This window comes from Callospermophilus lateralis, chromosome 11 (genome assembly GCF_048772815.1).
Source record: "Callospermophilus lateralis isolate mCalLat2 chromosome 11, mCalLat2.hap1, whole genome shotgun sequence".
Classification (NCBI taxonomy): domain Eukaryota; kingdom Metazoa; phylum Chordata; class Mammalia; order Rodentia; family Sciuridae; genus Callospermophilus; species Callospermophilus lateralis.
This window is the reverse complement of record NC_135315.1, coordinates 61,208,168-61,330,176: the sequence shown is the minus strand read 5'-3', so window position 1 is coordinate 61,330,176 and position 122,009 is coordinate 61,208,168. Positions and strand designations below refer to the sequence as shown.

At 45.5% G+C, this 122,009-nt stretch overlaps 1 protein-coding gene across 11 annotated transcripts; it reads right to left on the bottom strand.

The window, feature by feature from the left end:
- Window positions 1-5,394: 5,394 nt before the first annotated feature.
- Window positions 5,395-94,676, bottom strand: Epn2 (epsin 2). 11 transcript variants are annotated; one of them, XM_076869500.1, is made up of 12 exons: window positions 94,531-94,622; window positions 55,788-55,912; window positions 54,157-54,921; window positions 52,061-52,231; window positions 51,269-51,271; window positions 30,241-30,353; window positions 28,430-28,522; window positions 27,289-27,463; window positions 13,301-13,474; window positions 12,640-12,726; window positions 10,027-10,242; window positions 5,395-8,029 (listed from the first exon to the last, which is right to left on the bottom strand). In XM_076869500.1, the coding sequence occupies exons 3-12, from the start codon at window positions 54,749-54,751 to the stop codon at window positions 7,731-7,733; spliced, it is 1,926 nt and encodes a 641-aa protein (XP_076725615.1). In that variant the 5' UTR covers window positions 54,752-54,921; window positions 55,788-55,912; window positions 94,531-94,622; the 3' UTR covers window positions 5,395-7,730. The 11 variants fall into 11 exon arrangements, with proteins under 11 accessions (XP_076725615.1, XP_076725605.1, XP_076725607.1 ...); XM_076869490.1 differs by lacking the exons at window positions 51,269-51,271; window positions 52,061-52,231 and adding exons at window positions 80,485-80,554; window positions 93,187-93,240 and having other exon boundaries at window positions 94,531-94,619; XM_076869492.1 differs by lacking the exons at window positions 51,269-51,271; window positions 52,061-52,231 and adding exons at window positions 72,336-72,425; window positions 93,187-93,240 and having other exon boundaries at window positions 94,531-94,619.
- Between the last annotated feature and the right edge of the window lie 27,333 nt (window positions 94,677-122,009).

The window sequence follows — 122,009 nt, the reverse complement described above, 5'->3', positions numbered from 1 at the left end:
GAGGCAGCATCTCCTGCTGCCTCAGGTGAGCCTCCAGAGATGAGCAGTAGAACCTGTCCCTGCCCAGTCCCTGAGCTCTCCTTAGCATGCACACTGCTCTGGCCTGGACACTACCCTCAGCAGGGTGTAGGACAGCTCCCATCTCCCCACCTGCAGACCGTGAGACTCACAGCTGCATGTGGCCCCGGACCATCATTGGCACTTGCCCAAAGACCCTCTTCCCCGACCCTCCCTCTCTCAGGACACACCTGTCTCCTTCCCCCAACTCACTATGCATTCTGGAACTCCGTATCTGTCAACAAATATTCCTGGCAACAAACATCATCTCTGAATGGAAAGCGTCCTGCCTTCCAAAACCTGCCCTGCCCCCATAGCCCTCCTGAACAGTATCTTTCTCTCTTCACCACTGGCCCAGAGATAGAATGTGTCTTTGCCCTTCAGCATTCCAGACCATCTTCTCCTTCCTGAAGGCCAAGCCATCAGACCACATCACCATCAGTGTCCACCAAGATGTGCCTGCATGGATCACTTACTCTGCAGCTATTCTTAGTGACATCATGGTCTTTGAGGATGATCCCTCAAACACTTTTGGCCACTTCCTCAACCTCCTCACTTACAGTGATCTTTTCCTCTACGCCTCAGTCCCCATTCTTGTGGTCAGAGCTGCTTGGTACCAACAAGTGCATCACCTGCAAAACCTGGATCTGAGCTTCCCTTTCTTAGACAACTGTTTCTATCGTGGTCCTTCCCTGGGGCTCTCAAGCCAACAGCCCTTCATCCCATTCAGGACCTCCAAGCCACTTGCCAGCCAGCTGCCTTTTGCCAGCTGTCAGCCCCTCTTTCCTTTTGTCTGTCCTATCCACTACAGAACTCGTGGTCATCACTTACATACACTCACCGTATGTCCCCTCAACACCTGTGCCCCTTCTTCCTTTCTGTACACTCACCCAACAAAACCTCAGCCCCAGTGGGGGCTCCCCATCCATCCACCCAATCATGGAGCCTATTGACTGCCCACCTCTGCCCACAACTCAGCCCTCCACAGCACTCACTGTGCCCAGAGACCCACTGTATTTCCTCAGACCACTCCCCCTTGCAGTCTCTGAGAAAACTCTTTCATACCTTCTGTCTCCAAACTTCCAGGACCCTCTCCGTCCCTTCCACCAAATAGTTTCCTCCTGGTCCTGCCACAGCATCCCACACTCCCAGAGACACTATCTTCGTAGTCCTTCCAAAGGCTGCCCCTTGGGGACACACAAAAGCCTGTGCCCTCTGGTTTTTCACAGGTGTCATATCCACAAGGGGGCTCTCCTCCTCCATCCTCGACACAATGAGTCCCCTCAGCCTCCACTCAAGAACGACTCAGAGAAACCACAAGAAACAAAACCCCAGGCCCCTCTACCTCACTTCTTTTTTCTTTTTTTCATAGTGGGGATTGAACCCAGGGCACTTTATCACTAAGCTACATTCCTGGTCCTTTTATTTTGTATTTTGAGACAGGGTCTTGATAAGTTGTTGAGTATCTTGCTAAGCTGCTAAAGCTGGCCTCCAACATGCATTCTTCCTGCCTCAGCTCACAAGTCCCTGGGACACTGCCAGCTGCCCACCAACTTCTTGGCCTTATTTTATTGCAGCTTCTAAAGATGCCGTCTCCTCTGACTACAGCCTCACCCCCACCTAGGCCAGCCAACTTTTCCTGTCATTGCCTGAGACCTCTACCCTCTCAAGTCCATGTTCAATCCTAAAGACTAGTTTGCCCCATCTGTCAGCAGCTTTGACATGGTGGGCCACCCTTAGTTTAATTGTCCATTTCTTCCCCCCAAGATTATCAAATTGTTTAAAAAAGAAAAGTTATAACTTTATAGTGAATACCTCATACCCACCACCTAGATTCTACCAGGACCATTTTCCTACTCTCTATCTGTAGGTTGCACTTACCACAGATCAAAAAAAAATCAGAAAAACAAATCATGTCTGTCCTGAACAGACTTTTTTCTTTCATCATTTCCTAAATAATACAGTATAACAACTATTTTAAAAATATTTTTTAGTTGTAAATGGACACAATACCTTTATTTACTTTCTATGTGGTGCTGAGGATCGAACTCAGTGCCTCACACATGCAAGGTAAGCACTCTAACATTGAGCCACAACCCCAGCCCCATAACAACTATTTGTATATCATCTACATATATAAATATAATAAATAATCTAGAGATGATTAAAAGAATATGGGATAATGCGTGATTACTAAACCACTTATGTAAGAGCATTTGTGGGTTAGGGAGTGGCTAGAACACATCCTCCACAGATACTGAGGGACAATGACTATACTTGAATTTTCTTGTCTGTCCAACTGTTCGTCTTTTCTTCAGTCCATCTTGGTTTTAGTGTACTTCAAAATAAACTGCAGACTTCAGTATACCAGCTGCTTTCTATTTTACCATACTTATCATTAACTAGAGTTCAATATTGTTCTTTTTGTTCTTTCTTTTTTAAATGTTTGTTTGGTTATTGATGAACACACAGTACCTTAATTTATTTTTATATGTTGCTGAGGATTGAACCCAGTACCTCACACATAGGAGGCAGGCAATTTACCACTGAGCTACAGCCCTAGCCCTTGTTCTTTCTTTCTTAAAAAAGATTTCTAGTTGACACAATACCTTTATTTTATTTTTCTATGTGGTGCTGAGGATCCAACCCAGTGCCTCACATGTGCTAGGCAAATGCTCTACCACTGAGCTACAGCCCCAGCCCATTTTGTTCCTTCTTTTGAAGATTTATATCCAACAAAATACATAAATCCTAAGTGTGCTACATCTGAGTTTTTACAAATGCATACCCCCGTGCTGAGGCAAAGAACATCACCATCAGCTAGGAGAGTCCCTTGTGCCCCTGCTTGTCACAGCTTGAATATGTGCCTGGGACATGGGAAGCAAGATGGATGAGTAACCATCTACACAAAGAGCAGTCGAGGCATATGGCTCCTTGGCTCACTCCTGTCACAATGATGTGCTCCCCAGACCATTTCCGTTTTCTCCTGGGCACACTTTGGAAGACATTGCCCAGGCCCCTTATAGATCCAGACAAGTGGTTCTGACCAAAAAAATGCTCACTTCTTAGAGGTCTGACCTACTTAACTGCCTGGGTAATCCTTCTTGTTCCTGTCAACAGAGTGAGCACTTTGAACTATGTGTTGAAGATGGCAGCATCATGAAGGAGAGCTGGGTGTAGTAACCTGTGGCTCTGGAGGCTGAAGGCAGGAGGATCGCTAGTTCAAAGCAAACCTCAGCAATTTAGTGAGGCCCTAAGCAATTCAATGAGACACTGTCTCAAAAAAATACAAAAAAAGGGCTGGGGATGTGGCTCAGTAGTTAAGTGCCTGTGGGTTCAATCCCCGGTGCAAACAAACAAAAACACGAGTCTCACAGTTCCCAGCTGTTGGGCATTTTGTGAGAAAAACACTTTTATTCTGTTTAGCATCAAGGAGTTTGAGATGTGTTTGTTCCTACATAGCCTAGGCATGATAATTGCTATTAGGGGTAGATTTCTGCTGTAACCAAAAACAAAAACTACTTTAAGGGGCACCAATTGGGCAGTCAGGAACTGAGCACAGATAACTGGATGGACAGCAGGAAACTCATACCACACAAGCAGATGATGTCACCCAAGATGAAAGTCGGTTTGTGCCAAATCAACAACTCTAGGGGATAGAGACAGATAGTAGAATATACAGTGGGAGCTAGCTGCTGTCAATGATGTTTGTACTCAGGAAAGAACTGACCACTTAGCAAGCAGAAGTGAAAGGGAACAAAAACAATCTCAAGTTTTGGGTCAAAATGTTGAAAAAGGAGACTATATCTAGAACCAATGAGGAGGTAAGATTGAAAATTGCTCTGAATAATAAATTCCTAATAAAAATTACTACTCATTTGAACAAAATAACTAGTCTTTCATTTAGTTGGATGAGGGGGTGGCCTTCCCATGGTGATCCCATAGACCCGTGAGGACTACCATTAAGTTGAGGGAAGAGTGGGGGAAGGGCAGCAAGGGGATTTGGCAGCTCCTGAGAAAGAACTTCGTGTGCTCCTGTAATCTATTGCTGTGTTAACAAATTACCCCCAAACTCTACAATTTAAGACAACTTATTATTGTTGTTCATAGTGGTACTGTGCTCACTCCTAGGTGCTATTATCTGACAGCTTATCTGGGGTCACTGCCCAGAGCACCTCAGTTCTCCACCACTTGGCCTCTCCACGCATTTGAACTTCTCATAGCCCACTAGCCAGGCTGCCAGTAGGTCATACCATGAGGACCAGCCACACGCAGGCCCTGCTTACCTCTTGCCTGCTCTCATGTCCCACTGGCCACTCCAAGTCTGTGTAGGCGAAGACCATACTGGGAGACACAACCACTGGAGGATCAAAAGTAATTCTCTAACCAAAATAATGCAATTATCTGTATGTGGAACTGATGGGAAGCAGAGAGCTCAGAACACTGCCAAGCAAGACCCACGAGCCTGGTACACTACCTTTGACATAACGGGTCTTGACCAGGAATATCTACCTGCAGGCAGGGAGCCAAGCCCCCCAGCAGCACACACTGATGCCCACCTTGGCTATAGCAAGCGGAGTACAAAAAGGATGGGCTATTCCCAGAGGATAGAGCCTGGAGTCACGGAGGAAACTGGTCAGGAGACTCTTCCCCTACTACCTCCCTGCCAAAAGAGATACAGCTTTATCAGGTCCTTTTCTGTCTTCTAGACAGGTGACCTCACAGGTCACTGCCAAGGACCAGCGGCTGCCAGTGTCCAACTGAGTGTACTATGGTCACATACCCCTGCTGCACCATTTGCTGCTGACAGCGGGGAGGGCACAGTGACAATCCTGCCTTGCTGGAGAATGTGCTCCACCCCCCAGAGATCCTTGACTTCTGAGCTGGATGCAGAGATGGAGGGGACCTTCTGGTCTATGTGTGGGAAAAAGAGTAAAGTACTTGATGACACATTAACCAAACCAGTTCCCCACTCCCCTGGGCTCAAAACAAGTCTACCCCAAATGATGAGGTAGCAGCTTCTTCTGGGAGGCCTCTAAGGTAGACGGAAGCCAGGCCTTGGAAAAGGCACACTTGCTGCCGTCTCCTTCAAAACAAGCCTCCACTGGAACACCACTGCAAAGGGGCAGACAAAGGAAGGGGCAGAGGACTTGAGACCACACTTAACAGCACCCCAAGATGGCAGGCCTCCCCCCGAAGAACACTTGGACTGGGTGATAACCTCATTGATGGTAGGCCAAGCTGTTTATGGGCAGGAATGGGCTCCCTAGCCTGCCCAACCCTCTGTGGCACAGGATGGACAATATGGAAGGCAGAAGGACACAGCCAGAAACCGCATCATGATACAAATGATAAATTATATTTATACAGTAAATAAGTATCAACAGTCAACACAAGTTCAAAACCAGCCACCGGCCCACAGGGAAATGGCTGGGTGACTTCCTCCACCATGGTGCTCATCAGGAGGGGGCACAGTAGCATGTGTGCAACACACGTGGCAGCAACTGGTGGCTTCATGATCAGTGCAGTGGGCAACAGGGACAACGTGCACTCAGGATGACCTGTAACAGGAGCGGGCCGGAGGGAGGGCTGCTCTTGGGTGGCCCAGAGGCTTGTTAGGTTGGGGCCTCAGTCACATAAGGAAGGACTCTTGTCTATTACAAAAGAATCACTGACCCCAAGCAGTCTGGTACACCACCCTATACGCTGGCCCAGGCCCTGCACCTTTTGAGGGAGAGCACCATCCTGGGCAGGCGCCCTGCCTCGGCATCCCATGGTGCCCCCCACCCTCCCCAAGCAGGAGAAACCCAGCCACCTGCCTTCCTGGGCGGCAAATGCACCAAGGCTGGCCTCAGGCCTCCAGTTCTGGGAGGAGTGGCCCAAGCAGGCAGTCCTCACTCAGAGCTCGAGTGGCCTCCTGGCAGCCCAGAGACCATCGTGGATCCCTCCCATGCTGGTGCTGAGGTGGGATCTCTTCCTGGAACAGAGAGGGGCTGGCAGGTGGTCGGCTGCCTTTAGAGCTGGGGGTGAGAAGTCCAAGCTGGGACTCGATTTCAGAAATATCTGCCAGGCAAGTTGCCAGGACACAGGATTCAGGGGACTGTCCCTTCCCTGGGGAAAAGCAAGTCTTTTCTAATTTATAATCTGGGACTTAATACTTTTCTTTACAGTGGTGGATGGGGTAAGGACAGCAGAAGGTTGGGAGTGGGAGATATTAGTGCATGTTAAAACTCGATCCTATATGAGAATGATTTTTTTTTCATCTCGAAAATAAGAGATAATTACTTCTCAAACTGCAACCTGTGCCTGGAGTTGGCAGGTAGATGGATCAGGGCCAGCCCTGGTTCCCTGCCTCTATCTCAGCCTGGGGACCATCCCCCAGGGACCTCTGGGACCCAATCCTGTCGTTAACCTGAGCATGGACCGAGTCAGAGGAGAGCATGGACAAAAGGCTAAGGGAAATTCCACCACTTCAGATTCCCACTGTAAACAGAAGTCCCTAAATCCCTGCATGACATTAATTAAAAAAGGAATTAGTTGGTAAAAACTGGTGAGTCACATTCATAAGTTAGTTTTTTTCAATTTTCAAGATGGCATATTGTTAAGAAATAAAAGCTTCTCTCATGAACTAGCCAAAAAAGGCTGAGAGTCAACTGGTTTTTGTAAATCACCAAAATAGAGAAAGGAAAAGGCAACTGGAGGCTGTGAGTTTTTGTTGCTGTTGGAGGTTTTTTTGTTTTTTTGTTTTTTTTAAATAAACATCATCTTTTTGTGTAATCAAATTTTCATACTTTCCCCTATAAAGAATTTGCTTTAGTTTTTCCATAAGGCATATTTTTGTCATCCAAACATCTCTTCCTTTTTAAATTTTCTTACAGTTAAAACCATAAATAAGAGGATTTAAACCACTAAAATGACACGTGCCAAGATCTTAAGTCAGCCTGACCTGGTAAATTCTATCAAAACTAGACAGTTAAATAAGAACCACGTTATAAAAATATTAGCCAAAAAAAGACTATTAGATAATTCTGCAAACTCAAATATGAAACTGTACTGAACAAAATATGTGCAAACGTGTACAAGCATAGAGCCACGTGGCAGGGTTATGCTCAGGTTAGTTTTAAAGCTTGCTCTAGTGGATTTAATTCAAGAGTTGTCCACGGTGGTGTTTACTTTGAACTCACACACGAGTCAAAGAAAAAGAAAAATATGCACAACCACTCTCCCACAGGTCAGTGTTGAATGGGAAGGGTGCTTCATCCCATCCACCTTGGGGACAGCCTGCAGTGCCCCTAGGGCTACAGGGTGGGAGTAAAGACGAGGCAACTGTCCCAAGTTTGGGGCTAGGCAGTAAGCCAGAGACCCTTGGGCTGAGGCTGGGGCCAGAGCAACACTGATGACTTTGCTTCCTTGTCCAAGGCCTCAGAGGAGCTTGGGAGCTGAGCACTTGGGAGGCGGCGGCAAGGGCAGGCCTACCCCACACAGCGTGGACAGCTATGTGCTGCTCAGTCTAAGGGTCGGGGCCATAGGACAACCCTTCACCAGGAAGCTGGAACTGAAAAGCCCTAACACTCCACACTCTCAGCCGCCACCCCACAAACGAGAGTCCCTGCTACGAGTCCTCTGGCATTGGTACTCCAGGCATTCACTCAGGGAGGTCGGAGCCTGGGGCACTAGAGAAGGAAAGGGTTGGTTGTGCCGGTGGCCTGAGCTGCTGATGGGGGAATGCCCACACTGCCCACCATGTTCATCGCTGCAGGGCCCAGTGATGTCAAAGAGGAGCCACCAGCCCCCAGAGCTGGATGTGGGGCTGCTGAGGTCATAGGGGCCACAGCCACAGGCTCTATTCCTGAGCCAGGCCCAAAGGATGCGCTGCTCCCCAGGACTGGGCTTCCCCGCAGCTGGTTCAATGTGAGCGGCTGGGGCTGGTTCACCTGGAAGGGGTTGACTGGGGCCGAGGCAGCAGCTGCACCTGAAGAGAGAGCAAGAAGACTGAGCTTTTCGGAGAATACTATCCAGCACAGCCACCCTCCACAGTTAGCTCTTGTCTAGATTCTGAGCTCCAGGTCAGGGTTTGTATTCTGTTCCTTGCTATGCCCTCAGGGTCCATTACAGTACTGGCTGAGTCCAAAGGAGGCACTAACAAACATCCGCTGACCACAGGAATCACACAGGGTGAGAAGACGACAGCTGTGAGAAGCTGTGACTTATCTGGGGTCACAGAGCTAAACAAGGCACTTCTAGGACACACCAGGCTCAGAGACTCTAGCTCCTCTGTAGGGCTGGCACCCAGGACACCATCAGCAGTAAACAGCTGCCTGCTCCCTCATTCTGTCTCCCCAGCTGTGACCACAGATGTCTGGGAGAGAGGAGGGTGAGTGGTGGGGAGATGCGGGGAGCAGTACAGGAACTGCAGCACATGACCTTCAGTGAATACACGGCACCGTGGGCCCTGTCCACTGGCACTCTGAAGGCTCAGGGAAGTCCTGACATCAAGAAGCTGAAGAGCCCTGTACCACCCAGTCCCCAAACCTCCCTCACACCAGAAAGTCTCTTCTGCTGCTAGTGATTCTTTGCTGAGAGACATAGCACTACCAGCTCTGAGTGTCCAGCCTGGCTGTGTCCAGAAGGCATGCCTGTCAAAGGACAGCCTGAGTCACCACCATGGACACAAGGCTGCTACTCTGTGACCCATACTGGGGGAGATAAGCTCCTCCTCCTCGAGCCTGCAATGGGGGCTTTGTAAGTCAACCCTGATTCACGGTAGAGAAAACAAAAGACTGCAGAGCAGTAGACCCTCACTAAGTGTAGAGCCCAGGACCATGTCTCTGGTCCATGTAACTACAAAAATGACAGCCAGGACTACCTGCATGGCCTGGATAATGGGCCTGGAAAACGACCCTGGATTCCAACAGGGCTGCCCAAACCTGTCTATCTTGTCGAAAGCTCCCAGACCCTGGAGGGGTTTCAGATGGCCAAGCTGCCTCAAGGCCCCAACAAGGTGCTCTCAGAGAACTGATGGACATGGTCAGCTCCTCTAGGCCTCTAGGGGCTCCCTGGCAGAAGGGGACAGGAGATTTTCTGGACAGAGAGACACTCCAGGCTGGCTGAGGAGCTCAAGTCCTAATCTAGCTTCACCTAAGGGGCCACCCTCCCCTATGGCCACATCCTCATTCATGAGGACCTCAAGCTGGGTAGGTCCCAGGAACTCCAAGTACAGGTCAATCTGTGCAGCAGGGAAGAAATTCCTAGAAGAGCAAGGCATTTGAACTAGGTGCTGGAGGAAACGAGGATCTAGGCTGAGGGAGTTGTGAATCACAGCATGGAGGTAATGAGGGGTCCTAGTACAGAGTTCAGTGGAACCAAGGGCATGTGGTCCACAAGAGAAAAGAGGGTGGGGCTAGGCTAGGGAGGCCATCCAGACCCTGGATGCTGGATGAAGCAGCTCGGAGCCTGTTCTGCAGCTAATGCAGAGCCCCTAAGAGGACGATAGCAGAATCCTGCACCAGGGTCTGTGGTGAGAGTCTCTGGATCCCAAGGCTGGCTTATACTAGAGGGCCAAGTTAAGTTCCCTCTCAAGGAGGGATACTGTGCAGCAAACTTTGGTTGTTCTTTGCCCTAGCACCCTGCCTACTTCTCTCTGACCTCATAATGGCCCTTGCCTGAGGGTCCTCTGCCAGGGACACTGAGTAGGAAGAGCTTCTGCTCAGTGCTCTTATCTAAGAGGAGGAGCCATTTCCCCCATACTCTCCCTGCTTTAAACAGCAGCTTCCATGCCCCACCCCACATGGCCCTGGAGAGAGGAGACAGCACAGATTCTGGAGTTCCACTTCCTCCTGGCCACAGGCCATGCAGCCCTAGGTGGGGCACAGCAGGAAGAGTCCCCGAGGTGGGAGAGTCAGGTTTAGAGGCCTGCAGTACACCCACTCTCAGGCAGAACAGCTAGATATGGCCCAGACATGTGCCTACCTGGGGCCAGGAAGGGGTTGAGGGACTGGGCCGCTGGGGCAGGCCTGGTCACCAGTGAGTCCAGGTTCACCAAGGCCGCGTTGGGGCCCAGGAAAGACTCGGGTGTTTTCCGGGCACTGCTGGGCTTGCTTGAGGCAACAGTCAGGGGCTGAGACTCAAAGGGGTCAGGGCTTGCAGTTCCATTGTTCTGGGATGGCAGAGAGGCCACAGACTCAGCTGCAAGACAGGGACACAAGTGGCAAAATAAGTGTAAGGGTCTAAGACCATGCACCTAATGCTCTCACCCCCATAAGCATCAATGCCCAATGCCTTGGCTCCCAGGATACAGGCAGCTGTGTTCCCTGCAGTCCCTTTCCAGCATCCCCAAATGGAGACAGCCAGCCCCAGGCCGTTAAAGAAACCACATATCCATATAACCCAATAGGGACAGAAAGATACATAACGAGGAACAAAGAAAACTATCAAAATGGTTAAGTGGAAAAAGCAAGATACAAAAAAGTACATACAGCACAATCCTCAAAAAATATTAAGATGTTATTTGGGGTTAGTGATAAGGCCCAGATAATTAAATTTTTTTATATATCATGTTACATTTTCATTTTCTAAATTTTATACAGTGAAACATTATGTTCTTGATAGTAAGAAGAAAGCAAACTATGTTTTGAAATTCAGCCGGAAGAGGGTGTGCTGAGACAGGCCAGAGGACATGACTGCTTGCTGGCCAAGGGCTTGGGTTCTCCAAAATGGTCATGCTCAGGCATCCCACTTACAGGGATCCAGCCGAAGGAAAAAATGCAAAATGTGAACCAGGACTTAAGTAGACAGGTGTTCACCACAGAATTATTTGCATTAGCACAATTTGAACTCAACTTAAAATTTTCTCCCCCAAATTGACCAACTAAAAACATTGCTGAGCCATAGAGGGAAAAACATATATAAATATATACATATATGTATATGTTTTATTTCTATTTCTAATACATTTTAAAGTCATGAAAAAATGTTTCCAATTGGTTATTCCATAAAACTCAGGAAAGCAGGGGCAGAACTCAACTCTGATAGCAGATCTGAACAAAAAAGACCAAGAGTTCAGAAAGATACTGGAGGGAAATATAGTGGCTGAGAAAAAGATGATTTTATAGGTAATTTTCATTTTCTATCATAAACTTTTCCAAATTTTCTACAATAGGAATACTTCTCTAATTGGGAACAAATATTTATAGTCAACACTTAACAATGGCCAAGCTGCCTTCTCAGAAGCTCAGAGGGAGAGGGTGGGCAAGGACAGATTAGGTTGCACTATGACCTGCACGGATTGAACCCAGGGGCACCTAACAACTGAGTCACATCTCCAGCCCTCTTTTTAAAATATTTATTTAGAGACAGGGTCTTGCTGAATTGCTTAGAGCCTAAGTTGCTGAGGCTGGCTTTGAACTCACAATCCTCCTGCCTCAGCCTCCCAAGCCACTGGGATTGCAGGCATGTGCCACCACACCCGGCACAATCTTGTTGTTTTAATGTAGCAAAAGAAAAAAGGTGAAAACAGCAGGGTTGTTTTTGTTTTGTTTTTTGGGTACTGGGGATTGAATCTAGGGGCCCTCAACCACTGAGCCCCATCCCCAGCCCTATTTTGTATTTTATTTAGAGATAGGGTCTCACTGAGTTGCTTTGCACCTCACTTTTGCTGGGGTTGGCTTTGAACTCATGATCCTCCTGCCTCAGCCTCTCAAGCTGCTGGGATTATAGGCATGTCCCACCCCAAGCCTGGCAAGCAGCAGGGTTTTAAAGCTGCCTCTGGACCTTGGCTGGGAGCCCCTGAGCCCAGGGGCAGGGGATAAGGTGGGAATAGGATCGGGCTGCTGTTCCTTTTATCAGGTCAGGGATTGCAGCTGCGGGGCGGGGGGGGGGGGGTGGCTTAAACAGAAGGGAGAGGCTCAGAAGGGTAGGAAGGAGTAGGATGGGCAAGTGGGAAGGACAAGGGGAAAGTCAAGGACAGAAGTTGCTGTATGGAGCTTGGAGATAAGGACCAAGATGGACAGAGGCTGCCTAGCTCTGTCCTCAGTCTACACAGGGTACATGAGAGTACACCCCAGGACTTCCCTACTGCAGCTTCCAGGCCAACCTCAACCCCCGTGCCCTCCCAGCCCAGCTAGGTCTGGAATGGATCAGGGTCTCCTAGGCAGAAACTGCCATCTGAGGGAAGTAGATACAGACCATCCCCATTTATACCCAAGGAAACACCTCTGGGAAGCAGGAGGTTGGTGGAAGGAAGGTAACAAGATGTATCAGACCTGGGATGAGCCCACCCTGGCAGGGAGGCCAGAGTGAACACCTGCATGCAGCCTGGGGCTCTGGCTGACATGGATCACAGCCCTGGGAGAAAGGCAACCAGCCACAGAACACAGGACTCACCTTAAGGAAAAGTTGAGAAAAACCTCAACCTCTCATGACTTTCCAGCGTCAATGTGTGAGTTCATGAAACTACAAGCTTCAGGCTCTTAAGATCAAAGTACTGAGAAAAGGCATAAAGTTGCTGGGTTTCAAGAGCTATTATTTCTGCAATAATAAAGCTACTCAAATGCACAGAACAGTACAGAAACCATCTTTACCTACCTGATTTTTTTGAAGTTCGGAGGTTGTCAAATTCAGAAAAGTCGTCTTTAATTGTACCATTGAAATTACTGAACAGCTCAAAGGATCCTGGGGGGACAGAAGCCAGTGACTGTGGGGACCTCACAAGACCCTGCAGCACTGCAGTCACCCAGTTTACACCCCGAGGATGGGAAGGCCAGGGGGGCATCTCCCTCTTTACCCTACCTCACAGGCAGAACTAGAACTAAGAGCTAAAGACAGCAGATAGGGTCCAGTCACCTGGCTGGGAAGGTGACATCAGGGAGAAGGGAGCCTGTCCACTTGCCCCTGCCTCGATGGTCCTTACCCCAAACATAAGAACAAAGGTACATTTAAGCTGTGGCTGGATGCAGATCTGTAGAAGTGACCTGAAGGAGTGCCCAGGGTCAAGAGTACCCATGGCTGGGACCAGTACAGACCTCTCAACACCCTCGTGGGTGGCACACCTGGAGTAAGCTGTGGAGCACACAGAGGGGCCTGTGAACTCTCATTCGTACTGGGGTGTTTGGATCTGGGGATCGGGACCCGAGGTCAGTGTAGGGCAAGCAGAGAAGCAAATGCAGCAAACCAATGGGCAGCTGCCAAGGAGCCAGATGGAGATGCTGGGTGGAGGCTTTCAGAGCTCGAGCAGGGAGGCGCTCACCCGAAGCAGGTATGGGCTTGGTAGCTGAGGCTACACCCCAGGCATCCGTTGTTTTCCCAGCATTGGGGGCAGGCTGTTGTGGAGCTGCCCAGGGATCTGAGGTCTTGGGGACTGTTTGTGTGCTGGCTGTGGTGGGCACTCCCCACGGGTCCACAGAGGCAGCTGGCTTGGCACCTGTGGAAAGGTGGGGTCAGAACTCAGAGATACCTTCAGAAAGTTCTGAGCAGCTGGGGTAAGTAGAAAAGGATACTGTGGGCCACAACTGGGTCAGTGCCCTGTGCCAGGTGAGGTAGCCACCAAAAGGGTGCTCTCTCAGACTAGCCAGGCTGGCGGCCAGGGCCCAACACCTGGGGAGAGAAAGTGCTGGGTGGGGAAATCTAGGACAGACCCTCTGGTAAGGATTGGAGAGGAAATAGCTGAGAGATTCTCTGCACATTCTCTTGCCACACGGGGGCAAGCAAGGGGCTCTCGGAGACAACGCCAATCTCAACAGACTATGGGGAACCACAGGAGCCTGTCTCCCCAGAACCCAGGCTCCCCTTCAGTCAAAGAGCCCCAGAGCCACCCACTCTGTCCTGGCTCTCCAAAGGCACCTGAAGGTATCCTCTCCCAGTGCTTTGAGTGGTTTCTGCTTCCTAAAAGGTATGAATACTGAATTAAGAGGAACAACAAAACAGCGAGATACCACCAGCTTAAGCCATTAGACATTTTCAGATTATGAGTGACAAAACTGATTTAATGGGTCACAAGTGCCTGGCGTGCATCTAATGCTCAGCATCAGTCCTGTCGTGCAGCCACCATGCAAGCACACACGTGAACTAGACCCAGCGTCCCCTTATACTGGAACACCACAACAAACGTTCAGACACTGCTGTCACCACAGCATTACACCCACACCTCACTCACTGTGAACTGTGTATTAGCCACTCTCTTTCCCTTCTAGTTTATAATTAGGGATACTTTTAAATGCTATACTGCTTAGTTGTGCCTACTTTCTAAACTTTATATAAATAGAAATTGATTATGCTTTTTCATGGCTGGCTTTTGTACATTCCACATTTAGGACATTTATCTGTGTTGAGGTGTAGCTGGGATTTGTCATCTGAGTGCTGTGTAGTATCCCTTTCTTTAAAAAAAAAAAAAAGCCACAATTAATAATTCTGTTAATAAAGCCACTGGGTCATTTTGTTTTGGTTCTCATTCACATCCTCTAGAACAGGTGCATACACGATGACTGTGGGGCCACAGGTCCCTTCTCCTTCACTTGGTAATGCTGAAAGGCACCTCCACAATGGTTGTTCAAATCTACACCCCTCCGCAGGGAATGCAAGTCTCATTGCCCTGGCAGTTGCCTCATAGCCTCTCTGGTGCTTAGCATCATCTTACTTTTTCATTTGTGTTAATCTGGTAGATGAGAAATATTTTATAGTAGGGTTTTCTGTTTGTTCTGTGGTGCTGGTGCTGGGGACTGAATCCAGGGCCTCGAGCATACTAGGAAAGTGCTCTCCCAAACTGAGCTACATCCCAAGCCCTTAAGGTGGTTTTGATTTGTGCTTCTTTATTGCTTAATGAAGTTGTGCATCCATCCATATGTTCATGTGTCATTCACAAGTCCTCTAATAAGGTGCTTGTTCAAGTCTTTCCTCTACCTTCCTTTGCTTTATTGACTCATCCCAGCAAATGGATTAAAATCTGCTTGGGACTTTGACCAGAATTGCACTGAATTACAGATCAATTTGGGGAGAAGTGTTATAATAATATTGGGTTTAAAAAAAAAAAAAAAGATCACAGGATTGATTTGTTTACTTAAATCTTTAATATCTTTTCATGAAATTTAATTTTTAAAAAATTTTATCCTCTATCTCCATAAGGGGTTTATATGATCTTTGTAAGATTTATTTCTAGGAACTTGGTATCATCCCTGGGAAGTAATCTCTTTTAAAATTTTGTCCTTGAATCTAGCAATCTTGCTGAACTCTAACAATTTTATAAGCAATTTTAATTTCTAACTCTAATAATTCTAATAACTTAACCTAATTATCTGTCAAATTTTTTATATTACCTGCAAATTTTGACTGTCTAGCACCTTCTTTCTTGTCCTTTACAAATTTTCTCTTTGTTTTACTGCACTGAGTAGAAACCACCAGTTACAACATAAAGTAGAGGGGCAGATCCCTGATATCCTTGGTCTTACTCTTGATCTTACAGGATCAATTTCAACATTTTAGCATTAAGTATAATGTTTGTTATATTTTTTTCTCCTTTTAGAAGTGCTTAATCAAGTTGTGAAGCTCCCCAATGTTCCATCTTCCAAGAATTTTTCAACGAATAGCTAATAAAATGTTATTACATTGTTTCTGCTTCTATTAAGATCATCACATGATTTTTCTTTTTTAATCTGCTAATATGGCATATCAGTACGTTTTCCGATGACTCAATTCTTTTTTGGGTACCAGGGATTGCACTCAGGGGCGCTTAACCATTGAGCCACACTGCAACCCTTTTCTTATTATTTGAGACAGGGTCTTGCTAAATTGCTTAAGGCCTCCCTAAGTTGCTGAGGCTGTCCTTGAATTTGCAATCCTCCTGTCTCAGCCTCCCAATTAGAGGTGTGTACCACCACACTCAGTGTTGACTCAGTTCTTACAAACCAAGTTTTTCATGATATACTTCATCTTTTTGTACATTTTTCTGGTTTCACAATCTTTCCTTAGAATTTGTGCATCAATATTCATAAGTGAAAGTGGACTAAAATGTTTGTTCTCACACTACTGTCTTTGTCTGGTTTTGTTAAGGTTATACTAGTCTCATAAAATGAGCAGGAACATTCCTTATTTTCCTGTTCTCTCATGATGTTAGATACAGCTCTCTGGTTAAATCTGGGGATGTGGGTTTTAAGTACTGATTCAATTACTTTCTTGATGATAGGACTATTTTCTACTTATAGGTTTTCTATTATTCTTCAGTCTATTCTGCCACGTTTTCTTTTCTATTTTATCCATACCTAAGTTTTTTGATTTGTAAGCACAGAGTTGATCAGATAGACTCCTGCTATGTATTAACTTTTGGCAGTGGCAGTTATGTTGTTTCATTCCTGTTTGTGCCTTTTCTATTTTTATAAAATTAATCCTACCAGAGATTGACCCATTTTATTACTCTTCAATTGCCAACTCATTTCTGGATACTATTATGTGTTTATGATCTATTCCATTAATTTCTGTTCTTCTCTTTGAAGCCCCCTTCCTTCTGCTTTATTTTGGTGCAATATCACTATATCCTCATTTATTTTGCAACTTTCTTTATTATTAATGTGAACACTTAAAGATGTAATTTTTTTCTCTTGTTACTTCTTAAACTGTCCCCAAAATTGTTATGAAAATATATAAATTATTTGGTTCTAAATATTTCTGATTTTCATTACAGTTTCTTCTTTCAGTCAAAAATGTAGAAGTGTTTAAGATTTCATCTCACTGCAATCAGAATGACAATCATCAAGAACACCAGACAGTAATAAATTCTGGTGGATCTCAAGAGAAAAGTACACTCATACACTGCTGATGGGACCGCAGACTAGTACAACCATTCTGGAAAGCAGTATGGAGGTTCCTCAAAAAAACAGGAATAGAACCACCATCCAACCCAGCTGTTCCACTCCTTGGTATTTACCCAAAAGAACTAAAATCAGCATACTAGAGCAATACAGCCACCTCAATGTACATAGCAGCACATCACAATAATCAAATTATGGAATCAACCCAGATGCCTAACAGTAGATGAATGTATTGCAAAAAATGTGGTTGTATATACACAATGGAGTTTTACTCAGCCAAAGAAAGAATGAAATTATGGCATTTGCTGGTAAGTGGATGGAAATGGAGAGCATCATGCTAAGTGAAATAAGCCAACCTCAGAAAATCAAGGCTCAAATGTTCTCTCATGTGTGGAAGCTAGAGCAACATAAAGGAAAGCAGGAGGGGAAGATCAGATATCAAAGACATAGGGAAGGTCAGTAAAATAGAAAACTGAGAGGAAGAAAGGAGGGATGGGAAAGGGGAGGAAATGTGAGATGCGTTTTTAAAAATCATGCTATATGCATATATAAATATAACAGAAAATTGCACCTTTATGTATAAGTAGAAAGAACCAATCAAAAATAAATAAATAGACTAATGAAAGGAAAATCAGTAGAGTAGAAGTATAAATTTAATATTTGGGGAACAGTGTTAATAAAGTTTTCTCAAAAAAAAAGAATTAAAAGTGTTTTTAAAATTTCAAGCACATGGTGTTTTCTACTTATCTTTTTGCTATAAATTTTTAACATGTAAGTGCTTTGTGATCAAAAAATGATCCCAATTTTCAAAAATTTGTTGAAGCTAGCTTTTTTTTTTTTTGCAAGTTATCTTGCATATAACTACAAAAAATATGTATTCTCCAATTATGGGGAACAACAAATTCATCAATTTATAAGATGTGCCACTCAAAAAATTCTTTTTTGTTTTTACTATACTGACTTTATTTTTGGAACTGCAGATTGAACCCAGATATACTTTACCACTGAACTACATCCCCAGCCCTTTTGAGACAGGATCCTGCTAAATTGTTGGGGCTGTAAACCTCCTGCTTCAGTCTCCCTAGTAGCTGAGATTATAGGTATGTGTCACTGTGCCCAGCTACAATTTGGGGGTGAGGGAGTGGAACTGGGGATTGAACCTAGTGGTGCCCAACCACTGACCTATATTCCCTTTTTATTTTCAGACAGGGTTTTGCCAAGTTTCCCAGGCTGGCCTCAAATTTGTGATCTTCCTGCCCAGCCTCCTGAGAAGCTGGGATTACAGGTGTGCTGTTTCCAGCACATTTTTTTATTACTTTTATTACTTTTTTTATTACTATTCTCCTGCATTATTTCCCGTTTCCAACACTCTTCATTCTATCCTGAAGATCTGAGTTTCTAATCTGGTTGTTTGGTTTTGGTTTTTTTTTTTTTTTCCTATTAGCCTGAAGAACTCTCCTCAGAGTCTCTGTGCTAAGGGTAGGAAATTTACTCTAAATTTTCTTAAGAGTTCTGTCACCAGGAGGTGCCATCATTTCACCTTCATCGAATACAAAATTCTGGAGGCTGACTTTTTTTGTAACTGTTTCCAAATTGAAATGACCTTTTTCACCACCATCCTCAGAACAATGATTTTGCTAGGAATGGATGTCTAGGTAAACAGTGTTTTTATTCAAACACACTGAAGACACTTCCACTGTCCTCCGTGTCTGTCATGGTCTGGCTGTTATTTAACTGTGCTCCTTCCTACTAGATGGCCAACTCTCTGGGTAACTTAGGTACTCTCTTTCCTTACAGTTTCCAATGATAAGGCTAGGTGGGTATCCAATAGGCTTTCTGAATCTGAGTAGCCCTTTCCATAATTCTTGAAAGCCTGAGTTATTATCTTCTCAAACATGATCTCTTATGGAACTCCAAACAGATGCAAGTTAGACATCCTCATTTCCTCCACCGCCTGCCCCAGTCCCACTGCTCCCCAAGATAATGAAGGAAGCTCTCTGCCTGCTCTTCTGGCTTCCCTCGCCCTTCACCTTCTACCTTCTCTTCCTGTGTTCCTGACTTCTCTGGAATCTTCCACCTCCTTCTTTTAGACTATCACAGAGCACCAAATCTACTCATTTACCTATGGGCCTCCGAACAACTGTGAACTTCTTAGAGTAAAGGGCAACTCCAGCCTGTGACAACCTGGCTAAGCTGAGGCTCAGGGAGGGCCAACAGAAGAAGGCACAGATTACACCCCATGTTAGGAGCTGGGAAATATTCCCCTGAGCTCAGAGAGCTCCCTGGACTCCCATCTCTACACATGCCCCTTATCAGCCCTAGCATTACTGCTCCTGCATGGCAAAGAGACTCCCTGGCTTTCATGAAGATGAACCCACTACTAATCATCTTACCAAGTTTTCAAGTTTCTAAAATGCCAAGGGGCTTTTCTCTGGGCCTATGAAACCATCCCAAGACACTGTCCTACTGCCTCTTTAACTTTTGGCTGGATCAACTGGCAAACCACGGAGTAGTGCAAGGAGAGTGAGGAAGAGAATGCTGCCTTCACTCCTCCCCAGGCTTGCTGTCGTGACCACACCCAGGAGCTTGAGACAGCCAAGGGGAGGGTACCTCCATCTGCAAGCTTCTCTCCCAACACTCCATGGTCAACTTTCATTTTTTCATTGCCTGCCAACTCCTGCTTCACTTGCTCCTGCCCTAGAGCCCATCACCTTTTCCAGAGGCTCCAGAAACACCTGTTTTCCCCTTAGAAGTTCCTTCTGAACCTTCACAAAAAAGTCTTCAGGCATCTCATGCAGAACCACCTCCCCCAGGGCTGACCTAAAAAGAGCATACTACAGGGACACTGCTACATCAATGTTCATAGCAGCACAATTCACAATAGCAAGACTGTGGAACCAACCTAGATGCCCTTCAGTAGACGAATGGATAAAAAAAATGTGGCATTTATACACAATGGAGTATTACTCTGCATTAAAAAATGACAAAATCATAGAATTTGCAGGGAAATGAATGGCATTAGAGCAGATTATGCTAAGTGAAGCTAGCCAATCCCTTAAAAACAAATGCCAAATGTCTTCTTTGATATAAGGAGAGTAACTAAGATCAGAGTAGGGACGAAGAGCATGAGAAGAAGATTAACATTAAACAGGGATGAGAGGTGGGAGGGAAAGGGAGAGAGAAGGGAAATTGCATGGAAATGGAAGGAGACCCTCAGGGGTATACAAAATTACATACAAGAGGAAGTGAGGGGAAAGGGGGAAAAATATAAGGGGGAGAAATGAATTACAGTAGAGGGGGTAGAGAGAGAAGAGGGGAGGGGAGGGGGGAGGGGGGATAGTAGAGGATAGGAAAGGCAGCAGAATACAACAGACACTAGTATGGCAGTATGTAAATCAATGGTTGTGCAACTGATGTGATTCTGCAATCTGTATACGGGGTAAAAATGGGAGTTCATATCCCACTTGAATCAAAGTGTGAAATATGATATATCAAGAACTATGTAATGTTTTGAACAACCAACAATAAAAAATAATTAAAAAAAAAAAAAGTCCACTTCTGCCTCACATGATGAACACCTTTTCAGGAAACTGAATCTGGCCCTTGCTGGAACCACACTGATGGGACTGGCCCTCACTCTACTCCCAAAGAAGGCAACTAGCTCTACCATGGCTCTCCTTACTGACTGGAGAGAGGCAATGTGGTAGAAAGGGCTCACTGGGGAGACAGTTGGGATGCAAGCCAGAAGAGTTGTGTGAAGTGTCTTCAGAACTGCCTGTGATACAACGGAGAGGACAAAGAATGCCACCTGTGAGCCATGGGAACATCAGCACGACTTGCTCCTCTTCACTGCTCACAGGCACCTAAAGAACCACAGGAGCAGGAGAGAGCCTGCTGTGAGCCCCACATTCTCTCAGCTGGGCTGCCAATGGAGATCATAGGTGAGAGCCTCAGCTGCCCCTGCAGCCCTGACCACACTGGGCACATCCCCTGTGCAACCAGACAGTTGATGCCCTTCCCTTTTTCTTGCCTCTGTCAGGGGATGTGCCCAGATTACTTCTAGCCCCCACACCCTCATCTCCTGTGAGGAGACCCTAACAATCCTTGGGAGAACTTTCCCTCACCTACTCCCAGTCTGAGGGGAAGACACACTACACTGGCAACTGGGGAGGGTTCTTGGGGGTTCAAGTTAACCCCAATCCCATAAGTAGTACATGAGCTGCAGAGAGATCTTTATTTTCTATGCTGTGTGGCCAAGAGGGCACTCAAGATGGCCACTATGCTTGCAGCAGAGCAGAACTTGAGCTCCTAAGGCCACATATGGGCAGAGGAGAAAAGTAGGTTTTGGGGGACAGCGGAGTCAAGCGGATCTGAATCTGGATGAGCATGACGGCCTGAAGACACAGCTACCTGGCTCCTGTCCCCTAAAGCTGACTGCCTCTCCTGACACATACCAAGTGGGTAACTGGCAAGGAAGGCAGGGCACCACCACGCAGCCTCCATGCCATCCCATCACATGCTACCCTAAACATTTGGAGCCCTCTTTTTGTGTGTATATGTTCAGTATTGAGGAAGGAACCCAGGACCTCATTCATGCTAGGCAAGAGCTCTACCACAGAGCTACATCCCCACCCCAACACTCATTCCTGCTTAGAGAAGAGTGCTACTGTCTGCCTTAGAATGTGCACTCCACAAGAACAGGGGCTGGGGCTGCTTTGCATACACTCACAACTGTGTGAACACCAGGTCTATCAGGAATTGGAGGGAAATAACAAAGAACTGAGAAAAGTCAGGGTCTCAGCAGTTCATCTGCTCTAACCCATCAGTGACCAACAGTGACTACTTCTAGCAGGTTCTGATTATATACCTGATGAGAGCTGCTCCTCATCTCTATCCTGGCAGTCAAAATGGAGAGTTAACAAAGGTCTCAGATTGAGTGACGTTCACTAACATGGTGCTTGGGGGCACTAAACCCGTGTTTCTCAACCATGGCTGTCCTCGAGAATCTCTTGGGGGACTTTAGTCCCCTCCCCAAATAGTGAACTGTTCTATTCAAGCCATATTTGTTCAGCATTCCCCAACTCCAACCCCAGCCCCAGCCCCAGTCCCAGCCCCAGGACAGTCCCTGTCTGAGAGAGAAATAACAGACACAAGCCACTGCACCAGCCTGCAGACCCTGGGCAGCCTGCAACCAGTGAACAGGACAGGAGGGGGCCAGAAGACAAGGTGACCCTGTCTTCCTGGGGAGGAACACCTAAGCCACATCTTCAAGAACAAACAGAAGTTTTCCAGGCAGACAGTGAGACACAACACAAAGATTAAGCAGTTGAGGGACCCAGACTGTTGCTAGGCCCAGACTGGCCTTGCAACTCTCCTAGGCCATGCCCACCAGCCTGGGCCCTTAGTTCTAACCTTGAGCCCTCAGCAGGTATGCATGTGCAAAAGTAGGATTTTTTTCCATCTGGACATACTCTTGCACAATGACAATCTGAACATACAGTTTCCCCCAAACTGATAGGCTTGTATCTTTAAGAGTTAAAACAAAGTGTTTTAACATTTCTAGAAAAACTCTTTCCACCCTGAATGCTATGACGCATAGCTGCACCAAAAGGACGTTGTGCTCTCTCCATGAGTCAGCAGGATGTGGAGCCCCTGCCCACCTGGACTCAGAGGCAAGGCTTCCACGTGGAGGGCCCACTCTGCCAAGCAGTCCACGTTGTAATTTTTCTAGAGCCTCCTCTGACACTTGCAGTTAGTTCTCATGGCTCGGTCTGCTTTAGAACCTACTACTGAAATGGCCAAATTTTAAGGTTCAGTAACCTGTGCAATGCATACTGTTGAATTCAACAAGCTCAGCCTCAGAAGGAACTCCCACTCCACTGCTTGCAGGAACAAAGTCTGTCATAAGTCAGAGGGTTTCAGACACAGAATGATATATGTGCTCAGTTCAGATCCTGGCCACCCCCAAATCACCAGATCACCATGGATAAGCTGCTTAGCCTGGATGAGCTCTATCAGGCTTCCATTCTGCAAATGACACAAGAGACACAGAAGTACTGAATTCTATGAAAGTTTCTGAGTTGAATTTATACAAATGAACAAAGTACAGTTGGCACAGGTAAATGGTTCTGTGGCCGGACAGACTTTCTTCAAAGGTGGCAAGGGGACAGATAACACACCCTCCTCCTTCCAAGGGAAAGCAGCCAGCATGGAGGCCAGGGTTCAGCTGGTCCCCAGGGAACACTGCTGGCTTGGGGAGGCTCCTCCTCCATGAATGGACAGTAGAGCCATTGCAAGGCTTCTCTGTGCTCTCAGCCTCACAGCCTCCATGGGGTTCAGGCAATGCCATACACCCAATAAATAAATGCTTGTTGAAAGCTCCAGTGAATGAAAGGAGAATGGAACACAGGTCTGAAAGATCAAGCTGCTTCCGGCCTCCTCCTCTGTGGGGTCCATTCACAGGAGCAACATCCCACCAGCCCGGTGCATCTCGCAGATGAATATTCATGTGCACAGGGAGGCAGTTATAGCCATGCAGAGGTCACCAAGAAGCCAGCAGCACCACCTGCTGCTGCTGGGGCGGAAGACAGAGCTCTGTCCTAGTCAGGGTGGTGAGCAGTGGGGTGGGCAGAGAGGAGGCCCGGGCTGGCCAAGCCTTCTGAATCACCAGGCTGTGAGGCCTCCTCAGACCAGGTGGCTGCTTTGTGTGTCTAGAAGAAAGGAGGAAGTGCCCTGCTGACCTAGCAGGCTCCAATTTCCCTCCTCTTGGCCCTTAGCATTTCCTCCCAAGGCCACTTGGCCCAGCAGCACCCTGTTCTGCTTTTGGAAAAAACTGGTAATGACAGGGCCAACTACAAATGGTGGCTTTGAAGGGGCCAGGGAGCTAGCTCAGTGGTACAGTGCCTGCCTGGCATACACGAGGCTCTGGTTTTGATCCCTAGTACAGCAAAGGAAAGGAAAAACTAAAAAAGATGGACAAGTGGTGCTTTTAAAAGTGTTTCTTTCATGCTGAGGGTGCGGCTCACAGTGCTATGGGAACAAAAATCTAATCTTTCTAATTTATGAATGCATCTCAGGACTGAGGGGTGGCCATGAAAAGGCACACGATTGGATTTTACCAGAAGGTGAATGGTAAATCCAACCACACTTCTGCTCTGGAGCTGGGGAGATGGCATAAGGAGCAAAGTGCCTGAGAACATGCAGCTCTGAACCTGGAGCTGGCTGAGGCTGTTCTGCTCTGGTAGCTCTGCCTCTGAGAAGCCCTCCAAGAATGCTGTGTTATAGCATCTTTTCCTGTTGAAAGCAGAGAGTTGGGACTGTAAAACCAGCTCTGCACAACACTGAGAGAATGATGACACAGCTATGAAATGCCTTATTAGTGCCACATTATTTGGATTTTCTAAAGGCCTGGAAATGCTCACAGCACACAGCACAAGCTGTAGAAAAATACATGTGTGCATAAATATATACACGCACACATGCAAAATCATACTGACAACATGGCCTCAGCTATGTAAAAACATAATGCCAGAAAAAAAACAGAAAGCAAATAAGCTCACATTCTAACAATGGCTCTCTCTTGATGCTGGAATTGGGGGTGACTTTTCCAGGACATGCCAGGGCCACAGAAGGACTTTGTGGCAATCCAGGATGAGGTGATAGGGCCAGGATGTGATACCATAAGCATTTAGCCTGCATCTAATTTGCTGTGGGACCCTGGAGAAATGAATAGCCTTTCTGGGCTTTGATGGTTTGTTCTTTTTCCAGTCACTGGTTAGAATGCCAAGTATGTCAGAACCAAGAAGGCCCTGAGTGGGTAAGTAGCAAGAAATGGCAAACAAGCAGACAAAAGCCCCATGAAGCCATACTCAGAGAGATCTTGATTAGCCAACCAGCTGATTTTTTAAATCACTGACAACATTGAAACATTAATAGATTCCAAAATTTTGGATTTCAATCTTCTCTTTCAAATCTGGATTCACAATTACCAGAAAGCAGAAGTAGCCCAAATATCCATCAGTTCCTGAATGGTTAAACAAAAAGTGGCACAGTCATCCCATGGAATATTATTCAGCCACAAAAAGGAATAAAGAACTGCCATCTGCTACAACATGGATGAACCTCAAAAGCATGCTAAATAAAAGAAGCAAGTCACAAAAGAACACGTTGTATGATTCTATTCATATGAAACGTCCAGAAGAGGCAAATCCATAAAGACAGAAACCAGTTTGCTGGCTGCCAGAGGCTGGATATGAGGTTTCTTTCTGGTGATATAAACATTCTAGAATTAGAGAGTAGTGATAAGTGTGCAACATTGTGAGTGTATTAAAAGCTACTGGGTTGTCTACTTTAAAATGATTTAACTAGTGAATTTTATCTCTATTTTTTAGAAACTGAAAAGCAAGCCCCAAGTACATTCCCACAGGAAACTCAGTGCCTCTCCTCAGTGGCCCCTCCGCCTCCAGCATATGGCAGCCTGACATTCTTCTAGCTTCTCACCCTGGAGGTGGTACTGTCCACACCCACCAGGGAGACTCCACAGTTGGACCTCAAGGATCCAGTCCAAGACCCAGACCTCTTCACCAGCCAACAAAAGGACAGGACATAAATTGGTCCTTTAAAAATTACTGTTGTTCTGTCTCCCCCGACCAGTAGAACTCATCCCTGGTAAACAAATCAACAGAATGCACAAGTAAATTGTGAAAGCCTAGTCTCCCTCCTACTCCACCACCATGGAGTGCAACCTTCCTCAACCTCCCTGGCTCTTGGTCGCCGTCCTTTCTTCCAGGCACTGATAAGCTCCTCCTCAATGAGGATATTGCACAGTCTTTCCCCAAAACTTTCCATCCATGACAAAGTGGCCATTGTTTGACAGAAGAATCATTTTTCAAATTTATAAAGAAAGTCAAAGAAACTCTCTGGAAGGGCCTACTGTCCTTGGGACACTCTGTGTGTAGCTCCAGCTGACCTGCCTCACACTGTCATATGTGCTTGGCAAGACCACAACCACCACAGACTGCCTAGTGCACAAGCACACAGGCCACAGACTATGAAAACCAACTTCTAAGCAGCCCTGGAATTGGTTCAGTGAGTGAGAACTCTGGATAATTCTGCCTACCAAAGTGGGTGTGGGGCTCTGTGTGGTCACCAGGGCCAACAGCAACGCCAAAGGGCTGACACCACCTTCTGGACCAAATTCAAGCACTCAGCAAGGCTGAGGTCTGAGTGACCTAGATGCCCTCCTCTCCCCTCAAACCTCCCATGTTGCCCACTACACACAGCATAGGTTCCTGCACCTGTAAGACTCTAGCATACCTCGCCTCGGGCCTTCTGATGAACAGAAAACATTTGTCTCTTACCACCTGTCACCTGTTCTTTACTGGAGACTCTTGGAAGCAGCCCTCCTCCAAGATCTTTGCTGCTGCACACCCTCAGGCCTTCTGGGATGCCTCCCACCCCTGAATGCCCTCAAAAAACCTCTGTGGAAGCCTGACTCCACAGAACAGCTCTTCTGCTGTGTTTCCATTCTACCCGCACCTGACTGGAACCTGAAAGAAGGGACCATTCATTACCTGTTCGTCTCAGGGTCGTCACATGGCAGGACAGAGCCTGGCACTTGGCACACTTTAGCAAACATCCAGGGAACTGAGCTGAATACAAAAGATGGTTCTAGTTTGGGAAAACAAGGACTCTCAAGAGATACAGGCAAGATGCCACAAAATATGCAGTTCAGGGTTCCTAGAAAGAAAGCCCCCAGATCAGCTGTGGCCAGCACAGTTCACAGCACCAGGAAGTTCCCAGAACACCAGGCCAGGAAACCCCCTTGAAGCCTGCAAGGCCAAGCCCCTGCCCAGCAATTAAAAAATTCATGTGCCAGAATCATCACTGAGAGCAAACTAATTCTGTCATGTTCCTGTTTAAAATCTCCTGCCAGATATTCTCTTATACTTAACATTAAGCAAAACTTAGAAATTCACTTACTCTATTATATTGATTCACTATTCCCTTAAATAACAAGTAAGAGCTATAGCAAATGTATCCCCTCTTCATTAGCAGTTTTACTTACAGCAACTTGATCTAGATGGTTCATGCTCTGTATTGCTGCTTCTTAAGCTGGGTGTTGGGTGTGATTCTGAAGCAGAGAGAGCTGATATGTGTCCCACAGTAGGGACAAGTCACTTCTAGTGTGTGTGAGGCAGGGAAGAAGCCAGCATTTCTTGTACCCAAGCAGAAAACCATTCAAAACACCAAGAAAGAGTGCAGTGCCTTGATCCCCAGGGAAGAGGGCAAGGGCTTCCTGGGCATCACTGCTAGGAACTGTACAGCCTGTACCCCCACCACAATGGACTGGGACAGGTGAAAGACAGCACAAAGCCCTGCCCTGTTCCCCTCACCCATCCAGCAGGCAAACACAGGAGACCAAGGACGGAGTCTTTACCAAATGATGGCCAGGGGTCCGAAGTGCTCGAGGGAGCTGCCGAACCACCCCAGGGGTTGGTCTGGTTAGCAGAGGCTGCTGGGCCCCAGGGCTCTGCTTTCTGGGCAACAGGGCCTGAACTGGGGAGAGCATCCATTAAATCCAACAGCGTGGTCTGCGGTGGGTGGGAGCCATGCTTTTGAGACAAAAAGAAGGGGACAGTTTTACTTTGTTACAGTCACATCAAGTACCCATGCATTAGCCATAAATCTCACCAGTCCCTCTTACTATATACAGTAGAGCCCCTTCAAGAGGGGCCCAGCAGGATTGGGAAATTAAGCCATTTCCTTTCCTGCCCCATCCTCACCAGCTCTTCAATATTACTACTTCCTGGGACAGCTTGGTTCCAGACACACCAAACTATTTCCTGTTTGCCAAATTCCTCACAGGCTTTCAGGGTCCTAGGGGCTCTGAAAACTTCCCCCCAAGATGGCACTGGCTTTTTCCAAGGCTTTGACCTACTCCAAGAATAACATCCCTCTCTGCTCAACTTGCGTCTCAGTTGCCAGCCACCACTCTGGCCCAATGACCCTCTCTCCTGGGGGGAGGGGATGCTCCCCCGACTCCCATGAGTACCACATCCATCATCCCCATCCCTGTTATGACAAGGAAGGCCACTAGAGCCCCCGTCCTTGTGGTGGCAGTGGTGGGGTCTGTATCCTTACTGGACAACAATGATGATGAGCTTGTCAAAAGCAAAACCATGTCCTGGTCATCTCTATGTCTAAGTGTGGAAGCCTGGCACAGACCATCATAGTGGCAATGATGGAGACCAGCACTACTCTAGGGCTTATCCTGGCCCAGGAGTGCCCCAAAGTACTGCCATTAAATTAATTTAACAGCTACCTTAACTTCAGGAGGCAGGCACCACTGTCATCCTCATTTTATAGATGACCGTACTCGGGCACTGGGACACTAAATGACTTCTCTTAATTTGGGTATTTTCAGTATCTCCTTACTTTGCTCTTGCCTGCCACAGACATGCAGGTTTATCTGTGGAGTCTGGAGAACCCACTGTGCGTCCCACTCACCTGCAGGGTTCAGGGATATTTAGGGCAACAACTTGCACATCTCAAATATTTATCTCCTAGCAAGCTCTTACCTCTTTTTTTTTTGGAACTTTGACTGTGTCTCTTCGGCTTTCTTCTAGGGCCATCTGTAATCTGAGGTCATCACCCCGTCTGAGGCGTTCTTCCTGTAGAGGGACAATGAGACCTTGAAGTTGATGGTAATGATAATAACATCACAAGAGAGAACAAAGCCACCCTGGCCAGCAACAGGAAATGCATACTGTAGTCTGTGTCATTTCAAAGGACTATGTAAAATCAACTGGTAAAACATAATTACTTTCCAATCCCAAGTGTTTGTACTTTGCAGGCTCTTCCATTACTGTACCAGTGTGACTTCAACCTCCTTGAGGTCCCATCAAACTGGGGAAAAAGAAGGCTTAATCTAAAATATTTTTTCTCAAAATGAAAACGGCTTTATAATTCTTAATTAGGAAGCAGTAGGTCTTCTTAAAAACCATACATCTGACTACCCAGGAATGAGTCAGAAAGAGAATGAAAATCACACATCATTCCATTTCCCACTACAGATGCTCCAAGGAAATAAGTGCATAATTCTGTGACTAATTTTAACAGAAATGATTCACTATATTTATTTAAGGAAAAGTCACTACATGCATAAGACAGGGTTGCCCTAGCTTTATTTGTTTGTTTTCAGTATTAGAGATTGAACCCAGGGATATTTTGCCACTAAGCTACATTTCCAGTCCTTTTTATAAGTTAATGAGACTGGTCTCACTTGCTATTCTCCTGCTTCAGCCTCCTGAATTGCGGGGGTTATAGGCATACACCACTATATCCAGCTTGCTTTTGCTTTTATATATTATAATCATTAATTCTATCATATTCCCTATATTTTACTTGTTAAAATAGTAACTAAAAATGGATCCAACTATCTGCCTATCCCTGTGCTTCTCAGTGAGCACTTCTGAGCACCTTTCTTCCAGGGTGTGGGCCAGAGAGTCACGTGCCTTTACATGGATAGACCACTATGAGGACACAGGCCATGAATGAAAAGGTCTATTGTTGTTGAGCTTGAGGATATTTCAGTTACAGACACACAAAAAAAGGCCAGACAACCATCCCAACATTTTTCTCTGAAAGCCAGCTACCCTGGCTCTATCTACACTTTTTTGAAAACTGCAACCAAAGTGATAACTTCTAATGTTACTTTAACTGCTTCTTCCCCTTTTCCCCCATCTTAAAGTAATGCATGCTTATTAAAGAAAAAGGGGTACTAGGGGGGAAAAAAAGTCCTAAAACTACAACATGGGACTGGAAGTGTGCCTCAGAGGTAGACCGTTTGCCTAACATATGAAAGGATTTGGGTTCCATCCCCAATACCCCCAAACAACAAAAATAAATAAATAATACATACTTCTGTCATTGAAAATATGAGCACTTTCATTTCCAGGAAAACTTACTTCTAGCCTTCCCCCAACCCTGCCGGGCACCTGCCATTTGCCTAACTGCCTCCACAGGGGCTAGGCCTTCCTTCTCTATAGCCTGCATCTCCATGCCTGACCCGCACGACCCTGGAGGCTATGTTCACTCAAGGGACCCTGGACACTGACTTGTGTCTGCATATGTGAGTTTGGGAAGCACTTTTTCTTATTTTCTCCTTTGGCAATGGCATTCCTGAAAACCTTTCCTAAATGTAACTTTGCACAGGCCTCTTTCTGCACTGGGGTCAGTGGATAATAGGAACACACTTGTAGCCATATGAAGTAAACTCACCAAGCACATCAGAAAGTCTTGAAGATGGACTCCCTGGGAACCACCAGGAGTCCATGCCCCATCCCCTGTCCAGAAATCACTGCAGTGAAGGCACACCCAGGGCACTAACCTGCTCAGCCACTTCTCTGCTCATGGCAAGTGCCAGCTGCAGCTGCAGCTCCTCTTCTCCACTTGTCTGTGGTCGAGCCTGCTCCAGCTCAGAAGACACCCGGGGGGAAGTGGCTGTGGAAGAAGGCAGAGTTACCACAAGCAAAGACAGGGCTGTCCCTCTCAAGCCTAGCAGTCCCCTATTCAGAGCACATCCCATTCTCAAACCTTCATGGTTTGGCAAGAGCCCAATGATACAGGAGGAGGATAGAAATGGACTACGGATATTCCAAGGTTAAAATCAAGTGATCATCATCAAAACTGGCATCACAACTACTCAAGCCACACGGCACCCATGGAGAGAAGAGTCTCTGGGCTGTAAGCCCCAGCTGGCAGTCAGGTCTCAGGAAAATCAGAACTTCGGTCTTCACTGCTCCAAAGAGAGGTACTAACTCAAACAGAGATCACGACAGTATTCTGCAAGTGCTGACCTTAAAAATCTCCTGTAGTCAGGAACTGGGCACTGGGCACCAAGGCTCCCTTCAAGTTGTAACAAGGTTTGAGAGCTGTACTTCCCATCTTGTAGTCTTAAGGACTGGTGAAAATACAGCCCACCTATTTCTGTGGTGACCCTGAACATTCTTGTTTTGAAACACTGTACACAGACTAGAAATGAACACAGGTGCAGGCATTTTTGTGGAAGGTACTCAGCTAGTTTGAACACTTATAAGCAGCTCTGGAAAGACAGTTTTTACTAAAGGGATGAGATGTGAATTTCTAGCAGATATAACAAACCCCCAATGAAGGAGTCTTTACAATCACAAGACCCAGGCAGGGACTCCCTGAGAACATGCCCACACTCCACAGGATGCTTGTGGATCATGGAATGTAGATGCCTCCAGGAACTGATGTAGAGCTTAGGGAACATGAGTCTAAGTGTTCCATCCTCTGCTCCATCCCAGCTCTTCTAAAGTTCTCAGAGCAAGGCCTGAGACAACGTGGGACTGGAAGTGTGATGGAGCTGCTGGCTCAGCAGGTTCCTGGCTCTGGCCTCCCCTGGATTCTGTGCAGCTCAGCGTACCCACCTCCATCTCCTGCTCCTGGGTTTGCAGATTTAGCCTCCCTCCAGGATATATCAGCCCTCAGGCTGGGCAAACTCTCTCCATTCCTCAGTGCACTTACCCCAGACTGGCAAATACCTACCTGCTGAATGATGGGCAGATGGACAAAGAATTCAATTTCATGGCTTAGGGGTAGTTAGTTGAAAATGTTGTAATTGTGTATTAGTTTACTTTCCTCTTTCATAATATGCATACTAGCAAACCTAACCATCAGGATTTGCTAACCTAAATATTGCTTCTACATTTCCATTCTAAATGTGCTTCCTAGGATCTGCTTTCTTTGGGGGAAAGTAAAAGGTCAGGAATGACTCATGACAAAGGCAGTTTCTAGATGGCCAGGCCCTGGCTACAGTGAATGAAACAGGAGAAGTGGCCTAAATGCAGTTTGGGTCACAGAGTTAATCCACAGAATGACCAGGCCAGGTAGCCAGAGAATGCCTCAGGCAGAGGGCTGGGGTGGGATGGGAGACTGTAAACTTTTCTCTACTGTAATATTGCCAAGCAATTTTACTTTGCTGTGAATTTTTTAAAAACATATATCAATAAGATTTAACATGGAATAATACTGGGCATGAAGCATGGTGTATATGTTGTAATTTACTGTCATCCCCTGGACCCCCCAAAAAATGTCAGCAAGCAATTACCTCATGTCTCCACTAATCAGTACCAACAAGCAAATAAATAAATAAATAGGCAAAAAAGCAAGAAGCTGCAGTTTAAAAAAAAAAAAAAAGTTATTTCTCTAAATGAAATAAAGTCAAACCCCATCCTAGTACATTACTTCAATTATATTTTCCACTGTTCTTCTTTAGAAAACAGCTAGATAGTTCTGGAAAGTCCTTTGAATACATCTTAATAATTAGATTTCTTAACAATACACTGAAACAGTTTGGGTTCATTTTGTTTCCAAAATCACGATGCCTGGCTTTCCTATGCTCAAGAAACAAAGATGCTGCCACCTTGACTGAAGGGAAAAGGCAGCCAGATACTTCTGGGAGGACTCCCATCCACTAAGCTCTCTGTTCATGTCCTTCATACCCAGCAGCTTCTTAACGGCCTCTCTGATGATAAAGAATCTAAAGTGTGGTTCACAAAACCCTAGATTTATATAAGACACAGCATCTGACATGCCCCATTTTTGAACAAATGAAGATCATGAGTGAATAAAGGAGAATGCCCTTTACCAACCTCCAACCCAGAAAGAGTACTGTGGAAAATTAGCATCACCCTGGCAGGAAAAGCTGCTCCTTGCCCACATGGTCAGAGTCAGCTTGTGGTTCTGAGCAAGACCTGGTCCAGCAATGAGGCCTCCCTTGCCCCTGAGCTGTGAAGCACACCTGCAAGGCCAGATTCAAATGCAAATGTCTAAGCTGGTTTCTACCATCACCGCCACTGGAGCAGTGAGAATAATGCAAAGCCGGCAAATTCGGAAATAGTTCACCACATCAATGTGGAGAATCAAGACAAAGGGTATTCCCCCTCCACACTGTGGTTTTTATAAACGGATGCAGAGCTCTCAGCTCCACAGGTGGCAGAATTCACAGCCACCAAACCCTAAATATCAGCGGCACACAGCGGGTCTCCAGCAGAGATGCCACTGCCTTAGTGACAGCATCTCAGTCCACAAAGAGCCTCTTGTGCCTGGGCACATGACAGGGAACACAGATGTCATTGTGAAACAGGCCTGAATGGACCCTTCTGACCACCTGAGCCTGGCCCTGCTATGAGGATCCGAAGGCTCACAACTCACAGGGACCCAAGGAAAGAGCAAGAGCCACTCTCAATATGCTGACTGCTTCCTCCCCATCACTCTTTGGAGGGAAGAACAGGAATTGTTAGTTTATGTTAATCATACCACCAAATGCATCATGGACCTTCTCCCATCTAAGACAGGCTTCTGTGTTACCAGCTCCACCTGGAATAACTTCAATGTGGCCAAGAATTGTAACCACGGGTGGGACCACTTTTATTTTTTCCAGTCCTCAAAATTCAGTCTGGTAAGGAAGATACAAGAAACGCCCTGTTCGGATGGGCCAGGATCTCCCAGATTCAATTCCACCCTGCCTGATCCCAGGATACCCAGGTGGGACCTGGGTGCCTGTACCCTGTGCTGTGGGAAGGTTTTCCTTTCTCTCATGTGCTCCTAAAACTGAAGTCAAGAGATTTCATAATGAAGATGACTGAGTTGGCTAACTTCAGGTACTTCTGAAAGAAGTGAAGGCAAATTGATTGAAAAAAAAAAAAAAAAAACAGGAAATCGCTTCTTATCAGCTATATTTTGCAATTTTCCTAGAAAGTACTGTAACCACTCACATAATATTAAATAAAGGGAACAGATACTGTGTGTGGGACAGGAGCTGTGAGGTCCCCAACATGACTCTGTGAGCCTCACACAGACCCCAGGGGAGGCAGAGGAAGGGACCCTTCCTCTGTGTGTTCTGTGTGTTCTGGGTTTGGTCTGGTGATGGTGGGCACACAGGTGTTTGGGGCAAGACTGCAAGGTTGTCAGGCATCGAAGACCCAAGATTCATGTGTGTCCAAGTGATGCTGAAATCCCTTCTGCCCCCATGCATGTCAGCTGGGGAAAGACCTGCTAGTAGAAAGAGTACTATCTGGACAAATCTTGTTTCTACCATTGACCAACAGTGGAACCACATCCAAATGGCTGACCTCTCTGAGCTTCTGCTCCTACTTCTGTGAAATAGAAACCAACACTGTTTATGGGAAGGGTTAGGAGTACTCAGGACCCAGCTAGACCTTTCCCCAGGATCTGAACTTTACCTCTTCTCCAACCCCAGGATCCAGAGCACTGTCAGGCACCCACATATTCCACCTCACACAGCAGAAAACCTGCCTTCCTGGCCTGTATGGGAACAATTTGGGCTCTAGCCTGGCTGGTCTCTGACCTTCTCTTTCTGCATGGATGGTGTCCCTTAGAGGAAGGGAAGGAGGAGCCAATATTGAACCCAGGACCAGCTTCCTCCGTTGGATGAACCAGTCTCCAGTCCAAATTCCTTCCTCATTACTGAACTGCAGGGGAATCCATACTCAGTTTTCCTCAATGTTGTGACATCTTCCTGTGATCCCCATGTTACTCCTAAGTCAGTGATGACTTCAGCCACTGAGGACACTCCCACCCAGCAGCTCTTGCCTGAGCTGAGACTTCTAAACACAGGGGATCTTCCAGAGCCCTCACTTTGTCTAATCACAGGGAGGAGCAGAAAGGATTCCTTTTAATTAAAAGAGATATGAGAAAATAATGTTCCTGCCTACCCCCACTAACATTAAATTAAAAAAAAAAAGAAAGAAAGAAAAAGGAGGAGGAGGAATATAAATACATGGGGAAAAAAACAAGGAGGTATAAAATGAGAAGCACACTAAAGCTGGACCACAGCCAGATCAGTGTCTAGCCGTAGGGCAGATATAAGTTACAACAAAGGGACAGGCCATGACCGCCTCCTGCCATGTGACCAACCCAGGACCCCCAGTGGTAGGATAGCTGCCTATCAGATGATGATGTCACATCACCACCTAGGGCTGCCCCAGCAAAATGCTGATGTGAGTGGAATTAAGGCTCTATATCTGATTTCCAGATCACAGGAAGTTCAGGGTGAAAATCAAACTAAGCAAGGCAAGAGGCAGCAGACAGAGACTCAGGCCAGGACTAGACCATAAGCCTTTCGGGGCCCTGAAAAAACTAGGATGAGCTGAAGAGGCAGGACAACCGAGAAACTTATAACCCTAGGTGTTCTTGCTTTGGGCAAACCAGTGGCAAGACACTTTAAGGACAACTATGAGATCTAAATTTGGCCTAGGGAGTAGGATATTACCAATTCCTGACTTTTTGAGGTGTGAAGTGATTTTGTGACTCTTCTGGAATAGACACATCCTCAAATTTTATGGGTGGGGAGTGACGATGCCCATAACTTTTTTAATACTTCAGCATAAAAGGCAATGAAGGCCGCTCCTCTCACCCTGCTCCCACAGCGCTGCCCACAGGAAGCAGCTATTCATTTTCCTGTGATTCCAGAACAGCTTTTTACCACATGCTCTGTATGTGGATGGGTGGGATGCACTTCCATTCCTGACACTCACTCACATAGAAGGAACTGCATCTATTCTTCAGTGGTGGGACAACTGCCAATCAGGAGACATCACAACACTGCTTTAGGACTATTCCAGTGAAGTGGAGAAATGACTATAATCCAGGCCATAGATGTGATTCCCTTATCTGTGTTCTGCATTTCCTCCTCAGATCTGACCTAGGCTGAGCATTGTCAGAGATAGTACTTATTAGCATGGTAGTTGAGTGGGGATGCTCAGGCCCTGCTACTTCTTAACATTTGGTCTAGGAGATTAAATTCTCTGTGCCTCAGTTTTCTCATCTGCAGAATGGAGACAGAGTACCCATCTCCTGGGGTTATTGTGAGGATCAAACAAATTACTATGTGAAAAGCAAGTGACATTCCTACAATGTTCATGGTTCTCTTACTGAACTCTCACTCTATACAGACCAGGGCTGACACTTAGGGGCCAGTGACTTGCCCAAAGTTACCCAGCTGGGGAGCAATGGAGTCTGACCCTGAAAGGCTCACTCTTGGGGTTTTTTGTTGTGTTTTGTTTTTGTCTTTTTTGGTAGTTTTAGGAATAGAACCCTGGGCCTCATGCACGCTAAGTACATGCTCTACCACTGAGCAACACCCCCAGCCCTATCCCCTATCAACCCTTTTTATAGATGAAGAAACTAGGGTTCAAAAGGATTAAATGGCTTACACATAGCTGACCAGTGGCAGAATAAGAACTCAAAGCCAAATTTTAAGACCTGAATCCCACACCTGTTTCCAGCACCCTGAAGGAGATTTAAGGCCCTCAAGTTGGTGCCACTGAGGTATACTACACCATGCCAGGCCCTCCTCAAGCCTGAAGAAAGGCCCTGATCCCATGAGGCTTGTGTTCCAGTAAGGCAAGATCAGAAACAAACAAAAAAACAAAGCAAAAGAGAAGCAGCAGCAGCCTGGGACAAGGTCTAGGAGAAGACACTGAGACAGAGACCTGGGGGTCAAGGGGTAGGGGTACTTCTGCTCTGACTCTGGTATAAGCAGAGGGATTCCCAGGGCACATGAGGGAAGAGTCTGGGAGCTTCCACCTTCAGAGGGGCTGTTGGAGGCTCTAAGCAAAGCAGCAATGCCATCTGACTAGTCTGGGGGGCAGTGATGAGAGCCTGGGCCAGAAGTGGCTTTTAAGGAGTTGCAACAGGAAGCTGGATACATTTAATTGAGATTCCCCCAATACCTGCAAATGGTCTGAACAAATGGTCGAGCAAGTCCACAAGAGACTGTCCAGAGTCCTGCCTGGTCCAGCTCAGTTCTTGGTTCAGTAGTCTGCTCCATGTGGTGCTACTGTATGGAGCCGACTCAGCACTTACAGCGCTTGCTTCTGATCATGTTTTGGGGGGCAGAACTGGGTCTCCCACGGAAAATATGTTGAAGTCCTGACTCCCAGTACCTCAGAACATGAACCAATTTGTAAACAGGGTTGTTGCCAGTGTAATTAGTTAAAATGAGGCTACAATGAAGCAGAGTAGATCCTATATTCTGTATGATTGGTATCCTTATAAGAGACACAGAGGTGCAGACAATGAGGGGAGGATGCCACAGGCAATGGAGGCAGAGACAGGAGTGATGCACCAGCCACCACCAGAAGCTAGGAAGGAAAGAAGGGGTGACCCTGCTGATACCTTGATCTTGGACTTCTAGCCTCCAGAACAGTGAGATAATCCATTTCTGTTATATCAGGCTACACTTAAGTGGAATTTTGTCAAAGCAGACCTAAGAAGGCAACCAAAGTCTTTTCCAATATTCATCTCAAGGCATTCCCACTGTCTCATACTGATATGAGCATCCTTGACATGCAGGGAACAGACTGCCTTGTCCCCTGGCGCCAGAACTATAGCTGCCCGTGGGGCTGGGGATGTGGCTCAAGCGGTAGCGCGCTCGCCTGGCATGTGTGCGGCCCAGGTTCGATCCTCAGCACCACATACAAACAAAGATGTTGTGTCCGCGGAAAACTAAAAAATAAATAAATATTTTAAAAAAAAGAAGAACTATAGCTGCCCACTTCATGGTTACCTTCCCATGCTCCCCAAACACCTGTCACACTATGCTCTTTCCTGCCTTGAGCCCTGTGCCTGCCTGGGCCACTTCCTTAAGACTATACATTCTCACGATGGTCCCACAATGGGAAAGAGAAGCACATCCTCATCCCTAAAATCCCTAAATGCCACCTCCATTGTTACCTTCTCTGGCTGTGCTACTAAGATGGTCTCTCACCAGACCAGGGCTTCCACAGGGCAGGAGGTCATCAGCTGTAGTCACCACTGGCATAGGCCCTAGTGGGCTTGGAGGGTTGGTTGGCTGGTGCCCATGCAGTGACAGCTCTGTAGTCTTCATTTCCAGCTGTGCATTTCACACTGCCCCCAGACACCCACCTTCCCACGTGACTGTCAGCTCTGAGAAGGCAGGGGCTGCACTGACAAGTTCCTGCACAGAGCAGCACCCAAGTGTCTATCAGCTGAACTTCAAGTTTAGTTTCTGCTGAAAACTAATAATGGCTGTTACTTTCGCATTACTACCCTGGGATGTTGGCACTGCCACCTCAGTTTATAGACAAGAAAGCAGAAACCCCAGGAGAAAAAAGGCAGATCCCAAACAATGGCCACGTTTAGTCCCCAGTGTGAGGGAGATGGGGGAGGGGAGACCAGAGACAAAAGGCAGTCCTTCTGTCTGCATGATTCAAAACCCATCCTCAGTCTGAATAAAAAGCAAGTCTGTGCTGTTCTCTCTGAGCTACAGATTAAACTCTCTCCCTTACAGATCACCAGTTTGTTGGGTAGGAAAGGAAGGGCTTGTCCAAAACATCAAGCACTTTTTCTCAGTGCTCATTACCCAAGGGTTTCTATGCTATGGCTTCTGTCCACAGTAAAAGTAACAAAGGCACAGTGTGTACCTCCTTGGGTGGCGCGCTGGGATATGGGTCTCATGGTGGCTGGGAACCAGTGGCAGGGAAAAGAGACCCTTCATGCCTTGCCTTAGGGGCCCGGCTCTCCTGATAGAAGCCAGGGTGGGAAAAGGGTCACTGGGGCTATTCAGCACTAAACAAGAATAGGCACCCAAGCTTATGAACACACATCAGGTGCAGCAAGAACTTCAACAACACAACTTATTTCTTTTTTTTTTTTTTTTTTAACTACAATCATAATCTTAAAGAAATTAAATGCCTATAGCACTTTCTTAAAGTAATATAGGTTGAGCGTTCCAAACCCAAAACTCTAAAATCCAAAACATTCTGAGCACTGACATTAGGCCCCAAGTGGAAATTTTCACATCTGACTTCATAGGAGACAGGTCCTGGCAAAACCACAGGGGCACAAAAAATACTGTACAGAATTACCTTTGGGCTATGTATATAAGGTGTCTATGAAATAATTTTATAAATGAGTTTCATGTTTAGAGTTAAGTCTGATGCATCTGGATAAGGGATATTCAACCTGGACTTCAAAACAGGAAATTCATTTTTTAAAATCAGGGGTTTTTTTTATTTTGATAATAATTTCCATCTATTAAAATGGTAATCATTTTAAAAATTATAGTACTTAGCCAGGCATGGTGACACACACCTGTAATCTCAGTGACACAGGAGGCTGAAGCAGGAGGATCACAAGTTCAAGGTCAGCCTCAGCAACCCAGTGAGACCCTCAGCAACCTTGTGAGACTCTATTTCAAAATAAAAAATAAAAAGAACTGGGGATGTAGCTCAGTGGTGAAGTAATCCTGGGTTCAATTCCCAATACCAAAATTAAGTAATTAATTAAAATTTTAAAAATATATTAAAAATTATAGTATCCACTGTGGGTTCTGGGACAGTCAATAAGCACTCCCACCTGCTACTGGAGACACAATCTACTAAGAAAGCATTTGCAATATTTCAAGAGAGAATTTTGTTTATATACTTCTCCCATTAATTTCACTGATAAGAATTCTACATAGAAGAAATAATTAGAAGAATCCTTAAAGCTAGATGTTGTGGTGCATGTCTATATTCCCAACTACTCAGGAAACAGAGGCAGGAGAATTTCAAGTCCAAGGCCAGCCCAGGCAATTTAGGAAGACTCCATCTCAAAACAAAATTAAAAAGGCTAGGTAGCCCAGTGATAGAGTACTTGCCTAGCATACATGAGGCCTTGGATTTGATCTCCACTTACTTACACACACACACACACACACACACAGAGAGAGAGAGAGAGAGAGAGAGAGAGAGAGAGAGAGAGAGAAAGCTCTGTACAAAGTTTACAACAGATAGAACCTGAAAATAACTTTGATAGTAGGATGATAATGGATAATCCACTTCCGGAGCACCTCCTATGCAAAAACATATTGAAGTGCATGTAATTTACACAATATCCTAGGAGAACGTACTATGGTATGTCCATTTCACAGATTAAAGGATTTAAAATTGGAGAAGTAAAGTAACCCAATCAAAGTTTACCTTTAACTTGGTGTGAATGCTGGGCATGCTGGCACACCTGCAGTCCCAGCAACTCAGGAGGCTGAGGCAGGAGAATCACAAGTTTAAGGCTAGCCTCAGCAACTTAGTGAGGCCCTAAGCAACTCAGCGAGAGGCTGTCTCAAAATACAAAAATAAAAAGGGCCGGGGATGTGACTCAGTATTAAAGCACCCTGGGTTCCATCCCTGGTACCCCCAATCCCCCCCCCCAAAAAAAAATCTAGGTGTAACTTAGTAGCAATATGGAAAATTCAGAGAATTAGAGAAAAACAAAAAACAGACTGCAAAACTGTCTTATTCCAGAGTCACCTGAATTGTACCCTCTTAAGCCCAGTGCTCAGGGGAAGGTGGGGACTCTGCTCCTGCACAGCTCCACCCTCCACTCACCTTGCCCTGTGCCTCGTATTCCCTCATGCGCGCCTATGCGCGTGCACGCGCACACACACAGACAAGGGTGAGAACAGCTCAGTGGTTGCAGACATTCTGCACCACCTGTCCCAATAGCCCACACAGCCCTAGGCTGAATCTGGAGAACCACCAAAGGCTGACCTGGGCTGGGGCTGAGCTCTGGCAGGTGTCTTCCAGTAGCCCTGGGCACCTGAGTACACTATTGATTGCCTGCCTGTCCTACACTGAGTCCACCCAAGGCAAAATCTCAGTTACCCGCTGCAAACCCCAAGGTAAGATTTCAGTTACCAGCTGCAAGCCCCTCAAAGCTTAGAGCTGGAGCCAAGCATAGTGGAACACACCTGTAATTCCAGTTACTCAGGAGGTTGAGGCAGAAAGATTGCAAGTTTGAGGCCAGCCTGGGCAACATAGTAAGACTGTACCTTGAAATAGAAAGCTGGGGGATGTACCTCAGTGGTAGAACACTCCCTGGGTCCAATCCCCAGTTCCACAAAAATGAAACAATAAAATTTTTAAAAAGCTTAGGGGTGGCCCTGAAAAACCCAGATTAACATTTTGGGAAATGTCCTTTAAAAATAGCACAAATACAGTCATTTTATCTGTGTAATATACATTTTAGATTTGTTTTTGTAGAACATTCTTCCAAACTGTCGTTCAGATGGGTCAGTACAGCTGACTTTAGGGGTGCAGACCCTGACCTGGCCTTTAGTTCTTCTCCAGATTCTGGACCTGCTAGCTGATGGGTATGACCAAACTGCACAGCCTAGTCCGGACACGGAGGCACACACCTGTAATCCCAGCAGCTCAGCAGACTAAGGCAAGAGGATCAAAAGTTCAAGGCCAGTCTCAGAAACTCAGTGAGGCTCTAAGCAACACAGTGAGAACCTGTGTGAAAATAAAATAAAAAGGGCTGGGGATGTGGCTCAGTGATTAATGCCCTTAGGTTCAATCCCCTTCTTTAAAAAAAAAAAAAAAACCAAAACACTGCACAACCTGGAAGCTCCCAAAAGCCCTGGGTTACAGTTCAGGCACCTGGGACCCTATCACTGAAACCTGCTGTCTAGTATGAACATGAGGAGTGACCAACATTTGCACATCAGAGCAAGGACAAGTTAGGAACCTTCACCCAGTGGAATACAGCTGGCATTCAGCATCCACAGGTTCCCCATCAGTGGATTCAACCAAACTTAGATTGGAAATTTCAGAAAAAGAAATTGTACAGACTTTCTTTCTTGTCATAATTCTCTAAACAATAAAGTAAAACAACTATATAAATAACATTTATATCCTATTAGGTGTTATAAGTCACCTGGAGTTGATTTGAAGTATACGGAAGTATGTGCATAGGTTACATACAAATACTATGCCATTTATATAAGGGATTTAAGCATCTATAGGTTTTGGTGTCCGCTGGGGGTGGATAAGCCAACCTTAGCAAAAATGATGTGCTTGTCTATACATTGTGTGCAACTGTAAAATGTTCACAGGGTAATGATGTTGGATTCATTCTACTGTCTTTCCTATCCCCAGACCCCCTCCCCTCCCTTCACTCCTTTCCAAATCCAAAGTAACTCAATTCTTCCCTAGCCACCCCCACTATTGTGAATTAACATCCACATATCAGAGAAAACATTTTTTGGCCTTTGGGTTTTTTGGGGGATGGCTTATTTCACATAACATGATATTGTCAAGCTCCATCCATTTACCAGCAGATGCCATCATTTCATTCTTCTTTAAGGCTGAGTAATATTCCATTGTGTATATATACCACATTTTCTTTATCCATTCATCTATTGAGGGACACATAGGTTAGTTCCATAGTTCAGCTATTGTAAGTTGACCAGTGTGATTCTACATCACATACAACCAGAAGAATAAGAAGTTATTCTCCATTTATGTATGATGTGTCAAAGTGGATTCTACTGTCATGTATAACTAATTAGAACAAATTTTAAAAATTGCAATAAAGAAATGCAATATCATCAAATTGAACACATAATAGAATATGGGGAAAAATGTTTACAGGGTTATGTAGGAACCAGAAATAAAATGCTTCTGTTACAATGTCATGAGACAAAAAGCAGGGATGCAAAGTTACACTCACAGTGCAACAGCAAGGGTAGAAAAGAACAGGCTCACGCCTGGCGCAGGCACCGTAGAACACACCTATAATCCCAGCAGCTCGCTCGGGAGGCTGAGGCCAGAGGATGGTGAGTTCAAAGCCAACCTTAGCAAAAGTGATGTGCTAAGCAACTCAGTGAGACCCTGTCTTTAAATAAAATACAAAAGCTGGGTGTGGTTGCGCTCTCCTATAATCCCAGCCTCTCAGGAGGCTGAAGCAGGGGGATCACGAGTTCAAAGCAAACCTCAGCAAAAAGCGAGGCACTAGGCAACTCAGTAAGACCCTGTCTCTAAATAAAATACAAAAAAGGGCTGGGGATGTTCAGTGGTTCAGTGCCCCTGAATTCAATCCCTGGTACAAAAAAAAAATAATATGCTTAGAAAAAAATACACCAACATGTAATAGCAGCCGCCTATGTAATAAGATTACAAGGATACTTTGTATTTTTTCCCTGAATTTTCTACACTATCATGAATGCACGTACATTAATTTTATAATGAAAAGTGAGAATTACTTCATGTCCACACCAGGCTTACCAGTTAGAAATGAAGAGGTGGTAACTGGGTGAATACATTTTAAGGGTGCTGGGCTGAGCTCTCATTAGAAGTCAGCAAGAGGGCTGACTCCAATTTGTAATGCCAATCTCCAAGCTGCTGAGAATTGAATATTGTCTGCAGCCTAAAACTTTTTGAAATGGTCCTAAGCTGAAGTGAGAGGCGAGGAAGACTGCTCCAACTGAATATGGCATGACATGGACTCTATCTCTGGAGGTATTTTCCAAAGCCTCAGTAGAACACTGTAGTCACCTGCCACTGTGATGGGCGTGGGAGGTAAGTCTGATTTGAAAGGTGTAGCCAGAGGTGAGGTCCATGCTTTGGAACCATTTAAAAGCTCCTGGGCAGCCAACTTGAGAGCCAGTAGTATAGGGAAAAAAGGAAGGGCAAAATAAAGAACAGTATTTTTATTCCTAAACAAAACGAGCAGGGGTGCTGAACTTGAACTTAAAGCACTTAAAAACCACACAAATATGACAGTGTACAGCCCTATCCACACCTCAGCTACATGGGCTACTGTTCCTCAGCAACAAACCTGTACAGTATGTTTCTGTAATGAACACTGTAGGCAACTGAAATGCAGCATAAGTATTTGTACACCTAAACATACTTAAGTATAGAAAGGACCTGGCAAAGACACTAGGTGAGGGCAGGATATACCTCAGTAGCAGGGTGCATGCTTAACAGGTGCAGGGCACTGGATTCAATCTCCAGCACAAAGTAAAAAAGAAACAAAATATACTAGATGATAGAAATTTTTCAGCTCCATTATAATCTACAGGTCCACTATCATATATGTGGTCTGTCATTAACCAGTTTATGACTGTATAGAAAATGTTTCTGTATTTCTGGAAAAGTTCTTAAATGCATTTTCAAAAGAATAACACTCATGCCTGGGACTTACAGCAACAGAAATAAGCATAGCATATAAAAGGATCACCACAAAAAAAGAAAACAACTAAGATTTATTTGCAGTCATCATTCAGGATGTATTTACTAAGCACCTCTCTGGCTCAGGCACGATGCTGGGATGCTAAAGGTACAGCATGGGCGTGCAGGGTCCCACTTCAACAGTCAGCTTGTTCAGGAAACAGAAAACAAAATTAACAAGAGAATTTAAAACAGTGAAAAGCACTCTGAAGACATTAACAGAGGAAAACGTGAGAGATTATATTCAAATTTTATTTTATTATATTATATTCAAAATATGATCTACCTATGCATGCAAAAAGAAATGTCTTTACAATTTCCCTCCTATTTTTATTCACATAACTGTAAATATTCTCTTAAAATTTACTACTAGCTGGGGCTGGGGTTGTGGCTCAGTGGTAGAGCGCAAGACTTGCGCTATGAGGCACTGGGTTCGATCCTCGGTACTACATAAAAATAAAGTTATTGTGTCCATCTACATCTAAACAAAATTAAAAAAAAAAAATTTACTACTAGCAAAACTGCTATCCTGCCAAGTCCATGGCAGTCAGGGGCTGTGTGACCATGTTGTCCACTGGCTAAAAATACTTCCTTATTCCCTACCATACTTATTCAGTTTATTAACAATGGTTTGTTACCTATACTACAAAGAATGCTTAGAAGAAATGTAGATGAATATTATATCAATGATTTCAATTTTCCGTGGAACAAGTCAATGTCAATCATATTATTAATAATACCTAATCTGCAATTTTGATGGCCATGTTTTAACTGAAAATAATGCCATCCTCTGACCATTAGAGAGCACCATAAACTCTAGGTCCAGATTAAGAAGCACGTTCAGTCTTTGGACTGGGGATGTGGCTCAAGCGGTAGCGCACTTGCCTGGCATGTGTGCGGCCCAGGTTCGATCCTCAGAACCACAAAGAAAGATGTTGTGTCCGCAGATAATTAAAAAATAGATTAAAAAAAAAGAAGAAGCAGTTTAAATTGTACTCCAGCTCTTAAAAAACTATAACAACAAGAAATAAAAGCATTACATGAGATAGACCACAATCCTAATTTTTTTTTCTTTTTTCTTTTTTTTTTTGAGAGAGAGAGAGAGAGAGAGAGAATATTTTTTAATATTTATTTTTTAGTTCTCGGCGGACACAACATCTTTGTTGGTATGTGGTGCTGAGGATCGAACCCGGGCCGCACGCATGCCAGGCGAGCACGCTACAGCTTGAGCCACATCCCCAGCCCTCTCTCTATCTCCTTAAGGAAGGGTGTGAATGAACTCTTCCTGAGGGAAAACAGAGGCCCAGGCAAAGGTGATCCAAGGGCCTTCTGGCTCTCTGGAAATGATGACTCGGCAACTCACAACGTCACACATTCAAATCCCACTTAAGGCCCAAGCCCTTGTGGTAAAAATGAACATTTTGTATCTGATGTATGGATAGATGTATCAATAAAATCATTACCTCAAGGGCATATACATGTCACTTACCAGCATCCTCTGTGATTCCATTTTCCACTTGAATAGATCAAATCTTTATAGCACAACGATGCCCTGCCCCTGCCTCTACCCCAGGACTACCTGCTCCAGAAGATGCAGGACTCCCAGCACATTTATTCCAACAAAATGAATGTCAAATGAGTCTCAATTCCCACCAAATTTCTGGTCCATTCCCAAAGGACCCTGAAGTCTAGGTACCTTTCCTACTGGCAGCTGTCCCTCTTCCTGGCTGGTACCACCTACTGCTTCTCAGTTCCATGTTCCTCTCTACCCTCAGCCCTTACCTTGGAGCTTCGCTATCCACCCTTCCTTTCTCCTCCCCCCACACTCTTACGATCCCTGGACTGGCCCAGACTCCTTCCAAGATCCACCTCAGGAGCACATCTGAGGGATATGCTGGCTGGGTTTTTCTAACAATTACTATGCTTTTTTTCCCATATCCTCAGGTTTTTCAACAACAGGCCTATATAAGACTTCCTTTCTCATATACCTACTTACTGAGCACTCTTGTATGTGAACAAACTCCAGCTCTACTCCCAGAGTTTCACCAACAGGTGGATACCAGGATGTCAGAGGACCTGCTGCCCCTGGAGACTTGCCATACACACACATGAAACAATGTACAGAAGCCTTCAGATTCTCCAAAGGTACTTCCTATGGGGTTTAAGAACAGCTGTTCACCATGGAAGAAACACAATGGCCATGCCACCCTTCCACTCCCAGAGAGATATGGAAATCCCCTTGGCATTCCTATCATGCCACTAAAGAGTAAGACACAGACTGCAAGACTCCAGGCTCAGGTCTGGATGCAAGGTCAGCAGATTTGGGGCAACCAGAGGAAAATACCCATCACAGCCGCTATGCATGCTGTCCTGAGGGGCTGCTCAGACCATGCCCCTCCCACCTGCACAGTAAGCACCAGCCCTCCTATACCTCCATTTAGACCCTGAACACTTGTCCAGAAACCACAGAGAATATGTCCTCTTTGGTGTTTGTGGCTAAGAAGTTCAAAGTCAAATTTGGATCCATCTCTAACAACTATGTATGACTCTAGCTGTTTTATTTTCTCACCTTGTTTCAGGCTAGTTTCACTCTAGGACAATAAGAATTTCTTTTTCTTTCTTTCTTTTTTTTTTTTTTTGGTACCAGGGAACAAATCCAGAGGTGCTTTACCACTGAGCTACATCCTCAGTCCTATCGGTTTGTTTTGGGGGAGGGAGGTGGCTGGAGACTGAACTCAGGGGGCACTCGACCACTGAGCCACATCCCCAGCCCTATTTTATATATATTTTTTTTATCTTTTGCCCCACTTTCTTCTGGTATGTATTTAATCCTATGGCACTGAATGTGTTTTATAAGCCAACTCAAATCCTTTCTGAAGTGAAGCAGGGCAAATACATTATTAAATGACCATAATCTCCAGTAATCACTTGGTAAGTACTGCCGGGAGGTGTGAGGGGTGCAGCCTTGGCTTGAGGAGCCCAAGGGTCTGAAAGATCGCCTGACATTTCCCTACAACACCAGAAACACACAGCTGGCTGAATGCACCAGCTAGAGTGCCAAAAGCATCACCCCAGACAGAAGGGGCTGTCACACAATTTCCAGATGACAAGAAGCAGGTGGTAATTCCCACATGGGGCAAAGCCCACCATCATCACTTTGATTGTAGGATTTTAAGCTGTTCTGGTTCACTCTAGGACAATAAGGATTTCTACTTTTTTTTTTTTTTTTTTTTTTTTTGGTACCTGGTACAAATCCAGAGGTGCTGTACCACTGAGCTACAACCTCAGTCCTATTTGTTTGTTGTTTTTGGGAAGGGGGGTAGCTGGAGACTGAACTCAGGGGGCACTCGACCACTGAGCCACATCCCCAGCCCTATTTTAAATCTAGAGACAGAGTCTCACTGAGTTGCTTAGCGCCTCCAAGTTGCTGAGGCTGGCTTTGAATTTGAGATCCTCTTGCCTCAGGCTCCGAAGCCTCTGGGATTACAGGCATGTGCCACCATGACCAGCTAGTCCTTTTTATTTTGCTTCTTGCTAAGTTGCTTAAGGCCTTTCCAAGTTGCTGAGGTCTCCAACTTGTGACACCCATAACTCAGCCTCTGGAGTCACTGAGATTATAAGCAAGTACCACCACAACCGGCCTTTATCTTTTCTTTACCCTTTTAAAGAACAGGAATGCTGGAGGTTAAAACTCCCACCCAAAACTCCAAAGTATTAGGCTGGTTCCTGATACATCAGGACAACTGTGGCTCTTGGCTCCAGAGGATGACTCAGGGAGCCCAGCCAAAGGGGGATGCAATTACCAAGCTGGGCTCTGCTTCATTCTACCAGTTTTTAGCAGAAGTCAAGACAGGCAGGAGGAGGAAGCGATCTCTGACCTGACAGCATTCTTAATCAGAAATAGCAGAGATCTTTTTCCCCCCAAGCCTTCATCTTGACTCACAGGAAAGATTCCTCCATTCAGCTATACTGTCTTTGAGGTAGGTTCCTACTACCACAAGAACTTCCACAACTTCTTCATGGCCTGCTGAGTGCTATGGCCAGTCCTAGAGAACATGAGAGGGTAGCCAGAACCATGGGTGGGGAACAGGTGTATTGTTCACAGCCAGGCTCCAGTTCAAGCCAGAAGCCATCTCTGTGATCTTGGACAAATCCCTTCAACTCTCTAGGCCTGAGTAGCCTCCTCTACACACATCCTGAGCACCAACTGCATACCAGAATCATGTGTGAGGGGCAGCCAACATAGGCAAGCTGAAGCCAGTGTACCCTAAGCCTTCAAGTAAACATGAGTGCCAGAAGTGGCCAAAGAGCTAAAGACCAGAAACACCATTCAAGTACCAATAACTCCCTACCTGCATCTCCATCCCAGAATTTTCTACCAAACCCTAAGCTTCCTGCCATCTCCTCTTGCATGTTAAGAAGATACTTCAAGGGACTGGGGTTGTGGCTCAGTGGTAAAGTGCTTGCCTAGCATGTGTGAGGCACTGGTTCAATCCTCAGCACCATATAAAATATAAATAAATAAAATAAAGGTATTGTGCCCATCTACAACTAAAATAAATTCTTAAAAAAAAAGAAGAAGAAGAAGAAGAAGACACTTCAGCATATTTCTCCCTATGCCGGCCCCCCTCCCCCACAAAAAAACCTGCCACAACCACAGCCATCTTTACTCCCAGACACTCTGTCCAAAGGTCTCAGAGCTGCCCCCAATTCATTTTCCCTTCATGACAGTCCAGGCCTCCAGCAAGTTCTCTTGGATATTCTTTATAACATACCCAAGGCCTGAACACTTCCCAGACTTCTGCCATCCACTGGACTATAGGCACCATCATCTCCCACATGGATGAGGCCAGTGACCTCCTTACCAATCTCCTACAGTTGCCCTACCACATACCCTGCTAGAGGGACACTCCTAAACCTTGTCACTCAATTCAGACCAAGCCTCCCTGAGTTTCAAAGCCCTCCCCTGGCTCCTGATGTAGTAGACTCTTAAAGGCCCCATATCAGTCCACCAAGCTGGACTATGTGGGTCTGTGACAAGGAAAGTACACTGAAAGTATTTAGCAATTTTATAGCCACTTGACATTGCTACACTATACAAACAATAACACAAAATCCTATAGCTGAAATGGACTGAGAATTTAAGGAATGTTTCCTACCAATGTAATCACTTGGTAAGCACTACAGTGGTAGTTACAGAGGCCCCACCCTACTACACTCCCTGCAGGCCTGAGGGCCAGGGTCTATCCAATCCACCACTCTCCCTTACTCAGCTTGTCTCCCTGTTACCTTCCTGTTCTTCAAATACCCTGAGTATACTTCTGCCTCAAGGCTTTTGCACTGCTGCCCCCCTTCCCCAAAGTTCTTCCACAAACCTAACTCCTCCTCCTTCGATGCTTGTGCATACTGCAAACTATCTTCCCTGCTCCCCACAAAAACTTTAAAACATTCCCAGAGTTTTTTTATTGCTGTTTTTTGTATGTTTGGGGGGTGTGTGCTTTTGCTATTTTCCAAGCATGCATCATCATGTAATAAGCTATTTAATTTATTTGTGTTGTGTTTTCTTTTCCATTACCATGTAAGTGCCATAAGGGGCTGGGGGCTCTGCTCTGTGTTTGGCACATGGTGCCTGGCAGAATGGAAATGCAATAAACATTGCAATGGAAGAATGTTGGGGCCAGAGTGCAGGGTTGGCCAGCAGAAAGACAGAACACAAAGCCTTGTGTTCAAGTAAACCTGAGGTCTGAGGTGCTTCTGTGGGAAGACAAGGACCTGCACAGACTTGGGGAGTTGAATGGGCAGAGCTGAAGGACAGTGACCGCAGTTTACCAGGGAAGGCTTTGTCTGCCACAGCAAAAGCTTAGAGATGATCCTGCAGGGAACCCATCATGTAAAGGGGCATCTGGCCCCAGGGCCAGAGTAGTATTTATTTATTTGCTTGCTTGTTTGCTTATTTTTGGTACTGGGGACTGAACTTAAGAGCATTTTACACTGAGTTTCATCCCCAGTCCTTTTTTTCTTTTTCCTTTTTTGAGACAGGGTCTCATTAAGTTGCTGAGATTGGCCTCAAACTTTCAATCCTCTTGTCTCAGCCTCCCAAGCTCCTGGCTTTACAGGCATGCACAACCACACAACCTCAGAGCATCATTTATAAAAATGAGGGATGGATTGGGGGGGAGGGGGGCAAGGAAACCACTTAGAAGGCTACACTGGACTGAGGCCAAGGAATGAGATTGAGGGACAGAATTTGAGAGATTTCCAAGGTCAGATCTACAGATGTGTGAGGGCAGTGAAGGACAGGGAGGATGAAATGAGATCTGGCTAAAGAAAGCTGTCCTCAAACACCATCACATCACCGTCCATTAGGGTAACAATCCAAGGCTTGAGAGGCCTTCCAGCTGTGGCTGTAGTACAAGGTGGGCTTCTCAGCAATCTGCCTCCTCTGCTCCTATACCCCTCACAAATCCAGAGTCAAAGCCCCTGTTTTTCATAAGACCTTTTTCTGAATAGCTTGTATTACTCTGATTTCTCCACTGCTAGACTTCAAGTGGATGTGCTCCAAGGAAATTCATAAGTACACATATCTTAAGCACCTACCTTACTCTCAAGGAGGCTCCAAAAGAGAACGGAAAAGAAATATGGGACAAGGCCCCCATCCCCCACCCGTGACAAGGTAGGTGAGAGATGTGGACAGAACCAAACAGTTAAGGATGGAATGCAATTCCACATAACACTTTTTGCCCAAAATTCATCTGGTGCATGAAAAAGAAAAACACACTCATTTTTATCTTTAATTCATACCAGAGATGAAGAAGAGGAGACATCCCATGGGCTATATACCTTGAGCAACTCACCAGATTTGGGGGGTGACTATCCAAACACAGAGAACCACACAGGAGACTGGAGGTACCCAGAAGAGGAGACAGCAGGCCTGATCTTAGTATGCAAATGTCCCAAGAAAGCCAGCTGACCAAGGGGAAAGCCAGAGGGCAGCTAACCAAAAACTAATCATCAGGGCTCAAAACAGACCTTATTGATTATTGAATGGGTAGAACATAGAAAATCAGAGGAGCTCCATGGAGTTCTGCGGGAATCTGCCAAAACAGTCCCTTAATCAATAAGGAAGAAATGGACCTATAACCCATGGGCCTTTGGGTAACTCTTCCAAACAAACTTTGATCCTGACATTCTTGATGGTACAAACCTAGTCCTCCTTACATTGTTTAACATCATTTTAAGACAAGCCAAAATCATGTCAAAGCCAAACTCCTATATAAACTGTTAGGGGAAGCCAGGGGCATGAAGGAAAACATTCCAGAATTAAATATAGTGATCACACAATCCAAGTCAAACAAGCTATTGCATTAATGAGGCATGAAGGAACAGTAACTATCTCCAGGGCTAAATAAAACATGGCCACCTTATCGGGGAAGGTGCATAAAGGCTTGCTATCAGTACCCTCTACTAAGTAGAAGAGATAATTTTTTTTTCCAAGTGGGAACCGCCCCGTCGGGAGTAAAGGGAGCTCAGACAGAGCATTTTCTTGTGGATGACAATGCAAATCTCTTTCCAGTTTAACCCACAACAGGGTGAGCTCTGACCAGGATACATTATTAATTAATCAAAAGAGAAGCCCCATTTTTAGTTACCCATTGAATTCAGTATCTTCAAATACCTTGACCTAGAATTGACAGTACAGCTAACTCTCTGTTTACCATGATAATGGGGATTTCAGGAATGACAGCAGTTCACTGGGAAGCAAAAACAAGCCCACTGGATGCTTAGCAAGGCATCTTTTAGCACATTAAAGATGCTTCCAATACCATCAAGTGAGGATCTGGTATTTTCTCAGCATTGTGAGGTTTAAATCACACATTTCCACATCAATAAACCAAGTGGTTTGATCCACCACTACTAGTGGCCATCCAGTTTGTCAGAGTGGGGGGCGTGGGGAGAACAGGAGCCATCACCCCATGCCTACCCCTCCTAAGTGAGTGACATGTGAGCAGATGAGGTAGAGCATGAGCTCCTGAGGAGACAGGCAGGACAGGAGTCAAGAGAGAGTTGGCTGTACTGGATCAACAAGCACCCCCCAGCAAGCCGCCCGGCATTTCTAGGAAGGAGAAAAGCAAACCGCCGTCCCACCTCGGGCTGCGCGGTCACAAGTGAGGCAGGGCTGGGACCAGTCGCCATTTGGGCGGGAGGCCAGCCCCAGGTGCGGCAGGAAAGGGTGGCGCTGGCTCAGTGGCTGCAGCTCCTCACTCTGACCCAGCGGGGCCCCTGTGCGGTGCTGGGGGCACAGCGAGGCCTCAGGCGCTGTTGGGCAGGGACACACACACATACACACAGAGAGAGACACACCATTAGAGGATGTGCAGCAGCCCTGCAGGGGGTGTAAGACAAGACCATCCAGGGTCCCAATCACCACACGGTGGTCCCCTCTGCTCAGAAGCTGTGAAGAGCCCACTGACCACATTCTAACCCTAAATATGCAGCTGAAGCTCAAGGTTTGAGGAAACAGGAAAAATTTAGACCTGGAACATTATTTAGTTTAGTAGGGCCTGTGGTTGGAGACCCAGGGTTTAGTTTAAGGAGAGGCCCAATCAAATGACCAGGCTCCTATGCCGCCATCTCACCCCTGCCCCTGGAATGTTCCACAAACTGTTCATTAAACGTGACACTGTTTCAGCTCTGTGCTTTGTATCCTTTGGCTTCTTAAGAATACTGGCTGTGAGAGACACAGAAAAGAAGAGGGCCATTGCCCCTCGGTCATGCATCTCAACCACAACCTCTTTTGACAGAGGAAACCAAAGGACTTTCTTTTTATTTATTTATTTTTGTATATACATGCAAATTTAACCCGAAAGGAAACTTCTGCACATTATAAACCATTTATTTTCTAGTGGTTTCATGAAGGTTACAACCATTGCTTAAAAGGAACAGTTTAAACCAAGAGAAAATGACAATAACTAAAAATGGGACAAGAAAACTCTAAATGCTCCAAGTTTGATAATAACTTAGAATTCCTAGAGGCAGAAAAATCTGACTTTGATATGCAAATTTCTCATTTGACACATTTCTTAAAATGCTGTGGTAACGGGACAAAGTCAAATTGAAACCTGCAAAAGCAGGAAATGTTGGCAAGTGGTCTGATGACAGAACCACTGACTAAGCAAGAGTTGACCGGCTTGCCAAACTACAAATAACTCTTCAAAAAAATGTTTACTGTTATGCTGATATAGTGTTACTAATTCCAGAAAGCATGGGCATAAAAATCTGCATTTTTGTTTTTGTAGTCAGAAAATACAATTTCTGCATTCCCCCAGCTCTATACCTCCTTATCCTTATATAAAAGCCACCAAAGCCAACTATCTCAATGTGGGGTTCGCACCATGGCCACAGAGCACTGGAAGGGTGGAGAAGGGGCACTATTCCGAAGACCTTGGCCAGGATGCCAAACGTGGTTCAGGACATTAGCTTCTAACAGGCCTTAAACTCTACTTCTGCTCCCTAAAATCACTTCCAAACACAGGACAAATACCCAAAGTGAACTGACATGCAAAACCAGAAAAAAGACCAGCCCTGTCCAGTACAGAGACAACCACACAACCAAATCACAGAGCACTCCTTTTGCATGTTTGGAAAAGAGGCCTTGCTCACACTAACAACCTGTAGAGGTTTTTTAGCAATTTTCCCTCTCTACACGAAACAGAAACACCCAATTTCCATGCTCTGTGATGCTGAAGAAGAATACACTGAGCCACTCAAGAGACCTACAGCTCAGTCAACAGAAAAAAAATTTAATACCAGATTAAGGAAACAAGATTACCAAAAAAGAGCATTCATTTCCTCCTAGTTATCAATCAGCTCCCTATTACTTGAGTAGTAGTAGGCAATTCCTATGCTGGCAAACCTTCTCAGAAGAAAAAGCTAATGAGACCTGCCTTGGTGCCCACCTTGTCCTGAGAACCCAGGAAGCGACAGGAGCCACCATGCCCAGATGCACAGAATGAAACCCACAGAGCAGCCAAGGGACTGAAAGCCCTTCTGTGAGCATAACTCAACCCAGACTAGGGCACTGTTGTCTAGTATGCAAAAGCTGAGAACTGAGGACAGAATCAAGTCCTAGAGTGGCTGACACATCCTCAGCCCCAGGCAACCCAGGCTACCTGCTGCCCTGGGTACTGCATCTATATAAGGTGCCCATTTGAGTCAGGGTAGGAAGGGCTTAGATTACTCACAGCCATGATAGGAGGCCGGTGACCCCCCAGCCTTGCCATACTCCTGCTCTGAGTAGCTGGTGGAGAGATTGGGCTGGCTGGAGCCGCGGCCAAAGGTGATCTGGTTGCTGCCCATGCCAGTGGCCACCTGGGCCATGCGCTCTTTGGTTTTGAGAGCCTGGGCCCTCTCAGCCTTCAGTCGCTCCTCATCCTTGAGAAGGGCCACCAGCTGCTTAGACTTTTCGCGCACATTGATGCCCTGGTCCTTGCCGTCACGGTCAATATACTGGAAGTCCTTCAAGGTCTGGATGGCAAAGATGTTCTCACGGCACTGCTGGGCCACACGCTCAGAGCCTGTCTTAATGAGGTAGTCCAGCAGGGTTAGTGCCTTATACACGTGCCTCCAGTTCTTGCCATGGTCATTGAGCCGTTTCCACACCATACTCATGATCTCCGAGAAGGCAACCACGTTATAAGTCAGGTCAGCAATCTCGGTCATCAGAGAGCTGGATGGTCCCCATGGGTCATTGGAGGTGGCTTCCCGGACTTTGATTTCAGCCTCTGAGTAATTGTTCACAATGTTTTTCATCTGTCGTCTGATAGATGAAGTCGTCATTTTTATTTTCTTTGTTACAAATTTAAAGCCCTTCAAAGAGAAACTTTCCTGTTCTCTCTGTAAGTCCACACCCTATGAAGGTCCAGTTTCCGTAACTGAGCTGGAGCAAGAGCCCAGAACAGTCATTTCCTCCTCTGGAGCCTCAGGTCCAAGAAGCTGGAAGCCATGACCTAGAGAGACAGAAAAAGCACCCTGTGACGATGATCTGGTTGCTGATATGAGCACCCTGTGACGGTGGGAGATCCTTGCCCAGACACTTCTGTAAACTGCAGGTATTAGGTAAGAATGGGCAGGTTGTGTGTATAGTCAACATATTCTTGCCTCCTTACGATGTGAGAGAGTCCATTTTACTTTCAAAACTAAGATAAAATCAATAGTGCCAGTAATAATAAGTAAAATTGATAATGTCAGCTAATAATGAGTAAAATCTAAACTCAAGTAAACATTGTAACTATTGTTCCATTTCCAAGAAAGTCTTCCACTAAAATGGCTATTTGGTGGGTTCTATTTTCACTGCTGGGTACTGTGAAAGAATCAGGATACTGGGGAAATTGGTCCTTGATATGTTTATTTTATATTTTACACTGGGGCTTTAATACAGGGCCTCACACTCTACCACTGAGTTATACCCCAAGCTCAATCCTGATAGTTTTAAAATTATATGTAGCCTCTCAATTTAGGGCTATCTTAATCCAAAATGCTCGTTTATACCTCTAAAACTGCTGAACATTGGCCTTGGTCCCCTGGCCTTCTTTCTACCTAGGGGGATCTCCTCAAGAGCTACTTCTTTTCTGACCTTCCCTGCTCGAGAACTAATGAGGGTTCTCTCTGGTCTTCTAGAGCAAGGATGACAACCAACTTTCCCTCCGCCGCTTTCAAGACCCTAGGCATCTGACCCAGCTAACGCAGCCTTAAAACTTCTTAGTTGGAGCCCAACCCCCTCAACTCAATAGAGGAGAAAACTGAGGCCCAGAGATATGCATTCATGAACTCCAATCACATCCATCCCCTTTTCCTCTAGATGAGAAACACTTACGGAGTTAAAGCGGGGTCCACATCTCTGACACAAGGCTCTGGTCCTCAAGTTTGGTGACCCCCATCTGCCTCGTTCACAGTGAGTACCCAGCACCTAGCAAGCACTGTGCCCAACACGAAATAACACTGTTGAATAAATAATATTAGAGATTAGAAAGCGTCCTTATCCTCAAGAAGGCTATAATCCTGCAGAGGATAAAGGTTCCTCATCTATAAAATGAGGATTCTAAGGCCCAGAAGACTTCAGAGATGGCCACAGATTAAGCAGAACAACTGGAGACTAGACAGAAAGTGAGGGGCTCCAATCATCACTACCACTTGCTTGGCCATTTGGGTTCCTTCAGGCCAGGATCTCTGTCTTGCTTATCAAGCTTGTGAAAACTACTGTCTCATAAATAATCTGTTTCTATAACAAAAAAAAAAAAAAGAAAAAGAAAATCACTGTCAACTGTCTGGCAGAAAAAGTCACCCAGCTGGGCCAGCATCCTTCTCTAGATATATCCCCTGTATAGTCCAGGACCTGCCACCTCCTCTTGAAATGGCCTTTCCTCTCCACCATGCTGCTGTGCTATTTCTACTAGAGAAACAAAGACAGTCTCCATTTTCTCATCTAAAGCTCAGATGGGCAATAAACCTATCAAAATAAACAAGTAAACAAAAGGATGGCACAGGAAATATAATGGCCACTTTTCATATCACCACACAAGAAAGGGACAGCTCACAAAGTTTCATCCACCATCTCATGATCTCAAGTACGCTCAGGATTCTGTCTCTGACTCTGTCTCTGCCTCTGTCTATGGCCACAGAAATGGCTTTGGTTGAAGGCAGGCATGTTCTGCCTCTCTGCCCACTTGGCCAGCTCTTGTGAATCCTCCAAAGCCTATCAGAGGACCAGAGATAAAAATATTTTTTTTTATAGTGACCTGCATATTTGCTTTAAGTAGGCTTTTCATTCATAGGGCAACATATACTACTGGCAGAAATGGGACGGGTCTGACAAAGGGAAAAAGAACACTCTGATTTATAGTGAGTATCTCCCAGCTTACAGAGTACATATTGTGTTGATGAGTATGGTAACACATACCTGTAATTCCAGCAACTGAAGAGGCTGAGGCAGGAGGATGGCTAGTTTGAGGCCAACTTAACAAGATCCTGTCTCAAAATAAAAATTAAAAGGACTGGGGATGTAGCTCAGTGGTAAAATGTCCCTGCCCCTAGGTTCAGTCCCCAGTATCAACAAAAGGGATAGGGGGAGGGGTGATAGCTATGTGTCAAAATCAGTAGTAATGTTCAGATGCACTTATAGGGGCCCTACTATATGCAAGGGACCCTAATACTTCTCAACTGGGCGAGATGACTGCCTCCACTCCAAGAGAAGTGGGCCGAGCTGGGATTCTCCCTTACAGAGGCCTCAACACCTCTCTCCATAATTCAATTAAGCACTAGAGCAAATAATGTTGGTAAAAAGACCTTGAATGGTTGAGAATATCTTAGGAAAAAAGAATACTTCCCCAAGGGAGAAACATACCCTGGGTTCTGCTACCCTCCTCTAGTCCCACCATCTTACAGAGTGCCACATGGCAGAAGTCTAACAGCTGGGCCCAGCATCCTCCAGCAGACTGGGGTCAACTGTGAAGCCCCATCAGGGCTTCCACTGGGCCTAGTAAGCCTGTGACAAAGAAAAGACAGTGACTCCTGTGAGCAAGAGCCAGAGTGCCTCTGTTTCTTTGACACTGACCAGGGAAGGAATGCTGAACAATTCAGATGTCAGGTCTGTTGACCAAGGTGGGGGTCTTTCTTTAACAGGTTCAAATTGCACAGACACCTGTTGGTGGTCTCTGAAATATTCAAGCTTCCTAAGGAAAAAGCTAACAAAATATGCACTACAGTCTGAAAAATAAAGACCATATAATTGATATAACTTTCTGCTATCTTCTTAAAGCTTATAGAAAGAGCAGCCTTCAGAATTAGCAGATGCTAAGAAGGGAGAGATCTGGGGATAAGATATGCCCACTAGTTGAAAAGGCACCAAAGGTGCCTCAGGGACCGTGTTTCCAGGTCAACAGGGCTATGTACCTTATCCAAGCAAGATGCTGCAAACTGAAACTTCCAATTCCAACTTAGGGTGACCTCAGCCAAGCTGCAGGACCCTGGCAATGACCACAGGCACAGAACACCTGAACCTCCATGACTTTGACAAACTGAGCCATGTACACCCCAGACTCTAATTTTCCCATTTCAAACTTCTCCTCTTCAACCCCAGGACTGGATTGTAAATACTTAGTGATTCTTCTTCAGCAAATATCTGCCAAGACACCTTCCCAAAAGCAAGCTCCCACCCTCCAACACGTGTTCCTCTACCTCCCAAGGACATATCCTATTATTCCAAAACCTGAGTTTTTGGTTTTGTTCTCTCTTCTCAATAGTTTGCTTGCTCTACTTTCCAAACTTTCCCTCCCAGTTTGCCAGTTCTTCCATTTCCAGCCTGCTGAGCACATGCAAAAGCCACTAGAACAGGAATTTGTTACCTCCTGGGCTCCTCACTTGGTTTAAACCTAGGAATTATGACCAATTCACAAATGTGAACCACATCTTCAGGACTCCAGGCCAGATATGGGGAAGACAGCGGGACAAGGAGGAGTTGTGAGAACGGGAGAAAAATAAACTTTGTTAAAAATTCACATAAAAGAGAACTCCCCCACTGAAAGGTGGGAGAACTTCTTTTTATAAATTACATACTGACAAGTAAAGGGACAATGTCATTGTGTGACTTTGTACAATTCTGTTATACATACATACATTTATTTATGGTACCAGGGACTGAATTCAGGGACACTCTAATACTGCACTAAATTCCCAGTCCTGTTGATTTTTTTATTTTGAGACAAGGCCTCATTAAGTTCCCCAGGCTAGCCTCAAACTTGTGATCCGCCTGCCTCTGACTTCCAAGTAGCTGGGATTACAGGCGTGTGCCACCATACCAGGCTGAGATAGCCACTCTTAATCACTGTGAGTCAATAAAATTCCAACCAACAGCAAAAAATCTGAACATCCTAGCTGGCCTGGGGATGTTGCAGAATTTGGCCCAGAGCTGGTGGTAAAGATCACTGGCAGAGCATTTGCCTGGTGTATTGGGTGGTCCTGCATTTAATTCCTAGCACGACAAACAAACAAAAAGAATGATTTGTTAGCCTTTTTGGAAGTCCTTGAGAGTTTTAAGGACTCCACCATCAAAATCCACAATATTTTTGGTATGGAAAGAAACACTCATTTCTCTACATTTTATCTCCAGAACTAAAAGCCTTCTTCTAAGCCAAATATTTAATTTTCAGCCTGGAAATGGAATCTGCTGGTTTTACCTGTGCAACAACCATCTCCAATTGTCTTGGAAAGGGTGCCTCAATCATTCTCAGGGATTGGCCAGAAGGAGGCTCTGGTCTCAGGCAGGGTCAATTAAAGCACCAAAGTCCCCCAGCCTGGTGGTATATTGACAATCCAGATTAGGCCACCTGGAACCCTCTCTGGATGGGACCTGAGACAAATGGGAGGCCAGGAGGTTGCTAAGCTGCTAGAAGCCACCACAAGACCAGGGTCAGAGGTTACCTAAAACTGAAATAAGTACAGGAGAAAGCAAGAAGAGGGTGAAAGAAAGGGTGAAAGACATTGCATCATTTGTACCTCTAGGTTCATCTATATCTGAAGCCATTCATCCCTTCTCATGTAACTGAGAAGTCATTTGTAACTTTCAGTGGGGTTTTTGTCACTTGCAACTGCATGTCCTATGCAACAAGTGCTTGAGAGGACAAGAGGAGGAAAGCCAGCAACAGCCAAAGAGAGCATGGTTGTTCCTTCAGCTCCCAGTGGGCTTCAAGCAGAAGTGTAAAGACAATGCCAGGCTCCCCCACAGAGACTGACATAGAAGGCTGTGTATTCCCAGGGATTCTCAGCACTCCCCAGTGATGAAGCTTCCCCAAAGTCTGGGATACTCTACTTTTTCACAAGAGCAATGTATGATGGGATCCATAAAGTAACTGAATTAAACAACTAATAGGGGAATAACAACCCAAGGATGATATGCCCCTGGAGGCAAGAAGTCTATAAAAATGTGCTCCAAGGACATGTAGAGTTGAATAGGGAAATTCCTTTCAAATCTGGTACTCCTGATCATGAGGGACAGATTCTTCTTGGTTCTGAGTCACCTAGTCAGTAGGACACTGTCAAAACATGGTGACTTCACCTGTGCTTCCTAAGGAAATTCTGGGCAGTTACTTTTCAGTTCCATTATCAAGGATAAAGCCCTGCTGTGAAGAAATAGCAACATCTGTCCCTCAATACCCTCTCCCTAAACCTAACAGTCACAGGACTCAACAGTGACTGTAGCAAATCAGTCCCAATCAATACATATGATTGAGTGGATTGACTGAACATCCCACATCAGGTGGCAGTTCCTATGACTTCACACATACTTCATCCTTCTAAAAGCAGATGACAGAATGAGCTTGAGAACGGACATGTCCATGTTTCCCCCAGTGTCACACCTGTATGTCCACAGCCCATATTTATCAGAACCCCCTAGGAGCCTGTGAAAATCCAGAGATAGCAAAGAAGTAGAACCAAGAGGATGCTGCATTCTTAACAAGCTCCCCAGATGATTTTAGGCACACTGAGGCGGGGCCAGGGGTCCGGGGTGTGATGCACAGGAACCGGAAATGTGGGTGACACTCTGCAATCCTTGATTAACTGGCTCTGTTTCCCTTTATGTGCCATCTATGAGAAAGCAAACACTTCCATCTTCCTCCTGGGGAAAAGGGTACAAGGCCCTTTACAAGGAGGCCCAGTCAGGGGTAGCTGAGACAGCAGCTCACATGACAGACCCTCCAGAAGACAACAGCCCAGTCAGGACAATATGGACAGTACCACATTCTTTTCAACAGTAATCATTTCAGCCTAAAGAGAAAGGACTATTATGGTTCTGCTTCAGCCACGTTAGCATTAACTTAAAGCCTAAGAACTGTGGCTCATGTAGAAGCAGGGAGAACTTCCTTTATTTCCCTCACCAGGAAAAACAATGAGCTTCAGCCCAAATGCAACACCTTCTTCACTAATGGAACCTGAGCATCTTCATTCCAATGACTTCTTGTTGATTAGAGAAACCAAAACCAAACTTTATATTAGTATCTGAAAATTGGAATGGAACCACATCATTTGCCCCAGCTATCCCACTCCTTGGTTTATACCCAAAGGAATTAAAACCAGCACACTATAGTGACACAACAACATCAATATTTATAGCAGCTCAACTCACAATAGCTAAACTATGGAAGCAACCTAGGTGCCCTTCAACAGATGAATGAAGAAAAAAAATGTGACATATATACAAAATGGAATATTACTTAGCCTTGGAGAAGAATGAAATGATGGCATTTGCTGGTAAATGCATGGAGCTAGAGAATATCATGCTAAGTGAAATAAGTCAATCCTAAAAAACCAAAGGCCAAATGTTTTCTCTGATATGCAGATGTCAATTCACAATAAGGGGGTATGTGTGCTAGGGAATGATATTAGGTAGGGAATGGATTAGGTAGAGGGGAAGGGGGGGAAGGGGGTGTGGAGTAGGAAGGATAGTAGAATGAATCAGACTTTATCAATCTATGTACATATATGACTACATAACCAGTGTGATTCTACATCATAAGCAACCAAAAGAATAAGAAGTTATACTGCATTTATGTATGATGTGTCAAAAATGCATTCTACTGTCATATATAACTAATTGGAACAAAAAAAAAAACCTTTGCATTCATATTCTTAAAAATTTTTGATGGAAAACAAACATTTGACTTTGCTTTATATATGGTAGGCCAGGTAAAGTTAAACTGCCCACACTCATTTCTCTGGAGTATAAGTTCACCTATATCAAGGTGGAGATGTAAAGAGCTGACTGTGTAGGGACAGCCAAGCCCCATGCTAATCAACATCACCTTTCAGGTAAGTAGGAGGCCTTCTAACAAGAAGCCACCTGGGCAGCTTCTCCCAAGATCCGTCAGTCATTCCAACAAGCACAAGAGAGCTCAAGTATACATCAGATGGCCTCCTGAAACTTTAAGTAACCTTACTTTTCCTAAAAGCAGCAATCAAGTGCCAAAAAACATGCCAAAGAATTTCACTGTTCTTTACCAACTGTTTTGTCTCTGGGAAGGGCCACCCATGAATACAGATTATATTAGTGGTGAAATGTGGGGTGTTTTTGTTTTGTTTTGTTTTGTTTTGTTTTTCTGGGGGGTTTTTTGTTTGTTTGTTGTTTTGGTACTAAGGCCTGAACTCGGGGCACTCAACCACTGAGCCACATCCCTAGCCCTATTTTATTTAGAGACAGGGTCTCACTGAGTTGCTTAGCGCCTTGACATTGCTGAGGATGGCTTTGAACTCACGATCCTCCTGTCTCAGCCTCCCGAGCTACTGCGATTACAGGCATGCACCACCGGGCCCTGCGAAATGTGGTTATTTTTAAACACTGTGTGAAGCAAGGGCAGGGTCAAGAGACCTGGTTCTGGTTGTTGCTGCTGACCCAGGGAATGCAGCATGATGAGCTGCAACCTCCTGAGTCGAGGATCAAACACCCTGACAACTGCACAAAGGGGACACCTAAAGCAGACATTCAAGGAAAACAAGCAAACTTTTAATATTCCTCTACCTCCTTTCCACCCTTCACCCTTATTCAATAGTTTTGCAAATGACCAAATCAAGGACAGTATTCTTTTAAAATCATGAAAAAGGTGCTAGGGGTGAAGCTTAGTGGCAGACTGCTTGTCTAGCATGAAGAACACCTTGTTCTCCCCAGCACTGGGAGGGGAGAATAAATCATGCAAAAAAGCAAATGATGTGCAGTGGTACAAAGAGACCAGATTTAGGAGAAACAGGGAAACATGTGGACCAAGATGCAATGCTGTAACTGCTCTGCAGCATCAAGGAAGCCAGTGACCAGGGTCCTTGCTTCTAAAATGACAGAGGTAAACCAGATGTTCTTCCCAAACCTTTCAGTTCCAAAAGCCACGGTTCTGACCAGTGGCCCTGTTCCCTGCCATCTCCATGGTGTCATGGGGAGCTCAGCCACAGGTCACAGTCTAAGGGACTAAAACTCAGGCCACAAGCCAATCAGACAGATGTTTCTATAGGCCTAGGGGCTCCGTGGGAGGGCAAAGGAGGGCTTCCCTTTGGGGTTTGGAAGTGTGAAGAGCAGCCCTCAGAATTCCTCTCCTCTCCCAGGAAAGCAGCATGCGATCCCCAAAGAGATTTCCGTTTTTAACACACAGTGACTCTGCCACTGGAAACATCACTGATGAAAGACAATGGGGCCACACACACCCAGAGACTGGGTCCCCTCCCCAAAGCAGGCCATGCTATGGATTACCATTGCTAGGCAGTACAACTTTCCAGCCTGAGATGTTTGAAAAAAAAATGACAAGCTGCATGGGAAATTTTCAAGTTCCCATGATTTTGTGCTTAATTTAGACCTGGTTGTGGTAGTGCTAAGTGCTGGGCTGTCACCATCTCCAGAAGCCAGAGAATGTGGAAGTACAGAGGGGTGAGCCACAGGGCCCTCAGCCAGGCGTCCACTGTTTCTGGGTTTCCAACACCACTGTGACTTCACTCTTCTCAGAGGGAGCACAGGATTCGAGCCAAGAAGGAATCTGCCAAGGAACAGGTGTTTTCACCCTGTGCGCACAAGAACACAGCTCAAGAAAAGTGAATGGTCAGCTCACCTCTACCCTACAACCAGTACTTCTGGGAGGGGCTTGGGTTCCCCACAGCAGCTGTGGAGAAGCCAGAAGGAGCCAGGTAGATTTCTGCAGGCAGCAAAGGGAGCTACTTCCACAGACTTCTGGTTATGATGGCTAATGTCCCCGAGTCTCACAAGATGACCTTGGTTCCCAACTCATCTCACCATCACTGGGACTGGAGGGATGAGCCAGAACCTCAGAGATCAAAAGTACAGATTCATCTCAGATATGCTCAAATGAGCCAAACCATCCTAACTTTGGGCCCCTGGGGTTCCCTGAGGAAGGGCCGGTCCTGAAAGTTAACTCTTTCTGTGCCACCTGTGTGCTATACTCTCTTTTCCAGTCACTTTATTTTTTTTTTTTTGGGGGGGGTACTGAGGATTAAACCCAGGGGTGCTTTACCACTGAACCACATCCCAAGCCCTTTTTATTTTGAAATAGGATCTTGCTAAGTTGCTTAGGGCCTTGCTAAATTGTTGAGGCTGGTATCAAACTTGTGATTCTCCTGCCTCCACCTCCCAAATTGCTGGGATCACAGGGTGTGTGCCACTGCATCCTGCTCCAGTCACTTTTCTTATTATTGGAACAATATGTTGCTGTCACTCCAAAGAAACCTGCCTGCCAGACAGGTTTCTGTCTTGAGTTCTACCGCACCTCCTTTTTCTTCTGCCAAGTCCTTGTCCTTCCTGTGACTGTCACTGCCTGGCTCCTTGTCACTCAGATGTCAGCTTAAACACTGCCTCCTCAGAGGCAGTCAATTCACCAGTTCACATTTTGAGCAGAGCCCCTCCTCTATCTGACTCTGGCTCTACCTGCCTTCATGAGGGCAGAGCCCTACCTGCCTCTTTACCACTGTCTCTCCAATACCTAGAACAGCATCTAGCACACAGTAAGTGCGCAATAAGCACCTACCATATGAATGACACAGTAGCCAAAGATTAAAAAAAAAATACATTATCCCACCTACTCAGGTACACCTTGATGCTATTCTCCTAGTTCTGCTTTCCTTTGGTCTCTCTCTCTCAAGTAAGAAAATAGCTGCTATAATGCCTGCCCAGTAATACACCACCAGGAAACAGTCATGGTCACACCTGGTACTTAATAAGTGCTGATTACAAAATGAACAGCTGCTGAAGCCTGCACCCAACAAGGTTGGGGCACCAAGGAGCAGCCACCCACTGCCCTTCCCAGCCTGCACACTCGGAAGCAACACCAGCTGGCCTGGACAGCATTCAAGGGCTCAAATGGGTAGTCTTTCCTCCCACCACAGGGACCAGCATCCTGCCTTTCCAGCTGTGTGGCCTGAGGCTAGAGGATGCACTCTTCTGAGCTTCTATCTCTACATCTGGAAAGCAGAAGCAATGAACATCAGCTGCTGTGCCAGCTGCTGGGGGACTGACAAATGATAGGCATCCAAATATCTGCTTCCTCTTCCCTGGCCTGTCCAGGTACATATGTCTATAGGGATGCTTCTCAGCAGGTCCCTGAGGCCAATTTGGCAGGACTTGAAGCCCACAGAGGCTTCTCCCTGACAAGAAGCAAGGTGGAACTGGCCTGGCAGCACAGTAGATTTACCATGCGAGTCTCTCCTTCCAGACATGCACACAACCTGCTAACCACCCTCAGTGGTCCTGCCTGGTGTTCTCTGCAGCTGGCATTCCCAAAGTCTCAACTGTGCTAGCTCTCTGATATTAGTAACAGATCAGAACTAGAAGAGTACTAGAAAATAGAAGGGGTTCTCCAAGTAGAAATAGCAAATTCTCTGGCTGTGGCAGCACACACCTATAATCCTAGGGGCTTGGAAGGCTAAAACAGGAGGATCATGAGTTCTAAGCCAGCCTCAGCAATGTAGAGAGACCTGTCTCAAAATATAACATAAAAAAAGGGCTGGGAATATGGCTCAGTGGTAAAGCATCCTGGGTTCAATACTTAGTACAAAAAAAAAAAAAAGCAGCAGCAAGCAAATTCTAACTAAACCCTTACTATGCACTTCACAGGTGTTTACTCTTTGGCTCTTCATAACAATTCTACAGGAAGTTATTCTTATCTGCATTTTACAGAAAAGGAAATTAACAGAAAGGTTAAGCAACTGGCCCAAGGCTGCACTGCCAGCAAATGGTAGACCAGGATCTGATCCCACCTCTGTGGCTTCTGGTCTCACCCTCTTAACCCTTATTCTTTTTTCTTTTTTAGTTTTTGTTTGTTTGTTTGTTTCCAGTACTGGAAATTGAATCCAGGGCATATACTAGGAAAACAGGCTACCACTGAACAATATCCCCAGCCCAAATCCTATTCTTATTCTTTCTGGCTTTAAATAAATCCGGCAATGAAAACTGTAAGAGCCAGATAGAATGGAGCACATCTGTAATCCCAGCAATTCAAGCAGCTAAGGCAGGAGATCAGAAGACTGAGGCCAGTCTCAGCACGTTAGTGAGACCCTGTGCCCCAGGATTCAATGCCCAGTACCCAAAAAAAAAGAAAAAAAAAAGTCACAAAAACAACAAATTTTTCCTTGCTAAATCTTCAAGCCTGAAAAGGCCCCTCTTATCTAGATGTTTGGAGCCAGAAAACTTCAGGGAAGCATAAAGTTTTCCTGGTCTGTTCAACAAGCCACAGGAGATTCTTTCCGCAGCTAGCTCACCAAGTCCAGAAAACAGAAGCAAACCTCCTGCAGTGGGCTGGGCCTCAGGACTCACCATGTACAGACAACAAGGCCCAGGGCTGATTAGTGCCAGACCAGGATCAGAACCTGGCATTCCCAGCTCCTTCCAGGGCAGCTGCAAAGGTGAAGGGGCTGTGACATTCTTCAAAGAAGGCTCTCCCTCAAAATACGTAAGGTCTATAAACTGGCAATACTGTGGTCTCAGTTAGGAAGAGTCTGAGACACCATCATACAGACTCCAAAATGGCTCTTGAAAATGTATTTCTCTAAGCTTCCATTCTTCAATAAATTATGTCCCTTTGGCTATAATAATGTCTTCTACTAGATCAGTCACATCAAATTTAGTGACCTAAGAAGTCTGCATTGCTCCTTTGAAATGGTCCTTGTCACTCAGAATAAAAAGAAAAAAAAAATGGTCCTTTTTATGCTACAAGGTAAACTTCCTTTTTTGGTACAGGATAAAAATATTACTTCCCTCATTCCTCTGCTGCTGGAGACATTCCCAGTGTTTTATTTACTCTGCAACACTGACTGGCTACCTTGGGAGGAAATGTTCCTTCCTAAGTCTTAAACGTCAGAGTTGGCCCCAGAAAAGGCGGGTGTCAGCCCTAATGTTTTCTTGTTGCTCTTCTGTTTGCTTAAATGTTTTACTAGGTACTATTGGGTAATTTAAGAGCATATGTGTAGCCAGGCACAATGTCGCACGCCTATAATCCCAGCTTCTCAGGAGGCTGGAGCAGGAGATCAAGACCCTGTCTCAAAATTTTTAAAAGAGAGGTGGTGGGGCTGGGGATGTAGCTCAGTGGGAGTACTTAATCCCCAACACTGAAAAAGAGAGGGAGAGAGAGAGAATTTGTGCTTCATGGAAGCACAAATGAAAAGAGCCCACAACCCCTCAAGATCTAGAATACCCACCAGCGTTCACATGGGGCCCCCTTCTCTCCTCACCTCCTCTGGGGGGCAGAGAGCAAACAGTCTTGAGTTCTAGGTTTTCACTCTTGCTATTTACTTATTATTTTTATTATTTTGAGGTGGGAGTCTAGCTATGTTGCCCAAGATGGCTCCTGTCTCAGCCTCCTGAATAGCTGGAACTAGAGGCATGTGCAACATGCCCAGTTAGTCCTTTGCTTTTAAGGGGAAAAAAAAAAAAGCTGGGGGTGGTGGCACACTCCTGTAATTCCAGCAACTCGAGAGGCTGAGGCAGGACTATCACGAGTTCAAAGTCAGCCTCAGCAACTTACTGAGGCCTTAAGTAACTTAACAAGACCCTGTGTCAAAACAAAAAGGGCTGGGGATATAGGCACCCCTGGGCTCAATCTCCAGTTTCAAAGAAAGAAAAGAAAAGACTAACTGGATCACAAACATTATAAACCTAAACATCATATGGTCTTCCGCCACTTTCTTGTGTTTCTTCCCTATTGCTCCATATAGAAGCTGCAGCTCATTCACTTTCACGCTGTAGAATATGACTGTGTTACTATTTTTTTTTTAAAGAGGGAGAGAGAGAGAGAGAGAGAGAATTTTTTGATATTTATTTTTTAGTTATCGGCGGACACAACATCTTTGTTTGTATGTGGTGCTGAGAATCAAACCCGGGCCACACGCATGCCAGGCGAGCACGCTACCACTTGAGCCACATCCCCAGCCCCTGTGTTACTATTTAATGATGTGCCTCTCCTGCTCCTATGGATGACATCTACATTACCTAAAGATTTTTGCAATCACAAATATCTCTATAATATACAGGTGTGTCTCCCGGGATACCTGTAACAAGGTTTTCTAGGAGTATGTTCCTAAGAGGAGAACTGCTCATTCATAGAGGACAAAATGCTCTCTATACTGTTATCTTTTTCTTCTGGTATTAGGAATTGAGCCCAAAAGTGCTCTACCACTGAGCCACACCCTAGTCACTGGGGGGATTACATCACCCCACAAGGCTCTGCACTGCATCTTTTTAAAATAGATTTTTTTTTTTTTAAGAGAGAGAGAGGTAGAGAATTTTAATATTTATTTATTTTTTTTTTTTAGTTATCGGCAGGCACAACATCTTTGTTTGTATGTGGTGCTGAGGATCGAACGCGTTCCAGGCGAGCACTCTACCGCTTGAGCCACATCCCCAGCCCTTAAAATAGATTTTTAACCTTTATTTTTTGTTTATTTGGGGGGTTTTGTTTTTTATTTTTTAACCTGCTGCTGAGGATGGAACTCAGTGCCTCACCCATGGAAGGCAAGCGCTCCACCACTACCATAGCCTCAGCCCCTGCACCCTATCTTCAAATTATCTTTGCTCTCCTATTTTATAACATTGTTTTGTCATCACAAAGATGTATCAATAGTTAAGATGATACTAGATATGACTTTACACACACTCAAAGAAGTGTGTTAAGAAGGCAACATTAGCAGGCTCAGGGTATTTACAGAAGCACAAGATGTGAACTCCAATTTGGGTAGGGAACAGCAACCCCTCAAAGGACAACAAAAAGAGACTCCAAACTGGGTGCTCCAGGCAGCTCATGAGAAGACCTGGATAGACATGGGGCTATCAAGTGCACCTGTGGCAATAATATGGACGAATGAGAAGAATAAAAGAAGAGGTAGAGCAGAAGTCCTCAGGGAGTGACACAGAGAAAGCAGAATGGGACAGACACACCAAGATATAGGCCAAGGTTGCATGGCCAGGGCCTCCTCACCAGAGATGCTAAGACATGTAGACTTGCCAACTCTGGTTATTCACCTTCAAGATTCTTGCCTTCTGGGCTGGGCTGGGGCTCAGCAGTAGAGCACTCGCCTGGCATGTGCAAGACCCTAGGTTCAATCCTCAGCACCACATAAAAATAAATAAGTAAAATAAAGGTATTGTGTCCAACTACGACTAAAAAATTCACACACACAAAAAAAAGATTCTTGCCTTCTCCTCCAAAGAATTAAACAGCTACCATTGATAAAGCATTTACTGCATGCCCTACACTCTTGGGAATCATTGTCAGTGAATCATTACTACAAGCCATACCACTGTCTGCTGAATATTTTTAAGTTAACATGCTTTTAAGTTTAATACTCATTTGAATGACAACATCTGACATCAGGTATCACTACTATGATATTAGGAGGTATCTTTTTTTTTTTTTTGAGACATAACCCTGCATAAAATTCAATAAAGGTGTGCACAATTCAGTGTTTTCCCTCTCTTTCTCCCTCCACACCCTCCCCTCTCTTTAGTATACCCACAATGTTGTGCAAGCATCATGACTTTTTTTTTAACTCTCCTTGTGGTACTATGGATTGAACACAGGGGCACTTTACCACTGAACTGTACTCCCAGCCCTTTTTTTATTTTTTTGAGACAGGGTCTCACTGAATTGCTCAGATTGGCTCAAACTTGCTATCCTTCTGCCTCAGCCTCCCAAGTCACTGGGATTACAGCATGCATGACCATCATTACTAATTCCAGAACATTTTCATCATCCCCAATAGAAACCCATGCGCTTTAGCAGGCACTAGCCACTGTCCACTCCCAGATTCCCTGGCAACTACAAATCTACTTTCTGAAACTATAGATTTGCCTATTCTGGATATTTCATTTATATAAATGGAATCAAATAATATATGGTCTTCTGTGTGCAGCTTCTTTCACTTAGTATCATGTTTTGTTATTTGTTTTTTGTTATTGGTGTTAACGATTGAACTCAAGGCCTCACACATGCCAGGCAAACACTCTACTCCTGAGTTACATTCCAAGCCTCTGGAATCATCTTTTAAAGGTTCATCCATGTAGCATTATGTATCAGTACTCCGTATTTCTTTTAATGACAGAATAATTTTCCATTGCATGGATATATCACATTTTGTTCATCCATTCTTTAGTTGATGGACATTGGGTTATTTCCAGTTTTTTATCTGTTTTTGTGTGGATATATGTGTTTTCAGCAATCCTGGGTATATATATACTGCGATTGCTGTATTCAATGTTAACTAGATGTGTAATTCTTTGAGGAATTGCCAAAGTACCTTGGCATTTTTAAGATAAAGAACTATTAAAACTAACAACATTCAATTGCATGCCACTTAAAATTATGTTGGGAAATACTGCTGAAGGCAAAGCTACTAAAGCTGGGTTTTGTTTTGTTTGGGAGCAGGGAACTGACGTGGTCAGAACGGTATTTCTGAAATCCTCATCAAGCAATGGGGGAGAAAGGACAGGGGGAGGAGTGAAGACAGGAAGACACTTAGTCGCCAGAACAGAAAGAGAAGACACTGGGGCCTGAATCTGGGTGTGGCAGAGGAATGAGAAAGAGCAGGAGATAGCCAAAAACACAGAGTAGGAGAAAGAGCACTGACAACCAAAAGTCAGGATGGGTGGAGTGAAGGGAAAGGAGTGGCAAGGAGGACAAAAAGTTCCCTTAACAGAAAGTAAAGGTGGAGAGGTTTCAGGGGAAGGGAAGCGGCAGACTATTTAGCGTTTTATTTCAGACAAATGTAGCTGGAGGTGCTGGCAAAACAGACAAGGAGAATGAAGGCAGCTGGCACCTAAGACTTGCAGGAGGGGAAATGGGGCCAGCATGTTTATCCAGGTGGATCATGTTGAGGGCCAGGGGAAGGAGCATAGGAAACCTGGGACAAGGAAACAAATCAGGAAAGAGTGAGTGATAGCAAAGGCCAAGAAGGGACAGGAACAAGATGGACACAGGAGATCCATTCATGGCCAGGGAAGCAGAAGGCAAGAGGGGCACCGCTTTTTGCATCTGTGCAGAGTAGTGCAAGGCTCCGGAGGACCATGCCTTCTCCTACTAATGACCACCAAGAATGGTTCAGATGCGCTTGTACACATCTCTGCGTAATGCAAGTCTCAGAAGGAAACTGAACCCACCACCCCTGACTACTATGCAGCCCATCCAAACATTTCCTATCCCTCTAGGGGGCCCAGGATCCACCATCTGTTGTTCAGCTGACAGAGTCAGAAGCCTTGGAGCTAGCCTGAACTTTTGGCTCTCCGTCCACACTCCTTCCTTCCACAACCTGTAGGCTCCTGGGGGACAGCGTCCCTGACTATCTCTTCACCACTCACTACATGCTGGGCCTAGCACAATGCCTGACACACATTTGCTATAGGAATGAATGACTCTGTATTGCCCAAAGCCCCTACCTCCTCACTTCACTCTCCCTCCTCTGAGCTCTCTGGAGCCTCCACACCTTCACCAAACTTCCAAAGCAAGGACCCTTCAAGTGCCCACACTAAATAAGACATGTGCTATCAACACTGTTATAGCCCTAAAAAAAACAAATCAGTGGAAAGATCACAGGTCTGCCCACCACCACTTTTTTAGTCACCTCCATGAACTTCAGTGTCCTCATCCATAAAGCAGGAATGGCAGCCTGTGAGCATCATCAAGATAAAGAACCAGAGAGAGCTGTAGGAAATAAGGCTAAATGTTTTTACTTCTGCTACAGGGGTTCCCATGTGCCCCTACAGATTTTTGATTGGTCTCTTACATCCCACTAGTCCCTTGACCACACAGCTTTGCAAGAAAAGCAAAACAGAGCAAGCTGACATGGAACAGGAGAGGAATTTTTTAGTCTATTTCACACTAAATTTAACAAGCATAAACAAACAGAAGTTTGCATACCATATAATTTTTTTTAATTCTTAAAAGATTAGAAGTATGCTGCCAAATGTCAAAACACAAAAACCAAAAGGAAATGAAAGTTGTTATTTTCCTTCTGGTTTTATCTCCATTAGCCAAATGCTTTTATTCAATCAGTGTTTTCACTGCCATTGTCCTGCTTTGTTTGGAAAATAATAATTGAGGGGTGCATTTCCAGCACTGACAACTGAGTACACCATGGGAATCTGCCCAGTTGTTCCCATGCCCAGAAAATGTTCTCCTTTAGAAACTTCTTGTGCTGAGAGACCGAGGAAGAACTGTTCACTTGCCCTTGAAATATGCACTGGCCACATGGCTGCCACCAACACCCCACCCCACCTCTGGCACCTCCAGCTGTCCCCTCCTCCTTCGGCCACCAAGGAGATAACCAGGTCAATAGAACCAGACTGTCCAGGCCTAGTCATGCAGTGCCCAAAGGCTCCACTGTGGCTGGTGAAATATACCAAGGTTAGAGCTGTAATCCTCTGAGTGGTCAGCACTGGCCCAGGTGGCTCACAGCATCAGTCTTGCTATAGTTCTGTTGGTGAAGCATTCTATAAGTGAAGAGAGGAGACAAACCACAGAGCTAGGATGAGGTTCTGGGCTCTACTAAGTCACATGGCCTCCAATAAAAATGCAAAATGGCCCAATCCTCAATCTCAGTCCAGTATAGTATTACTTCCATGTGGTTGCCCTTCTCTGCTCCCAGATCATCATACTCACCTAGGATGAACCTTGGCAGATATAAAGTCTTCTAACCAAGCAGCTTTCAAGGTCAGTCAACCCATGTAATATCTGTCCTGGAACCCCAATTTTACTAATGAACCTTTTCCAGAGTGACCTGTGTACACTGGGCCTGGAAATGTCCCTTCTCTTCTAGAATATTAGTTCTCTTTCTTTTTTGGGATGTGTATGTGTGTGTGTATACATATACATATATATATTTTTTAGTGGTAGGTGGACACAATGCCTTTTTATTTATTTATTTTTTTTTTAATGCTGAGGATCAAACCCAGTGCTTCACCAGCACTACGTGAGGACCCTACCCAAGCCACAACCCCAGCCCCAAGTATTAGTTCTTTTTTTCTTTTTTTTTTTTAGTTGTAGATGGACACAATATCTTTATTTTTTATTTATTTATTTTGATGTGGTGCTGAGGATCAAACTCAGGGCCTCACATATGGGAGGCGTGTGCTCTACCACTGAGCTACAGCCCCAGCCTGTATTAGTTCTCTTCACCATGAATTTCCAGCTCACTTCCTTTAGGGCCGTCAACAGTTTTCCCAACCCCTCTGAAGTCAGTCATGGCACTGGACTAGACAATAAGATGAGAGAGAAGTAAGGTGTGTCATTCTCTATCAAACATAAAAGGCAAGGTGCCATTCTCCACATTCCCTTCCCACCGTGGAGGTGACAGTGAATGCCTGTGTCAACATGGAGCTTCCTCATCTGCCCAGAGAAAGGAAGGCACAACCACACACAGACTTGTTCACCATGTACATATACAACTATACAACTCAAAATAGCCAGAGTGGAGACAACTTTGTCTACCCACAGAGGAATGAATAAACAAAAGTGGTCTAGCCTTATGGTGGATTATTATTTAGCTTTAAGAAAGGAATGAAGTCCTGACACTTGCTACAACATGGATGAACGCTGAAATGTAATGCTGAGTAGAAGAAGTCAAACCTGAAAGGCCACATATTATGCGTCTACTTACATGGAACATTCAGAAAAGACAAATCCACAGGAACACAAAGTAGCCTGACAGTTGCCAGGGGATAGGGAGAAGTGGAAGGAAGAATGACTGCTTACGAGATACAAGGTTTCTTTTTTGGGGTGATGAAATATTCTACAATAATATTATGCTAATGGTTGCACAACTCTATACTAAAACCACTGAACCATTTACACTACTAAATACCATTTGCACGCTTCAAATGGGTGAACTTTATTGCATGAAACATAAATCATGTACCAATAAAACACTTAACCAAAAAAAGAAAAAACAGAATGAAAGAAGCTTACATCTCCATCATCATAAAGCAAAGTATCCTGAACACACGGCACCAGGGAGGAAATAATCCATACTGTGCCAGGCCACTAGTTAGTTTGCTTGTTTCACATATTGAAGATTAAACACAGGAGTGCCCTACAACTGAGTAACAGCCCCAGTCTTTTTTTATTTTTTTGATTTTATGACAGGGTCTCACTAAGTTGCTGAGGCTGGCCTCAAACTTGTGATCCTGAATTTGTGATCCTCCTGCCTCAGCCTCCACAGTGGCTGGAATTAGTCATGCACCACCATGTCCCACAACTAGGAACTGATATTCTTTCTCTCAGGGTTATGAAATCCAGCCAGACCAGACTCAAGCATGCCTATACTATCATATGTTCATGTTCAAAATGAGCTTGTAGCTGATTAACATAAATTTCTGGAAGGAAGCCAAGATTGTGGTTCTGTCCCAATAGGAACCAACTAGGCTCTGTCCCAAAGCCATGGTCTGATTTAAACCCAAGGAGATGGGGAGGAAGGTGTTACAAAAAGAATTCTGGCTCAAGCCCGAAAAAATATTTACAACTCATAATACAATGAACCAACCTTCCTATAAAGAGAACCCAAGAGAAAAATGGGAACAGAGCTGTTCACAAAAAAATATAAATGGTCCTTAAACATATGACAGCATGATCAGCTCACACTTAAGAAAATGCAAATTAAAATTATATTGAGATACTATTTACCTGTCAGATTAGCAGGAATCCAAACATTTGAGTACACCTGCTGTTAGCAAGGCTGTGGGGAGACAGTCACCTACACTGCTGGTAAGAGGGCAACATGGAGCAACTGCTATGGAGGGAAAAATCTGTAAAAATGACAAACTGTCTTCCCTCTGACTCTTTAATGTCCCTGTGGAACACCTGCACACATGAGAAATGACTGCACATGGGAAGACAATGCACTGCAAGTATGTCATGAAACAACATGATGAAAATGACCCGGACACCTTTATTTATTTATATTAACTTTTTAAAAATTTCAAAAAGAAACAACTTCACGATACTATATTGAAGAGAATGACAATGATCCTTCATATACTGATGAGAAAATCTGTAGTATACAGATAAACTATTTAAAAAAAAACATAAAAGTATATGCACTATATATAAGTGAACCTGTATTTTATTTATTAAATAAAAGCTATCTTATGTTTGCATTTGTATTAACAAACACTGGAAGGATATTCAAACTGCAAAGATGATTATTAAGAAGAAAGGGAGGCAGAGCAGACAAGATCAAGAGTGAAGGGCAAGGGGGGGCTGGGTTATGACTCAGTGGTAGAGCACTTGCCTAGCATGCGTGAGGCACTGGGTGCAATCCTCAGCACCACATTAAAATAAAGGTATTGTGTTCACCTAAAACGAAAATATATGTGTGTGTGTATGTATACACACACACACACATAAAGGTGAAGGGCAATATTTTCCAATGTAAATTTTAAGATCCTTTCATTGTACTTAATTTTTTGAGTTATTAAAGATTGAACCCAGGGGTGCTCTACCATTGAGCTACCTCCCCAGACCCTTCCCTGTCCTCTTTTTTTTTTTTTTTTTATGTATTTTTTAGTTGGACACAAGACTTTGTTTTATTTATTTATTTTTATGTCGTACTGAGGATCAAACCCAGGGCCTCGCAAGCGCTAGGCGAGTGCTCTACCGCTTAGTCACAACCCCAGCACCTCCTTCCTCTTTTTTTTTTAATACATTTTTTTTTTTATTTGTGTATTTTTATGTGGTGCCGGGGATCGAACTCAGGGCCTCATGCATGTAGGCAAGCGCTCTGCCCTCTGAGCCACAACCCTGGCCTCCCCCTCCTCTTTTTAAAAATTTTTTTTTGTAGTTGTAAATGGACAGGATGCCTTCATTTGTTTATTTTTATGTGGTGCTAGGAAGAGAACCCAGTGCCTCACACTTCAGAGGCAAGTGCTCTGCCACTGAGCTACAGCCCCAGCCCACTCCCCTGTTTTTTTGAAACAGGGTTTCATTAAGTTGTCCAGACTGATCTTGAACTTTCCATCCTCCTGTCTCAGCCACCCAAGGAGCTGAGGTTATGCATATGCGTACCAAGCCTAATATCTTGCCTATTCAAATGAGCTTTTCATCTTAAAAAAAAAAAAAAATCCATCCTTACAATATATATATATATATATATTTTATTTATATATATACTTATATATATTATATATTTACATTTATATATTATAAATATATATATATTTATATATAAATACATAAATATAAATATTTATATCTATCCCAGAATCACAAAATCATGAAAGCCTTTTTGGTCAACAGCAGCCCATGAGTGAACACCAGTCAAAGCCCACCTGTATCCTTCTGTATTCACCTGTGTGAGAGCCAACAAACCAACCACTGTCAACCAGAGGAGAAGGACCCCAGGTCTTCCTGCAGCTGTCCCTTTCTTTCTGGGACTCCCCTCCATGTTTCCCATCTCAGTGACTTCCCCCACTATCAACATCCACATCTAACCTACCATCCACTCTGATATGAACTTTTCCTCTCCCATGGGCCACCCAGTGTGGCCCTGAGCAAGTCTGTGCCTCCACCATAAGGTGGCAAGGTCAAGCCAGGCAATAACAGCCCTCCAAGCAGCCACTCATGCAGCAGTCCCTTCCCCAGCACCAGTCCTGCCAGGCTCTCGGCATGATGCTGGAGGATGCAGATTCATCAGACACAGCCTATATCTGCAAGAGTTCAAGTGACACCACACACAGCAATGAAACAGATGATAACAAGGGCATGGGACAGCAGCTGGCCAGCATTTGTATGGAGCATTTGAGGAGCCCAACAATGTAGGTGAGCCTTGGGCAAAGCACATTCCAAACAAAATAGGTGGCTCAGGACATAGCTTGGCTGGGAAAAGAGTGAAAAGAAAAAGATAGCAAGAGGTAAAGCTGAAAGGGAAGAGAGACCAAATCAGAATAAGCCCTGAATGCCTATGACAGAGGACTTGGGCCTTTCCCCTGGGTATGCAGGGATGAGGGGTCACCATTCCATGATTTTCCCACCCCTCTGACTCAATTTTTCCCCCAGAGCCTTGCAAACCTGGCCTTCATTAAACCAGGTAATAAGAAAAGTGAAGAAGAGGCAAAACAAAAGCTGTAAAGATAAAAGGCTTTGGTTGGTCCTTGGAATAAGATTTTCTGGAACTTTCTCTCTGAAATGACCCAAGGCTCCAAGATGCCAGATCAGCCAGTAACTACTCTCACATTCAACAAAAACAACAGCAAAACTGTATTTCCACATTATCCACCAGAAGGAGAAAACCTCAGACCAACCAATTCCAAATTGTATTTCCATGGGCCTCACAAAAAGGGCAGTTTTTAAAATCTCAAATTTCTAAGAGCTTGATTCACTAGCCAGTGTGTTACAGATTGTTTTTCTTTTAAGGTAGACAACATTTTTCCCACTCCTTTCCAAGTTTTAAACTGATTTTCTTCTAATAAAAAAAAAAAAAAAAGTCAAGCATAGTGGTAGAGGTCTACAATCTCAGAAAAAATCAGAAATTTAAAACCAATCTTAGCAACTCAATGAGACCCCTCAACTCAAAATAAAAAATAAAAAGGGCTGGAGATGTAGCTCAGTGGTAGAATGCCCCTTCCCTTTCCTTCCATGGTGCTGGGGTCGGAATCCAGTGCCTCACACATGCTTTAGCAAATACTCTACCACTGAGCTATACCCCCAGCCTTGTTAAAAAAAAAAAAAAAAAAAAACTTAAAACTCCACCAGTTGGTCATGTAATGTGGCATACAAATAAATGCACACTTGTGCTAAACACAAAGCACATAGAAGAGCTTGCTGCCACCCTCCTGGTGGCCACAGCCTTTTGGAAAGATTTATATCTTCTAATGGGATTGGCTCTGAGACTCATTGGCCAGGTAGGCCTGATCCCTTTGGCCAGTGCACCTACCCTTTCCAATATGGTAGACCTGCTTGCAGGGACTCTTAATCTGTTCAACTACCCACATACAGTGTCAATGCCAAGGGCCCCAAAAGAAAATTTCTAGATGAGAGCATATCACAGGTCTCTCTGATGTAACCTGGTTGACTAAGGTTCTGCTCCTGCTCTCTGGGTTGCTCAGACTTATCTGTTGAGCCCCAAGCAAACACATTTTCTGAGAAACTAGCCTGTTTTCTCTTCTGCAGGCTCCTGAACAGTGAGACAATAAACTGTGTGGAAAGAACATGCTGATCCATCATCAACATCTCATCATCAATCCAATTCAACCTTAACAAAGTGAAAAGATATTGCCAGAAACCAGATAGCTGTCAGCTGGAATGCTGCCCTTATCTAGGAATGGAAGGTCTTCAGAGACATAGACCACAGCCTGTTGGTATTGAGAAGGATGTGGGAAGGACTATTCATTCTTTTATATCAAATATGGGTAAACTCAGGCCCAGAGAACATTAAATGACTTTGACCAAGGAGTTGGTCTGCCCCGTTCTGAAAGCCTTCAAAGTGCAGACAGTGCTGGCACTTTTTTGGTTCCACTGTCCAGCCCTGAAATCATCTTCTCCACCAGACAGGCTCTTCCTCCACACTCCCTGTCTCTGCACAGTACCAACACCCACCCAGGTCAGTGTTTATTCCTCCACCCTCCCCCACCTGCATGCAGGTACTTATCAAAGTCCAGCAAAGCCTCACCCCTACTAGACAGCTTCCCCCAGGCCTCCTGAAGAAGAATGCAGATCCCCCAGCACCTGGAGCATGGGAGGTGGGGAGCAATAGCTTCCTTGGAAAGAACACAAATCACAAAAGATGACAGACCTCTCCCAGCATGGCCATTCAAGGGAAAACTCTGGGCCTTGCCATGACAGTTAAACAGATCACAAAGACCTCGGGGTAGTAAAAAACAAACACCAATAATGAAAAGGAAATAAACCAAAATAGCAATAGTAATTACAGTGATAAGACCAAGTTGTAGTTTAGTCCTTTCTACTTACATGTACTTCTAAATTTTCTGATGACCATCACTGGGCTCAAAGAATGATACCCCAAAATATAGCACTTCGGCATGCTGGGTACTTTGAACCAAAAGACACTGGAAAGCCTCAGAACCAAAATCTCTCTGACCTTTTCCCATCTTCCTGTCATCCCTCTTTTTCCCCCAGAGTGAGTTACGGAAATCAGGATTCCTCTTCCCCAAGTCAGGTCGCAGAAACTAGAGAGCCTTCTTCCCCAAAGCCAGCCATAAAAACTAGAAAGATTAGCCTCCTCCCCAGTGAAAAACATGCCTCTGTCTAGTGATTATAAGATGCTGGCCATAAAGAATTATCTGGCCAGAAACAATGGCACACACCTGTAATCCCAGCAACTCAGAAGGCTGAAACAGAGAACCACAAGTTCTAGGCCAGCCTGCGCAACTTAGCAGAATCAAAATTAAAAAAAAAAAAAAAAAGCAGGGGTACTTGAGGATGCAGCTCAGAGATAGAGTGCCCTTACATTCAATTCCTTGTGGTAGATGCGGGGAGAGAAATTCTCTGACCTATTTTGTCCAGTAATAGATCACAACACCCTTATTCCAAAAGGTCTCATCCCAAACGTGAAGGAAGGAATACTACAACTGAGAGGACAAGAATAATCTGAATCTTGTTAGGTTTCCCAGCTCAATCTATTACTATTGGGATCTACCCTTTTTGTCCAATCACATTTCTCATAGCTGTTTCTGCTTCACAGAACCTATGCATGAAATAGACATTTTCCCCAGTCATTATGAAGGCTCCCTTGTCATTTAAAACAATGATTATAGAAAGGAGTTGTTTTTCTCTTGTAAACCTGTCTTTTGTTATGGCATGACAGTAGTGACCCTTATGATAAGGAGGGAAACTAAAGCTCCCCGCTGCCTCTCCACCATTAAAACAGATATCCTTAACAATCTCAGGGCATTTAGCACAAAAAAAATGAAATCTGCCTAGAAATACTATATTGCATATCATCTATTTTAGTACAGCTGACTTTAACTAGTCTTTAGAAGCTAGTGATTATAAGATGGTGGGGAAGAAATAAAGTTAGCAAGATGTTTCTTCAAAGGCAAAAGAACTAAATGAAAACGGGGATTGGAGGAGAGAGGAATTAGGGACTTAGTTTGTTTAAAGAACACCTACTCAATACTTTGCCATCAGGTTACATAGTAATTTGTTGTGCTACCTGCCTTTTTCTTATACTGATAAAATACATTCTTTTAAATGAACAAAGAAAAAACACATTATTTCATAATTTCTTATTTTTCTTTAAAAGAGGGATAATAGGATTTTTTTTCTTCCTTTTTTAAAGCATAGGAGGAATTAGATTAGATGCAAAGACCGTGTTTTAAATGTTCTCTTTATATAAAAGGTCTTCTTTATAATTACAACCTATACTAAATGATATAAAGCATAAATTAGGCTCCAAGCAAGGGAAGTGGGTCCTGAATGGCCCAAAAGATCTTGTTTAAAAAGCCATACCAATGGAAGACAGGCCCAAAGGCTTTGGAGCTGAATCTCAAGAATTGCTCCTAGGGGCTGGGGATGTGGCTCAAGCGGTAGCGCACTTGCCTGGTGTGCGTGCGGCCCAGGTTCGATCCTCAGCACCACATACAAACAAAGATGTTGTGTCTGCCGAAAACTAAAAATAAATAAATAAATAAATATTAAAAAAAAAAAAAAAAAGAATTGCTCCTACCAATATGCTGTGAGCTGAGCCTCCAGCAGTTATAGACAAGGAGAAAAGTATCTCAGCATTGTCCTGCAGTGCCATAGGCAGGACGCCACTGGAAATTATATAATCCTCTTTATTCAGCATCCCTGAGGCTCAGACTACTATCCTTTGGTTTGGCTATTCTCCCAGACTCCACCCTTTTCAAAATAACCTAAAAGGAATAGTTCAAAACAAGGCCAGATGAGTAAACTTTGAGAACTTTGGAAGCATACTTATACTCAGCCCCCATTCTAGAATGATCAAAACAGGAGGAGGTAGGGACCAAGCATTAGTCATTGGTGCTTTAAAAAAAAAAAAAAAAAAAAAACTAAAACTCCCCAGGTCATGCTGATTAAAATACAACCATAGTTGGCAATCACTGGCTTAAAGAAATTCAGAGAACATAAGCAAGTAAATGAAGAACCCAAGCAACAGGTAAGTGGGGAAAAGACAAAAGTTGGGCCAGAAAGCCAAACTGCAGGTCACACTACAACTGGAATAAATAAATGACTGGTTCAGAGTTGAGGTTCCTGGTAGTTAAAGTGAAAAGGATTCACTTTGTCTACAACGGATAAACCAGATTCAAGAGATTTCCCTTGTCTGGGACCTTAGATGAATGCTCCCTCAGGCCCTCCAAAAAGAGAACATACAGCATGGTATAGCAGAGTATGCCCCACCCCAGTTCCATAACTATAACTACCAAAGTTGTGGCATGGGCCACTTTTACCATGTCTCTCAGAATATAGATGGTTCCACAAAACCAGCCTTGAGAAGGGTATCCACCTGTCAGCATCCAGCTACTATTAACAGCTGCCCACTAACTCTCCTGAAATCAATGCCCTGAATAGAAAACACCAAACCCAGTTCTGTTCCATGACGGTAACAATCCCTCCTGGACTCCAGTATGTAATGAAAACTCAAACTTCAGGCAGACAATAACTATTTTACTGCAGTGCCTGTTAGATGACTAACAGCACTGACTCCATATCCAGGAAAACAAGCTTTTCTATCAATGGCTCTGAAAACACAAATCTATTCCCATAACTCAGGAGGAAGGCAAAGTCCCAGAGACTGACAAGCATTTCCTCTACACCACTGCCCATGAGGGCCACTGTCCACCCTCACACCTGCAGCTATGGCTGCTCAAGTCACCAAGAAGGGTAGGACTTGTGCATCAGACAAGCAGGCCTAATGGTCACCAAAAATTAAACAACAAAAAGACAGAAGAGGCCTCTGAACCAGGCACATGCCTGTAATCCCAGCAGCTCAGGTGGCTGCAGCAGGAGGATTACAAGTTCAAAACCAGCCTCAGCCACTAAATGAGCTCCTGTCTCACAATAAAAAATAAAAAGGGCTGGGGACTTAGCTCAGTGGTTAAGCATCTCTGGGTTCAATTCCTAGTACCTTAAAAAAAAAAAAAAGCCTGAGTCTCTTAGATACTGATGTTACATATCCAGGAGTGGACTTTTCCGTCACATACACTAATCTAGTTCTTTGTAAATGTGATTGCTTAAATAAATGGAAAACTGCTCTCCTGCCCTTTCACACATCACATTTTCTTTATGATCCACACCCCATCACCAATTTCAAAATAAGCAATGAATAGTTAAGTTAAAATAGCAACTATTCACAATAGCCACAGGTAAAAACAACCCAAATGACCACCAACAGATGGATTTAAAAAAAAAAAAAAAAACACTGTGGTCCATAAATAGAAATAAAATGATGATTACGTGGTAAAAGGTAACCAAGGGCTGGGGTTGTGGCTCAGTGGGAGAACGCTCCCCTAGCAGGTGCAAGGCCCTGGGTTTGATCCTCAGCACCACATAAAAATAAATAAATAAAAATAAAGGTATTGCGTCTAACCACAACTAAAACAATGTATTAGGGGCTGGGGTTGTGCCTCAGTGGCAGAGCACTTGCCTGACATATGTGAGGCACTGGGTTTGATCCTCAGCACCACATAAAAATAAATACACAAAATAAAGATAATTAAAAATGTATCCATGTATAACTAAAAAATTTTTTAAAAGCTCTACAATTTTTTATATTTATTTTTTAGTTTTCGGTGGATGCAACATCTTTATTTTATTTTTATGTGGTGCTGAGGACCGAACTCAGCGCCCTGCACATGCCAGGCGAGCATGCTACCGCTTGAGCCACATCCCCAGCCCATAACTAAAAATTTTTAAATAAATAAATAAATTATTTTAAAAGAGGAAACTAAAAGGCTACAATGAGATTCCATGTATATGAATGTCCAGATTAGACAAATCCACAGAGATAAAAAGTAGATTAGTTACCAGGGGTCGGGGAAGACTGAACTGGGGAATAACTAATGAATGTGGATTTTTTTTTAAGAGGGGAGTGATGAGAATTGGGGCAAGAAACTCTAAACAGCTGAAACTGGCCAGACAAGAAAAGTGAAAAGCCAAAGAGTTTGGCTCACTTGATGCAGATCCCTCCACAGGAGATCATACAAAGGGTTCCTTATAACCAGAACCCTAGTTCATACCACCAAACAGCAGTTCTGAGAGTTTGGCTTGGAATTTCACACTGCAAACTAACCTGATACCCAGGCCTCTGAGATGCCTGCTGAAAATTCAACTATCAGCTGGGTCCAGGCAATGTCTAGAAAGAACATTGGATCTTTCAGCAAAATACCTTTAACCCAGTGCAAACAGAGTTTACCTCCAGACTCAGGACTGAAAGAAGCAGACTCTCCTAGATGCAACAGGAAGTAGACAATGTACTTGCCATTTCACTTGGTTCTCCCTATCCCTCTACTAGGACCAGACTTGCAGAGGAGGCAGACAGGGAGTCTCGACCTTGTTTTCTGTTGCATTCCCAGTGTCCAGGAGAGTGCATGCAGAGAGATGTTTAACTACATGCTTGTTATGTCATTCTTTTGATGGATTTGGCTCTAAAGTTACATTTAAAGACTTGCTTGTTACAACTCCAATGCAAGACAGAGCAGAAGGTACCAGAATGTACTAGAGTTGGATGCCAAAAAAGGAGAGAACCAGGAGACCAGGAGTCATGGCACAAACAATACTACCTAAAATAGCATCAGAGATGCTGTGGAGCATAAAGCCCTTGGTCAAGAGAGGAGATGGTATTGCCAGGCAGAGGCAGAAGAAGGGGCATCAGTGGGGATGAGATACTGGGGGAGAGAAGGAGGGCACAAAACAGGAAGGTAGAGAACTCAATTGTCCTGAACATGGGACCTGCCACAACTGAACTCTATAAGTTCCTTTATCCCCAGAGTGAAGACCAGAAAACTAAAGGAAATGAGTGGGCACCAGGAGGAGGGCTGGGGCCCACAGAGAACTAGCACACACATAAGATCCATCTAGAAATGGCACCAACACTGGCTCCAACCCACTGTTACCAGGCAACAGTGCAGCCCCCAGCTGCCAAGTGTTCTGATTTGTCTATGAAACCGCAAGTGTGGATAGCTATGCAAGATAGATCTCCTGATTTTCATGTTGGCAAGTACAGTAGGCAAATGATAACCTCTCAAAGATGTCCACATCCTAATCCTGGAAGCTGAGGATATTTTAGGTTACAAGGCAAAGGAGGAACTAAGGTAGCAGGCAGAATTACAAATTTCTAATCAGCTGACTTGAAAATAGGGAAAGTATCCTGGATAACCCAGTGAACCCAATGTAATCATGAGAGAATTTCAAAGTGGAATTGGGAGACAGAAGAATCAGAGTGATGCCATGAGAAAGACAGGGCAGTAAAAACGAGCTGTGAGGACAAAAGGGGCATAAACCAAGAAATACAGAAGGCCTAGAAGCTGGAAAAGGCAAGGAGATAGATTCTCCCCTAGAACCTCCAGAAGGAATGCAGCCATTGATGACAGCATGATCTTAGCTTCCTCTACCCTATACAAAAGCATGTCACAGTAGCCATAGGAAATGAATATAGCACCCAAGGTTAATGTTTAAAAAGAGATACAGTACATCCAGGCAAACAAGACACCTCTGTGGTCTAGATTCACCTTTTTTCCAATCCAGACAGAGAAAAGTTAAGGGCTGGGACCATCTCCTCAGCACAAGCAGGAACAGTGGCTCTCTGACATGCATTCCCTTATCTTTACCTTAGTCACAAAATTCTCCAGGGAGTTCTGGAAAACAGAGCTGTTTAACCACAGGAGTTTTAGTACCAAGGGTTTGGTTCACTGAAGCACCAGCAGATCACAGAGGTGTCACCAGGCCCAGAGAAACTGGCCCCGAGGAGAGGGTGGGACAGGAACTTCTCTCAACTCCACCCTTCTCACTGCACAAGCGCTGTTCAGGTCTTCTGAAAGAAGCCTCAGCACCTTCCTCCCAGCCACCCAAAGGGCACTCTGCTCATCCTGGTTCCCCAGTACCCTCAGCAAGGAGGCCACTTTGGCTGTTTTCAAACCATACAGAAACACTTTCCAAAGCTCTTTTGAGTTCCCCACCTTCATCAGAGCAGAGCTGCTCTGCTTAGGAGTCGGGTGGAGGACCTGCAACTCTGCCCATTCACCACAAAATGACCATGTGAAAACATGGCCCACAAGTCAAATCTCACCCAGCTCTCACCAGTCCTGCCTGAACAGCCTGGTCAGCCCACACCTGGGCCTCTGTCACATGTCCAGCCTTTTCTCCTCCTAAATCAGCCCAGGCTGGATAGCAGGCCTCCAGGTCTCTGCACCACACAACACCAATGACCTGGGTTCCTCTATTCTCATTTCAAATTTCTCCTCCACTTTTCCTTCAAGATTTTTTTTTGCGGGGGGGAGGGCAGGGATGTATGAGGGATTGAACCCAGGGGAGCTTAGCCACTGAGCAATATCCCCAGCCCTTTTCATTTTTTTATTTTGAGACAAGTTCTTACTAAATTGCTTAGGGCCTTGTTAAATTGCTGAAACTGGCCTCGAATTTACAATCCTCCTGCCTCAGCCTCACAGTCCCTGGGATTACAGGCATGCACCACTGCGCACAGCTTTCCTTCAAGATTCAACTTCCAGATCATTTCCCCTGAAGCCTTCTCTGATTCCCAGACTCCATCCTTAGTGTCAGATACCAGTTCCTAAACTTCTCTACAAGCTAGGGATAATGTTACCTGTCCTACATCAGGAGACATCCTCTTACAGACCCAAAGCTATCTGAAGGCAGTATTTACATCTTTTTCATTCACATATCCCAACCTGGTATACATAATATATATGTGCTCAATAAGCATGAAATAGTGAATAACCTGAATTGGACTATGAATGATTTTTTTCCCCAAAAAATCCCATGCATGACCTTATTACATGTATTAAATGTACCAGGTAGAACCTCACTTCCAACCTTTATCTAGTAAAGTGAATCTATCTGAATTAAGAACTCTATAATACAACCATCTTTAATAAAATTACCTTAAAGAAACGCAGTTTTTTAATTTTACAAGCATTGCTTGCTATGGTCATTATAATTCAGGGTGTGGGAAGGAACCTGGCTGGCAAGCTTGAAGGAACAGATAAGAACCTGCTCTGCCTGCTCCATGCCTAGGGCTCAGGTAGAAAGGATTACCAAACAGGTGGCTCACAATCTCTCCTCCTGCGCGCGCGGCTCTCTCTCTCTCTCTCTCTCTCTCTCTCTCCTTCTTTACACTCCACTAAACTAACCCCCTCCTCCAAAGCTGGCTCAGAGTTGGCTCAAAGTCTGGGATTTGACTGCAAGTTCAAGGCCAGTCTCAGTAGTTTAAGGAGGCCCTAAGCAATTTAGTAAGAACCTGTCTCAAAATAAAAAAATGAGGGCTGGGGTTGCGGCTCAGTAGTAGAGCGTTTGCCTAGCATGTGTGAGGCACTGTGGAAATAAACAAAATAAAGATATTATGTCCATCTACAAGTAAATTTTTAAAATGAAAAGGGCTGGGAATATGGCTCCCCTGGGTTCAATCCCTCAAAGTTGGCTCAAAGTCTGGCTCTAGCCAGATCCCACCTCCTTGGTGGCCTTCCCTCCTCCTTTCTGGACCCATCCACAGTTACTCCAAGACAACTCAGAGCCCCAGCACCCACAACTCATTACTGCAAAAGCTTCCTCCTCTCTGGCTCCATTTACTCCCACATTCCAATCTCTGACATTCCCAGAGGCTCCCCTGAGCACACAGATCTGCTTCTCAACCCACACAGACCATTAGATTTGTCTGGGGCACTTCTAAAAATTACTGGCTCCACCTTGATTGGTCTGGGGTGGGGCTCCATGGGGCATTTTTAAAAAGCTTTCCAGGCCATGTGGTTTGCAGGTGCAAGCCAGAGATAAGATCTGCAGGCTCCCAATGTGTCAAATTCAAATTTCCCAGCCTGCACTGAGGCCCTCACCTCTCCCCAAACAAAGCTGGATTCTGGCCTCCCTGCACACCCTATCTTGGAATCTGAATCTAGCCAGACTCTCACTCATAGGAAGTACTCCACTCCACTGGGCCTGCCAGAGGACCCTTCCTCAAACACTAGAGGTGACACACACTCAAGGACTACCAATCTATCTACTGCCAACAAAACAAAACCCCCAAGGCTGCTGCCTCATCAGAGCTGGTGGCCATCTCAGTCAGTCTTCACTGCACTCAGAAGGCATACTACCAGGCAGAGCTGCTTCAGGAGCTTGCACACATGCAGGTGGATGGATAGAGAAACACACCACCACCTGCACCATGCACAAGCTCACCTCAAGCTTTGCCTCCTGCTGTTCCTGGATCTGAAATGCCTTCCTATCTGCCTCTTTCCCTTTCCTTGTCCTTCAAAACTCAACTTAAATCCTACCTTCTCCCTTACTCTTCCAGATTTTTTCTCCATTCTTGGCCTCCTGACAAAGAATCAAACTCACAGCTCAACACATTGCTAGTTTCTGTCTCACAAATGTTAATTTTGTCTTCTCAATTAGACTAAGCTCCTAGTGGCCAGAAACATGGTTTTTCATTTACACCCAGCAATTTGACTCCAAAGGCCATGTATTACAAATTTTCCAGGCTGACACTGACCTCAGATATCCTGCCCTATTGTCACAAAACTGTCTTTGAAATGCCTATACTACTACGTCTCCTGGCTACCTCTTGTAAAGTAGTATAAAAATTCTTTCTCTGACATGGTTTCCCAAATTTTTGATCCAAAGTAGAGTCACTATATCCCAGGACAGCTCTGGTATCAAACAGGCACACAGGAAGGACCTGCTTTCAAGAAAAAAATGTGAATCACATTTAGCTTGTCAGCATTCCTTTACTGCTATGACTGCTGGAGTGGGGGATGGGGCTATCATTTAACAGCAACATTCTGCTCACACTGATTTATTCACTTCAGAGTCCTAAAGAGTTTACAAAACAAACTAATCCAAATCTCCAGAGCCTCTCACAAGTGCAGGACAGGCACCAACATAAAGCTATTTACCATCCTTGGATCAAGAGCTGCAGGCAGTTTTCAAATCTTGGAAAAGTGCCCACACACTGCTGAGAAAACTACCCACTGGCTAGAACACATGTGGTAACTGTCTACCAAGGAAGGGGATTCTTTATATTTTTATTTACATGGAACTTTTTAAGCACACCAAGTTCTTCTGCATGAATTTGATCACCCTTTTAACAACAGCATTACCAGAGCATTATTTTAGTCCTTTGGTACCCATGTGTAATGTTTACAGAACCAGTGTACAGAGCTTCAGGCTTACCAAGAAAAAAGAAAAGTCCCCTTCCCTCAAACAGCAATTTAGACAATTACTTTAACACAGCTTTGCAAACACAAAACCCTTACCAGCCCACACAGAGTTCCTCCCAGTCAACCCAGCTGGATTACCCCCAGGTCCCTGTTGCACACATCCAGGCTGCTGAGCATCTCTGAATTTACTTCTGTGATCCTGGACAGGGAGGTGAGCTGTTGTCATAGAAATGACTTCATAAAGCTCCAAAATGAGACAGGTATAGGACTGAATTCATCTCCTGTGAGTCAATTGGGTAGGTGCACATGGCCAAACTCACCCCCTCGAAATCTCAGCAGGCTCACTTGTGAAATTCCTACTTATGAAGGCTGCTATGAGGGTGAAGTGAGATAATGGGAGCACAATACAGAGTGAAGGAGTGGAAATGATGTGGTTCTGAGTCTGACACAGGTAGGGCACTGATACTAACTGGAGCACTCTAAGGCTGTGTGGCCTGGGGCCACAAATGCAAAAAGAGAAACTTGATAGGCTTTACAGGACAGGCAGAGATAATTAAATCAGATACTGTGCATAAAAGGCATAACTAGGGCCTAACACACAGAAGACATTAAAAAACCAACAGAGCTCACACGCATACCACCCCCAATGTTTGTTTTTGAAGGATAAGCTAACTACTACTAGGCAAAAGGTATATTTTTTTCCCAAACTCTAAACATCAAAAAATATTAAATCAATCTGAATTGTTAGGAGGAGAGACTTTCCATTAAACACCAATAGCCCATCACTAATGGCCCCATGAGATTCTGCTCAGAAGCATCACCACCACCATTTTCCCCAACCTCTCTCCAAGCTGCATTTCTAAAAAGCCTCAATAGCGAACATCTTGCCAGATGTGTAGGTTTGATGAACCTGCTTTTCCAACAGAAAGGCTAACTGCCTTTTGGTAGGCCACCGACATTCCCTTCTTTAAGGAAAACGTTCCAACTAATGTACATAATGCTTAATAATGCCTATGACCACAGTCCCAAGTTACAATCAAGAAATAACTAAGTGAAAACATCTCTCTGAGAACCCAAATTTCCTTTCCAAGTCACACCACCATCTTCAGAGTGAATATTTAGAAGCATTTCAGAAGTAGAAAAGTGTCATTTTGCATTTCCTCTGCACTACTAGTTGGTGCTAGACACCTAACGTGCCTGCTTCGTCAGTCCTCAGGCCAGAGTTCCCAAGTCTGATCCTTTCCAAGGATCAGCAGCACTTGGAAACTAGTTAAAAACACACACTCCAAGGCATCACATACTATATGGAAACACTGCAGTAGAGCCCAGCAATGTGTTGACCCAGCCAGCCTTTGGGTGATTCTGATGCACACTACAGTCTGAGAAACATAGCAAGTCTATTCCATGAAGTGGTCATTGCCAGCCTCACTTTATAGATGAGGAAACCAAAGCTCAATGATCGAAGTGCCACAAGTCATCTAGCCAAGAGGCCCCCTAGTACCCATATCTGATTTCAAAGCCATCTGCCACATTGGCCTTTGTAGACAAACTGTGGGTGCCATTTGGTGCTCTCAGATACAAAACTGCCACATTGTGACAATGACAATACCAAAAAGCAGTGGGAGCAAGAGGAAAGATGCAGTCTTGCACTTAGAAGCGATTAATTATAAATGACTTTAAATCTACACCATGCATTAGCCCTAGATGGCCAGCCATTCCCCAGGATGAGCCTATTTTTCCCTGTTCTATTGATCAATTGGGCTACATGAACAGGAGATAGGAGTCCCTTATATTTCAGCCCTCTGTGTGCCCAATTCCTTACACTGCTTTGAATAGAATTAAGTTACCTGTTCTGTGTCTAGAATAGGCTTAAAAGTGCTGCTATACACACTGCCTAGACCAGGACCAACAGGAAATGGAAACAGCTAAAGGCCTTTGCACCCAGCAACAAAGCAGGCTCCAGTACCTGGAAGCACTGGGGATGAGTCACCCAAAGAATCCAATGCATACAGAGAACATTGTAACAATGCTGCAAATCTGGTTCAAAAAAGGAGGCTCCCCCGCCCCAAATCAAATTCTAATCTAGAGTCTGTCTGATAAAGTGGCCCATTAAATTACTGACATTCAAACTGCAGTGCTTTCATAGATCCTAACGTTAGGAGAAAGCCAGAAATCTCATTCACAATTCCCAATCTTCTAAGAAAATATGATGGTGATTTCCAGATCACAGATTTATCCTATAATATAAATGAACAGACATTATTCTATGGCAGTTTCTACAGGAACTACTAGAATAGAAGGGACCCAGGTCTGGGAATCATACAGACCTCATTTGAATCCTTGGTTATGCCCAGCAGGTCTTCTACATTACTTAATCTTTCTGAGTAGATAGAGTAGATAGATGGTAATATCTATGCTAAATGCTGATGTGAAATCATAGGTAGTTTGTTTGTTTGTTTTGCTGTTGCTTTCTTTTAAAGGCTGCTGAAACAGCTTTGAAGACTTTTACAATGCAAGAAGACTTAATCACTTATCTGGAAATAAGTACAAGCAAACACATCCATAGATGGAAGCAATATTCAATACACACTTACTTTCACATACACTCATATCAAAGTATTTGTTTTTCTAAATTTCTCTTTTAGACACCATGGAACAAGCTAATTAAGAAATAAAATTCTGCTGGGCACAGTGGCACATAAATGTCTACAATCTCCACAACTCAGGAGTGAGGCAGAAGGATCACAAGTTTGAGGCCAGTCTCAGCAACTTAGTGAGACACTGTCTCAAAAAATAAAAATAAAAAGGGCTAGAGATATAGCTCAGCAGTACAGCACCCTGGGTTTTATTCTCAGTACCAAAAAAAGAAAAAAAAAAAAAAAAAACAGAGAGAGAGAGAGAGAGAGAGAAAGAAATAAAGAAAACTCCACAGACTATCAAAAAGCTTGTCAATTTTTAAAAACACAACAGATGGACATGGTCATTTCACGAATGCATCTGACAAAAACAAAATGTGAGAATTTCAATTATAACATCCTGCATTACTTGCAGTACATCTCTTCTTCCCTGAGACTGGGTTTCTCAATTGAGGCACAGGTATAATAATATTCTTGAGTCCAACACACCTGTTCAAATGCCAGTCCATGTGATCTAGGGCACATAACTTAAGCCCCCTGGGTCTCAGTTAACTCATCTGTAGAAGGGGAATGTGTGACTGATACATGACTGCTGGACCAACTGTAGTGGTTTATGCAAAAGCAAAACAACAGTGGAGCCTGCAGAAGGGATTAATAAAAATGTGTTCCCCTGCCCCAAGGACTACTTGTAACAAACTTTTATTAAGCACTTGCCATATGTCACAGGCTGATCCAGACCCTAGAGAAGTAAGGAAAGAGAGGGCAACCACTGGCTTCAAAGATGTCACAGTATCACAAATGCCTCAGACACAAAGGTGCAAAGTGCTCCAACACTATGTGGGGTGAGAAGTCTAGGAGAGCAGAGGAGAGGGACCCAAACACCAGTGGAGTTCACTGGCAAAGGCTTGACAGAGAGGTTTGTTTGAACTAAACGTATGAGTTAAAAGTTCAACAGACAAATGGGAGTAGAACTATAATTCCTCACATCCTCTCCAATCTCAAACCACTAAATCCAAGCTCTTTGACTTCCCCAAGGCTCAGGGTCACCAAGTATTGATGGCACTAAATAATTATTCATACCCCATCAACATGAGAGAAAGGCTCTGGGAAGGAGTGAGAACAACTGCCAAAACACTTAGAAACATTTCTGGTGCATCCCAAAAGCATGACAATGACAATTCCATGGTTCTTCATGGAATTCACTCTCTTAGCACTTTAGTCCACAAAGAACTGAAAGTTACAAGTCCTCCTAATACATTTTCAAAAAAAACAAAAGACCCTTTAACTTCAGAAAAGTCAAAACAACAAAATAAATCAGTGTCCCAACAACTTTTCAACTACTTTTGCAGGAATCTTCATTCTTGGGAAATCCATGTCTCGTTATGAAAGAAGGTTACATAAGAGGCAACCATATTTCTACACTTTCTAAAGGATGGGTCACTTTTCAAGACTGCTAACCATGCTAGGTATTATCACATAAAAGTTTCACATTTCCTCACACCTCAAATGCTTGGTGGAAGAGAGTGCCCACAGAGCTACTCATCCCTCCAGCTCAGGGTTCAGGGAGGCAAAAAGCCTCAGGAGAGCCAGGTACATCCCACAGGACTTGCTCTGGGTCCAGGGGCTTGTAGGATGCAGGCAGCCTGAATCATGCCTTAGAATAATTTATACTTTACCAAACTCTTTATAGATTGTAGTTGTTGTTGTTGTTTAATCTGGGGATTAAACCCAGAGGCACTCTACCACTAGCTACATCCCCACCCTTTCTTAATTTTTTTTATTTTGAGACAAGGTCTTGCTAAATTGCTGAGGCTGGCCTCAAACTTGTGATCCTTCCTACCTCAGCCTCCCCATTAGCAGGTGTACATCAATTTGCCCAGCTTACCAAACTTTTTAATAGCCAATGCCCAGGCAGACTGATAAAGATAACCAGCCCACTTTTAAAATAAGGTAACAAACTTTGACAATGTCAATGTAAAAATGCTGACAAGTAAAAGCTGACATCTAGTTGTATTTCACCAACACAATCATTTGTCCCAAACACAAGCAACTGAACAAGTACCATTCAGAAACAAATTGTAGTTCGTTTTGATGTTTATTTAAATACAGATGAAAACTTAATTATCAGTGCAAACTCAATCACTACTGTGCAGGATTCAGTATATGATTCTGTCAGTACCTATCATTCCATCTCTAGAACTACAAGATGCCAAATCTTCATTACATTATATAATGGAGGGGTGTAGATAATTAAAATTCACCTTTTTCAAACATTTCAATCCCCTCTTCCAATCTCTTCTTTCACAGGGTATTTTCTGCAAGTGGAAAGAAAGCATTCATACCTCTCATCTTTTCCTGCACATTTTCTTGTGTGAAGGTTAAAAATAAAAGGCAGGCGGTGGGATGCTGGGGGAGTCTAAACATCTCTAAAATTTTCTTAATTGTCATGAGGAGCCAGCTTCCAGCTCTGGCACTGACACAGCATCACTGTGTGCCCTTAGGCAAATCACTGTATATCTGGACCTCAATTTCTTCCATCAGAAACCCAGTGGGGGTTTTTAAGCCCTCTCTTCTTTTAAAACACAGATTTCAAATGCGTCCCCAAGGCAGCACACAGTGAAGGGACCTGCCGGACTCAGCCAAGGGTCACGGAATGAACTTTCACAGGCTCTGCTGGGGTATCTAAGGGAGCTTAAGCCCCACCCCTGCAAAGCCACTGGGCCAACTTCAGGTCGCAAACAAAAAACCTGTTGGCATGGACTCCTCTAGGAAAGGCCTGCCTCTCCCAACGCGCTGGACTCCTGCTCCCAGGGAGCCGCCCCAAGGGAAAAGAGATGGCTGGCCCCCACGCACCATTCACCCACCCCGATTAGCCGAGTAAGACCGCCGGGGCCAGGTCTCTGCCATCCCACGCGGAACAAAAGGCAGCTGGAGCTTGGCTCTGCCGCCCCCGTCCCCTCTGTGCTGTGCGAGTGGGGGCTGGGGAGGGGAAACCTAGTCCTCCGGGAAGGAAAGGGGGCCCCCACCCCGCTCCAGCCTGCAAGAGAAGGATATGAGCCGGGGTCCTGGACAGAGAAGGGCACCCTCCCCCGATTCCTAGAGGGAGGCCGGGCTGTGCTCTGCCTGGGGGCGGGAGGGAGACCTGGCTGGGCTCCGGAGGAAGGGACTTGCCTGGCCCCAGAGAGGAGAGGAATGTGCTCTGGGGAGAGGGGCGGGGTTGTTCCAAACCCAAGGGAGCTCCCAGATCTGAAGAGAAGGGAAGGAAGCCCGGGACTCCCAAGAATATAAAAGGAAGAGCTTCCAGATAGGGAACCGGGGTGGAGGGGGGGGTGGCGGGGCTGCAGCGGAAAGAGGGATCCAGATGAGGAGGGGTCCACGCTCCAGCCTGTGGGGCGGGCCTACTTAGAAAGAAGACGGTCCCGCCCGAAGTGGTGTCAAGAAGCCGGGGCAGCGGCAGCGGTGCATGCTTGGGGGGGGGGGGCGGGGGGGGAGGTCTTGCTAGCTTGGGGGGAGCCTGCGCTCTGGGGGCGTCCGCGCCCTGGGCGGGGGAGGGCCCGTACCCTGTGGTCCCGCTCCAGCTCACGAGTCCCTCAGGTCCCACTCACCTCCGCTCTTCCCGGCCGCTGCGAATACGCGGCTGGAGCTCTGGCAGCGCTGGAGAGGCGGGAACCACCGGAACCCGCGGAGCCACCGCTGCCGCCGCGTCTGGCTCCGTTTGACACCCACACACCAGCCAACATGGCGGCCGGGAGGGGGCGCGCCGGCGGCGTGCGCGCGCCCGGCGGCCCCGCCCCTCCGAGCCCGCCGAGGCCCCGCCCCTGAGACCCCGCGGGCGTCCCCACCGAGAGGCCCCACCCGCTCGCTCCGAGGGCGAAGCCCACGTGTGGCCGGGCGTGCCAGAGCCGGGGCGGAGGTCCCGCCCACTCACGCGCCAGCCCTTGTTTTGTGCTCACGGAGCCCACTACGGCCCGCCCCGCACTCCTACGGCGCCCCACTACTTTCGCCCGAATCCCATAGACGACCCCCCCAACACACACAAACCCTGACTCGCACACAAGCCCCGGCAAATTCCTACCCAGACCTGAACCCTCTGCAGTGTTCACTCAGAACCTTGTAAGTCCCGCCGCCCCGGTGTGTCCCCTCAACGCCACACACGCGTGACCGACACCCACACGCATAGACCCTTGCCCCACCATAGTCTTAAAACTCTTCTTATCCTTGCAATTGGAAGGGTTGTAAGGGTTCAGCCTTCTCTGGGGAGGCGGAGACTGAAAGGGGAGCCTCCCTGGGCACCCTGGTCATGGATGATTTCTTGAGTTTACAAGTTGTGTCCGCTTTGTGAAAATTCACTCATGGGCCCTTTCGATTTGTATACTTCTAAACGTGTCTCGTATTTCAATAAAATATACTAAAAACTATTCCAGGAAGGGGTCCATAGGCTTCAGTAGACTGCCAAAGGGGTTTCCCAGAGGTTTACAGACACCCCTCTTGCAGGCCCGCAAGGGGTGTGTGTGTGTCTGTGTGTGTGCGTACACGTACACACGGATGCACAAGAACAGCAAACCACCTTTCCTCCTTGGTTCCACCAGCACCCAACAAGACTCCTCCTACATGCCCAACCAGTGCACTGGGACACCGGAAGGGACAACCCCAAATGCCTGGAATGAGAGGGAGCCTGAGAAAGGCTACTGGGGGAGGCTGCACTTTAAAGCTGACTAACCTGCTCTAGCCTAGGTGGGAGTCAGCAGAGACCCCCTCTCAGGCAGATCTGGGACATGAATCAGGGCTCTTAAGGGAGTCGAGGACACCATCCCTGCTACCAGGGTGACATCACACTATACCAAGCTCTGACTTCAGGGAAACTGTGCCCAGAAGGCCCACTCTGCCCTTGCTCACTAAGGCAAGTCACTGGACTTCCCTGAGCCACACACTTATTTTTCCTATAAAGAAGTCAAATGGACAAGTGTACCCCTTATGGGTCTTATAAGTTGAGATTTAGAAATATTTTCTTTAGCAAAAATACAATTTAAAAAATGGGGGTGGAGGGACCCTAACACATCTGCAAACCCACATGACCACTTTTCCTTTGAAAAATCCCAACACCGGGAAGTTTTAGATGCTAGACATCCCTCCCTAGGATTAGCTGTGGCTCCCACTGTTCAGTGTCCCTTCTTCACCAGAACAGTGAATCGCACTTCACATGCCTGCCTTGTAGTGGGAACTGTCACTCCATTTTAAACTTAATCTACCAGGTAGGGATAGAGAAGTATACGTGGCTTTCCCTCCCCATCATAAGTTCATAGTCAATGCTCCAAAAGACAGGTTAACAAGAGAAAAGTATAACAAATTTATTTAATCAATGTCTTACAAGACATGATAGCCTTCAGAATAAAGACTGCAAGGCCCAGGGAAAGCTGTTTATTTTTATGCTTAAGTTTGATAAAGAATGAACAGCCCTGTAAAAATGTGACCCTGTAGAAATGACCTAACATAATTGACTGAGTGCAGCAAGTAGCAAAGGCTGTCCAGGTTCTTCTTGGTCTCTGAGTAGCATTCCTTCCTCCAAGGTATAGGACAGGATGCCCTCTAGAATGAGGGTTTTATGACCTACTGTCAGATAAGATAGGTTAGAAAATTTCTCAATGGCCAGCTCTTACACACGAAAGAGAAAGTTAGAGTAGTGGGTCTGGGGTTTATGGCTGGCTTTAGTGGAGAGGGGGTACTAATTCCTATGACCTGCCTTCGGGGGTGGAAGAGGAGCTGGAGAAAGAAAGGCAGAAAAAGTTCAGAGAGAGAAAGAGAGAGAGAGAGACTGCTTATGAGTCTCTCCAATATCCTTCAGTTCAAAGTACTCAGGATGCCAAAGTGCCATCCTTCACTTTCTAAGCCCCCAAAACCCATATCCAGGAAGAATGCCCCCATCCAGTCCAACATTCCTTATGAGCCCCTGGTCTTTGCTAGAACTTCAAGGAGTGCAGAACTGTGCACAGAAATCACAGAGCTGCCTCATTTTACAACTTTGAATGAGTTATAACACATAACTGATGTGTGGTCCGGAGTCCACATGCATTATCCCAAACCAGCACTCTCTGATCTGTATGACAGAGCTCCCCCACCAGCCAACTTGGTAGTGTTGGGGATGAAACCCAGGGCTCCCTGCACACGCTAGGCAGAGGCTGTACCAATGAGCCACACCCCATCCCTAGAACATCCTTCGATGATGAAACTATACCCTATCTGTGCCATCCAGTAGGGTGGTCGCTAGTTACATATGGGTAATAAGCACCTGATTTGTCATGTGTGATTAAGCTGAGTGTTTTTAAACTTTAATTTTCATTTAAATTAGTCACCTGTAGCTAGATGCTATCATACTGAACAATGCTGGTGGGGGAAAAAAAAAAAAAAAAAAAAAAACCTTATGGGATTCTACAAGGTGCACATTCTTATTGTCCACATTTTAAGAAACCAAAAAAAAAAAAGGTGGGGGGTATTGTTTGAAGAGCTGTTGGCCACAGGGATAGATTTTTCTCTATACACCACCCGGCAAGCAAGTAGCAAGTGTGCGTAGCCACGAAGATAAGCTGTGTGCTTTGGAAACAGAGCTGGATACAGATAAAGAGGTGATGGACTAACATACAGGACAGGAAAGTGAGTTGGAGAGGATTGGGCCAGCCTGAGGAGGTGGGGGAAGGGATTCCTGCATCCAGCCAGAAGGCCACCACCCTCCCACAAGGTCAGAGGCAACATTCCTACATTCCTCCAAGTCATTCCCCTTTCCCAATCCCCCATTGGAAGCATATCACCCTTCCTCTTGTTCCCTTTCTCAATTCATCCCCATAAAAATTCCTTGAGGTTAATAGCCTTTTGGCCAGGTGAGAAAACTGAGGCAGCGCATGACAGTCCTGGGATTCAAATTCAGTTTCTGCCAAGTCCAGAGAGTAGAAGCATTCTTGGAGATAAGGGTACAGGATAAGCCAGATGTTTTGCCTGTGCATAAAACATCCAAGCCTACAAGGGCTCTCAAGAATTTGGAGGTTTGTTCAGATGAAGAATGAGGTGGAATGGCTGGGACTGGCCAGAGGGGTGAAGAAGAAGATATAGGCCAGAGATTTCTCTGAGATTAAGGAAGGAGGACTTCAAGGAGGGAGAGACTTGGAAGGAAGATTGGCAGACAGCAGGGAAAGGCTGCTTGCCCAGCGGAAAGCATTGCCTGGTGAAGCAGGGGGTCCCAACCCCAGTGTAGAAGTGTAATTCCAGCCACTTAGAACCTGAGGCAGGAGGACTGCAAGTTCAAGGGCAGCCTGGACATCTTAGTGAGACGTTGTCTCAAAATAAAAAAACAAAAGGATATTTTGTAGTAAAATGCCTCTGGGTTCAGTCCTCAGCACCAATAAATAAATAAATTATTTGTTTTTAAGTGTTGGAGACTGAACCCAGGGCCAAGATCAGGCTAACTACCTGCTTTACCACTGAGGTACATTCCTAGGCCCACTAAACCAATAATTCTGCTTGAATTTACGCAATGCTTTTTTTCCAAAGCATTCATCACACCTGATAAACAAGTGTCAATGATCTTCATCAGTGTTCCTCCCTAGAGAGTAATGTGTAATTATAAAAATAGCATCCACATAAGACATACCTTCTGATTTTATGGTGCACCTTTTCTGTTTCTTTCTGACTATTAATCTTTAGGCTTTTTTCCCTACAGAGAAGATTCCAAACAAGACAGATCATTTTTTTCAAGATTCACCTTGAACTATTACATGGACTAAATATCTTACGACCATTATTTCACAAACACCTATGGAAAAGGCGCACTTACCCCATTTTACAGATGAGCAAAGTGAGATGCAGACAGGGGCCATTAGCTGGTGGCCCTGCTAATGATTTTGAGGTTGAGATTTTCACAAAAGTCAGTTCAAGGGGCTGGGGTTGTGGCTCAGTAGTAGAGAGCATGCCTAGCAAGTGTAAGGCAATGGGTTTGATCCTCAGCACCATATAAATATAAATAAATAAAATAAAGGTATTTTTTTTAAAAGTCAGTTTGAGTCAGGGATGGATCTCCCCACTGTGCACTACTGTGAACCCCTTCTTTGGAAATGCACATACATGGGAACTATCTGCTAGAGACTCGAGGCGTGATCTGAGAAGACCATAGTAACTTTCTGGCTTCAGAAAGGTACTGTGCATGCTTTCTCAGAAAATTTACAGACAAGCTGAACACACTTCATAAAGCTTCCAGTTTGGGTAGAGTTAAAACATAGCCACCCAAAACTATGACCCAAAGAAGTCTTCTCGGAAGAGTGGCATTGGAAGCCAAGTGTGGTGGTGCGTGACTCTAATCCCAATCACTGGAGAGGCTGAGGCAGGAGGAGCTCAAGTTAGAAGCCAGCCTCAGCAATTTAGTGAGACCCTGTCTCAAAATGAAAAGTAATAACAGGCTGCAGGTGTGATTCAGTGGTAGAGTGCCACTGGGTTCAAACCCCAGTACCTTAAAAAAAAAAAGGATTTGAGCTGAGCCTTTAAGGGTGGCTAATTATTAGCTAAGCAGAGAGGAGGAAGCAATTTAGGCAGAGGGAACAGGCTGAGCGGAGACCAGGAGGCACAAAATCATGGACCAGTGATGCAGTGTAGCGGGGGACTGCGGGATGGATAGGAGGAGGAAGTGAAACTCGGGAGAGATGGACTGAAGTTGCAGCTTTTGAGGGCACCTTTCTTTTTATCATTCCCAGGTGGACATAGCCCTGGCAGAGAATGCCCCATCTCTCTGGCTATAGTGGTCTGGGGGTGGGCATGTGACCAAAGGCCAGCCAATTAAGAGCTTTCTCTAAGATATTAGCAAAAAAAAAACATTGGGAAAGAGGCCCTCTCTGCTTCTGAGATCGTGGGCAACAAAGATCCTGGAAGCCTGGAGCTACCAAAATCCTCTTCTTCAGTGCACAGAAATAATTCTTCACACCTCCTGTTCAAATAAGCCCAGGAACCAGGGGACCAGAGCCAGCGGGGGTCAGGCTAGTGTCACTGAAGACTTCTTTCTTTCTTCCTTTTATTTATTTATTTATTTTTGTCCTGGGATTGAACCCAGGAGCACTTTACCAGTGAGCTACATGACAAGCCCTTTTTATTTTATTTATTTATTTATTTTTTTTTTAAAGAGAGAGAGAGAGAATTTTTTTTTAATATTTATTTTTTAGTTCTTGGCGGACACAACATCTTTGTCTGTATGTGGTGCTGAGGACAGAACCCAGGCCGCACGCATGCCAGGCCAGCGCTCTACCGCTTGCGCCACATCCCCAGCCCCGACAAGCCCTTTTTAAATTTTGAGACAAGGTCTCATTAAATTGTCCAAACTCGGCTTGAATTTGTAATCCTCCTGCTTCAGCTTCCTGAGTAGCTAGGATCACAGGTGTGTACCATTACACCCAGCACGAATCCAAGATATCTTTGAAGGAAAATAGGAAGAATATTGTCTGATATGTTGGGGAAAATTGCTTGACAGGGGCTGGGATTGTGGCTCAGCAGTGGAGCGCTCGCCTAGCAAGGGTGGGACCCGGGTTCAATCCTCAGCACCACATAAAAATAAAGGTATTGTGTTGTGTCCATCTACACCTAAAAAATAAATATTTTTTTAAAAAAAATTGCTTGAGTTCTCCAGCCTTCCTATTTGGGTGCTTTTCTATGCACACACAGGAGTAATCTGGTTCCTTATAGAGGCCACACGGTGATGGTTGAACCTATGGGTCCTCAGAACCAAGAGGTCTCTGGGTTCAGATCTAGACTAGGGTCACCCACTTCCCAGCTGTGTGACCAAGATCACACAGGTCATCGTTCCCCTCTGAGCCTCGAGCTACCCTTTTCATTCCACTGAGATGATGGACAGAGAATCAATGCACAGAAGGCACTTATAAATTTATGAGTCAGGGTGGTTAGAAGTTTGCCAAGAGGGCTGGACTTTTTTTTTTTTTTTTTTAAAGAGAGAATGAGAGAGGGAGAGAGAGAGAGAGAATTTTAATATTTATTTTCTAGTTATCGGCGGGCACAACATCTTTTGTTTTTGTATGTGGTGCTGAGGATCGAACCGGGCCGCAGGCTTGCCAGGCGAGCGCACTACCACTTGAGCCACATCCCCAGCCCCAGGGCTGGACTTTTTGTGCTGCAAGAGGCTCCAGAAAAAGGCTGGTAGAGTACAGTGTCAGACTCTACCAGTCAAGCCAGAGGCCGGGGAACATTTCTCCAGGCCAGCCCTCCCTGCTTCCTTTGTGTCTCTCTGCTCATGTATGCAACCACCACTACCTGAGCTCCTTTTCTTCAATGCTGGGGACCTGGAGCTGAAGCCACAGGTCTGTCCCAGGGGCCATCAGGCTTTAGGAAAGCTTGAGACAAACGTGGATGCTTTTTTTTTTTTTTTTTTTTTTTTTAAAGAGAGAGGTGAGAGAGAGAGAGACAGAGAGAATTTTTAATATTTATTTTTTAGTTTTCGGCGGACACAACATCTTTGTTTGTATGTGGTGCTGAGGATGGAACCCGGGCCGCACGCATGCCAGGCGAGCGCGCTACTGCTTGAGCCACATCCCCAGCCCAAACGTGGATGCTTAAAGACTAATATGTAGGGGTCCAGAAAGAGGGCAGGAGACCAATGACTCAAGACATGAGAAAATGCACCTATTGGGACTATTTCAACCTAGACAATTTTTTTTTTTTTTTAAACCAGATCTTTTCCTTTCTTTTGCCTCTTGGTCCCCTTTCCCCTTTCTGATTTCCTCTCTCCCTCCCTTTCTCCTTCCCCACTCATCTCCCTTTCTCCTTCCCTTTACCTTCATTTCTCTCTTTAATCCAAAAGAAATCCAAGTTGAAGACATATAAAGCAAATGCTGTTATTAATTTTTGTAAAAGTGCTTCGCTGAGAGGCTCTGAGCAGAAAGATAAGAACGAAATTACACCTCCATCCTCTCCATCTGGGCTGCTAGATATGAGCCTCCCACACACCCAGGCAAAGGCAGAAGGGACAGGCCAGCCAGCTGGCACCTGTCCCCCACCCCCCACTCCCCCGCCAGCCCCTTCCAATCCCTGGTTTCAAGTGTTCCTCACGACTACCCATTGAATAGATGGGGAAACCGAGCTCCGGAGTGAGCCTCTCTGGCTCATCTGTTTCCCGGATGTTCTGCACCAGTCCTAGGACCCCTGAGACAGTCCATCTCTGAGCTCTCATGTGTGCTGGTCCCTCTGCCTGGAACAAACTCTCTACTCCCTCATTTGACCCGGATGATGGCTAACAGGGTTTAGGGTTCAGGCAGGCATCCCGCCCAGGGACCCTCACCCCCACCCCCAATGGTGACAGGCTCTTTAGATTCTGTCACCCTGGGATCTGGAAACTCTGTGAAGGGAGGGTGGCGGCTGGTTCTTACTTATCTGCCTTTCTGAGCCCTGCAGATTTCTGGTCACTGAGGATAATGCCTGAGTATGTGTGTGGAGTCAAGGGAGAAGACAAGACAGCTGCTCTGTGAGCCACAGGTTAACTGGATGTAGTTGGGGGCTGCACCTGGCACCCCACAGCATGTCACTGCAGGCTGGAGACAGAGGGATTCCGGAACTGAGTTCCAGTCTCAGCCTCACTGCTAGTGATGCTGAATTTCAGGCACGAGCTGGAATGTGCTCTGAGCCTCAGTTTCCTCATTTTGAATCTGGGGCCCCCCGCTCTGGCTGGCAGGGCTTACAAGAAAGAGCAAATGAGATCATGTTGGCCCCTCCCAATCCCTGATGGCAGTCAGAATCAGACCCACCTCCCTTCCACGGCCAGAAAGCCCCGTCTTTCCCACCTCACGCTCTCTCCTCCCTTCTTCCCCTTGCAAACTACTTCCCCTACATGACCCTCTGCTTGAAATGCCTTTCCCTTAGACGGCTATCTCAGTGCCCATCCTCCACCCTTCAGGCCATGACCACTAAGATGGTGTCGCCCCATCCCAGCCTGCCCCACTCTCCAGCCCCTCCCTTGCATTAGAGCATCCATCCACACCCCATATCCTGTCATATACTGATCTTTTCACTTTCTCCTCTCCAGGAGGCAGAGGTTTGATTTGCTTTGTTCCTGGTGGTGTCCCCCAAAAACCTAAATGAAGGCTCAGTACACAGTGGGTGCTTACTCAAAATTTAGCGAGCAATTCAATAAATGAATGGCCCAGAGAGGGGCTCCGGAACTGCGTTCTCAGCCTCCCCACTGAGACTGCACTATTCAGGAGTCTAGTTTCTGGCTGCTGGATAGAGTCAGGACCTGGAGCAGCAAAATGCCCCATCCATAGGACAGATGGACCAAGACAACTAACTACCCTTTGTTCATGGTATGCAGGGCTGGGTTTAGGGATGAGCCTCTAGCTCCCATAGGAGAGTGTGGTTATATCTTGCATTCCTTTGCTGATAGTTACAGGATGCCCTGCTAACTGGTAGCCCAAGTCCTCTGGTTTCTCCCCAGAGCCCTCCAAAATCTGAATCCACTGACTGACAGATCTCTGGGCAGTAAAGGACCAGGAGAGGCCTACTCACCCCAGCAACTTGTCTCTTCTTTAGTACCAGAGCCCAGAGAGGTCCATGACTGGGCCTGAAGTCACACAGCAAGCTGGGGCAGAGCTGGAGAGGACTTGGGACTCCTATACCATCAGGGGTGTCCCTATGTGCCCTGGGGTTGACCTCCAAATTGCAGCTGTGTCTAAGCCAAGGCATCAGAACCCCAGCAGCCATCCAGTTGTTGATGCAGAGGGCAGAAGATTCCGTGGGACCTTGTTAATGTGCTGTGTGGGAAAAAAAAAAAAAAAATTCTAGGCTCCGTCATCGACTGCTTCTCAGTTCGGCCAGCCCCAACCACGCCGAAGACAGGCCTCACTCCCATTTCTGAGAAAATGGAAGTCATGGCTTCCCCTCAGCTCACCCTAACCTCCTCCTCTTCCTGCAAACTTGAGTCACAGCTGCCTTGTCAACTCTGGGGATGTCTGAGTCAGCCTGGCTGGGGTTCCAATCCCAGCACCACCCCTACCAGCTGTCACACTCTGGGCAGCCTCCAAACCTTGCTGAACCTCCGTTTGCACATCAATGGAATGAAGGCGTGAAAGTGCCTACCTCATTTGTTGGGTGACGCAAGGACTGAGTGGGCTGTGAAGGCTGGCTTCCCTGTGCGGGGGGCCATTGCATGCAGTAGGTGCCCAATAACAAGAGGGACACCAACAGAGACCACTAGAAGAGCGCCTTGCTGGGCACTTCCACATGCAGTCCTCTTCACCCTTCACAACAATCCAATGAGGAAGGAGTACCTTCACGATCCCATTTTACAGATGAGGAAACTGAGACGCGGAACGGTGAAGTCCCGTGACCCTAGTCACAAATGGGCTGGTCCACTGATAGGCTGGGGATTTGAGCCCAGAGATTGTGCTTTGCCCCACTTCCTCTATAAATGGGGAGACCCTTGGAGCCCTTCCCCTGTGCCCCAGGGTGTGCTGAGAACTTCAGTCTTTGATGAGGCCAATCTTCAGAATGACCTTGTGGGTGGGTGCCAGGGTTTGAACATGGTTTGTCCCCTCTGAGACCCATGCTGACATCTGACTGTCGTCGCATACTGCTGGGGGACAGGAGGTGGGAGTGAGGACTTTGAGAAGTGATTGGAGGGGCTGGAGATGTAGCTCAGTTGTGGAGCTTGGCCCTGGGTTTGACCCCCACCACTGCAAAAAAAAAAAAAAAATAGTTTGAGGATGACTTAAGGTTGAGGCAGGAGGATTGCAAGTTTGAGGACAGCCTTGGCAACTTAGTGAGAACCCATATCAAAATAAAAAATAAAAAGGGCAAGGGCTATAGCTTAACGGCAGAGAACCCCTGGGGTTGATTCCCAGTACCAAAAAATTTTTAAAAATAGAAAATAAAGGAAGTGATTTGATCATTTAAAAAAAAATTAATGCTTTTCCCACGAGACTGGGTCAATCCTCCTGGCTGCATGTTCTCACTCTCATAGCACTAGATGAGTTACCAAGAGAGCAGATTGCCATGTGACACAGCCCCTGACGTTTGCCTCTTCTGTACCTGCCTATCTGCTTTTCTGCTTTCTGCCCGGAGGAAGCCCTCATAATGCCTGCACTGTGACCTTGTGGACTTCCCAGCCTCCAGAACCAGGAGTCAATAAACCTCTCTTCTTTAAAAATTACCTAGTCTCCAGTATCTTGTTATAGCAACAGAAAGCAGACAGTAAGTTGAGTCACAGAGAAAGGATGTGACTTGTCACAGATCACATGGCTACTGAGTATTAGAGCCAAGATTAAACCTGTTTGCCTTCCTCGCCCAGAATAACCCTCTTGTTCTCTATTTTCCCTAAAGAAGCCACACTTACCTCTGTCCCTCGCTGTGACTTGGGCTGCTTGCCCTTTCTCAGCCTCCATCCCCTGGCTATGCCAGGGAGAGAAGGTGACCCCTGAAGCCCTCCAATCTCTGAGAAACAGGGCCATGGGGCAATTTAGAGGGTGGGTTTAAAACACAGTTTCTAACTGGGAAGCCCAGTTTCTAACCCAGTGCTTCTATTTCCTAGCCACAGGATCTTAGTTGAGGTCCTACATTATGACTCAGTTTCCCCATTTATAAAGAGGTGCCTTGCTTAGGTGAAGGGACCCAATGAATGAAGTGTTCAGCACATTAGCAAGAGTTCCATGTATGTTGAGGCTGCTATCCAGGGTGGGCTCCCCTCATTCTCTGGGGATTCCAAGGAAGGAAGGGAGGAAGCTAAACCTCTAGAACTTTCCAGAAAAAAAAAAAAAAAGTAGATTTTCTAAAATCGAGTGCTGACCTTGTTCAAAAACCTTCAGTGGTGGCTCCCCATGACCAGGAAACTCGCTGAGAACCTCCCCAACCGACTCCAAGTCCACCCTGTGAGTCTGACTCCACCCACAATTCTAGGGCCAAGACAAGACGTCAATCAGTCCCTCCTTGATGCTGCTCCCGGACTCTGCTGCGTGCTTCTCTCCCCACACTGAGGAAGCCCTTTCCCCAACCCCCCATCCTGCTGGGAAATGCCTCCTGGTCCTTCAAAGTGGGGAACATCTGAGCTGTTTGACCTCCCAGCAGAAGTGGCCACTCTCCCCGGGGGGGACTGGTTGGTCACAGCGTGAACCACATTGGGTTACAGTCTTCTGCTCCTGTTCCTGCCCTGCCTCTCCTACCAGGAAGGGAGTCTGGAGGCCACAGAAGACTTTTGAGTCATCCCCACATCCCCCGAGTGCAGGGCAGGGCCAGGCTCAGGGTAGGAGCACATCCCGTGGGAAAAGCAATGAAATGAATGGGACATTTTTACTGAGCACCCACAGAAGCCCACTCTGGAACAAAGATGCCAGTGGAAGGCTTTTGTTGTTGTTGTTGTTGGATGTGATCTTAGAAGTGACTTTTAAGGAATGAGGGCGAGGAGACAGGGAAAGGAAGGAATCAACAAAGGGCGTGTGAATAGTCAGGCATGGTGGTGCACACTCCAAACCCCAAAGCCTGAGGGAGAATGGGAGCACAAGTTCAAAGCCAGCCTTGACAACTCAGTAAAACCCTGTCTGAAAATTTAAAAAAATGAAAAGGGTTGGAAATGTAGCTCAGAAATAGAGTGTCCTGGCGTACCAAAAGAAGGCAGGAAAAAGAAAAGTGAGTAGCCAGGGCATCTATGCATCTTTCAGTGAATGAATGAATACAAGAATGAATGGAATATTGTGGAAAGAGCTACAAATCTCCAAACCTTGAGCAGACAAAGCCCTTCTGCTGTGTGACCCTGGACTAGCCACTGTCCCTCTCCGAACCTGCTTTCTTCTTCAATAAAGCTGGAAGGTCAGCCCTAGCCATTCAGGAGATAAAGGGTAGGAGGTCTCCAGAAAGTGAGAAGTGTCCCACGTTATCTCCCAGCTCCAGCTCCAGAGGGAAGGCATGCAAACACCAACCAGGGCTCTCTGTGGGTGAAGAAGCCACACCAGACAGGCACAGTGCCCAGGTTAGAACCACAGGGGCCCAGGAGAAACCACATCATGGCTACCACAGCCTCCACCATCCCATGGGGACTTCTGCTGTTACCCAGGGCAGGGTCTCCCACTATCTCCCCTGCATCAGCACCTGCCCCTGCAGGCCCTGCAGCCTGGAGATGGCTGTGCAAGAGCAGGCTGACAGCTGTCTCTGCATGCAGCAGTAGTGCTTTCCAAAGCCACAGGAATTCCTGTGGTTAGGTGCTCCCATTTCTGTATCATGGGATCAAATCCCAATGGTACTACTTATGACCTTGGGCAAGTTACTGCACCTCTGGATCCTCTCTGACCTCAGGAATCTAAAGGAAGTAACATTCCCTTGTCGGTTCACCTGAATGGACATCTCCTGCAGCAGGGCCTTCCTGTGCCCTCCTGACACCAGGCCTTTGATTTGCTATTGCTCTACCAGGAACTCCTTTCCACCAGGTGTCTTTGCTTTAGTAACCTCTCAGCAGTTGCTTCCTTGCTCTCTCAGGGCCAGGAAGCCCTGACTGACCACCTTCCCTAGACTGGTGCAGGCCCCTTAGATAGCCTCTTCTCTCCAGTAACTCTGAGCCTGTAGGATGGTAGTTATTAGCCTATACTCCCTGACTCAAGAGATTGAGTCAGGAGAATCACAAGTTCGAGGCCAGCGTCAGCAATTTAGCAAGGCTCCCATCTCAAATTTATAAAATAAAAGGTGCTGGGCATGTAGTTCAGTGTAGAGCCCCACTGGGTTCTATCCCCAGTACCTCAAAAACAATGAATTCATTCATTGAAAAGAGACGGTCATTTTTTTTTTTTTTTTAAGAAGGGTTCATATTTATTCCTGCATCATTTAATTGACATTTTCAAGATGTGAAGAGATGGTAATCTTTTGCTTTGTTTTTTGTCTCATCCACTGCAAAACTCATAAGGACACTGGAGTATCTTACCTCAAGCCCAAACCTCTGGGCCAAGAGCAGGGTCTGGCACACAGTAAATGCTCAATAAAAGCTTGTCAATAAGTGAATTATTGTCTAAAACAATTATCCGTGGTTAACTTCTTGCTCTTCTGGTTTAGACTTAAACGCCACCTCTTCCAAGCAGCCTTCCTGATTGCTTCCCTGCTTTCTATTCTGGATTCTCAAGATCTTCCCCGTGTCCTTGCTCTTTCCCCCTTCACCAGAGCTTCCCGAATACTGGTTGTCCAGTAGCTGTCCAGTTATGGGGTCCCCAGACTGCCCCTGCCCCCTCATTCTGCTTTTCCAAGCTTGTCCAGACCAGCCTGCAGCCAGGGAATGAAAGTCCGAAAAGAAGAGGAAGGGTAAGGAGGCCCAGAAGCATCTAGAAGGCTCCTGGTAGTAGCGGGAGATGCGCCACGATCTGGCCTTAGAGGGCCAGCATTGCCACGGGTGGAGAAGGGAGCTGAGGCCTGGAGAGGCCGGAAGGAGGAGGGCCGGGCGGGCGTGGCGCTGGACTGCAGCTCTGGGTTGGTGACGCCAGGCCCCGCAGGGACAGCGAGAGGCGCGGAGGGGGGAGGGGGAGGGGGAGGAGATTGGGGGGGGGAGCGGGTCTGGTATTTCCTGAGGCCTGGCAGGAAATGCTTGGGGCCGGCGATGGGGCGGGATCGGTGGATGGGATCCGCCTGGGAGGGACCCAGACGCTGCGCCCAGCGCTCCCCTCCACGCGCTGCTTGGGGACTCCGCGCGTCCGCATCGCGCTGGGCTTTCCAATCATCTTTGCGAACTCTCGTCACCGGCCAGGAGATGCTGTACAATCCTCATTTTACCGAGGAGACTGGAGACTCAGAGGTGGCCACCGGGGTCCCCAGTCACAGTGGCTCTGGCACACTCCAGCTGACTTAGCTTCGGGACCGGGCTGCGCGCTCCGGGCCCGTGGTCCCTGCAGAGGCCGCCTCATCTACGCTCATCTACAGTCCACCCCGCCTCTAGGAGCGCGCCCCCAGTCCATCCCCGCAGGTGGCTTCGCAGGCTGGGCTCCCTCCCACCAGGAGAAGGGAAGTGGAGACACGGAGCCAGAGCGAGAGGCGGTTGCGGGGCTGGACGCCCACACACCAGACAGCGCCGCCCCCCGGCCTGCTGGGACAGCAGGTGCCAGCCGGCTGCGTGGGTACAGAGCCATCTGCGGGCGCGCACTCACACGCCCGCGTCCGTGCTAACCTCGCCTGCCCCGGCTCTCACAGCAAGGCGGGCTCCCCGGAGACGCATCACTGAAGCCCGGAGAAGGCAGGTGCACTCATTTATTCGCATTCATTCATCTTCCTTGGAAGAGTCAAAGAATCTATCGTGGGCTGAGTTTCACCTGCCGGTTCAAATTCGGCTTGCACTGCCTATTTAGCTATAGAACCTCCAGACCACTTTGCTTCTCTGGGCATCAGTTGCCTCCGAGTCACGGGGTTAAAGCTGAGCTGTCTCAGAAGGTCGTGATGAGAATTAAATTTGGAGTTGATCCCTGTAAGTTGATCCTGCAACCTGGTATGTGATCAATAAATGTCAGCTATTAGGATAGAACGATGCTGAGAACTCTCCCATTTTTCAAACAAGTCTCTCTCCTTGGCCTTTATCCTCCACTGACTCCTGCCCAGCCTCTCTTCTTCCCACTTCATCTGAATTTTATCAAATATCCATCTTCTGTAAAAGATTCTGCAAAAAAAAAACAAACACAGATCACAATAGTTTAGACAACTAAGGGTTTATTTTCCCCTATCACAGTGAGCCAGGACACCAACAACCACGGTCAACAATGTTTCACCAGCCCATTTGCGTCAGAACCCATGTCTCTACAATTCTTGTGGTTTTTCTTTCTTGTTTGCCGAATGACTGCTGCTGCTCCTGGCCTTGCATCTTCATTTAAGATGGGAAGAAAGAGCAACGGCTAAATGTAGAGTTAATTGAAAGCATACGTCTCTGTCTCTTTTATTGTAAAAAGAAATAATTTCCTAGAGCCCATCCCCAATGGAATCCAATAAAACTCCTTAGATGTTGTTGACCAGAATTGTCACATGACCACTCCTAGCTGCTAGGAAGACTGAGAAAGTGTTTTATTTTTCCAGTCCCCACAGTGGAAGGAAGCTTGGTGAGAGAGGGATTGAAAATGGCAGTTAAGTCAATCAGCCGGTGGTTTCTGCCATATTTTATCCCTGTATCTCCCTGCAGCCCCACCACTTTCCAGGCCCTTCTCTGCCGTCACCCCTGATCTCTTCCTTCATCCAATGGCTTCCTGTTCCAACCTCTTTGGAAGTCAAAAGTTGACAACTCTGGGCCTGTGCTCCCACAGGGCAGCCATCTGTGGATGCTGAGGAGGGCTGCCTATTTATTTATTTTTGGTACCAGGGATCGAACCCAGGGGTGCTTAACCACTGAGCAACATCCTCAGCCCTTTTTATTTTTTATTTTGAGACAGGGTCTTGCTAAGTTTTTAGGGCATCACTACATTGCTGAGGCTGGACTTAAACTTGCAATTCTCCTGCCTCAGCCTCCCGAGTTGCTGGGATTACTGGAAGCGCCACTGAGCCCAGAAGGGCTGCCCCTTTAGATGACAGGTTGCCTCTGTCCCTGCCATGCCCCGATGAGTGAAGCATTCATTTACTTTCCCATCTAGCCCTGGTTGGTGTTAGAATTTGAACCCCTGCATTAATGAATTTGTTTTCCCCTCTCGCTTCATTTCAGGGATTTAACACATGAAAAATACCCCTTTTAGGTATTCCATAAGCAAAAAATTTTCTTCAGTCATTGAGCCCAGTCACCCAATTCCCCTGCTGTGTGTCAGTTTTTCCTGACTATGATAAAATACTTGAGACAGTCAACTTGACCTATTATGTCCCATTGATGGAACACCTAACAAAGTTGAGCAACAAACTGAGTGACAAATAGACTCATTTACTTTCCTACCTAGCTGTCATTGGTGTTAGAATTTGGTAACTTTTAGATAAATATTTGTTTTCAGAGTTCTATTTTTTTGAGGAAAAATAAAAGGTGAATGATAAAAAGTGTGTGATAATAAATATTATTAAAGACAATAAAGTATGTAGTAAGCTCTAGATGATGATTTCCAAACCTATTTTGATGTTCTGTGTCAGTTTCTTTGAAATATTTGCAGAATTCAAAACTTGTTTGTTTTTTTTGTACCAGGGATTTAACCCAGGACGCTTTACCACTAAGCTATATCCCCAGCTTTTTTCTTTCTTTATCTTTCTTTCTTTCTTTTTTTTTTTTTTTTTTTTTTTTTTTGGATACAATGAATCACTAAGTTGCTGAGACTGTTCTTGAACTTGTGATCCTCCTTTCTTAGCTTCCCAAATGGCTGTGATTACAGGTGTATACCACCAAACCCAGCTGAAAATTTGGGATTTAATGGGTTAAAAAGAGGAAAGGTTTATTTTGGCTCAGAATTTTGGAGGCTTCAGTCATGGTGGATAGGCTCCACTGCTTTTGGGCCTGTAGCAGGGCAGTGTGTCAGGGCAGGAAGGTGTGGTTGAGGAACCTGTCATATGGCAGCTGCAAAGCTAAGAGAGAGTGCAAGAGGAGGGGCCCTAGTCTTCCAAGTTCCTTCAAGGGCACACCCCAATGACCTAACTTCCTCCCTTCAGGCCACCACTTGAAGGTTCCAGCACCTCCTGATAGCACCACAGGCTGATGACTAAGTCTTTAGCATATAGGTCTTTGGGGGACATTTAAGATTCAAACCGGAGGGCTTGGATTGTGGCTCAATGGTAGAGCGCTAGCCTAACAGTGAAAGACCCTGGGTCAGATCCTCAGCACCACCTAAAATAAATAAATAAATAAAATAAAGGTATTGTGTCCAACTACAACTAAAAACAAATAAATATATATATATATATATTTTTAAAGGGATAGATCCAAGCCATAAACATGCCACAGTGGAGCATGCCTGTAATCCCAGCACTCAAGAAGTTGAGGCAGGATGATTACAAGTTTGAGGACAGATTCAGCAACTTATCAAAACGCTATTTAAAATTAGAAAATAAAAATAAAAAGCACTGGGGATGTAGCTCAGTTGTAGAGCATACTTGGATTCAATTCCCAGTACCCACCCCCTACACTCCAAACCATAGCACATCCCTATGAATAAATGATATAACAAATCCTGTGTTAGTCTTTAGACATATTTTATGCACATCTAGGCAAATTTACTTGTACATGTAATTTATCTATCTCCTTTACTTGTTTATTTATTTATGTACTGGGGATTGATGTACTGGGGATGCTTTGCCTTTGAGATATATCCCCAGCACGTCTTATTTTTTTATTTATTTTTATTTTTTTTTTTCTTTTTCTTTCTGTGGTGCTGGAGATTGAACCCAGGGCTTTGTGCATGTGAGGCAAGTACTCTACCAACTGAGCTATATCCCCAGCCCCGCTTATTTTTTAATTTTTTGACAGGGTCTTGCTAAATTGCCCAGGTCAGCCTTAGAACTTGTGATTCTCCTGCCGAAATCTCTCAAGTAGCTGGGATGATAGGCATATACCACCATGCCCAGCTGTCTGGTTGCTTTTGGTCTATCCTTTTTGACTTGTTCTATTGTTTTATTATGATATGTCCAGCTGTGAATTTCTTTCTGTTTATCTTGCTTGGGATTCATTGCATTTCTAGAATCTATGGATTTGGTGGTTCACCAAAAGATATAAAAACAGACTTTTTTTCTTTACATATTGTCTCTGTCTCATTCTCTCTCCTCCAACTGAAACTACTGTCTGCATTAGATCTTTCTCCTCCATCTTCCCTGGCTCTTAACCAACCAACCCCACCCCGCCTCCACATTTGTGTGTGTGTGTGTATGTGGGTGGGGGTTACTGGGGATTGAACCTAGGTTCGAGATGCTCTACCACTGAGCTACATCCCCTTTTTAATTTATTTTATTTTTTATTTTGAGACAGAGTCTCACTACATTGCCCAGGCTGGTGTTGAATTTGTGATCTTCCTTCCTCAGCCTCTTGAGTTGCTAGGATTACAGGTGTGCACACTGCGCCCAAATTAACCTTTTTTTTTTTTTCTTTCCCCAAAAAAATGCTTTTATTTATTTATTTAGTAAGTTTTCAGGGTTGCACTCTGGATAATTTCTTTAAACTCATCTTCTAGATCACTGATTCTCTGATGAACTTTGTCTAATCTGCTATTAAAACTATCCTCTGAGTTTTTCATTTCAGAGACTCTGTTAGCTTCTAGATGTCCTAACTGGATCTCCTTCACATACTTAGTTCTCATCTCACAGCCTTCTGGCTAATTCCTATACAGTCCATTCGTTTCCACTTCCAGGAATGCTCGCCCTGACCTCCAGGCTGGATTAATGGCTTTCTCCAACCCTTCTCAGTCCCTTGGGACCTCTTTTTTCACAGTAGTGATCATTTGGGGCCATGATTAGCTACATCTAGATCTTCCTCTCTCATTGAACCTGTGTCCTCATAAGCAGGAGCCATGTCTGCAACGTTTTGCCAGGCCCAGCACACAGTTGGTATTCAATAAATTTACATAAAATACCTGGGCACAGTGGTGCACACCTGTAAGTTCCAGAGACTCCAGAGGCTGAGGCAGGAAAATTGCAAGCTTGCAGCAAGACTCTGTTTCAAAAAAAAAAAAGAAAAAAGAAAAAAGAAAACCACGGGACGCCTTGTGTTCAATTCCAAGTACTGAAAATTTTAATGAAAAAATTTTTTTAAAATGCTGGGCTGGGGGTGTGGCTTAGTGGTAGAGTGCTATTTCTATTGGTTCAATTCTCAGCACCACATAGAAATAAATGAATAAAATAAAGGTCCATCAACACTCAAAAATATATATTTTTTTAAAAAAAGCTTATGTAAAATCAAAACAATTGTCTTTCCGTTTTTTTTTTTTTTTTTTTTTTTTTTTTTTTTTTTTTGTTGTTGTTGTTGTTGTTTGTTTTTGTGGTGGGATGAACCCAGGGCCTTGCATATGCTGTGCAAGCACTTACACTGGGTTACACCCCCAGCCCTTTTCCTAAGTTTTCACACTTAGCCTATCCATCAATTCCTGTTATTTGTTGATTCATTTACTTGTTTTTTTTTTTTTTTTTTTCTTTTTTTCTTTTCTGTGGTGCTGAGGAAGTAACCCAAGGGTTTGGCGGATTAGGCACATAGCTCTCCCACTGAGCCACACCCCAGATCCATTTACTTGCTTTTAAATTCATTAAGTCACTTCCCCTTCTGTTAACTCAATTCCTTACTCATTCACTCATTCACTCCATAAACCTTTTCTAATTCCTGTGGATGTAGAATAAACTAATAAATCTCCAACAATGAATGGCCAAGGCAAGATGCTGTCAAAAAGATTAACAGCTAGATCTAGGTTTGTGCTCAGTGGTAGAGCATTCACCTAGCATGTGCAAGGCCCTGGGTTTGATCCTCAGCACCATATAAAAATAATACATAAAATAAAGGTATTGTGTACAAATTATATATATATATATATATATATATATATATATATATATATATATATATATATTTTTTTTTTTTTTTTTGTAAGTCTAACAGCTAGAAGCCTTCTGGTTGAAGTGACAGTGGAGTAGGACCTGGAAGGAGGGAAGTGGGGAGGAACCTGTGCTAGGAGCACAGGGCAGTGTAAAAGGGGCCCCAGGACAGCCCTGCAGCCTCTGGGATTGAGCTCATGCCCTCTAACTGCTTCAGCACACAAGCAATTTATCTTCTTTCTCTTTTTTCCTCAGCTATCAAGAAACTCAGAGCTCAGCTTGGTGTACAACTGTAGCAACTCCTCTTGACCTGAATGTGTGTGCGCGCGCGCGCGTGCGTGTGCACATGCAGGTGGGTATTAGGGATTGAACCCAGGAACCCAGGGATGTTCTACCACTGAGCTACATCCGCAGCCTTTTTAGTTTTATTTTTATTGAGACAGGGTCTCAAGAAGTTGCTGATGCTGACCGAGAGCGGTGGTACAAACCTGTAATCCCAACGGTTTGGGAGGCTAAAACAGGAGGATTGCACTTTCAAAACTAGCCTCAGCAATTTAATGAGGCCCTAAGCAATTTAGTGAGACCTTGTTTCTAAATAATATATTAAAAAATAATTAAATAATATATTAAAAATCATTTAAAAAATGGCTCAGTGGTTAAGTGCCCCTGGGTTCAAGCCCCAGTACCAAATTAAATATTTTTTAAAAAAGGTGCTGAGGCTGGCCTTGATAGAGCTGGGTGCAGTGATATACACCTGTAATCCCAGAAACTCAGGAGAATGAGGCAGGAGGATCACACGTTCAAGGCCAATCTGGGCAATTTAGTGAGATCTCAGCAACTTATCAAGACCCTGTCTGTCTCAAAACTTAGAAACACACACAAAATGGATTGAGAATGCAGCTCAGTGGTAGAGCACCTTTGGGTTCAATCCCCAGTAACACACACATACACACACATACACACATACACACATACACAGGATGGATTCAGGACTTAAGAGCTTAAGAATAATATAAGGTTTGTTTCAGCTATGGTTGCAATAACACCATGTAACATCCCCAACTCAGAAGCTTAACACCATGATCACGTGATTCTGTCTGATGCACCTGCAGGTTGGCTGAGGTCTGCTGAACTTGACCGGACATGGTTGACCACCTCTGCAACAGGCTCGGCTTGAGCTCTGGCTGCTCAACGTGTCTCATTCTGGGGCAGGGCTGAATGGTTGGCAGCTGTGCCGATGATCTTACAGCAGAAGCAAAGGAAGCACCCACGCCAAGCACATCTTAAGCCTTTGGTCTTGTCCTGTCTGTTGCCATTTCATGCCAATGACCAAAGCAAGTCACCTGGCTGAGCCCAGCATCAAGAGATTGGGAGTGCACCGTGAAAATCCTGAGGTCATGGCCTCAGTACCACATACCCTCCACTCTCATCACCTACCCCCATTTCTTAGAAGGGTGCCCTGGTGTCCAGGGAGTGGTCACCCACAGCGGGTCAGACTGGGATCTAGCAGAGAGTCCTGAATTCTCTCCCCCTTTTCAACAGACAGGCCGACTGATTCCCCTGGACCTGCGGGTAGAAGGACCTGGGTTCTCTCTTGGCTCCTTCACGGCCAGCAGTGGAGTCTTGAACAGGTTCCCCTCTTTCTCTGAGCCTCAGTTTTCTTCTCTGTAGACTAGATGAATAATAACACACCCAGCAGAATGTGTTGGCTCATACTTGTAGTCTCAGCTACACTGGAGGCTGAGGCAGGAGGATGGCTTGAACCAGGAATTCAAGAACAGCTTGGGCAACATAGTGAGACTGGCTCGACCAACCAACCAATCAACCCACGAAGACCAACAGGAGGACTAGGAGGATTCAACAGCATTTGTATGTGTGTGTGTGCATGGGCGCGTGTTTACAGTACTGGGGATTGAACCCAGAACTCAACCACTGAGCTACATCCCAGTCCTACTGATTTATTTATTTTAATTTTTTTTCAGTTGCAGATGAACACAATATCTTCATTTTATTTATTTATTTTTATGTGGTGAGAGGATCGAACCCAGTACCTCACACACTACCACTGAGCTACAACCCCAGCCCTATTTATTTTTTAATGTTGGAGACAGGATCTCTAAATTCCCCTGTTGGACTCAAAATTGACCAGCCTCAGTCTTCTGGAGAGCTGGGATTACAGGTGTGCAATACTGTACTTGGCTGTTTTTTGTGTTTTTGTTTTTGCAGTGCTGGGTCTTGAATCCGGGTCCTTGTGTGTGCTAGTCAAACTCTACTGTTGATGGGCTGGGGTTGTAGCTCAGTGGTAGAGCGCTCACCTAGCACTGGGCTTGATCCTTGGCACCACATAAAAATAAATACACAAAATAAAGGTATTGTGTCCACGTACAACTACAAATTAAAAAAAAAAATAAAATCTACCACTGAGCTACACCCCCAGCCCTGTATTGTTTTTATCTAGCCTTTGCCACAGCCTTAGAAAGCAGGTGCTACTATTACCGAATAGGAAACTGAGGCACAGTGCAGTTAGGTAACGTTTCAAATCACACAGCAGAGATTGCTTTAACTGGGATTTTAACCCGTAGTGGTCACTCCAGTGCCAGCACTGAGGGATTGGCAGTCCTCAGGCCAAAGGAGCCCCGTCTCTGAGCCCTCCAAGTTACTCTGTCTGGAGGTGACACCTGGAGCCATGGAGGTCTCTGTGCTCAGAGCAGAGCCAAGAGCTGGGGGTCCTTTCTCCCTGATATGGATCACTGGAGTGATCTCAAGGACCCAGAGGCTCAGGAGTCAGGCTGCTCTTTCCCAGCCGTGCGGATTTGGGCAAGTCATGTCCCCTCTCTGAGACTCATTTTTTTCATCCGTAAAAGATTATCATTAAATGACTCTCACCCATGAGGTTGTGGAGGATTCAGTGATTAAACGTATATATGAATCATTTCAGAACATTCCTGAAATATAAACCAAAAATAGAAGGTAGAAGAGAAGGAGGAAGAGGAGGAGGAGGTGACAGAGGCTGCCACAGCAGCATGACTGTCATTTACTGACAGCATTCTTCCTGGAAGCTCTTATAACAGGAGACAATTTGCTAGGGAGGGGACCCTAGGAGCCAGCCCTTCCTGCCGACCTGGGACTCAGCACATTGCAGCCAGAAGGGGCCTCACATCACCCCCTAAAACCCCCCTTTGCAGACGACGAGACAGAGATCTAGGGAGAGACAGCCCCTTGGTCTGGGTCACTTGGCAAAGCAGTCCAGGTGTCCACATCCAGCTCCCCACGGATCCCCACAGTCCCCAGCCCTGGTTGCTCGAGTCTCTCAGGATGAGGTCACCTCAGCTTCTCCAGCACTGCAGTGACCAGAGGATTTTCAGAAGTGCAAACAATCCCACCAGACTTCACTTGGGACCTTCAGATACACCATGACCTCAGTGGGTGGACAGTGTCATTGATTCTACCATTATAGCTGCTTCATGGGGGAAAGAGCCTGTGGCCCTGGGGAGTGCTTTCTAGGAGAGGATGAACCCATTGTCAAGGACCCTGTGCTCAAATGGGCTCCGAGCTGGGGTGGAAGGGACAGGGAGGAGGGATGCAGGTGGGCAGACTTCCCTGTGGGAGGCATCACTGTCCCTAGCACAGCCTCCAGTTCTGAGGCCAGGAAGTGTCTGGCTCTCCCTCTCTCCTCCTCCGGGGAGCTGAGAGTGGCTGCCAGAGGCATCTCTGTAAAAAGGACTCAATCTCTGGGCCTTCTTGCCCCCTTTAACAAGCAAGGACTCAGAAAAGCACCCCGGAAATGGCATCAGAAGTCTAGAAAGATTGAATACGGATGCACCCAGAAACTGCTGCGGGTCTCAGTGTCTGGAAGAGGCGGTGGGAGCCCATCTAGCCCTTAACCCTCCTCACCTCCTCCACCTTTGCCTGATGACCATCAGGGAAGCCATTGTACGTCTCTGGGGGCTCCTTCACACTATCCTGACTAGATTATGGCCCTTGACCAAGTCGTATACTTAAACAGTCCCAGAAACCTGCTCTGGGCCTTTGCATAATCTGTTCCCACCACCAGAAACAGCATCCTCCACCTCCCATCTATTTTTCGGGGTACAGTTAAAACCTCAACTTCTGGGAAGACTACCTTCATGCTGCTGGCCAAGGTCCTCCTATTGGCTCCAAGAGCCTCCCTCTGGCCGCCATCTCCCCATCCTGTCGCCTGCACCCAATGCTCCCTTTTCTTCCTGAGGTTAAACCCGACCCATCCCTTCTTGGGCGCGGTCGCGCATCGCCTGCGCCCTCTACTGGCGACTCCCGGATAGCAGCGCAGCCTACTGCGTTGGGACCCACCCCTGCTCCAGCTTGGGGTCCAGGTCCCAACCCTGTTGGAATTCCTGGAACAGTGTCATCCCTAGAGGGACTTCAGTCTTAGAGCTAAAAGATGCCCTGCCCAAATCCCTATCCTTTCTTCTCTTTTTCCTGTGACCTCAGACAAAAACCACCTTTCCTCCTGTAACTCCTGCAACTTTGCTTTGAACATAGTCCTTGCTGCTCAGCAACTTATTTTTAAAACGGACATGTTTCTTTGTCTTACTCTCTCTCTCTCTGCTCCTAACCTAGTCTCTCCCACTCCCAATCTCAGCGGAAACAGGATTACATTTCTTCCCCATCCTAGACTGAATTATCTGTCCTTGAGTATGCACCCACCAAAAGAATAAAGTAATCCAGACTTTGGGGATGGTACCAGAAGATCACAGTTAATATCTGGCGAATAGATTTCTGAGCCAGCCCTGGGCCAGTCTCTAGCATGAGCAGAAAGATGCCGCTTGCTTTCCACTCTTCTATCAATACCTCTAAGGTCAGCCTTGAGCCAGTCCAAGGCTGGGCAGTGGGGGGACCCAGTTCTGAAGCAGGCAGGGATCCTGCCTTCAGGGATCAGTGTGTGATCAAATGAGGGGAGGCACCCAGGAGGCTACAGGAGGCCAGAGGAGCCTGACCTGCCCAGGGGTGGGTGCAAGGTGGGCCTTTTAATGCTTGCTGACCCAAGACTTGGAAAGTGGATGTGACAAGGAGGAGAGTTGTTCAAGGCAGAAAGAACAGCAATGAAAGACAAGGTGACTGGACAAGGGAGTGCAAGTAGTCGGGGTGACCAGGTCAGGGAAGGTAGTGGATGGATTTCAGCTTGCAGTTAGAGAAGCAGTGCAGTCTCATGTTAATGAGGGGGTCTTGAGCCCCACTTCCTTCATGTGAATTCTGCTTCTGTTGCTTGGCAGCAATGCAATGTTGAATAAGTCACTCCACCTCTCTGTGCCCCAGTTTCCATGTGTGTAAAATTGTAACAGTGGTCCCCTTTATGCTTTGAATATAACCCTTGCTGTTCTGCCACTGCCATTTATTTTAAAACGGATGAGTTTCTTTCTCTTCCTCTCTCTCTGCTCCTTTCTAATCTCTCCTCCTCCCTAATCTTGGGGGAAATGGGATTTTAACCTTCTTCCCCATCCTAGACAGAGTTATCTGTCCCTGAGTTCACACCCAAGTGAACAAGTTCAAAGCCAGCCACAGCAAGTTAGCAAGGCCCTAAGCAACTCAGAGAGACCCTGTCTCTAAATAAAACACAAAATAGGGCTGGGGATGTGGCTTAGTGGTCGAGTGCCCTTGAGTTCAATCCCTGGCCCTCCCCCCTCCCCCACCAAATTAAAAATAAAAAGGGCTGGGGATGTCATTTAGTGATAAAACACTTCTGGTTCAGTCCCCAGCAGATACATACACACACATACACAAAAAAGGTTGTTGATAAGAAGTAAGTCTCTTTATCTGGAGCATGTATCCAGCAAGTGCTCAATAAATGCTAACTTTGACTATTACAGCTGGGACTCAAGATAATCAGAATATCATTAGAATTGATCTTTCCTGACCTCTTAACTGTCTCAACTCAGGTTCTCCTGAAATAGACCCTAAGACAAGAATTTGGTGCAAGGGGTTTCTTTGGGAGATAGCACCAGTGGGGACATGGGAAAGCAAGACAAGAAAGCATTTTAAAAAGGAAAGGAGGAGCAGATAAACTTTGCAGAAAAGCTGCCTCATTGTCACGGTGTTGGGGGAGCTCAGATTGGGAAAGCAACCTGCCAAGGGTCCTCAGTCTTCATATGAGCCTTTTCACGTTGCTTTCTGGGCTTCCTCACAACATGGTGGCTAATTCCAGGAAGACAAGAATAGGCAAGTAGGAAAGAATCAAAAGCTACTAGGCAAGTAGGAAAGAATCAAAAGCTACTAGTCCTCTAGAGGTCCTTTTTGGTCAAAATAGCCACAGGGCGAGCTGCAATTCAAGAGGAGAAGAAATAGGCTTTATCTCTTGTTGCAGTTTGGATCTCCAGATCCCCCAAAGGGGGAGGCTTCAGGTTGAAGGCTCTGTGTTGAGGGAGCTCAAACTGAGAATGCAACCTGAGAACTGGCCCCTTTGGGGATGTAGAGATGGCCACCTAGAGGCACTATTGGGAGGTAGCCCAACTTTTAGGAGGTGGAGCCTAGTGGGAAGAAGTTAGGTCATGGGGAGCATGCCATTCAGAGGAATATTGGGAGCAAGCCCCTACCTGTTTCTCTTTGCTTCCTCCTTTTGGTCCAGGAAAATGGTTTCTTCCATCATGATGTGTGTGTGTGTGTGTGTGTGGGGGGAGGTGGGGGTACTGGGGATTGAACCCAGGGGACTCCACCACTGAGCTATATCCCCATCACTTTCTATTTTTTATTTTGAGACAGAGTCTCACTAGATTGCCCAGGTTGGCCTCAAGCTTGCTTTCTGCCTCAGCCTCCTAAGGAGTCTGTTTACAGCCAGTCCCCCGCGGCAGTTCCATCCCCACCTGGGGCTCTGCGTCTGTGGGAACTGGTGAGTAGATAGCAACAGCCCCCCTATTGGGTTCAGATCTGAGCACTGGGGGTCCCCTGGGTTAGCGCCGCTCTGGCTGCCAATCATGACCTCACCAAAGGGCTACCTGTAGTTCCAGAAGGCGCCGAAAGGGGGCAGAGGCGGCCGTCGAATAAGGGGTCGCGCTTTGGGGAGCCTCTGGCTGCTACCGGTTTCCGATGAGGAAACGGTGGAGGGAGTCCCGGGAAACCGCGCATCCGGGCGCCCCAGCCTTGGATTCGAACCCAGGCTCCTCCACTTGCCAGACAAGCTCTTCTCCCCACCCCGCAAACGGGTCCCTGTAAGGAGTACATAATGTGACTCTAAGGTCTTTAGTTTCTGGACCTGAAGTGGAGAGCCATGGACCTCCCCTAGGGACTGTGCCATTTACCTGAGCGAAAAGAATTTAAGGAATTTTTATTTAAACCACTGCCTGATACGGAGTACTGATAGGGGAATGGCATGATTAGAAAGTGGTGGAAAAGGTAGAGGGGGGGGGAGAAAGGAAGGAAGGAAGGAAAGGGAAGGGGCTAGGATTAGGGTTAAGGCAAAACAAAGGAAAGAGAAAACAAAGGAGGGTTAGGGTTTTAGGTCAGTGGTAGAGGCCCCTACCCCCAGCATATGCGAGGCCCTGAGTTCCATTCCTGGTTTTGGGGGCCGGGGCTGGTAAAACCACCACCACCACCATCTACCTACAACCCTGTCTCTCATCAATAACCACAGGAGGTCTTGGCATGTGGATTTACAGTCTTTTTCTCA

What these genes read in the sequence shown, in the direction of transcription:
- Epn2 (XM_076869500.1), bottom strand. Translation starts at nt 54,751, where the DNA reads ATGACGACTTCATCTATCAGACGACAGATGAAAAACATTGTGAACAAT. An exon ending in GCAGAGAAGTGGCTGAGCAG is followed by an intron (nt 28,523 to 30,240) that starts GTTAGTGCCCTG and finishes GTCCCTCTACAG; the next exon opens with GAAGAACGCCTCAGACGGGG. An exon ending in CAACCCCTTCCTGGCCCCAG is followed by an intron (nt 8,030 to 10,026) that starts GTAGGCACATGT and finishes CTCTCTCTTCAG; the next exon opens with GTGCAGCTGCTGCCTCGGCC.